General features: G+C 34.7%; 5 protein-coding genes across 5 annotated transcripts; 1 reads left to right on the top strand and 4 right to left on the bottom strand.

Annotated features, from left to right (window-relative positions):
* Positions 1-17,682: 17,682 nt before the first annotated feature.
* LOC142632470 (transcription factor IBH1) lies at positions 17,683-18,135 on the bottom strand. The gene has a single exon (XM_075806864.1). The coding sequence runs from the start codon at positions 18,133-18,135 to the stop codon at positions 17,683-17,685; it is 453 nt and encodes a 150-aa protein (XP_075662979.1).
* Positions 18,136-33,615: 15,480 nt separating this feature from the next.
* Positions 33,616-38,366, bottom strand: LOC142630963 (pectinesterase-like). Its single transcript, XM_075805020.1, has 2 exons — positions 37,320-38,366; positions 33,616-34,680 (listed from the first exon to the last, which is right to left on the bottom strand). Exons 1-2 carry the CDS (start codon positions 38,296-38,298, stop codon positions 33,983-33,985), a joined length of 1,677 nt encoding a protein of 558 aa, XP_075661135.1. The 5' UTR covers positions 38,299-38,366; the 3' UTR covers positions 33,616-33,982.
* An 8,824-nt stretch (positions 38,367-47,190) lies between these two features.
* Positions 47,191-70,084, bottom strand: LOC142632209 (ATP-dependent DNA helicase 2 subunit KU70). The gene is made up of 19 exons (XM_075806632.1): positions 69,873-70,084; positions 69,715-69,792; positions 69,510-69,626; positions 67,228-67,342; positions 66,078-66,183; positions 65,825-65,942; positions 65,641-65,724; positions 65,489-65,547; positions 64,251-64,384; positions 64,100-64,143; positions 62,483-62,559; positions 60,275-60,422; positions 58,586-58,647; positions 58,133-58,193; positions 52,408-52,500; positions 52,214-52,334; positions 48,727-48,829; positions 48,408-48,594; positions 47,191-47,658 (listed from the first exon to the last, which is right to left on the bottom strand). Exons 1-19 carry the CDS (start codon positions 69,936-69,938, stop codon positions 47,545-47,547), a joined length of 1,887 nt encoding a protein of 628 aa, XP_075662747.1. The 5' UTR covers positions 69,939-70,084; the 3' UTR covers positions 47,191-47,544.
* A 7,192-nt stretch (positions 70,085-77,276) lies between these two features.
* LOC142630285 (small nuclear ribonucleoprotein SmD3b-like) lies at positions 77,277-81,785 on the top strand. The gene is made up of 4 exons (XM_075804268.1): positions 77,277-77,697; positions 77,817-77,883; positions 77,972-78,028; positions 81,411-81,785. Exons 1-4 carry the CDS (start codon positions 77,609-77,611, stop codon positions 81,480-81,482), a joined length of 285 nt encoding a protein of 94 aa, XP_075660383.1. The 5' UTR covers positions 77,277-77,608; the 3' UTR covers positions 81,483-81,785.
* Positions 81,786-85,042: 3,257 nt separating this feature from the next.
* LOC142631147 (importin beta-like SAD2) lies at positions 85,043-100,137 on the bottom strand. Its single transcript, XM_075805240.1, has 20 exons — positions 99,904-100,137; positions 99,495-99,630; positions 99,331-99,418; positions 98,864-99,013; positions 98,001-98,163; positions 97,355-97,539; positions 97,083-97,271; positions 95,810-95,955; positions 95,603-95,726; positions 95,266-95,446; positions 94,740-94,899; positions 94,582-94,623; positions 94,374-94,492; positions 94,095-94,293; positions 89,948-90,079; positions 89,288-89,391; positions 88,932-89,111; positions 86,056-86,195; positions 85,752-85,891; positions 85,043-85,141 (listed from the first exon to the last, which is right to left on the bottom strand). Exons 1-20 carry the CDS (start codon positions 99,991-99,993, stop codon positions 85,044-85,046), a joined length of 2,766 nt encoding a protein of 921 aa, XP_075661355.1. The 5' UTR covers positions 99,994-100,137; the 3' UTR covers position 85,043.
* Between the last annotated feature and the right edge of the window lie 44,042 nt (positions 100,138-144,179).

Below are 144,179 nucleotides of genomic sequence, written 5' to 3' on the forward strand. Positions count from 1 at the left end.
CCTCATTCAACTGATAGGTTTTACCAAGTGCACAAAGCTCTCACTTTTGTGGAGTCTAGGAGAGGTAATTAGTAGTTAACTTCACATTATTTTTATGTTTTTATCATATACACCGCATAGCATTTGTCATTTTATGCCGTTACTTACAAGTTAGTTACCTACTATTGAGTATTACCATTTCTTTACCAATTTAATGATTGATAGGATAACACATCTTGCTAGGAGAAGTGACCCATATGAGCTAAGAAGAGATTACTGTTTTGCTAGAAGAGGAAGTCTTTCTAACTTTTAGTTTTCTGATGGCTCTGTGAAAGAATTTGTTAAGGCCAAATTACAACTTATCTATAGTTTGACCAAAATTTAAGTTACTTACCTGTTGTTTAAAAGTTGACACTTTTTCCACTTGAGGTTCATTCTGTTAAGCTTCCATCACCCACCTCTGTACTTTCACCGTTAAAAACACAAAAAACGTAACAAAAACATAAAAATCAAGATCTAAAAGCATATTTTTTTTAAAGCAGTAAAGTTTTGGCTTAAGAACATTCTTCATTTTCATAAGAACATTTTCAAGTCTATCAATCCAAATAAAACCGTCAAGGGAATAGAAAAGATTGAGAAAAAAATTTGTGGTGTGTTTGATTTGGTTTTAATTTTTGGTTGCAGTGGTTGTGGGTTTATGTTCAAAATTTATGAGTTTAATTTTTGGTTTATGTTCAAGATTATCTGGCTGTGGAGGATCTAAGTAAGGCTAGCGATTGCTTGTTGGGTTGTTAGTTGTATACTTGTACATAGGTACACGTATAAGAGTATTTGAACAATGTAGAATAGAGTTTAAGATCCCCCAGCCCCAGGAACAGCACAGGGATATGTTAAGAACGGAATTTTTGAACTTTCCTTTCCTTGATTGTTTAAACGAAGCCTCACTTCTCATTGGATGGAACGGAGCATGCTTTACTCTGTTAAACATTGACCACCGTGAATGGTCATTTTTCTTTGAAACAAAATTTGATAAACTGTAGAAGTAGAAAACAAAGCCAAGCCAATTTACAAATAATAGTTATCAGGCTCCCATTCCACCAACCAATTCCAATTGAAGCTGTAGTTGAAAATAAAACACGTCCATAATTTTTTCGAAAATTCATCTAGTAATTAAACACGTATTCAAAAAAAAAAAAGCGTTTTCTACCCTGCATAAGCCTTCTGCAAAATATACAAGCTAAACCCAAACCAAAAACTAAACCCAGAAATCTTGAACAGAAACAAAAAATTAAACCCATAAATTTTGAATATAAACCCACAGCCATTGCAACCAAATATTAAAACCAAATTAAGATCATTCACATCAAAGATAAAAATTTTAGCATTTAACATCTCAAAAACTTACATTATTTATTTTAATACCATACTTTACAATAAACCATACATTAAAAGTTCTATTTTTTTACCACTTCGGGTCCGTTTGGATACCGCTTATTTTGCTGAAAACTGAAAATATTGTAGCAAAATAATTTTTAAATGTGTGAATAGTGTCGTGTGATTTTTTTTTTTCTGAATAAAGTGGTTGTGGGTCCTGTAAACAATGCATTTTGTCTCCTAAAAGCTGAAACGCGTGCATAAATAAATAACGCAAAACGCCAGAAGCAGGAAAATAATTCATATCCAGATGTATACTTCATTTAAAATAATATATACAACATATTAAAATGATAATAAAAAAACCTTCACAAAATCTAATAGCAATAGATACAAGCACCTCCACCGCAACACTATTAGCCTCAACCTATGACAACAAAAATCCACCACACGCCAAAAAAAAAAAATCATCACAATCGCAAAACCCATATAGGTGAGAAGAAAGAAGAAAGAGAGAGAGGCGAAAACCATGGACTTGCAAGTGACCTTTGAAGGTAAGAAGAGATGGTGGATCAATTAATCCCCAAAGCAAAAAGTCAAAGGCCACTAAGACCAGATCCAAGTTGTTGGACCAAGACACATTTGGGGGCTGTCCAGCATATTCAAAAAAGGGAAGTTAACATTTGAAAGAGATAGCCTGGGAAGATATAATAAGCAAAGTTGCAGATGACGGAAATCAAAAAGAATTGGCTGGTGAGTAGAAATAAAAAAGAGAGAGAGGCCGGTGAAAGAAAAAAGAAAAGAGAGAAGAAATATAGACCAGTGAAAGAAAAAAGAATAAAGAAAAGAGAGAGTGAGAAATGTTATTTGTTATTGAGGGCAGTAATAAAAACTATTTTTTTGGGACAAATTACACTCTTCCTTTGAGATTTGGAGAAATGACACTAACTCCCAAATTTAAAAGGAAAAAACAATCCCCTTTCTTGAGATCTAAAAAAAAATAACACCCCCTCTCCTGTTAATATTAGTAATGAAATATTCTAATTTTTTAAAAGATTCTCTTTACCAAAGTTTAACTATAGTTAGTGAAATGATATAAAATAAAATAAAATAAAAAATGAAAAGAGCATATTATAAAACATGTTGCTTAAGTGAATTTTTTAGTCTCTTCTAGCACCTTTCCAATTGATTTTTTAAAATTTGATAATCCTCTTAGATTTTTTAATCGCACCTCTCACCAACACTTTGGATCAAAATTTATGAAAAAAAAATTTGTTGAAGCTTTCAAGCTTTTATTGTTTTAAAATGAGTTTTAAATTTTCGAAGTCACTTATCAATATAAAAAACTTTTAGACATAGGTAAATTAGATAGAGTTTACATAGGTGTATGTATGTGTGTGTGTGTGTGTGTGTGTGTGTGTGTATATAAGGGGTAATTTCACTAAACCCACTTGTGGTTTTGCCCGAAATCACTTTGCCTATCCGTGGTTTAAAAAATGTCACTTTACCCACCTGAAATATGTTCTGTTTGTTTTTCGTAACCCACCTCTATTAAAATCAGGGGTAAATAGGTATTTTTGTTCAAATTTTATGTGTCTTTCCTCCCAAAACAAAAAATAACACAAAAATACAAGAAAAACAAGATCAAAATGGAGGGTTTTGTGAAAATTAATACGAAAAACATGAAGAACATACCCAAAAAAACCCTTGTTGCACAAACAACAGTAACACACACAGAGAGAGCACAAAGAGATGAGTGATGAGTGATGAAAGCCTAAGCCTAAGAGATGAGTGATGAACATCATCAGCAAACACACACAGAGAGAGCATCATCAGCAAACACACGAGAAAGTGAGGAACATCATCAGCAACAGTAACACACACAGAGAGAGCACAAAGAGATGAGTGATGAAAGCCTAAGCCTTAGCAAAAAGAGAAGAAAGCATAGTGATTGCCACTACCACTACATATCACACGAGTTCTTCAGAGTTGCACCCAATCACCATAACAAAATCGCCGTCGTCCATTCCCAAATCTCCACACAAGTCTACACCAGTGGCATCATTGATAACACCGACACTGATAACCAGCCACTTCATGTGAAATCGGTATTGCCACCTTTTTACAACGGCGACCGCCGCTTCACTTTTTCTAATCTCCTGACCTCCGTTGATTCACTCACCTCTCACCTCCGCTCCATTCTCCTCGGTAACGATTTTAAAATTTTTTATTTTATTTTTTCTGAATTATAAAAACTTTGTATTTATAATTAAAATTCATAGTGTGGATTGCAACAAAAAATTTGAACGCACTTAGAAACAGGCAAGTTTGCTTTCGCAAATGGCAAATTTAAATTTGTTGTGTAATGCTTTATTGTTAAACTTCATACCCATAAACCACTGCTAACCTAACACTGCAAAGGCGAAGAGAGGAGAAATCTGCAAAGTGAACCCACCAAATCAAATATTAATTTTCACAAAACCCTCTATTTTGATCTTGTTTCTCTTGCATTTTTGTGCTAATTTTTGTTTTGGGAGGAGAGAGACAAAATTTGAGCAAAAATACTTATTTACCCCTGATCGTAACAGAGGTGAGTTACGAAAAACAAATGGAACATACCCCAGGTGGGTAAAGTGACATTTTTTAAATCACAGGTAAGCAAAGTGATTTCGGGCCAAAGCACAGGTAGATTTAGTGTGTGTGTGTGTATATATATATATATATATGTTTATCAAAGTGTTATTGTGTTGCTATTTTTATTTCATTGCAATTTATTTTGTTAGACCACATTTTCATCACACAGAATATCTATTTATAGATTTATTAAGCTATTTTAATTATTCAAAGTACAAGAGAAAATCTAGAAGTTCAAATCAATTATTTTTCTTCATGCAAATCAGGTGAGGTGTCAATGGCTATTGACTTCTACTTTCCAGCTCATTTTTACATTTACTTCTTTACTGCCAAGTATTGTATCTTTGGCTGAATTATTGACAAGTAGCATCCACGTATTGAATTGCAAATTACCTTTCAAGCATTATAGATACAAGGGAAATGGTTTGGGCTTTTTCCAAATACTTGAACTACTTCTCAAAAACTATTTTTTTTTTCGTTATATTAATTTCAAATTTGTGGTTTAGGACATTCAACGAATATAAAATCTTCAAAAAAAAAATGTAGAAGAAATAAGATAATAGAGCATGAATAAATATCCAAAGCATTGTGTAACAAACAAATCGAGCATTTTCAAACAAAATCCATCAACGGAAATGTCTTTAAACTTTGAAGTAAACCCATTAACAACAACAAAAATCGAGTTTTTTCAACAAAAAAAAAATTTTAAAGAAGCTTCACAAATTGTTTTGTGAATATTATACTATTGTGCACATAACAATCTATCTACACATAAATTCCAAAAATCCATGGCTCAGCTATGCTAAAATACAAGCAATTTTGAGGGCTTTGTCGACATCTACCTAGTTATTCAGCTTTTGTCGTATTCACTGTGGAATCACTGTTTGGCCATAGGATAGGAGGTTGTAAGGGACCAGCTAAGGTGTATTTGTTACTGTGAATTTTGTAAACAAAAGTCCTTAACATCAATCTTGGTTTTCAAAGAAGCGGGAAAGGATGAGCGGGAAGGGATGATTGCCGAAATTTTGGGTTTTGTAAAACTTTTAAGAATAAGTTGAGGGCAATTTTGGAAATATGTTCTTAACTAAAAGATAAGTTAGTACACAACATTTTTAACATCAATTTAACAGAGTTTAGTTAAATGAATGTCAAAGGGAGAAAATGGTTTTTCCTTTTAAGTTTGGGGGTGAGTGTCATTTTTCCAAACCTCAAGGGAGGGGAGTGTTATTTGCCCCTTTTTTTTAAGCGTTGAGCTATAGTAGAATTTCTCTCTCTCTCTCTCCCTTTGTCTCTCTCTCCCACAACAGAAAAAATAAAATAAAATAAAATTATAACATCTTGCTACAGTGCGCTCTCAAAAATGAAAGTGCACTGTAGCAAGATGTTAAATTTTTTAGCATATGGCATCTTTGATGGAGTGGGTTTTTATGGTTTCAGATGCTAAAATTTGCATTTTAGCATTTATACAACCCTTGATAAGAATGCTCTTAACATACTACAAATTTCTTTCTCAATCTTTTCTATCCCCTTGACAGTCTAATTTGGATCGATAGGGTTGAGAACGTTCTTATGAAAAGGAAGAATGTTTTTGAGCCAAAACTTCACCATTTTTAAAAATATGCCTTTAGCCCTTGATTTTTATGTTTTTGTTATGTTTTTTGTGTTTTTAACAATGAAAGTACAGAGGTGAGTTAAAGAGGCTTAACGGAGTAAACCTTAAGTAGGCAAAGTGCCAACTTTTAAATTACAAGTGTGTTTTTTGTGTTTATTGCTACCATATGGACCTTAAAATATGATGAGTCATGTTCTACCGCGCGTGGGCAAGACTAGCTTGCCCCTTGGATTGCTTTTTCTGCCTGAAGTGCCATAAATTCTCGAGGAAGCAACAAATTGTTTTGCACTCAAGTGCACTTAGAGGGCGTTTCGATAGCACAAACGCACGTCCACGTCCAAGTTTTTTTTTTTTTTTTTTTACGCGTGTTGTTACTGTTCATTGGCCATGAACAGTGATTTTAGGCCAATGAACAGTAACTTTTTGCATGAACAGTATTTTTTACCCATTTAAAAATTATTTTGCTACAGCGTTTTCAGTTTTCAGTTTTCAATTTTCAGCAATAAGTTCTATCTAAACAGACCCTTAGTCGTTGATGATTATGATCCCCTGGTTCTCTTCTTCTTTGTTCATTTGATGACTAATCGATCCTATCGTTTCCTTTAATTGCGTAGTTTGTAATTTTTTGATCCTTTTGTTCTTGAACTTTGGCATTTCAATTTGTCTTCTTTTTTTTTTCCCCTGCCTATCAACACTTTCACTACCTTTGACTTCTTGTGGACTTGGTAATACTCCCTCTCTTCTTCAGATTCCTGGCTAGAATCTTTTACTCCATACGGTACTCCTATTTCAAGCTCTAGTATAACGCTCTTGATTGAGCTTCAACATCTTCTGAGTTACTATCCATCCTCAATGGAGTCTCGCCTTGGCTTAATTTAATCATCATTAGATGTAGTCAAAATGGGTATTTGGCCATTTCACCAAAACTTTCCAGCAAAATACCCATGTTTTGAAACTATCTAGCAAAATGCCCCTGTTTTAAACTCAGTTTTCTAACAATCGAGTTTCAATGATAAAACTCGATTTTTAGAAAATTGAGTTATATGAAATCAAACTTAAAAAAAAAAAAAATACATGTAACTCGAGTTCCATGTAAAATTTCTCACATTACTCGATTTTTATCAAAACGAGTTTTTCATTGAAACTCGATTTTCTAAAAATTGAGTTACTATCCATCCTCAATGGAGTCTCGCCTTGGCTTAATTTAATCATCATTAGACGTAGTGAAAATGAGTATTTGGCCCTTTTGCCAAAACTTTCCAGCAAAATACCTATATTCTGAAACTATCTAGTAAAATATTCATGTTTTAAACTCGATTTTCTAAAAATCGAGTTTCAATGAAAAACTCGATTTTTAGAAAATTGAGTTATATGAAATCAAACTTTAAAAAATATATATATACATGTAACTCGAGTTCTATGTAAAATTTCTCACATTACTCGATTTTCTAAAAATTGAGTTTTAAAACAAAGGCATTTTGCTAGAAAGTTTTATAACAGAGGCATTTTGCCACATCTTTTGGGCGAAAGGGGCAAATGTCCATTTTAGCCCATTAGATGTACCCTCAATCTCTTTGTACAAAGCTGCTTATATGTATAGGTTGGCCTTACAGAGGCTTGCTAAAATGGATGGCTTGATAATTTGGTTTCCTATTGCTCATGAATCGCTCAACCAGAGAAATTAACTTGGGCTCTTATGAGCCTTACAAATTGCTGCTTTTGTTATACTCTAGCCGATCTTTGCGAAGCTTTAAGCCAATATTCACAAGTTATGTTTTTTCAAAGTATTGAATCAACTCGACAACAAAAGTAAAATATTCAAATTCAGCTCGAGCTAGAACCAAGCCTATTAACAGTGTTCAAACTTGAGTTCGTTAAAAAGCCAAAAGTTAAATATTAGCATTGATACACCATGTTGAATATACTAGTATGGATGTGGAAGCGAAAGTATAAAGTATAGAATACAATAACACACAAGGATTATATAGTTCAGCCTAACGGTCTACAATCACGGAGGAAACCTAAAGGGCTATATTAATAATATATTAAAGTGTAGTATAAATTATGTGTTACAATGAACCAAAACATGTGTATATATAGTAGATTAAACCCTAGACTAATAGATTTATAGTACAAGTAGGAGACTTGGCTTGCACACAAAGTAAAATTAGGCTTGGACTTATGCTAATCGGCTAATATATTTCTAACACCCTCTCTCAAACTCAATATGGAAGTTTTATGAAATCTTGAGATTTGATAAGGTCGAGAAGATCCCTCGAATGAAGTTTGGCTCTGTGACAGTGGTTTGAGGAAAGCAATGGTCTTGTAGTGTTAATGCGACTTCTAACGATAGCATGACCATACCAGAGAGTTTTAACGGCAGCAGTGGAAAGTCAAAGAAGATGAACGCAGTAAAGATACACCAAGGAAGACAAAAAAATGCTCTTAAATAAACCATAAGAACAGAAAATCATGCCTACAGAAAAGTGGCTTTGATACCAAGTTAAATATTAGCATTGATACATTATGTTGAATATGTTAGTATGAATGTGGAAGCGAAACATATATAGTATAAATCCTAAAGGGCTACATCAATAATATATAAATCCTGTGTTTCAATAAATCATAACATGTGTATATATAGTAGACTAAATCCTAAACTAATAAATTTCTAGTATAAGTAAAAGACTTGACTTGCACACAAAGTAGAATTAGACTTCGACCTATGCTAATGGACTAACATATCTCTAACATCAAAAAACTTGAACTTGGCTTTGCTCAAGTTAATTCATTAGTTAAGTTGAGTTTGAGCTCAATATTAAGCTCAAATTCGAGCTAGAATATCAAGTTCTGCTTAGCTTTAGTAACCTGCTTCAATAGGAAAAAAGGCCCATCGACTATATATACAGGGGTTACCGCAGTATAGTTAGGACGTCTTGTACAACTAGGATTAGAATTCCTAGTATAATTTGGATTAGGGTAATACAATAGACTTTGAGCCTTGACAATGTTCTTTACATTCTACCTTAGACTCAATGTGGAAGCCTAAATATAACTCGACTTTGAAAAGCAAATATAATCGGGCCGGTGGAGCACATAGTGGATAAAGGAAGTGATAAACTAAAAAGAAGGTTGGAAATCATGTGGGCGCATGGTGATTGAAGCTTGACTTTGCAAAGGACTGCAAATCATATTGTAGAGGTTGCGGACGTGTGGTTCAAGAAACTTAGCTAATTAAAGATGATGCATAACCACACCAAAAAAAAAAAAATGGTCGAGTGTTAGACTAGAGGTGTGGTCTAAAAAACTTGGAAAAAGGTAATAGAGATGTGTGACTAAAACCAAAGCTGATATAGGCTAAATATAAGACAAATGGTCTCAGAAACTTAGCCAAGATTGTAGAGATACATGACTAGAAGGAATTCCGATAAATAATACCCCTCAAGACACATGGCGTGGCATACTTGATTAAGGTGGTAGTGAGTAGTGACAATGACATGTGATGAGAAGGAAAGTCAAATGCCAGATGGAGGACCATGAATATGCAGGTGCATGATACAGAGATCTATACCCATATGGAGGACGACTCTTCTAAACGGACACATGGTGGCCTATATGGGTGTCAAGTTGTGGAGTGATTGAGTATGTCCATAAGTAAAAGCTATCGGCAACTATATTTTGTTTATTAATCTCTCACAGTAAATCCAATGTAGGGTTTATATAGTAGTGATCTCCTGGTTAATTCTAGATAAATTTGGGTTAGTTTGCTTGTTTTACAAATATATGAAACAACAATTGCCTTGGGTCTCTTGGACCAGAACATCTCTAACAATGGGATTCTATTTGAACACTATAAATGGTAAAGAATAGATTAGTAAGGTTTTGGGACAAGATGCAATTTCTTGACTTTAGAGCATTAGCATCCAGAGTTGTAAAATTCCAAAAATCTTATTTTAGCCTCCAAAACATAAAAAAATAAGCAACATCCGAGTGCATATTTGCTATAATTTTTACTCTTGCTAGAGTAAAGTTCTACACATACAACTTACTGAAGCAAGTTATATTCTTTTTTTTATTAACTTTATTCCTCTCACCTCTCTTTCCTCACTTGATAGAACTTCTCTCTCTCTCTCTCTCTCTCTCTCTCTCTCTCCTTATATCAAGCCTCCATGGTGGAGATGTGGCCAATTGGCGTGGATCTCATGGGTTTGATGTGGTAGATGTGCCAAATTGGGGTGGTGGAGCTCATGGGTTTGACATTGTAGATGTGGCAAATCGGGGTGGTGGTGGATCGGTGGATTGTTCTAGTGGTGGGTCATTTTTGGTTGAGTTGAATTGGTGGTTGGTAGTTTTTGGTTTGGTGGCTGGGTTTTATTTTTGGTGATTGTGGCATTTGTGGATTGCTGGTAGTGGGTGATGCAGCAGTCATGGGGTGGTGGGTTTAGCCAAGGTGATGGTGCAAAGGTGGTGATAAAGAGGAAGATGGTGACTAGTTTTTTTTTTTTTTTTTCTTCTGGTGGTGGCTGGGTTTTATTTTGGTGAAAAAGTCATTTTCGTCCTTACATTTTCACACGATTCCCACTTTGGTCTCTATCTTTTATTTTCACCGCTTTTAGTCCCTAAAATCAAAAAAGCGATCTCGTTTTTGTCTCTACCATCAATACCCTAACAGCAAAGTCCTAGGTGGCAGACGGAACAACCTACTAGCTAACGTGGCGTTGATATGGCACCAATGTGACTATTAAAATATTATTTAGCATTTTTATATGCCACATCAACATTTTAATTTTTTTTTAAAGCCATATCAGAAAATTTAAACCAAAAAAGAAAATAAATTTAAAAAAAAAAACAAAACAAAACTTAAATCTAATTAAAAAACAAACCTTTAATTTCTTAATTTTAATTTAAACTAAAAATGCAAATTTGATTTAAACTGAAATTTTAATTTCTCAATTCTCATATTGTCGTGCATTTTATTTTTTCTTAACCAAACACAAAAATAAGCTGGAGCTTCCCAAATCTCAAATCAAATCAAATTCTCTTCTCCTCTCTCTCTCTCTCTCTGAGCTGTGGTCTTTCTTTTCCTCTCTTACTGGTGGTGGTGGTGGAGTCATCCCACAATGATGAGAGGAATGAGTTGCGGCGGATGGATCGAGTTGCAGTCGACGGATGGACCTCAATCTGTGTTGGAGGGAGGTGATTGGGTTGGAGGTTGGGTGAAGAGAGAGATCATAGATCTGGTTTTGCTTACCTAAATGAAAATCTCTAAACCTCTCTTTCTCATACCAAAATCTCCCTCTCTCTTTCATCTTTCTAAAGCTCTAAAGCTCTAAAGTCTCTCTCTCAGATCGTAGATTTGGGAAAATCTCTAAAGCTCTCTCTCTGATCAATGGTTTTGAAGTGGTGGTTGGTTCGGTGGCCAGTGGGGGTGGAGAGAGTGGTGGTCAATGGTTTTCGCCTTTTATTTTTTTATGGCGGTGGTTGGGTTTATTTTTATGGCAGTGGTTGGATTTTTTTATGGTGGTGGCTAGGTTTTTTATTTTTTATGATGGTGGTGATCTTTCAAACACAAAGAAATGGAGAGGAAGAGAGAACTAAGAAGAGACAGAAAGAGGAGAGGAAGAGAAAGAAAGAGGTGGTAAAATTAATAAAAGAATGAATAGATGAGAAAAATAAGAAATGGGACATTGGGTGTATTGTAAAGTGGTATTATATAATAGATAAAATGACATTTTAGATGGTAAGATAGAACATTTTATACAATCCTAGATGCTAATGCTCTTAGATTTGAAAAACCCTTACTTATTTGCACTCAACCTTGTAGAGCGGCTAACAATAGTGGTGAGGGGTAAAAAACACCTTATTTTAAAGCCTTAAATACTAGACAATAGCAACTGAAATATTATGTTCTAGTCAATAATTTGATACAATACACCCCTTGAAATGTACCGATGTAAATACTGGGTTGTTTTGACTGATACCAACTATCATTTCTCTTTTTGGAATGTTTTGAATGAGAGAGAATAATTACTCTTCAATTGAGAAGATACGGGTTTGTTCCTAATATAATGATGAGTTAGACGAAGTTATCTTCTTTTTTTTAATACAAGATAGAAATTCTACTCTAACTTAATTTAAGTGTATATATGTGTGAAACTTCCTCCTAGAAACTTGAACCCCGGCTCTTGTCCCCTCCACACCCCACAAGCACTTAATACTTGTAGAATGACTATCGCGCCAAAGGTGCATGGTAGTAGACGAAGTTATTTTAACTTCATACATATGTATATACAAGGTAATCTCATTAATGATACACTAATATTGACCTATACAAAAATATTTTGTTCTCAAGACAAACTGAAATTGCTTGTAAAATGAGATTTATAACTTTGGTTCTAACATCATTGCATGACATAGATCTAATAAAATAATTGGAGAGAGAGAGCACAACAAATTAACTTGGATAGTAGACTATATTAAATTACTATTTTTAAAGACATGGTATGATTTGAAACCTATAGAATAGCGTCTACTCTGTGATGATTTCTCATTACTAATAAGCCAAGAAACGAATGAGTTTCTTTTTTGTGTATGCGAGATTTGAAATTAGGTCCCTCATTTCACAAGAAGAGAATTTACTAATTAAACTGTCTAGAATCCACTATGATAAATTACTACTCAAGTTTAAACTAGGGGTGAGCATATAAGTTGGGTTAGAGGATTTTTTTTTTTTTTTCAACCCACCTAGACCTTGTCAAGTTGAGAAATTCTCAACCCAACCCACATGGGTTCGATTGGGTTGAATTAGTTTTCTTATAAAAAATTTGGACTTTTATAAACCATTTAAGAATTTTTTTTTTTAATAAATTAGTATAATTCATATAATATGCATAAATTGTATTCCAAATTTTCAAATTCATCAAAAATAATTCTCAAAATACCAAAATAAATCAAACTAATATATATGGTAGGTTAGGTTGGGTCAAATATGTTGAAAAAACTATTAACTTGAACCCAACCTAGCCCAAGACCTAAAATAAAAGTACAACCCAACCCACCCACCAACAACAAAAACCAACCCAAGGTATAGGGTTGAGTTGGTTTCATCAGATTGATAGGTTGAATGCACCCGTAGTTTAAACTAATAAGAAATTATACATTTACTAAATTAATCATTATTCTAACGCATTTAAACTATATCTTTAACATTAAAATAATCAATAGTTTAAGGGCTTCTTTTATTGAAATCAGTTGTTATATTTTCAAGGACAAAATATTCTATTGGTTCCTGAACTTTAGTCCATAAGTTACTTTACTTCCTTGAGTTTAAAGGGATTGCTTTCAATCTCTAACAAACTTAAAGCAATAGCTTTTAGTTCTTAAAATCTTAAAGTAATCAATAATAAACTCAAAGTGATTGGCTTTAGTCCTCATAGAGTAATGAAATGTTAGTTTTTAGTTTGATCATGTCACCTAAATGACTAAAAGCAATTACTGTAAACTTTAGAGACAAAAACCATTCAAATACTATATTTTAGATGAATAAAAATCATTTTTCTTAATTTTTGTGTTCTACTTTATACTCTACCAATCATAACTTGTCACATATTCTTTTCTCTTTTTTTTTCCCTAAAATAACCAAAGTTTAAAATTAAAAAAATTAGACACATAAAAGTTATGATTGGTGAAGCATAAACAAAAAATTGAAAAGTAGGATAAAAAAATTCTATTTATTTTAAATGATTAATATTGTATTTAAGACAATTTTCAATTCTACGAGCACATTCAAAACAATATAACATGACATCGATTCTGAATGTAAAATTTTGTAAGATAATGAAACATATGAATTTGAATAATTCTTAAATCAACACACTGCATTTCTTTGGAATTATCATTTTCATTCAATTGGAAGACTTAGAAATTAGAAAAATACTTGAAAACTTAGTAATGCAAAATACACACATACAAGTGGAATAGTGGCAGAGCCAGAAATTTTTTCTAGGGGGTCAAGCTAATTATAATAAAGTTCTCTTGTCTAACCCTTAACTATACAAAGTTGTATCCTACATTCTTTTATAGTTCCGAATTAGTAATAATTAATATAAATTAACTTTTTTAGCAATCTTTCATGTTATTAAAATTTTCTCATAAATTATTATTAATACTTTTAAAACATAAATATTAAATTTTAATCTAAGTATATATCTTTTTAATTTTTTTATTAAAGAGTGTAGTGTATATAATCAAAAAATTTGTCTCAATATCTTTATTGTTTACACATTAAAATATTGTGAAATATAAATAAAGATTTTCTACTACTAAAACATTTGTCATAACTTGATGAAGTAGTTGACAATAAGTGATAGATCATCATTTACATTTTCTCTAATACTCACAATCGGTAAATTTAGAAATGCAACAAAAATTATGACACAAAAGTTGTATCTCAAGACTTTTAATATTATTGTATATATATGCAAAACCACTATCATCATGTCAGGATAGAAAATAAAATAGAATAATTTAATATAAAATAAAATAAAATAATCTAAGTTACTAGTTCGGGCAAGCTGTAAACAATCAGATGTTTTTAATCAAAGAAAAGAAGATGTTGGAAACTACTAGGGTAAAAGTCAAACATATAACATAAATACATAGAAGAGATATCAAAGGAGCCTAGCGGAGGCTAGATTCACATCCTCATTTGTAGATTGCCAGTCATTGACTAGAGCTCATTAGACTGAAAGGAACATCAACAGAATTGAGCTAAGGACAGGAGGCGTAGGTGTAAGGGTTTTTTTTTTTTTTTCTTCTCTAGTAAATAGCAGCTATGAGAGGTATGTAAGGATTTTCTTATGTGTATTTGGATTTTGAAGGGATTTTTTATATGGAAATTTTAAAGTTATCTCTTTGTTTGTATTTGGAGAGGTTATGGGCTAAAAGCGTGGGTCAAATTGCATTTTTTTGAGGAAAAAAAATTTCTTAAGTTTTTTTCTAAATCAGTTTTAAAAGTTGAAAATTAGGAGTAATAATCTAGTATTTATTTCCCACAAAATCTTAGGGGGGTCCAGGAAGTCAATCTTTTGTAAATTTTTGGATTATTTATCATTTTTTTGCCACTATTAATAGAAATTTTCAAAAGTCAGGGGGCCATGGCCCCCCGGCCCCTCCCTAGCTCCACCCCTGAATTGGAAAAAAATAATATCGTTAAGTGTTTTCACCATGTAATGCATGCATGGTGGAAAAAAATATTATCATGAGAGTGCTTTCTCAAGTTTGAGCTTTATATGGGGACTCTTAACTCACCAAAACTTTTGAATATATATAGACGCAGCTAGGTTAACTTATAATCCCTACATAAACTGAATGAAGGTTAAGTGGTGGGTATAAGACCATTAGACAAATGTGATTTAAAACTCTCAAATTAATTAGTGTGTAATTTAACAATAAAACAAAGGAAGAAAATAGTGAATTTAAGAAATTATAGGTGGTAATACATCTTCAGAACTACAAACAAAAATATTGTTTTGAAGTAATCAAAATAGTAGGATTTTCAATCTTTCATTACCTTTAATGAGAATAGCACACCGCTTAATAAGTTTGTTTCTATTACATATTCTTGTTATAAAATCCGTCGAAATTTGCTTTCTTTGGTTACAGCTCACTTGACAAAATGATATAACCGGCTATTGAAGCAATAAATTCTCTGTAAACCATATGTTGACAATGAAGATGACTACAAAGACATTAATGATACTAATAATAATATTTTTGGAAAATAATAATAAAATATAGTATAATGTTCTATATTTTCCTAATATTCAATCCATCTAATGATACCTGGCAAATGATAAGTTTACTAGCTAATGACTCTCTAGTCAACATTAGAGAAACGGTGGGCCTACCATGTGCAATGTGTTATTCTTATTCTTGTCCAAACTCCAAAGCAAACATTCCTTGACAGTCTCAAAAGTGGGTCGACCAAAGGAGGGAATAGTACTTTCCTTTGTTTCTGCTACTCTTTTCTGTCTGTCTAAAATATTTTAGACGTAAAAAGAGGATAATTCCATGTTACTAGGGACACGGGTATTCCGTCTCCTTAAGAGATCAGACATATATTGACACGCCCAACAATGAAAATTGTCAAGTGGCCCATCTTAAAGAAGAATCTATAAGTTGACAACTAAAACGATATATATATATATATATATATATATATATATATATATATATATATATATATATATATATATATATATATATAGATAAGAGAACTCGGTGGCAGTTGCTCATTCCTTTGTGAGATATGCCAGCCTGCATTCAGGACTTTGATGTAGGTGGTCATTGTATGACAGCCAGAAAGGTTTCATATGTATGCATAGAACAAAACTATGACCTTTGGTACTGTAACTTAACATCAAATTAGGGTAATGGGTGAGATCACAATTCTGATGAGATGCTTGAGTTACTGTATCAAACATAAATACATACAAATATTTTGTCTAAGGGTTCTTAAGATCTCATGACATTCATGAAATTCTAAATTCAAAACTCCTAACTAGCATCTTAGAACAAATCCCAAAAAATCCCTTCCTATATATACTTGGTTATATATACTTGGTGTATGAAACATAATATTACATATACTTAAGAAAATAGTTATGTACTCAAAGAGTTCTGATTACACCCATGTTAAAAAAAAAATAATGCAATTAAAAACATGAGCAAATGTTGAAAGAAAAAAAATTAAGTTATTTTAGGGGCTTCGTGAATGATAACCCTAGGGACAAAACCATATAAATCGACATGAAATTTTGAAATAAAAACATTTTTATATGAATTAGGGGCTATTTCTAAAAAATTCTTCCTTATAATTACTTAGTATATATGAGATCAGATAATTACACAAATTCGAGGAATAACTAAGTACTTAAGGAGATCTAAATACCCACATTTAAGGTGGGAAAATGACATAATTAAAAAAAAAATGAGTGGAAATGTTGAAAAAGAAAAGCTTAATTAAGTTAATATCAAGAGCTTAAATGAATGATAACCCAATGGATAAAAACATGTAAATTGACATGAAACTTTCAAATAACAAGATGTTTATATGTATTAAGAATTTGTTTATATGTAAATTGATTATTTCTTCTATTAGCGAGATATTTGGTTCAAATCTAGCTCCCCACATTTTTTATATAAATATGTTAGATTTTCAATCTATAATGTCCGCTTTATATATAATGATTGTTCATTATCATTAAATTAAAACACCAAATTTTTAGTATAAACTGAATTCAAATCTCATTTCTTACCTAACAACAAAATACTTTACTAAATGAACTAACTGGAATTCACTAGCTACCTCTCCACTTTAATTACATAAGGGAAAAATCCTGGTTATATGTTGGGTCCACTGTCCATTCCTAGACCAAGATTATCAACAGCCACTATTTATGCATGCATCCTGGCTTTGTGTACCAAGGGGCTTTAAATCTTACCTCCCTAACTTCAGCCTTGAGAAGAAGTAACACGCCTCATGTTCCTTCTTGTGTGTCACTACCATAAACATCATCCAAATTGTACCTAACTTGATGAAACCAAACATGTGTTTCTGCAGAGACATGCATGTGTATCTTTTCACACTTCAATTTTCTCACCTGAAATGCTACTTTAAACGGTATGACCAACAATTGACAAATTGTAAAAAGCAGAAACATTCTATTCAGGCCACACAAAAAATACATAAAAACAAACACAGACAGAGAAATTAAAACACAAATACGCACAAAGAGAGAGTAAATAAATAACATAAAAGGACTATCCGTCCCTGCATTACCAGTCTGGATTATCTATATATGTACAATCAAGAAAAAAAACACTGCTCGTGGAAGCTTTTGAGTCTCACTTATGATTGTCTTTAAATATGTATAATTGTGTATATATATAATATATATATGTGCGTGTCAACCCAATTATATAAGCTATTCTCTGTGCTTTAGATACTTACCATTTGCACTCTCTCGATCCTTATGCCTTTACCGTAGTATTTTCTATATGTTGAAAACTTTTTTTCATGCTCATTTAGAAAAGTGATCTGCTATAGTCTGCATGACCTTAACCTGAGTTGAAAGGCATCTTATATAGTGAGCTGTCTCCTCCAACAAGCTGCACATATCCATGGCTTTCCCACCTGGCACAAGTTGTCTAAGCTTGTTGGCTTTGCTTTGATCTCCTGGTGGATCATTCTTGATGACCCTTTTCTTCATGGATCTTCTTCTCATCATACCGTGATGCCTTGCCCTGTTTCGAAGCTTGAAAAGAATGGCTCGACTCCAAGCCCTTCTTGATCCAACTGCATGAGCCATGGAAGAATACGCCGCGATCTTTATTCTCTGACTGCGCTTGCGGATTTCTTCAATGGATGATGAACTGGGTGCATTCTTTCTCATCTTCAAGAGTGTACGGATGAAACTCCGAGCAAACTTGATTTTGTGAGAATTGGTGTTTAGGGTTACACCCTTTTGAGTCATGGTTGGTGCAAGTAAAAGGAATAGGAGGCTAAAACTGAACGAGAGGATGTGTGTGTTGGCTGTGGTGGCCTTGGAAGTGGGATCCGAATCCTAGTACAACTAACTCTGACAATAGTTACCTTTTGGGATGAAAGAGAGAGAGAAAAACATGAGCATTAAAGATGGGAGGTTGGGATTTCCTTCTGACACAAATTGGGTCCTCTTGCTGCTATCTTGCTTGCAAGGACAAAAAGACATAAGAACTCAGGTCTGACACAAGATAGAACAAGGCCCAAAAACTTAGAAAAAGAGAGAGAGAGAGAGAGAGAGAGAGATGGATATTGGATTTGGATTTTGGATACAGATACTGATGAGGAAGGTAGGAATTTGAAGGAGAAGGGGGGTAGGAGTAGGACTAGGTGAGGGATTGAAATTGGAAGGCTAGAGAGAATTTAGACTTTGGAACCATCGTTTTATTTATAAAATAAAATAAAATATATAAGTTTTTCAATTTTTGTTATCTTTATCATAAAGAGGTGCCATTTGTGCATATGCCAAAGAGAGCGTGGGAATCACGCTAGGATTGACAAAAGTTGTGACATATATTAATAAAAAACTGTTGCAGAGATGATGCTTTATGTTGTGAAAGAATTGTAATGTTAGTCCACCAAGAAAAGGTGCAAGGAGAGAGAGAGAGAGAGAGAGAGAGAGAGAGAGAGGAATGGGGTCCCCATGATTTTTAAGCCAGCGGATGAATAGCGTGGACAACACTTGCTCTGAGATCATATGCACAAATTAAACCGAGTTTTTTTTGTGGGTTTGTGTGTGTTATTTCATTTTCAAGGAATAGGGTTGGAGAAGTGGATTAGTGGACCCACCAAGGCCCAACTACCACATGCTCGCACATGGTTCAGTTACCCACTTGTCTGATATGGAACCTTTTTCTCTTTTCTAATCTTCGATTACTTCCTTATCAATTAATGCTTTGTGTTTGTGTTAGGTCTAAAGAATCTTCATTGCATTGCTAACCCCTTTCTTTAGTGCCAATGACAATTATACCCATTTTTTATTAGTATAATGTCACAACATTAATCACATCAGTATTTTAAGGTATTTTTAATCAAATTTATTCCAATAACTTTACTTTTTGTTAGTTAATGCCATGAGGCGTGAAACGGTAATTATACACGCAAGCTTCATTTTTTTTTCCTAAAAAAAAGCTAATCTACTGTTCACCTACAATTACATTAGTCTCAATATTTTATCATTATTCTATTTAAATTTTTTTTTTTCCACACATCCTCTCTCTCTCTCTCTCTCTCTCAACACCACCGCCATATCCAATGAGAGCAGCGTTGCCAAGTCTTTCATCAACAACACTACTGAGAGAAAAAAAAAAACTATATTGCAACACCACATGATCCCAACAAATCACACCACCACCACCAAATCACAATAGAGTGAACCAAGTCCTCCACTAATTGCACCGCCATTAGAACACTAGATCGCACCACCATTGTCGATCTATATGGATTGGTGCATGAGAGAGAGAGAGAGAGAGAGAGAGAGCAAATAACAAATTTGGGTGTATTGATGAACAGTGCCCATATACAATTATTGAGGTACTATTCATTTGTTATTGGTTTGCAATAGAGAGTTGAGCCTGATGCAAGGGCATTTTAAGTGGGTTTAGCTATATTTTTTTACTAAACATTAGTTTGGATAACTTGCTGTGAATGTGCTTAGCATCCACATATATGTTCGATATTATGTTAGTGTCCATATTAGTTGCTTAAATTTTAGCTAGATTCTTCTATTTCTAAACTAAACGATTGTGTTTTAAAAGATAAAAAATAAAACAAAACATTTATGTTTTAGGGTATGTTTGAATGTTTTTATATCTATTGGTTTATTTCTTAAAAATATAATTACATAAAAATATAATGATATCTAAAAATGAAAGTTTATAAAGTAACACATAATTATATATACATATATATATATATATTAAAAAGTTAGAAAATAATTCAAGACATGATGTCTGCTCCATGATATTTTTCTTTATCATTAATTCAAGATATCAATTGACTTTTAGTGTAGACGAGATTTTAACCTTAGATCTCTTGGCGAGATTTGAATCTAAATCTCTTATTCGATGATAAGAGACTTTGTCAATTGAGTTATTTGAAACCTATAGAAATCCTTTCTAACTTTTTTTTTTTTTTTTGAGAAAAAATCCTTTCTAACTTAATTAAACTAAAAATGATTGATTTGGTGGGATGGTACATTTTGGCTCTTAGATCTTAAAAAATAAATAAATTATACCCACTATAGAAACATTTATTCAATTTCAAATTTTTTTTTCAAATTTACCTCCATTGAACTTGTTTTAGCTTTACAGCCCTCATTACTATCACTATTGTCCGTATTATGGTCACCACGACTTATAACACTATTAAACTGTACCACTATTGTTATCAATTTATTACCACCACAATTATCCTATCATCAAAACTTTTATAGTTTAGTTTTATTGTTCTTTTATAAAGAAAATCAAGATTCAAATTCTCTCTGCCCACTTGTTTTAACATCTTATTAAAGATTATCATCATCCTTTTAACTAATATAATTATTTTTGTCTTGTAATATTACTCATTCAAAAGATATATGGAAATTCAAATTGATTGGAATTTCATTTCTCATCCATTCAAAGCCTGTCATTTTCAAAATTTTTTAAAAAAAAATCTTCATCCCCACAACCAAAATGTTATAAGGGTGAGTTTGGTTCGGCTTTTTGAAGTTGGACTTTTTGAAAAAATCAAGTTTACAAAAAGTGCATAATGAAAAAGTACTTTTTCAAAAAACTGAGTGCTTGGTAAAAGCTGTTAAAAAGTGTTGTTTGAAAAAACTGAGTATTTGGTTAGCACTTATAAAAGTTGTAGTTTGAGAGATAAATTACCAAAAAGAACAATGTATATAGAAGGGAGTTTATTTCATACTTAAATCAATATTGTGAAATTATTTTTTCTCACCAATATTAGCTAATAATAATCTACCACTTAAGATTTATTGTAAAAGTATTGTGAAAATATTGTGATAATTGATACTGATTTTAATTTGAACGTATTATTACAATTATTTTTTTCTCTTTCTAAAAATTTTTTTTTTCTCATCAATATTAGCTAATAATAATTTACCATTTGAGATTTATTGCAAAAGTATTGTGAAAATATTGTGAAAATATTGTGATAAAAATTGATACTAATTTTAATTTGAACGTACTATTAAAATTATTTTTTTCTCACCGATATTAGCTAATAATAACTTACCACTTAAAATTTATTGTGAAAATGCTGTGATAAAAATTGATACTGATTTTAATTTGAACGTACTTTTAAAATTATTTTTTTCTCTTTCTAAAAATTTTTTTTTTCTCACCGATATTAGCTAATAATAACTTGCCACTTAAAATTTATTCTGAAAATATTGTGATAGTATTTCCTTTTTTTTTTTCCTTTTTCTTTCCCTCTTTTTTTCTCCTCCACACACGTACCCTTCTTTCTTTCTTTTTTTCCTCTTTTTTTCCCCCCACACACGTACCCTTCTCTTTTCTATTTTTTGTCCTTCTTTCCCCTTTTCCCTGCCACTTCCTCCAAAACCTTCATTCGGCAGAGCTCTTCCTTTCTTCCTTTTTTTTCTTCTTCTTCTTCCTTTCTCTCTTTTCATTCTGCAGAGCTCTTTCTTTTCTTTTTCTTTTTTCTTGTCTTTTCTTCTTCTTCTTCCTTTTTCTCTAGAAGTGTGGGTGATGAGTTACTGTGAGCACAGAGGGCAATGAGACCTGAAGACACCTTGCCTTTTATTGAAGGGCAATTTGGTAATTGCCAACTCACCCCTAACGGATAAAATAAACGCCCACCAACTTTTAACAAAATGGACCGATGGAGCTCCATAATTCAGCGTTTTCTTCATAAATATAAAACGTAACTTTTTTCAAAAAATTACGTTTTATACTAACCAAACACTATTTTTAAATTGGCTTTTTTGAAAATGCAACTTTTAAACTAAAAATGCTAAAATAAACGGGTACTAAATCTAGGTGCACATGGCACTTTTTGAATAACTCCTTTCACTGATTTAAAAATAAATAAAAACAAAAAAAAGTCTGTATTAAATTGTGTTTGTTTACCGTTAAAGTGTAACTTTAACTAAAAACCAATGGTCAAAATTCATTATCCAATTGTCTCACTGACCGAATTCTAAGGGTCCTTTGATTGACAAAACAATTCACATGAAAACTACAGATAATGGATTGTATATAACAATCAAGTACCAGTTGGTAGGGCATTAGCGAATGAAAAACTGAAAGGTGCGCCTAAAAATCACGGGTGTCGTCTGCTTTCGCTGCTTTTTCAGCTTTCAGAAAGGCGGCTAATTCTACGAGACAGACAATTCAATCCCCCCGTGTTCGGTGTTCCACTAGGATCTTGCTTAATGCTTCTGACTATGACATCTCATTCTAATTATTAAATACTATATCCAACAAAAGTAAAAGGTCTTCTTTCTTTATTGTTGGATCTTGTGCCGACTATTTTCTTTCAGGCTTAAACTTATTGCATACCCAACTGAAATTACGATTAATGAGTAAAAATCATGATTTTTTAGTTATGATTTCAGCTGCAGTGGCTCTTAGAATTTTATTCAGTGTATTTTTTAAGAAGTATAAATTACATAATTTTATTTATTTTTAATCTTTAAGTAATTAAGTTTGATTCAATGTTACTAATTTTATTCCATTCCCGCTGTAACGGCCGAAAAATACTGTGCCAGTAAATGAATCGGAACAATATCTCACCCTATTTCACCTCGGAAAAATTTTTGAGTCATTCCGGTCTATTTCGGATGTTTCGAGGTGTTTCGGTAAATACCGACCAAAATTTAAAATTCGGCCAGCATGAAATTTGTGCTTATAAAAGAATTGTTCTCAAAACCAAAACAAATTTGCATTCTGTAAACCAAAAACTCTCAAAAAAAAAAAACAAAGGTACCTATATAGCTAAAAAAAAAATCGTATTGAGAAATTTGAGACTCAAAACTTGAGAAAAGGCACTGCCGCACTGATACCGGTAGAAGACACAGAAATTACGAACAAGGAAGAAGGCAAAATGTAGATATAAAAGCTTAAATGAAGATGTGATAAAATTTAAAAGTATGAAGTATAAAAATCAAAGAGACAGAAGAAGTGTGTGGTTAAGAATAAACAAGAAAAAATAATTAAAAATTAGAAGTAAGTAATATATATCTGGTGGTGAAAAATAATATTGTAATAAAAAATAATAAAATGTGGAAAATTGTGTTGTATTAAGTAGTGTGCTTAGTCGAAGGAATCAAGTCATTGCCTAGCATGTAGTGGTTTTATTATAATTTTTTTTTTTCCAAATTTTAGTTCAATCTTTTTTTTTTGAGTTTTTCCTTTTTGCTTGAGAGGCCCCTATATATTGTTAAGTTGCTCAAATTATGGACTAAAATTTTATTTTATTGGCATTAAAAAAATTCAAGGTAGTCCCAACAAATTTTTTAAAGGTAAATAAATATAAATTTTTAAATTATTATATATAAATTTTTTTTTTTTTCAGGTCAGGATGGTCCCCGGACCACCCTAGCCATAAGGTGGCACCGCCACCGAATTTCAATTGGTATGTGTAAATTAGTTTGAGTATACTGTTTATTTTAAGAATGAGTGTTTAACCTGTATAATACATTGAAGAGTAAAATAATATGAAAATAATTGGGTATATAACATATTTGGTCCTTAACAAGTTATATGTCAATTTCATCCCTCAAATTTTGATAATTGGTATTGTTTCAAAATGGTCATTGTCATCAAGCAATAGGAAAATGCTTAACTCACACGGTTGGAAAATATTCCCTTCTTGTTTACTAAAAGTTTCCCTAGTTAAAGTTATAAAATTAAAAGAAGTGAAGGATAGCAATGTTTGTATGATTGGATGTTGATATAGTTAAAGGGAAAAGGAAGAAAATATGTTTTGAAAATCATCTCTTTTTCTTTTTCTTTTTCTTTTTGGTGAGGAAACATAATGCTAAGTATTTTTGATATGACTGAAGTGAAAATGTTTTTTATGTCAAATTGTTTGATTTTCCCATTTTCTCAATTTTGTACTTAACTCTCATCGTCATAGTCATCAATTTATAAAATATGAAAATGATTAATGTTGTGTGTGTGTGTATATATATATATATGTTGTAATAATGATATAAGGTTAGAGAGTATTCATTTATAAAATGAATAAAGTGAAAATTCGAATTTTGGAATTTTCTTTGTGAAAATTCAAGTCTCAAGAATTTCGATCAGTCGAGACTTCTGTTCAATCAATCAAAATGTTGAAGGAAATCCTAGAGTTTCTGCAAGATTCGATCGGTATTCGATTCTTGGTCGATCGATCAAAAGTAACTCTCGGTCGATCAAAAATAGCAAAACGGAATTTTCTGCGAAATCTTCAAATGATTGTTCTGAAAGTTTGAGAACGTTTCAAGCCTTGTGAACGGTTTTATGAAACATTTAAACTCTCCATATGTACCTTTTGAAGTGTTATAACCCTATAGGTATAAATAGAGGTTAATGTTCACTTGAAAAAAAGAAACACAAGAAATCCTATGGGTATTCTCCAAAATTGCTATTTGTAGAACCCAATAAACTTGATTATATCCTGGGGACAAGTTTGTAAAAACACTTTAGCAACTTACGTATAGGAACAAATATTGTCTAAGGATAACATTCAATTGTACCTCCAAATCAGTCACAATTTACTTGATGTATTCATCTTCTTCTTTCTCTATTACTCCTTGATTTGGTAAAATCCCCAACAATTAATGTACCGCTGAAAAGGGATTATTTGATTCAAGTAGAATGGAAAAAAAAAATGTAGAGAAGAATTTCAAAAACATTGTAGAATACTGAAGAAACAAATGTTAACTAAAGAGGTGATATAAAATATGATTTTAAAAAGGATTGAAAGATAGAGAAGCATATATGTGTGGTCTAGCCTTAATAGTTTGTTGAATATCCATACTAAACTCAAAATTTGGGTATGTCCAATGTGTTGTCATTGTCTAACACATTGGCAATAATACTCTTTTGTTGGGCATTTTTCAAGCTTTTTTGTGTGAGTTTTATGGGCTTACTAGGTGCAATATACCATCTTGCTATAACTGTAAAAGCGGGAACCTTGCCATCTGATACCATTTGTTGGGGAGATAAACACCTTAGAGCATTTTACTGAATAATTAATTAACATATATAGACACACTTTAACTCCAAAGACCTAAACTCAATGGGTATATGTTTGATTATGTTATATTAACTATTCATTGATCTCATCATTATTCAATGTGGTATATGAAAAACCTATGATTTCATTTTAAAAACTCATCATTTTATGCACAAAACTTACTCATTTATATAGAAATTTATTTTATGCAATCTTATTATTTTATGGGCTAAACTATTTTTCAATGATGCAAGGTCATGTTCACGAACTGAAAATTAGAATCAAATTCTAACCTAAATATTTGGCAAAGAAAATCCAATTTAAAACTATCCTATTATAGTTTAGCAAAAAAAGAAGAAGAAGAAGAAACTATCCTATTATCACATGTATAATATATTGAAATCGTTATACGAACCCCAAAATTCCGATTCTAATTCTTTCTTTTTTTTTATGGTTTATGGTCATCATTCTCCAATAAAATTTATGCCAAAACTAAGGCAAACAAAATTCAAAAGAACACTTAAAAGTTAAATTGGGCTGGAGTTATACCTTCATACGCTTATCCTTTCCTTAGTACTGATGTTTGATGGTGATTTGTCTACCATTGGGTCCTTTGTTGATCAACACTTTCTGGAATCACCTTATTCTCCTCCACACAATCATGACTCACAAACCATTCTCACGATATTGTACGAGATCGTGTATGTATGTGGTGTAAATGTAAATGAAGTGTGTTTTTTTTTTTTTTTAATGGCTAAAGTAAATGTAGAGCAAATGTGATCTAAGCTTCAACTTATTTGAATTTTTAGTTTTTTTTTTGTACTATTTATAAGTTTTATTACACTTTTTGGTGCTATTAATAGCTTTCATTGCACTATTCAATTAGCTTTTAATCTTTTTTTTTTCTTATATTTTCAGCAAAAAATTTTCAGTTTCAACTAAATAAGTTGTTCCTAAACAGACCTGTAGAGTAGATGTGATCCAGGCTTCAACTTATTTGAATTTTTAGCTTCTTTTTTTATACTATTTATGAGTCTCATTACACTTTGTGGTACTATATTAATGGCTCTTATTGTACTATTCAGCTAGCTTTTAATTTTTTTTTTCTATACACTTTTAGTATTAAAAAAAATCAATTTCAGCTAAATAAATTGTTCTCAAATGGACCTGTAATGTGTTGGGAAAAGAACATTTTGGAGAGATTCCTATTGTGAAGTTAATATAATATATAAAAACACCCCTTGACCCAAAAGTTAAGTCAATTGATAAGAGTCAATTATGTTATATTAATTGACCATTTATTCTTCTCATTAATGGATATCTAATGTGAAATTTTACTACTTAACCAACCACACTACTCACACATAAATATTACAACAAATCTCCCCCTTCATGTGTTTCTTCTATCACATCACTTCTGTTACAAATCTCCCCCTTTTACTAACCCTAATTGAGCTTCTGTTACATACAAATTATCCATACAAAAATTTATTTCCATGACAAAAACAAAAGTAAACCAAATATTTTAGACCTCTTTCCCCTTTTTTTTTATTACTTCCTCTTTTGTTTGTTGCCATTCCCTAACATCCAAGAAAGATTAACTTACACCTTCTAATGGTTTTTGCTAGACCGACATATTTTTTCAAGGAACCTGTAAATACCTCTACTAAAATAAAATGAAGCACCTTAGAGCATATCTTCATATACCAAAAATTACGAGATCACTTCTTTCATTTTTGGGGAACGGGAGGATCATACCATACATGCCTTTTTTCATACTTTTTACAATGGTCTAAAGAAAGCCACAATTGATCATCCATTTGCGAAAGCAAGAAGTTGAAAAGAAATAATGATTTTTTCTTTTATGAAAAGATTTCTAGCTAGGGTTTCCTCTAACTAGTAGGAAGTGACAAGACGTGTAGGATAAACTCTTCACAACTTATTAATGGACATAACCCTATTGGTATGAATAGTTTATCAGTTTGGTCATGGAAAATAGTAAAAGAAAGTGTGGGAAAGTTTTTCTATTTTTGTGGCTTGAATTTTTTTTTTTTAATTATAGATTCAGGATTTTGATATTCTGGTAATAGATTATCATTTTGTAAAAGGATAATGATTTTTTTCTTCTACTTCTCTGATTATGGCAGCAGTGGTAGTGTTATTGGAGGTGAAGGACGGAGAGTAATAATTGTAAAAGTTTTTTTTTTTTTTGGCCGAATAATAATGGAAAAATGTTGCTTCATTAGTCTTGAGATAATATTTTAGTAACAGAATATGGAAAATGTTAACCATACTACTAACTTTTATTGAAAATATATTAGCTCATCCCATAGGGTTTAGTTTCCACTTTAGCGAACTTTATTATAACAAATTACTTTCAACAATATAATAAATAAATATCTGAATTATTTTTATTTAATTTCTTTTTAACTGCTTTTACCTAATAAAAACCATATGAATTCATAAGATTTATGTAAAATATTTATAATATCATTAGCATATATTATTCATATAATAACTGTTAATATGGATAAGATACTTTTTTTTTTTTTTGAGAAACACATACACACATATAGTGGAAGGGAGATGAAATAAGGGAATACACTCACATGCCAACACCAAAACTGCATGCGGAAGTTAGTGTCGCAAAGCAAGTAATAAACCATTTTTCAATATCACACTTTACCGATGTGGGATGAGTCGACAACCTCGATTATTTGATTATCGTGATAATCGAGGTGGATGATATTATATTATCCATTAATCACTCAATAAGTCTTTTAGTAATAAAAGTTGTAGTAGATGATCAAAAAAATAAAAGTTGTAGTGCTTAATTAAAAGCAAAACTTAATTAATTTATATTTAAATTTAATTTTTTTTAACCATTTAATAAGAGCTAATTTGACAAATTAAAAGTTAGGGACCATCAAACTTCTTGTTATCACACTAATTAAGGTAGTTTTGGTGAACTATAATTTCCATCGCTAAACTTTAATTTTTATCATTTTAATTCTTAAATTTAACAAATTCTTATCAGGTTGATCCTTCCGTCTATTGTCATTTATAAAACCGACAATATTCATATATGTGATACATGGTAATGGATGGAATGATGATTTAATTTGACATGATTGTTAAAGTTTAAATTGGCTAAAATTACAACAACAACAACAAAAAAAAAAAAAACTTTAAGAAATATGATTTTCCACATCCACACAAACATGTACATAAAGCCGGACATCAAGGAATCTTCTCTCCCTTTAAAAAGTAAATAAATATATGATACAGAATTGAAAATGCAGAAATGATTTAAAGTCAAAGATACCAATAACTGCCATTCACAGGATTGGTGTCTGCATTTGGACATTACTTCACCTTTTGCTGTGGGCTTATGCACAGAATAAGGTCTACCATTCACGGGCTCAACCTGATGTCGCGGTATTATGATAACTTATAAGATAAGATATGCCTATCCTCAACACAAAAATAAAAACAAAAAAAAGGAAAGAAAGATATGCTACGCCTGTCCACCGAAAACCGACCCACCCGCCCGAACTGACCCGAAAATCAGTCGACTCGATGCCGGTGATGGTCAGCGGCAGGTCTTTGCCACCAAAAACTGACTTAGGTGGGTTTTCTTTTCCAAAACCCGATGAATCCGATCTAACCAACAAAACCCATGAAAGAAAGCCGAATCTACCTAGATCCACTCAAATTCAGTGAAGATTTGGTAGTTTTGGGTTAGATCTAGCGAAGTTCTAGATTTTTTCACTTAGATCCAGTGATGAGATGGAAGTTTTTGCTCAAATCTGGGCTTTGAGGTGGTGGTTTTTACTTCAATCTTGTGGTTGTAACACAGATCTGAAGAAAAATCAACAAACCCGATGAAGATCTGGTGGCTGAAACTCACTTCGACTTCAACTGATCCGATCGTTGTCCAACAGAGACCGATTCGACTCGACCCAAGGTTGTCCGCGGTCGGCGGGTCGTTCAACCTTCCACCCGATGTGAGTGGGTCGGTTTTAGGTTATGCACAAACCCAGCCCGTGGACACCTCTAAGATATGCCTTATTAGGCCATCATGGGCCTGTAATCTCAAAAACCAAACTCACCTTAAGCATCCCAACAAACAAAAAATTGAAGTCCATTTAATTCAAAGAACGATAATTATTACACACTAAGCACAGAGTGTGTGTGCAGTGTGCGGTGTCCACTTAGTTAAAATGTAAAATCGCATTTTCAAGGCATAGTTACTTCATTTCTAAATTTTAATTGAAAATCATGTTTTAAACACACAATTTTCAATGTTGTGTGTAACAAATATTAACCTAATTTAAAGATAAATTAGAGTTTATACATTAAATTTTATACTAATTATAAATTGCTTGAAGGCGGAGCCAGGATTTTAGTTTAGGGGGGGAAAAATTGAAAGACTAAATTGAAAGTAAAATTAATCTAAATATTACTAATCAATATAAATAACAAAATAGATAAACAATTATATACTAATGTAAGTGTCATACAAGACCAAATATAATAAAACTTTAATTTATATTTGCATACCTAGTTTAATTTACTCAATTGGAAGATTTGCAAAATATACCTCGATACAAGTTCGTTTAGAATTTGATTTGAAAAGCATTATTTTGATTAGGCTTCATCATAATCTCAATTCCTTACAAGTACAAATTTTATATAATTAAAATAAATAAAATCACTTCATAGTTAATAACAATCGAATTAAGAGATTAATTTAAAGACATAGAAGTTAAACATGTGATTTGATTCCTTAAAATAAATCAATGTAAAAGTGTTAAGGATATAGAAATATATGTGCAAAGTAGTACTTTCTTGGCCTTGAATACTCTTAAAAAGTTATGTAAAATTCAACATTTGTTTCTCTATTCTTTTAAGTGGTAAGAACTAAGAAGTTAAAATTTTGGTCCATAGCAAAAATAAAGTGTTTGAAACTGTGAAAAAGTTGAGATAGAAGAGAAAACAATTAGGAGGCTAGAGTTTTAGTTTGATATAAAAGGTCTTAAATATTATTTTTTATTATTATGATGATGCGGATACCCTAATTCAAAGGAAATAATTGTGCGACAAAGCCACCGGGGGGAAAAAAATTGCAATTGCTTAAGAACATGTGGCAGGATAAAAAAGGAATATGGTTTTTAAGTGGGACCCAAAAAACATTGTTTTGTTTAAAAAGACAAATAAACATATGGAATGTTTGTGTTATTTCTAATGGAACCTATATATAAAAAAAGACAAAATAGTGTTATTTGTTCTCTTAATGTGGAACGTTTGAGGTCAAAATGGCAGGTATTGTAAATTGCAATACTTTATAGGATTTTTTTTGGGGAGGTCAAGGGGGGCAACTGCCCCCTCTCGACTCCCCCTGCCTCCGCCCCTGCTTGAAGCGTCCCACAAATTAAAGAGTCTTAGATATTGAGAAAAAGTGAGGGAAATATGTTCAAAAAGAAAGATAAAGAGAGAGTGGTCCTGAATTGGCTATAGGTGCACATGTGACATGAAAATTCCGAATTTGACCTCTTAACTCACGTAAAGGCTTTAATTTTCCTAACGTGAGATTACCCTTTTGGCTTTGTCAAGAAACAAACATCACAACCTTTATCAATAAGAGTTTTGCCTTTCAACTCACGTAAAGGTTGGATTTGGCAGATGATTCATTTAGTAGCTATTTTTAATTTTGAAGATCAAAAAAATCGAACTTACCCCAAATTCAATGACCAAAAATATAATTTATCTTAAAATTATTATAAATGATCTTAGTAAGGCGAAAGAATATAGAGTGTAACTTTATCAAGTTAGTCTATGAAAGAAAATACTAGTTTTAATTAAGTTACTAAAAAACTAATATGGTGTAAACTTTTTTTACAAGATATTAGAATATAATATATTGATACGTACATATATTTGGAATTATGGATCCATTAGAGTAATTGCAGGAGTTTGGTTTTCTATGAAGGGGATGTGTGTTTGTGTAGTTGGTGTCCATACAGATAACACTAGAAGCAGATATGGCAAAACGGACGGGTCATTTTAAGCGGGTTAAAAACGGATTGATCAATTTAGTTTCGGGTCGGGTCGGGTTGACCCATATTTTTCACATGAATTTTTTTTTAAAAGAAAACAACTTGTATTTACCATTTGAAAAAGTCATGTAACAAATTACTTGATATAAAATGCATTACTTTGAATTCACCACTTATATCAAGAATGAACTCAATTAAACTTATAAATACTAATTCAATAATTTTAAAAGAGAAATGATATGTCCACATTATTTTCACAATATTTTCACAACAAATTTTAAGTGGCTGATTGTTATTAGTTGTTATTGTTGGGGCAAAAAATTAATCTTAATGTTAGGTTCATATTTGAACTAATAACAACTAATCACCTATGATTTATATTGAAAATATTGTGAACGTAGCATCTCTCATTTTAAAATTATACAAATCTCAACTTTGCTAACTAAAACAAAATAGCACAAAGATAAGTAAAACAAATATATAAATTTTATTTCTACACAATATCAACATTCCAAAATATAAAACAAAATTACAATTGATTTATTGGATAACTTATTTGACAAAGAATAAAAACATATAAGAAATTTATAATTTTGAAAATTAATTTTATAATCTATTATCAATTGTGGTTGGCGTTCTATTTCAATTTGAGAATATACATTAAAGTTTAAATTGTTTATTTATTTATATATAGTCTCTTTTATGAATATCATATCATTGTTAAGCAATACATACTCTAAGAAATATCATAATTTATTTTGAAAAACCATTTATTTTGGACAAAAATTATTAAAAAAATAGGTCTAAGCATTCATAATTTATGCTAATTTGATGCTTTGACTTCACTATTTTCACACTTATGAATGTTTCTCACACATGTTTACAATTTTAAATCTATATTTTTGACTCTATTATAACCAGATTATCTTGACATGTACTTTGTTATTTAATATCTAAAAATCTTTACCCATTACAAATTGCTCAACTTTTCATCTTTCAATTCATTTTCATGCAGTTATGTAAATATCTCAATTTATTCTTTAAAACTCACAACAAACAATTAAACCAATCTTGTCTTAATTTTATTTTATTTTTACCAAAAAAAAAAGTTTTAAAAAATGGTTCAGGTCACAGATTAGGTCGCAAGTCAGGTTGGGTTAACCCGCAAAAAACATAGATCAAGTCACAGGTTAATCCATTTTTGCTTCTGGTCCAAAAAATCGGGTTTAGGTCAGGTGTTTTTCAGGTTGAGTCAGAAAATTTTTACCCGTTTTGTCATATCTAACTACAAGAATTGGGATGTTGAGAAATAGTAGGAGCCAACAACTAAGTGATGTGAGAAATAATAGGTGTCATTAGTAATTTAGTTTATTTACTATTCTTTTATGAACTTTAGAATTTGGTATTTGCTATTGTGGTTATTATCTTTTATTTATTGTAATGTTAGAGTTTGTTTTCAGTTGTTAGAGTCCTAATAGGCTAGGTAGTTGAGTCATTGTAGCTCACGTTGTGGGCGGTTTCTTTTTTTTTTAGATTTTAAACGTAGTGGAGTCCTTATTTTACAATTGTTAAGTTGTAGCAACTGGTATAAAACCAGCCAAGTATGATTAGATAAAGATATCAGATAAGTTTAATCAAATTGGATCCTAATTAGTTTCCAAATGTCATGATTTCCTCAATCAATCATATAGAGGTCAGGATTTCCTCAATCAAATCTGAACTTTACCCCTTTCTTATCTTTTGTTCTTATTACGTATCAAGTGTTTTATTATAAACAACCAAAATTCTATTTCCCTTACCTCTAAATATTTATATTTTCTCTCTCCAAAAATTGTGTACGCATCATATATATATAGTTGGGAATGATGTGAATGTAGCTTGGATTCATTGAAAGCACGTCAAAATATATCTCTAACGTATTCTGAATACAAGTTAAAGATATATTTGTTGGTTATATATATAAACTACAATGCTATTAATTCATTTTGGTTGACTTATGAATTTAAAAGTTCTTGATATGTGTACGGTGAGTAAACTTTCTATCTCAGAGATTGTTTGAATGCAGTATATATGCTTTGATTATCCATTTCTATATGTACTCGATTTAAATATTCTTTTGTCTCTAAGGAAAAGCCATAAGAAAAAAGGAAATATAGTTACACAACATTGTCATCTTGCTTGATGCTGAAATCTATACACAGTACATAGCACATTGACAGATACAAGCACATGTTTTATGCGCAAGTGTGCTTATTTCTTAATAAAACCATAAAGAAAAAAACAAAACAAAAACAATTGAAAACCAACACATTTAGACAGTGGCTTATTCTTTAATGGCTAGCTTTACAAGGAGAAATGATCATGATTATCTCACACTCTCAATTTCCACACTCCATATACAGCACTCACAAAATATGGACATTAGGTAGAAAAAATGAATACCTGATGTTCACACTTTGTGAGTGGTGTGTACCAAGTTTGAAAATTGGGAATGTGAAATAATAATTTTCATAAGTAGATGGTTCATCCAAGAAGTCCAGAATCAAAAGATACCCCAGTGGAGGGCAACCAAAGATGTCCAGCAATAAAACCAGCAACAGTGAAAGTTTGAGCTTCAGTGGAAGTGAGTGAAGCATGGTAACCAGACCACTTGACCCTACTAGAAGTGGAAGAACCAGGCCCCGAGTTCTTGTATTCACCATAATAAAGTGATTTTAGTGCAAAGCTTCCAGACCAAGGAGACCATCCTGATGGGTGTATTAAGTCATCCAGAAAAGACTGCATGATTACTGTCCTAGAATATTGCTTCCATGGTCTTCCAAGATATGTAGCAAACTTAGATTTCTCACCAGCAAAGTCTGATGCAGCTTGTATCTTACAATTGTGGATAGAAATGCCAGTGTTTTGGTCTGGGCTGGACCGACCTTGTGCTGTAATGAAATTGTTCTGTCCTGACAAAGGTTTCCTCACATACATGTTACAGTTTTGGAAAACAACTGCAGAGTTTCCAAATATGAAATCTACTGTGCCATAGATATCGTTTTCTCTGTAGAATTGGCGTTTAGAGTGAGCGTAGAGACTGTCTTGGTAGCCCAAAATGGAACATCTGAAGATTACTGACTTATCTGATCCAACACGAAGTGCAACAGCTTGTTGCTTGGCTGGACCCGCACTGTTCACAAATGTAATGTCTCGAGCTATAAATCCATCTCCCATGGCAGCTGAAAGAGACATGCATAGCATATTAATTGGCATGTATGTGGTCACTAGATCTGAGTAAAAATTTCCTTACCCTTAGGCATGTGCGCATTAAACAATATTGTCTTCTCATATGTCTATTACTTTTGCTTATGTCAATTTTATGATCCAGGGAACTTTATGAGCTGGATCATGGTTTCTAGAACCCAACGTGTGGCTACAAGAGCTCCATAGCAATCCACCTTTAAGCCACTACTTAATTTAAAGAAATGTAGGAAATTTATTTTTTATATATTGGAATTTAGTCCGGCAACTAAGTGGCCTGAGTAGAATTTTCAATGCAGTTGAACCAATTTTTTTTAGATACAGTCCATCCACATTCAGTAGAAGAAAAATTTACAATTAATTTTCTATTTTATTTCTTTCCAATGTGTGTGGGATTGATTTTATCCTCTTTGACGATTATCTTAAAGGCAACCGTTAATGTACTCTTCGGGAAAATACTAAAGTTACAACCAATTGCAAAATCAAAATTTTTTTCTAAGGAGGGTCAAGCAAAATATAGTAAAAAAAAAAATTCTTGAGTATAAAATGCTTTAGTAGATTTTAGTTAACTCAATTAATAAAATTTCTTGTCATCTAACAAGAAATTTAAAATCAAACATTTGCCTACATTAAAAATCAATTGATGTCTTACCATACTAATAGAGATAACATATAGAAAAAACCCATAGATTTATAAGAAATAAAAAAAAAATTCATAAACTAATTTTAACTCAATTAAATTTGTACCCTGCTTTTTTTATATATAGTACTAAAAATATTTATAATAAAACCAAAAAATTAAAATGAATTTGAATTTATTTCGATACATAAGAATACATATTGCTATTATCAAAATAATATATATATATATATATCTCAGATAAATAATACTAAATATAAATATAAATTAAAATAATAAAACATTTTTTTAGTAAGTAGTAAAACATTAATAGTGGAAGTTGTAAACCACAAGTCCAAAACACATAACAAACGATGTCAAAATTCTCTATTGGCAAAACAAATGGCACTAATCTTAACACTAAATATAATATTATAACATAAATAGCAAGTTGTAGACCACACAACAATATATATACAAAATCTCATGGACTCAAAAGTCAAAAACAAATAAATTAACTGATATACACTAACATACTATCTCAAACATAAACACAGAGAGATACAAGAGTACTCGGATGACTGATCTGGAGAGAACGGCAGCGCCGATCCGTGAGTGGAGGTTGGAAAGCGAAATGGACTCCGGCTATGGGCTAATGAATGGGCATTATAGGCTGGATTTTTATTTTGGGTTCAATTGTCCACGTAACAAGACAGAACTAAGATTCGAAATCAAGGGAGCAAATATAATATTCTTGAGAGGGGTAAATATAATTTTTCATGAACTTATTTTCTAAAATCTTAAATATATACCTATTATTTAATATTTTAAAAAAATTTGGGGAGGCCACAGCCCCCTTAGCCTGTACATGGTTCCATCCCACGTTTCATTTCTTTTTATTTTTTTGGTTTTAGACAATTCTAAAATTTGAGAAGGCCCAAATGGATCTCAAGAGAGGGCATTTGTAAGTTGTAACTGAGTAGCTAAAGCAGTTTTTTTTTTTTTTTTTCTTGTCAAAATCCTAGGAGGGGCCTTGTTGGGACTAACGTGATTAAAGTCATTGCAACAACTAATAAGCCAAATGTTTGAATCAACTTTTTGTAATTAGTGAGATATAATTTAGGGAGTAAGAGTTATATAATAAAACTAAAATCTATAACATCACTGACATATATTTTGACGGAAATAGTTTATGGGAAAAGGAAAAGCCATAAGCAGGAGGATAACATTAATTACTAAGTCCACAAGATAATCTTAAGTTCCTAAACTCAGACGTACATCATGGCCTCTTCACCCAACTTAATTTCAATGCTTGAAGTTTCAAGCTAGGATGTGATCAGTAGTTAATTAGTGGTGTGATCTTAGAGTACAGACGAATTACATTACTTGAATGATGTGATTCTTAATAAGTTGTTGCATTAAGCAAGCCTTGAGCTATCTTCAAAGCTATCTGCTCCTATGAACGTGGATAAAAAAATTAAAAGTTAACAGCGATTAAAAAGAAAGTGAAAATGATAGAGAATAGAAGCCTCCCTTAAAATTTCACAGAATAAAGCTCCTTTAAATTATGGACAAATTCCCAAGGTTTGTATAAATGTAACTTATAAGTTTATATCCTTTGATACCATTATTTTTATAACTAAATATTTCCTTTTTAAAAAGGATTTTGACTAGCTTTTATAAAATCATGAAGGGAGTGTCATTTTTCATTCATAATTTAGATAAAAAAATCATCGTTTAAAAATGAATATTCAACTAGTTAAGTCACAAAAATATACTGTTACATTTATACGAAACGTAAATATGAAATATTATTTTAAGATAAAGTATTTGTCTAGGTGATAAGTGAGTATTAATTAACGAGACACAAAATTGATAGGTGACCAATTTTAAACACATTTCGTGTCAATGCCGCATCATTATTATACAATTAACACAAGCCAAACCGTTGACAGTGAGAGTGATGTAATTAACCTATAAGAGAGAGTGAAATCTTACCAACAGTGGCAGATTTGAAAGTTGTCGAGCCTCCTCCATTGCTCCTATCACCAACAATGACTGTTTTGCCCTTTCCATCCCCAACTAACATGACGTTCTTTTGCTTGGTTGGAATGTTAATGTATTCATGATAAGTACCAGCCTGTACGTGAATGACAGTCCTACCCCCATCTTCCATGGAAGCCTCAAGTGCCTCACCAATAGTTTTGTGTGTCCCACTTCCATCCTTAGCCACCACAGCACTAACTTCTATCTCTCCCATAGAAGCATGTAAAAGCTTTCTTTCTGATACTGACACCCAAGATGGAAAATCATCATACAACAATCTTCGATTCCCACCACGTATACTTGAAGTTTTACTAGACATGTAGAGTGCTAGTGTGTTGCCAATGAGTTGGCTCAAATTTTGGATTGTAGAATCTATTAAACCTTTCTCTACCTCAATTTTATCATTTTCAAGGCTCTCGAGACAAGTTTCTTGATTGGTACAAGCAGCACTAAGCCATGTTTGGATGTCATCAGTGGTGATTTGTATTTGCTGGTTGTTGTTGTTGACAACATTGGTCAGTTGGTCTAAAGTGTCATCGAGCAACTCGAGGCAGTCATTCATTCCACTAGTTATGTCGTTGCTACGAGATTTTTCATAATTAAGGGTAAGGTTATAGGCAAGGGCTCGAGCTAAGTAAGCTCGGTCCATGCTAAACTTGACCGAATGGTCAAAGAGCCCTTCTGGGGTTTCAGGAAGAGCACTTTGTAGTGTTGATGATAGCATGGATTCACAAGCCGCTTTGTGGGGTGTGCGCTTGCAAGCTGAAAAAATGTCTGCGTTTGAGAATTTGGAGGAATGGGATGGTGAAGGTGTTGGAAGAGAACTTGCTAAACCCAAAAAGAATAGAATTTTCATGCTTAAGAGCAAAGATAGTAAGGCTGTGAATATATTATTTCCTATGGGTTGTGCATGGGAGGAGAATATTGGCATTGTGTACGTGATTATGGTCGTGTATGTGTTTGAGAGAGAGAGAGAGAGAGGGAGAGAGAGAGGCAAGGAGTGGTGAGCATGAAGCATAAACTTGCTTCTATATATAATAGTGTTTTTTTTTATCATATGGCATTTTCATATATATGACGCAAATATTGTTATATCTTCTTTTGTTTGGATTTTTTTTTTTGTTTTCATTTTCTTCTTTTGGATAGAAACTTAAAAGCTTACCATCATAAACTTTTAGTGCGATGGTCATTCTACAAGTATAAATACTTTTGGAATGTGGAGAGTAAGAACAGGAGTTCAAGTCTCCGGAAAATTTCACACACATATATACTTAAATTATGCTAAAATAAAAATTCTATCTTATAAAAAAAAAAACTAAAGCTTCAAAATTACAGACAATAATGATTATAGCTTATAAAACCGTGAAATCAAAGCAACCTTACTGTAGAGTTCCAACCTCATATGGCAGAGGATATTTGAGCAGATCATTCTTTCATAATTGGTAGCTTCCATACGTTTAATACATGCAAGAACACCACTTAACCTAGAAGTTGAAGTCAATAAATTTGCATTCAATTATGTAATATAACCAATTAATTACTCTCGTTATTATTATTCAACATGGAATTTCATGACATAATTAATTACACCACTTACGTATGAATATTTCAACATCCTTTGCTTTCATTTAATTAGGAGTAGTATTGAATTAAGATACGAACTCTTCCATAGACTCAAGCTAGCTTAATCACGGGTCACAAAATTATATGCTGAGATTAGTTTTTAAAGTATAATGCTATGTAGTGTCAATTAAGCTGTGAGATATGACATGCACTCACTATGAGTTCTAAGTGCGTGTATAATTGGCATAACAACTCAATTAATCTGAATTGATCTCTACTATCAATTAACCAAAAGCCTGGTTACTTGTCAGTTTTCAGTTGCTAATTTTTTTCTCTAAAAACTCAATTTTTTTTTTCTCCTCTTGCCTTTCATATTGTTTAAAGAAATGAGATAAAGACAGTAGTATGTTCTGATCCTATCCCACCAATCCACTCTCACTTCCCCGTCATTCTCAATCCTCAGCACGCTATCTCTTCTTTATTATCACTACTCCATTATTTTATTCCTTTCGATCCCCTTCTTCTTTCTATGAGTTTCCACTCTTGTCTCTCTCTTTCTACTATAGTATTGCTTACCATGCAAGTAAAGAAAAGAAAAAATTAAACTACCCTTAAATTAATCTCTTCAAGTTATAATAAAATAATTGATATTTGATTGAAATTATCATGTATGTTTATCAGGTGTTACTGTTGCTTACTCACAGCAGAAGTGATATTATAATTAATTAATTAATCAGGTCCGGATAGGGTCTTCCACTTATTGGTCATCCTCAGTTTTTTTTTTTTTTTACAATTGATAAAGATTGATTAGAGAAGCTAACCGAAATTTTGGGCCAAGTGGAAATTATCCACGGGACCTAACTCTGTGGAGTTTCAAGGGTGAGGCTTCAAATAGTCCACACGCAGTGTCATATATGATTTTATATGATTCTTTATAATATCGTTATCTAACTTTGATTGCTTTGTTTTCAACAACAACAAAAAAAAAAACTTTGATTGCTTTTATATATTAATAAGAATGGAGACAGACTGACCGGGGACCATAAAAGGAAAATACGACTGATCGTTAAACGCCTCTAAGCTCAACTTGGTGGTCGATAGATCAGCATCATCTTTCTAACATAAAATTAAATTACATGATATTCACTTGTTGAATGGTTACATGGATGACTTGGTGTAACAACTACGTACAAGAGATATGTTTTCTTTGATTTTTTTTTTATTTTTAATTTGATCATTAGGGAATGAGGTATTTGATGATTAGGGAATGAGGAATTTAAACTCTAGATATCTCTTCTTCTTTTTTTATGGACTACAAATATCTTTGTTGAAAATATTAAAAAGTGTTGGTGAAGATACAAGGCTCTTAGTTTTGATTTATTTTTTTTTTTAAGATTTTGATTGAGTTTATTTGAATCATTGACATGTGGTCGGATTGATAAAAATGCCATTTAATCAATTCCACAAAAAAAAAAAAAAAAATTTAATTTCTTTCAGTCAAATTCAAGGAGCCCGCCATATTAATGAGTTGTTGGAGTCTTCATATCCCAACCAAAAAAAAAAAAAGACAACATTAATTACTCTCCATATAAAAGTCATTAGCAATAAAGAATAGGATACCTTTTTTTTTTTTTTTTTTGAGAAAGAAGAATAGGATACCTAGATTAGTCATTCTTGACACAGAATAAATTAAGTTTGAAATGAATAGGTTCTCAATTTTTTGGCACTTGTTATATTGGAACACATTCTTAGGGGCTTTCCAAGTTTACGGCTAGAAATATATGCTTACCTTACCATTCAGCTATGGAGTATTTTTATTAATGTTCAATTGTATATATATTAACGGCACTTGTTCTATTGGAACTCATCCTTGGGGGCTTTCCAAGATTGTGGCTAGAAATGCTTACCTTACCACTCGGCTATGGAGCATTTTTAATATTAATGTTCAATTGTATATGTTTAATTGAATCTTTTATTTATACATACATACATATATATATATATATATATGTACTTATTTTTTGCCTTCCTACTGGATCATGTCTGATTGCTTCTAATAAGAACATATAGATGAGGCAAGGACCACAAAGAAATAAACAATTCAAGAAATTCCTAAAAGAACAAACTTAAACTAAAACTTGCCAAATGCCCACCACCGCTCCTTCTTGGTGCGGTGGTCACTCTACAAATATAAATACTTGTGAAGTGTGAGAGGGTAAGAGTCGGGGTTCAAGACTCCAAGAGAGAGTTTCACACACATATACATTTAAATTAAGATAGAGTAGAAATTATATCTTGTATATATAAAATAAAAAATAAAATAAAAATCTTGCCAAATGCCCTAGGCCTAAGGACAATCATTCTTCCAAGTTCTAACTATGAAAAAAGAATGACAAAATATATGCAACATTTTTATTTCAAAAAAAATGGTCAAGTTTAATTCCACAAAAAACCTTGTCAAATATGTGTGACGAATTCACGCAAATCCTAATTGTTCTTGTTCTAAAGAAATAGAAATTAAACAAAACTTAATTAACCAATTTTTTAATCCGTTATATTAATTGTCCAGAGAAGGGCCACATCATCCAAAGCCAAAGGCAATATGCCACGCCATGTACTTTTCCCTCAATCTCAAATATCTTTTCAAAGCTCCGTGTTCCAATTGCGACAGCCACGTCCCCATGGGTCTCACTTTGAAAATAAACAAACATACATGTGGGGTGTAGCTGGATAACACTGTTTGAATTTGATTCTTCTCTGGGAGAATTTATATATTCGAATCTCCCTTTACTTAATATAAAAATTAAAATAAAAGAGTGTTTGTTTTGACATGAGTTAGATCAAAATGATGCCGTAATTTAGAAAACTATTTTTCATTCATATTTGGTAAAGAATTTGAATTACATCGTAATATATATCCTAAAAAAGGATAGGATGTAACCAGTATGGAGGATCTTCAATCCAAAAGGGAAAATCTTAAATTTTCACTCCAAAAGCCGCTAGTTAGTGATCTATGTTGTATAAACTGGAACTCCAATCCCCTCTTTTTTATTGATCTATGTTAGAGATATTATACATGGCTCAACAAGCATAGACCTATTGTGAATTCATATACTCATAGAAGAAGCTATCTAACTATTACTTTAGGTCTAACCTAGGGTACTCTATCTAGTATATAAACTCTATATTGAATTTATTAAAATACAACACTTCAATAAAAAAGATGTAGCCGTCAAAAGCTTTTCATTAGTTATGTATATCGTCAGTTTGAGCATTAAATCCTTGTTTCTTCTACCTTTTTCTTTCCTCTCTCAATCAGTCACACAACTTTCACATTTCACATGATTGTGTAAGGGAGAGTTTAATTTTCACCAAGCCAACAAGGTTGATTTGGAGGAATTACAAACTACACCACACCATCTATGATGGACTAACCGGCCATAAGTCAACTGATTTGTGTAGGTCAATTCAGGTTTTTTCCAAAAGACAAAATTCCATTTACAAGGTCCACTACACACAGTTACACAGTATTTTTCAAAATTATAAAATCATGAAAGATTGCAAGGCAAATATACCATAGAAGTGACGGTGATTCTAATTTAATTAGCACTGATTGGTTTCTCATTTGTTGTAATTTAAACGGGTGGACAATAGATTCTGCTTATACCTATAATTTGTGTCCCAATAGAGAATGATTTTACAACCTTGATAAGTTAAATGATGGTTCAATTAACATGGATATTGAATAAACTTGTGAGATTGTGGGAATAGATAAAATCAAGTTGAAATTTGGATGATAGAACAGTTCATCTTTTGATTGAAGTTCAATATGTACCAGACTTAATAAAGAATCTCAACTCAGTAGATTCTTTACAATTTAAAAGTAATATTGTGGGTATTGGAAGTGGTGAGGGTCACACGTCAAAGTAACTTGTATTTCAAAGGGAGTACAATTATGGATGGAGCAACCACATGTTACAAGTAAAATTGGGAAGGTTGTTTTAGAGATTACTAGGCTTTCGCATATGCCGTTGGAGCATGCCCGTGAGAATGTTTTGTCAAGACTCGTGAAGCAAGACTTATTAAGGACACCAAAACCTAGTGACATGCCTGAATCGAACTATATGTGACAAGCACATGACAATGGCCGCATTAGTGCAACACCCATAAAGATTCACACAGCCCTTTGATTGGTTCTTATCTGTTAGCCAACTTTGAAATTCAAATCCTTTCAGCCTTGCCTTAGCAACAAAGGGATGTTTATCCCACATTAGTTGTATGTGTCAGAATTTTAGTCCTTATAACCCCACAAAAGTTAGGTCATTTTGTAGTGGTACTCTAATTATGTAATATATTATAAGCCTATTTAAAAAAATCTATATACTACTTTCGTGTTTATGTGGTGTAATAAATATTATTTTTTCTCAAAAAAAAAAAAAAAAAAAAGTCTCTTTGCACTGTTAGTCAACTTTGGCCATTTAAAGGACATAAGATTCTCCTGTTCTTGTACGGCAATTTCACCAAACTAACAAACTCTGTCTATTTTCTTTTCTTAATATTTGTTTACACTGAATGCAAACTATTTTTATTTTTATATATCTAGTATATTTAGTTCTGATTTCTGAATATTAGTATATTTTGTATTCTTAATTTTTAACAATATTTTGGTTTATAATTTGGCCCATAAAATTAAATTTTTGGTTTCGTTCCATTAGGTGCAAATGTGCAATTAATAGCTGTTTTTTATATATTTGATAATTGACATACACATCATCTCTATTATAGTGAGAGAAAATAATGTATATATCAGTTACATGAGATACCTACTCATTCAAAATTTCAAATCAATTTCAAGTAGTTCTTTCTCTTGTTCGAATTTGAAAATTCTAGGATTTTAGTATTGTAATTGTCTCATCAGGCTTGTGGGACGTCAAAGCTATATCCGCTCAAACAAGTGTCCAGTGTCAACGCCCGAACATGAAGAGCATAGTTAGATCCTGCATTATAAAATCACAGGCCATACATTCCAAGGTTTAAGATCCAAATTCAAACTAATCCAACCCAGGTTCGAGTATTAGCTAATTTACACCCAGTACAAGCAGCAGGACAACGAAGTACATATCAAGACAAGAATGGGAAAGAGATAGGAAACTTCGTAAAGATTATATCATTTGATAGTATTATCCATAAATATTTAGTCCTAACAATAATGTGGTTGATGATTGATCTGCAGAGCTGAATATATTAAAGTCTGGCCTAACAATGTTCAATCTTATCATTAGGTGGAATGTTGCACTCAAAAAAAGTACCTTCCTCATTCAATTTAGGTGTTAAAGTGTCATATTCCGAGACTTAGATCTTTATTAATTTGCTATCAGAAAAAGGATCTTTTTTAATCTGTTTATCTAATAATCGCTAACTGATTGTAAAGTGTGTGCACGTGGTACCTCTTTATTTGCTTGTCCGAGTGCCTCGCACTCTCAAAGTAAAAGATGAACTTTTTTATGTCAAGGCAAGGTCCCTTGTTTCTTTAAATATTCCCATCATTTTCATTCACGTTGTAATGAACTTCAACTACTTTACGTTATACTTTTTAGCATGCATTTAGTTTTAATCAGAAAATACGTATGGAGAAAGCAAGAGTGTGATACAAGTAGATAATAGCAGATCATAGTTAAAAGCCTTGTCGTTCAACTAGTTGGCACCTTTTGGTATTTTTAATAAAAACATCTAAAATTTAAATTTTTTTTTCTCTTTTTTATTGATTGAAAAGTAAATAACAACGTATACATTATCAACCAAATTCCGTGATAATGAAGCAGTAAATTGGCAAATCATACAAAAGAATTTCAAATTTTTCAATTTACTCTTTGTATTAAAAATTAAAAAATAAATAAAAAGAAGAAGAAATGCCAAATAAGCAAGAAAGCAAACAGACCTTGAATAGCCCGTTCAAATGGAAGATTTTTTCTAGAAAATTGTATTTTTTTTTTTTAAACTATATTCAAGGTTAGAATTGAATTTTTCTTGCACAAGTTAATTATACATACTTTTTTTTGTTTTAGATAGAACAATAAGAACTATTTTATACAACACTCCTCTCACATGTATATTTAGTCCACATATGTAAGCCTCGTGTACATATGAGAATGATGTTACAATGTTTTATATTTCAATTACACAAGTATTACTTTTAAAGAGAGGGAAGGAAATGTAGAGGCATTAGCAGTGTTTTCTATGTCAGATAAAGTAATGATTATCACATAGATCACAAGCTAAAACCATGTTTATTTCAATTAAAATTGTGAAAACATCATTTAGCCATTTTACAAATTATAATTGATATCGTATTTTCAAACCAAAATTTCAAAGATTGTGTACAACTGTGTAACTAGATGTGTACAACAGTAATTAACATAAAATCTCACTCTCAAGTGCATGTGAGGTCTACGTGTATATTGATAAAAAAATATAATGGGAATGTTGCATTAAAAAATATATATACTTTCCGGAAAATAGGAAACAAAAACGCAATACCTCCAAGATATGTGCCGGAGTACCTACCAGTTTAATAGAAAAGAAACAATAATATATGATGCCACTAAAAACTAAAAAGGCATCCTGATTTTGGAATGGTCAAAATTCATAAAAGCTCGAAAGGATGCTTGTAGAATAGCCTTTAATAATTGTTAGGGGCTTATGGCAACCAAGTGGTGGACAATTTAGTTAGACATGGGGACAAACCTTTTTTTTTTTCTCCAAGTGATAAGGGTAGGCACTAGGCAGTAGTAGATAAGAGATATAAAGTAGAAGCCTTGACTTGACCCTGTCGATTCAAGACTAAATGAGCATGAGAATTCAGTTTGAAGTTGGCTAGTCTTTTCTGCTTAGTTGTTAGCTATCAAGTAACATGCAAACATTTTAGCATAACGAAGTGCTTAGAAGGTTGTTCGTTGAACCTCCTTGTAATCAGCAATAAATAATAATCACTTAAACAAATCAATAAACACTTTAGTGAGAGACATTTTGAGTAGGATGTCCAAATAATGCTTTACTAGTTTCTCAAAAAAAAAATGTTTTACTAGTAATTAGTAGACTCTAGCCAAATCACCAATAACTTGTGAAAACCTTGGCTTCTTCCATTAAAGAAAGAGGATATTTTGCTTCTAGCATAGTAAAGGAGGGCAATATAGTAAATTAACACACATTTGAAACATATTAACAAAATAGCATCTCGAGTTTTAAAAACTCGAGTTCCATTTTAAAACTTGAGTCTCAAACACTCGCTTTGTACTTGATGACTTGGACAGCAAATGCCAAAAAATGCCACATAGATCTCGCGTCTTTAAGACTCGAGTTCTGGCAAATCAAAATCGAGTGTTAGAAACTCGATTTTCTTAGTGGAAATCGTGGAAATCAAGTTTGTAAGACTCGAGTTCCACAAACAAACAAACAACAAAGAGGAACCCAGCAAAACGTTGAAGAAGAGGGAAACTCAATAGAAGAAAAACTCAGTAAAAAAAGATGAAGCCCAAACCAATCGAAAGTCAAACAAGAACAGAACGAAGATGAAGCCCAATAGAAGAAGAAGATGAAGAAACCTAAAACAATCTGATGACAGGAAGAACCATCTGACAACGAAGAACAAAGACGAAGAATAGAGGAAGAAAAGATTGGACAACACTGGAGCTCTGATTGGACGATTGAACGCTGGGTGGGCAATTGGATGATCTAGTCTTCAGATATGCACAAAGTCTGACTGAGAAGAATGTGAGGAAGACGAAGTATTAAATGCAAGACAAAGAATAATCTGAAAGGGAAAAATGGTAGAACTCGAGTTTCCAAAACTCGTGGAATTTTGTCCACATCAGATTCTACCGCTTGGGTCTCGAGTTTTAAAAACTCGAGTTCTACCATAGAACTCGAGTTTTTAAAACTCGAGATGCTAGTTTCCCAATTTATTTTGCAACAGAACAACTAACGATATTCTTAGAAAATTAACGCTAAATGGAAAAAAAAAAATCATTAAAGAAAATTGTTTTTACCCGATTTTTCTATTCAATACATTTTAGAACTATCGATAACCTTCAAGCTCATTTTGTCTCTAGAAGCTTAGAGAGAACTTTTTTCCTAACTTATTGAGGTGGCAAGATATGATTGCCTCGAAAAATTTTAATTAATGGTAAATAAATGTATATATGACTTCGATAATAATCAGAATATTACTTGTTTAATGACATCTGTAAATATCAAAGGGGAATTGATCAATTGAAAATTCAAAGAAATTGTATATACCAGTAAAGTTCTATGAGAAGCGTATAAAAACTATTTTTTCCAGAGGAATGAACTCAATTATAAAACCAACAAATACAGAAAACTACAGGTACAAACACAAGGCATCTGTTAAGTAACAAACAGAGCAGCTACACGAGCAATACTTACACAAAATGATAGGCTACAAAATAATTCAGTTACAGCTTCCTACTCTTGTCTGAACCCAAAATCTTCACAAGCTAAGTTACACCATCCTTATCAAAGTCCTATAATCAACCCGACTTTGACAAATAGCTTTAGTCTCTTTTGCGAAAGATATACTTCATTACCCTTGAGTTCCTTACTTTCCCATGTGAGTTAATATCCTGCTGATCAAAGCCTCTTTCTTTCCAGCAACAGGAAGGTTGTGTGCTGTCAAGTAGTATTTCAACTCCACCACCGTCAAATCCTTCAACTGCAGAACAAAGAATTTAATATCCAAAAACATCGAGTAAATCCTAAAATCAATCTTCTACTGGCATTTAAATTCATTAGATTTTAAAGGTTTAAATTCATTAGATTTAAAGGTTTAATATTTTGGATTTTTTTTCTCTTTTGTCGTGGATAGTCAAATTCTTAAACCTGCCCCAAAACCTAGATGTCAAGATCCTTCAAATTAGCTTTTCACATTTTCCACAATTAGGTACCACTTAACCAAATTTAGCTGAAACTAAAAGTCAACCCCACCCCCCACCCCCCCCCCCCAAAAAAAAACACCTTTTGGTATTTCTTATAATCCAGACTAACCATTGAATATTAGAATAAATAATAATTCATAGGCATGCTAATATGTTTGAATTTTCTACCAAGCCCATATTTAGGTAGATAATTAAGAATGATGCTTGGGAAATTTTCTGTCAATTAGCCTTAACAGAAAAGAATCTAGAAAGCTTGACTTTTGACAAAATAAACTCACAAAGGTTTCTGTCAGATTAGCATCTGTCACAATAAATGGCGCCTAAACTATTATATTAATCAACAGAATTCTAAAATGAAAGCAGTTGTAATTTTGTGCAAATTCTTGTCAGGCGCAACCTATTCTAATCCCAATTCTACCCACTTCGCATGCAAAAACATGAATAAAACAATGTGGATTTTTCTTCTCTAGATCAGAACAAACCACTAGAAATGAAGTAAAGATAATAAATAGACTTCCAATTTCACCTTCCCATTGTCTGCAAGGTCATCCCAATCATAGTTTGCAGACTCCTTAACCGCATTATCAGCAATAGCTTTTCGTTTTTTTGAGATCTCACTTGCTTTTCCATTTCCCACAAGGTCCTTTTCCTCGTCATAGTTGTCACCATAGACAGAAAGCTTGAATTCTTCTACTGCACTAACTACCCCCGGTCTGCAGTCATGAATGCAAATATGGAAGCAAGAGTCATGGATTTTTCTTTGGTTTCATTTTTTTTTTCTTTTCTTTTGGCAGTGAAGCAAGATTATCATACAGAAAAACATGTTACATTAAAGTCATCCTTACCTAGCCATGCCTTCCTCATCAGGGAGGGTTTCATCTATCGTTTCTGGGATGTCGGGCTCCTCCAAAGCCAAGGCCTGCAATACTGCATAGTGCCTCTGCAAGGCTGCAAAAAAATTACTTTGTAACATGAGGGAATCCCAAAAGAATTCTCAAGCTAGAAACAGGCATCAAATCCAGCTTCATGTTTCACTCTCAGAAATGTAAATCTTCCATGACAATTGATAAGGGCACCAAATCCTAACAAAGGGTCTTGAAGAAAGTAATTATATCCACACAGTAAAAAATGCTTGAATATGTCAAAAACTAGCAGATGAAAAAGTAGTCGGGGGACGCATACATAATTAGAGACACATTAAAGAAATAGCATTTCTTGCATTAAACTATCAGAATTATCGGTAGTGTTATATCTTATTTTTGTTAATTTCACTTAAACAGATGCACTGACACTTCTTATGGATTTGAACACTTGGAAAAATAAATAAATAAATAACTTGAAGTTCAATATGATCACAATCAAAACATTGAAGTCAGACTCAGTGAGACGAACTTTGACTAGACCTTTTCTATTTCAATGAAGTTAACTTGCAAAATTTCCAGCATATTTTTTTTTTTAATTGCTAAACTACCCACCACCCATTCTAAGTAAATGCCATTTGAGCTATAGGTCATTAGCAAAACTAACCACTACCCAGTCTAAAGAAGATTGGTGGCAAGCATGAGTCTGATGGTCTGTACTATCTGGATTTTAATAATTCTTCTCATTCAAAGGCACTCCAGTCATTCGTCTCTCATTTTAGCAGCATTTTTGCCTAGGTCATCCCTCTCTTAAGACCTTGAAGCTGTTAGTTCCAGCATGTCATCAAATTGAATCTTAAAGTGTGACGCATTTCAATTGAGTAAGCACCATATAGTGCCCTATGTGTCTAGACGTGAGACTCATGTTAGCAGCCCTTTTCACCTAGGTCATTCAGACAGTTAGGTTCCAATAGAAGTCCCCTTTGGGATTTAGGTTTTTTTTTATTTCTCGAGTCACTTACCCTTTAACTTATGAAGGAAATGTTAAGAGTTGTATTTTACTTTCAAATCACTTTATGGAAATAATGACTCAATTTGATGCTTCAATTTGTGCTTTCAGTTTTGATAATGCTCGTGAATACTTTCATACTGTTCTGTGTCAATTTCTTGATGATCATGGCATTATTTTTCAGTCCTCTTGTCATTTTACCCCACAGAACAATGGTGTGGCAAAACGTATATTGCAACAATTGTTAGAAGTGGCACAGGCACTCTTACTTTATATGAATGTTCATGAATCATATTGCATTGATGTTGTGCTAACCACTCATTATCTTATCAATCGCATGCCCTCTAGTGTCCTCTGTGGTCATATCCCTTTACTGCTCTGTCCCTTGATAAACCCTTACTCCAATTATCACCTAAGATTTTTGGATGTGTTTACTTTGACCATATCTTTAGGCCTTGGCAGTGCCATACTAAATCCTCTCTCTCTTAAGTGTATTTTTCTTGGGTATTCACATACACAAAAATGGTACAAGTGTTATTCTCCTATATTTCGTTATCATTTTGTCAGTGCTGATGCCACCTTCCTTGAAACTAACTCATATCATTGGCTGCTAATCTTGGTTGGCCTTTGTTTCATTTTGTTAGTGCTAATGTCACCTTCCTTGAAACTAACTCATATCACTGGCTGCTAATCTTGGTTGCCATTTGTTTCAGCTGGATGTCAAAAACGCCTTCTTACATGGTGATTTGCAAGAGGAATTGTACATGGAGAAAACACCAAGGTTTGTTGCTCAGGGGGAGTCTGCTAAGATGTGTAGATTAAGTAAAGCTATCTACAGCCTTAAATGGTCTCCTAGAGCTTGGTTTGGCAGATTTAGTGAAGCGTTAGTCCGGTTTGGGCTTTAGCGCTGCTAGTCTAATCATTCCGTCCTCACTTCCACTTCTAAGAGGAAGATCTTATTAATAGTTTATATTGATGAAACCCCAAAGGGTTGTTAGCTTGGTGGTTCATAAGGCTTCATAATATCCATGAGGTCCTACGTGTGAAACCTCTATCTTGCATCCTGGGGAGACATCCAAGGGATTTCTCCATGTAACAGGTGTTTGTGGGAGGGGGAATTGCACACACCCAAGGAATAGTTCAGGTGTTCAAAGAGATTCAGATACCCTTGTTTCCCAATTTTTTTTTTTTTAAATTAATATTGATGATAAAATTATCATAGGTGATGATAAAAAGGGAATTGCAGAAATAATAGAGTTCCTCCAAATTTCATTATAAACTAATGATCTAGGAAATTTGTAGTATTTATTGGGGATTGAGGTAGCACAATCAAAAAAAGGTATTAATTTGCTCTGAGGAAATGTGTATTGGATTTTTCAGAAGAAACTAGATTGTTAGGCCTTAAACCTGTAGAGACTCCTATTGACCCCAATGTTAAACTGCATGCAGATCACGGGGAGAAGTTACAGAATCCTAAGAAACATCGAAATCTAGTTGGCAAGTTGAATTATCTCACAATTATTCATTCAGATATATCTTTTGCAGTGAGTGTGGTGAGTCAGTGTATGGCTGCTCCTTGTCATCCACATTAGGTGGCTCTTTGGATTGTGAAGTATCTGAAAGCACACACCAGTTGTGGACTTCTTTACTGATTCAGATTGGGCATGATCCCCCTCAGATAGAAGACCAACTACTAGATATTGCACCTTAGTGGGAAACTTAATTACTTGCAAAAGTAAGAAGTAGAGTGTTATGTTCCACAGTAGTGCGGAGGCTCAGTATAGAGCCATGGCTCATGGATCTAATGTGCTTATGTGTATTAAACATCTAATAACAGAATTAAAGCTTAATGTGTAGCTACATTTAACTATGTATTGTAACAATCAAGTAGTGATTCATATTGCTTTAAATCCTGTGTGTCACAAGCTTGTGAGAAAAGAATTATCAAAAGCCCCACATTGAAAAAATAAAAGATGTTATGCTTCCCCTCTATATAAATCACTATCCATCTAGAATACATTAAGGCTAGGTTTTGTATAGGCCTAAAAATCTTTAGTCCAATGTTGCAATTGTTGCTTGGCCCATTCACTCCCTCAGTAAAAGAAGTAATGCATGTAAGCTAGTTTTTATGGCTAAAAAGTTATTGGTAAGTAAGAAACAGATCAAAACCGGTTTTGGCGGATGAACCTCTAGTCCTTTGATTTTGATCAATTTTTATAAGATACTCAGTTTGTGGTGTGGACAGGACCAATATAGATCCTTGTACATGTTTGAACCGATCAGACTCGCAGGTCTAACACAGTTATTAGAACAATGAGAATTTGCTTTCAAGTGATATTCAATTTAAATTAAGACCTGAAAGGTAGTTACACGACAACCAGCTATTAGGAAGCAAAATAATAAACCTTGAATATAATTTTCTTTTTTAAAGTTACAGAACTGCAAAGCAATTATGCAACATACCAGGGTTAGAAAATTGGCACACTGAAAAATCTTTCAAATCAATACGTTTCATTAAAGCAGTAGCCTTCTCAATTTGATCATCAGTTGCTTTTGGTGCAGCACCATTTGAATCTGAATAAAGCTGCAAGATGTCACTGTATTTATTACTGATATGTTACTAGAAGTCAACTAACCAATTCAATTATTTCTCTTACCTCTTCAACATGTCTGATGTCTTCAGAGTATGGAAGATATATCATGTGCATTCCTGGCGGCTCAACCTGACCACCATGGCTGATAATCTCTTTCTGAGAATTTTTCAGGAGATTGGTAAGGCTAACCATAAAAGTAAAACTACCACAATGTCAAATTTTAAAAAATAAACAAAATTCATATTAAAAAGAGTACATATCAAGATATAGTTTGCTGGCTCAATACTCAACCATCCCCCATAAAACATCTCAAACATACAAAGAATCCAAAACGTCTACAATATTAGATGGCGTAACTCATTGCTTAACAACTGATTCGAGGGAGATCACATTGAGTTCAATGGAATGAAAATCTCACAACTGATAACTCCTGACCCTCAAAAGTTCTTTTGTTTCTCCTTGCAAAAGGTCCTCATGAGACATACTTGTACTAAATTCCAAACTCTTATATCTGAAAGAACTTGGTATCTTTCTCCAATATTGAAGCTACCTCTGCACTGATTTAGGCATCATCCCTCTAACATCAAATAGCACAAAGACAACACCTAAACTCCATAGCAATTGGACAATGAAATAACAAACTATCCATCATATCAACGCTTTAGTTACACATACAATAATAATCTACAACCATTCCTTGCTTAATTTGATTATCCATCGTGAGAATTTTCCCAAAGACACAATCCATACAAAGAATGTTAACTTTATTGGTACCTTTTCTTTCCGCGTAGCCTTCTAAGAAATTAATTAGTGATCTCTCTAAAGACCTTTGATGCAGGAAAAAACCAAAATAGATACAACAACAAAATTGAAGAACCAAAAAATAAAACTAACCTAGGAATCAGCACCTAGGCTTACTTGAAATAGGCAACAAGCAAGAAAGCAAAACCTAGGAATTAGAAACCTAGTGTTGGCTGGAATTAGCAACAGACCATTGAGGAAGTTTAAATGGAAATTTATTAATCATGCCAACTGTCTGTCTGTTGGAGGTGACTGGTGAGGCAGCCTCCCACCATAAATTTTATTAATCAGCACTAACATAGAAATATGATTTCAATATGTTGTATCCTCTCCAGATGTGGAGTTCCCTTTATTCAATAGATCCTTTCCTGCCTGGAGAGAAGGTCATCTGTCTGGTCTATATGGGATTTTGTTTAAATGGTTGCATTGAATTAGCCAAAACAGGAGTGTATAGCCTTTATTTGATGGGCCGGGGTACTACGCTTCTTGACACATGTCATGCTGGATTTGAAGGAATAGAAATTCAAATTGAATTCAACTATTCTAGAAAAGAAGGATATCACATATGAAATCACAAATATAAGAAGATAGTAAATATGCCATAAAGTCAACCATGAACAGGTGCAGGAGAAGTGAACACTTGGCAGGAGTTCCAACATAGGCATGTACTAACTTTTTTTAATTGGGCTACAAGACCATGGCCTAAGTTGCTGAGCTGCATGGCTTGACTCTAATAAGCTAGTAATAAGGTTGACTGGAGGCCAAATCCACATGCTCAACAAGGAAATATCTCTTGTTTTTAATTTTAAATCTATTCTTGGTATGAGCTCATGACCTAACTGCAAGTACAAGACATTTGATACTCTTAAATGACGTCGTCAATGAGCGCTCAAATAGGCTTTTAACCCGATTGCTATGAGTGAGAGTGTCGAGCCAAGTAAGCAACTATACGGCCCAGGCAGCAGAGATGGACTAATGGATGAGGTGGCCTCCCAACGATGGCGAGTGATAGTTTCTATTGTATTTTGGAAAAAATGCATAAGGTTAATTCTACTAACTTTAACACCGATTTTATTATACACAAATAATAATATGAAAATTACAAATATACCTATACAAGGGTTAAAAATTACAAATTCAAATTCTATCTAGACTCTATATTCCAATTTCCAACACTCCCCCTTAAGCTGAGGTATAGATATTGCACATGCCCAGCCGGATTGGAATGGTATAAAAGCTATACTTGAGACTACCTTTAGTTTAAATATTTGCTAGTTGCTTTTCTGTTTTCACAAATTAAGCGTTTATTTGGAATCTGCTTATTTTGCTGAAACTGAAAACTTTTTGCTAAAAGTACTGTAGATAAAGGTAAAACTTAACTGAAATAGTATAATGTGACTTATAAATAGTACCAAAAAGTGCAGTAGAACTCATGAATAGTAGCAAAAATAAGCTGAATAGAAAAATAAGTTGGCAAAATTAATCTCTTTTTTTTTATAAATAACGTAAGAATATTATTAAATAAAAAAAGATTGCCAAGCTGAGTACATTAGGGATGTACTATGGGGGCACAAATCAAAAAACAAAAGAACAACGGTCAAGAAAAATAGAAAAGGAAGAACAAGAAAAATGAGAAAAAACCACACTCCATTCAAAGAGAGTGTGTAAGAAAAAAGACTTAATCTCCAGCAAAGAGCGTTCGCAACCCTCAAAACTTCTAGCATTCCTTTCTCGCCAAATACACCAAATCAAGCAGTGAGGCACTAATTTCCAAACATCAATGTGACAATGTCGCGCAAACTTTCCTTGTCAAGCCTCAAACAACTCAAGAACAGTATGAGGCATAACCCATTGAATACCAAACATGCAGAAAACCAAAGACCACAACTCTCAAGCTATGGAGCAATGAAGTAGAAGATGATCCACCGACTCCCCACACCCCTTACACATATAGGTTCAAATTAAGTATAGATAATGGCATCATCCAGCTTCTCCTTGAAGAAACGACTGTAATCTCAACATGTTTAGTCCTATCATGTTGTATAGTAGTGAAAGCAATATTAATAAGCACCTTGTTGTCACAATATAGCATAGGTTCTTGTGTGTTAAACCCCAACTCTTTCAACACCATCTTCACACTCAAAGTTCACAAATATACAAAGAGCAATTGCACAAAATTCAACCTAGTGCTGCACTAGTCCTGCAATATCGGCTTGCATCTTGCTCTTCCAAGTGTCCAAACTTCCTCCAACAAAGGTACAATACCCAAGCAAGATCTTCTATCAGCAATAGAGTCTACCCAAACCGCATCTGTATAGGATTCTGCTAATAAATGAGGATGATTGGAGAAGAGAAATCCTCAACTATGACTTGACTTCAAATATCAAAGGATACGGTAAACAACATCCATATGGAAACTCAAGGTGCATGCAGAAACTGGCAAACCACACTAACAAAATAAGCAAATCTGGACGAGTGTGAGAACAGAAAAATCAATCTCCTGACTAGGTGTTGGTATCTCCCTTTATTGGCCAATAGTCCAATACACCCTTTGGATCTTCATCCAATCAATGATTTTGCTCTATCAGGGTATTTCTAGCCTTGCAACCAAGCATTCTTGTTACTTATTAAAGATCAAGGACATACTTCCACTAGGATATGAATATACCTTGTTTAGATTTTTCCATTTTCCTATAAAATATTTCAAATCTCCGAGGTCCTCGATTTCAAATTCCCTAGCTAAACTTCCTTTTAAATTATTTTACTTCCTCAAGATCATTCCCTGTTACCACCATATCATGAACGTAATCAATAAGAGCAGTAACCTTACCTAGAGGTGAGTGATTGATTAAAAAAAGGTGAGATTACTCTGTGTTTGCATGTATCCATAGGCTCACATGATGCAACTAAACCGTTAAGCCATGCAAGATTATTTCAATCCGTACAATGATTTCTTCAGCTGCATAACTTCTTGTAAGTTGAAATACTCCTGGAACTTGGAGGAACATCCATATAAAGCTCCTTCTGAATCGCCATGGAGGAAGCATACCTTCTTGTAATGTTTCTATGCATTACCGTCATTTCCTCAATCATAGCATCTTTCCACCTAGGTTCAGTCAGAGCATCATGTACACTATAAAGAAATATGAACTGAAGATAGTTGGGACACAAAGGAACAATAATGAGGTGAAAGACTTTGATACGAAGAGCAAGTGGTGGCAAGGTAACTCAATGGTTTAAAGCCATCCATGCAAGGTATCCTTGTGTTACACTGGCTTTCAACTATTTACAAGCCTTATTGGTGGAGAAGTAACAAAATCGAAGTTTTTCCAGGCATGGAAAGCATGTTCAAAACTACTTCGAGGCTGATTCTTTGACTTCAACTGATGGTATAGGTGGCAATCTTGATGAGAAGCAAGCAAGAATTACTAAGTCTTTTGTGCCTTGTGCCTTCATCCAACCAGCCCAATCCCAACAATGAGGTTGCTAAAAATATCCCTGATGGGTAAGCTTCAAGTGTTGTAAGTGTGATGAGCCTGGTCACCTATCTTTGGGTAGTACAAAAAACAATGGGAAACTGCAATAAAGCATCTTGTTGGAGGAGATAGAGGAGACGAAGAAGGAAATTGAATCACCTATTTATAATCAGCGCCAAAAGTGAAGAAATTGGAGGATATTTTGAAGTTGAAGAGGGCTTAGCTAAATAAGTTGTTTCCAAGCGGACACTTGCACTTTTTTTATATAGGTAATGAAGAAGACTTGGCACTTATGATGAAGAAGACTCCCCTTGTACCAAATCTTGAAACCAAGATTGGCTGAGAAACAACATTTTCTATTACTACTTGTAGCATTTAAGGAAGAATATGCTATCTAGTTTTAGAGGGGGAATCCTCTAATGTAAGGAATTTCAACATGTCAATTCCACATGCATGGTGACATGGTCAAGTATTCCACATGTGGGGAATTAGTTGTACTTTCTTTTAAACGTGATTGTTTTAGACATGTTAACAGTTTTAGATTTGTTGTTAATTGTTGTAGTAGTTCATGCCAGCTATAGTTTGTTTGTTAGATAGGGATGAGGTCCACATGAGATCAGCATAACCAAATCCTTGGTGTATATATAGCGAAGGTTCACCACTGTAATCTCACTTTATGATTGTATGAGAATTTCCTTTGTAATCAGAAATGACATCTGAGATCTCTCTCACTCTCTCATTCTGTCACCATTCTCTCTCTCTCTGTCAACTCAATTTTCTCTCTTTCTTTGAAGCATCAAATTTTTCTTTTGCATCAGTGAACTCTCAATCATAAAGTCAAAATCAGCATTTTTAAGACCATTGTTTGAGTTATCCCACTCCATTGGCATAAAAACATGCATTCAGCTGTAAATTTTATAGATTTTCTCTCTCAAAAGTATCTCTTCCATTCAATAAAATCTCATAACTTATCAAAAGCTGGTTGTTTGGTTGCAACTATGCTTAATCACAAGGGCTAATGTTTTTCGCATGGATGATAATGACTGCTGTCAGTTGCCTCATGATGTTTTATTTGGCTTGCAATATCAAAGTTTAGAACCATTAAAACTGAGTATAACGTACCAAGTCAATTATTACTGAGCTATAGAAAAGAATGCTTATATCAAGAAGATAATCCATAACAAAAGAATATTTCAACTCAAATAATTCTGACCTAATTTTTGAAGTGAAAGAGAAAAACCAGGAACTGGAAGGAAGAATGCAATTGAGACAGTTTTGCAGCTGTGACCATTGTTAATAAATGATGCTGATAACTAAATATTCCAGTGCCATATTGATTTTGAGGATTCAAAGACACTGATGTAGTGTAGAAAATTAAATATAATTGAGCAATAACGGGTACCAGTTAACAATGAAAGGAACTGCAAAGTATGGTGTACAGGTCGAATGTTACTGATTTTACAAAAATATAAATCAATATAAAAACTCCTCTGAAAGTATTTACAACTTACTTGAGCAATAAGGGCAACCAGCTGTGGATGAGAAGAACTACCATAAAATGCAACTGCAAATCTGGAACAATAAAAATATCAAAAGTTGTAGTGCACAATAACTTGTGACGGATTCTAACTTCATTGCCATCCAACACCAATCTTTAAGTAGTTAATCAACAAGTTGTAATACAATTCAAGTCAAACCAACAGCTAGGCAATCAAGAATGCATCAAATTTGCACAGTTGCATGCGGCATGCTAATAAAATGTTATTAAAAGGAAAAATTAGGAAAATGCACCATCCAGTTGTAAATATGAACCATGCTGAGAACAAAATTTCATGACTAACATATATAAAAGATGTCAACATTAATATATCAAGAACCACAACAAATCTATGTAATAGATAGTGGTCAAAGTTAAAAAATTTATACCGCCGTAGTATAAAACATTGTATGTTATAAGTACGAACCGCTCAAGCCGTAACATGGATCTGTGCAGGGCAATGAAAATGCAAGTACTACCAAACACTTCCTGTAACAAAAAAAACCAACAACAGAGCCATCCATCATAAACTACAACAAAAAAATTGTCCAAGTACCAGAGTAAGAAAAGCTCACAGCACTGTTGGTTGCAGAAGGTTCACATGGAAAGCACATTATGCAAATTTCAAAATACATATATATCATTCATATAATGGCATACATATACATTGTGTTAGTGTTGCTATTATATCACTAATCACAGCACAAAGTATCACATCTATGCTAAGTAAAATATCGATATAATTATAAATGTTTTCCAACAAGCAAGGACAAGAAGAAGAAGGGAACTGGGAACATCATTATCAAGAAAATAAATGAGTACATATCCAGTAGTTATATGTTAATTTGGTTGCCCAAGTTTAAAGACTTGCAATTAACCCCCAATAACTTATGAATCGCTGTCACTTTGGCCCTTTTGATAGGACGCATGTTGACCATTAACTTCTGCAAATGACCATGTTGTATTGGTAATTTTTCACTTCTTTTAATATATTAGCCTTTTAATATAGTTTGCCAAAATTTCCACCCCTTTTTTCCCTTCAAACCACCTCCTTCCACTCTCTCTCTCTCTCTCTCTCTCTCTTCCTTTGTGCCCATTCCCCTCAACTGCCACTATTAGCCTATTACTGTAATCATCACATCTGAGCTCAGAAGATCCCCGTCAGTTTCAGTCACCACTGTTTTCTCTCTGATTGTTGTCACTACCATCACCAACTATTCACTAGATTTCCTCAATGTCGAAGACAAGATATGTCAATTTTTCCCTTTTTCTTTGATTTTCTCCAATTTTCCTTCCATCTCTAGGTTTGAAACACAGGCCAGCGACAGGGTTGGATTTGTTTTGGCTGCTGGTGGTGGTATATTTTGGGTATATGGAAAATGTAGACAGCATTTCACAATGGTTGGGGTTCCGATTCATGGGTTTCAAGAAAATGAATTTTGTGGGGTTTTGGTTTGTCTTGGGGTGGTGACTTTTAGGGATGGTGGTGATGGCATTTGTCATGTGGAGAGAGAGAGAGAGAGAGAGGCCTTTTGAGATTAAAAAGGGCTATACACAACCCACAATTTTGGAGAGAGATTTCAGATTAAGAGTATGGATGATGGGTTGTCAAAGAGGGAGGCATTAGTGCTGACTAGGTAACAGGCAGGGTAGAGAGAGAGAGAGAGAGAGTAATTTTGGGTTATTCTGTATTTATTTTCTTTTTTAATCTTTTTCTTATTTTTTGAAGAAAAAAATTTGGCATAATTTTGGGGCACCTAACATTCAACAGTTAACAAATCCCAATGGAAAGGCCACACTGATAGAAATTAGAAACTCAAAAGACCAATTACAAGTTTTGAAAAGGAGCCAAACTGACAGCAACGCTAAAGTTATGAGTAAAATGTATCTGAACAAAAAATTTATTTTAATAATAGACTATTTTATAAATGTGTGTTCTGTCTGTTGAACCATGACCTGAGCATCTCACGAGCCACATCATCAAATAAGCAACTAATAGAATTGTGATATGCGTTTGACAACAAATAATCAACCAATAAACTAAAAAGAAACAAGCAGCACAAGCAAGAAAAAAACATATATTTCAGTACCATAACAGAATCAGAACAAAAGCAACCTCATCACTGGGAAAAATAAATGTCGATGGCCTCAAGTTATGATAATCTTTCAAGCAACTTAATGGCTTGAATCCTAAAAGACGAAGCTGTCCAGTAGAAATTCTTTTTATCTCCGATAGCTCCTCCACTGAAATTTTAATATTCTCACTAGAGAGAGTGGAAAAGTTAGACCAAAATTTGAAGAAGAAAACTAACATGACAGCATTTACAAGAGAAAGAGAAAGAACATGTAATGTATCTATTTGCATAAAAAATAAAGTGATGCAATGAGAGCTACCAACAGAACCAGCTGGATTCCAGATGATACTAGAAGCGTTAAAAGCTAAAACACATTGCATAACTAATTAGCCTTTTACTCAGTATCATATTTATATCAGGTTTAAATGAAGTTATCCTAATCTGGGAAGCAAAAAGAAATATATATTATAATTTAGTTTCATCTAATTTTGGAAGTCAATTGTGTTTCTATTGGTCAACTGTATTATATCTCAAGTCTATGTAGTTAGTTAGGTTTATTAGTAATTTTATATAACTCCTATAGTCAAGAGCCTTTTTTATGAAAAAGGTTTAGCTCCAAACAGATTTGGAGCCTTCGGCTCCAACCACCAATCAAAAGATGACATTTTTCTCATCATGTACAATGCACATGACTCACTTAGTTAGTTGGGTTAAGTAAGCCATGTGCATTGCACATGACAACCACTAATGTCATTTCCTATTGGTAGTTGGAGCTCAAGGCTCCAAACATGTTTGAAGCCAAACTTTGTCCCTTTTTTATTCATAAGTTACATGCACACCCAACGAGTCTTGAACCCACAACTTAACCCTCCACCAAGAAATATTAAGGAGAAAATGTGTCAATTGAGCTAGAGCCAAGGGTATTTTTGTAATTCAATAATGGGATTTCCCAAGTCATTTAAAATTAGGTTTCCTCAATTAGAATTAGAATTAGGGTTTTCCTAGTCAAATAGGATTAGGGTTTACTCCTAGTAGTCTACATATGCACAATATTATAATTCTATGGAGAGAGTTTACAGTTCAATTGATGATAAAATTTCACGTGAAAGTCTTCAAATGGTCTGGTGATGACTCCAGCCAACCCTAGATGCAAACTCCTAGATGCAAATGAGTCACTATATTAGCAAATTAGTGAGCGTGTTAATCCCAAATTAGAGTGTTGATTGCATAATATTTTGTAGTAAAGGTGCATATTGCAAACAATCCTATAGTTTAGAGTTTAGACTAAGAATAAGTAGAGCATATTTAAATGCTATGATCGGTTTAGGATAACTTTAGGGGCTATTGATTTCTTTGGAGTATACAAATTTTAAGGCATTTGAGTATGGTTCCCAAGCAAACCCTGATGGAGAAGGGTCTTCTCTCCCTGTCTTGGTCTTCTATTCTCTCCAGCTGAGTCAAATCTCCTCCATTAGTCAATTATTCAAAATCCCCTATGAAACATGTATATTGCCATAGCAAATTCATAGGCAGTTTTTCGCATCAATCCAAGGGCTTTTAAGCAATCTAGTTTGAGTTATAATCAAGACCTGTTATGACCCAAACTCAATGAGGCTTTTATTTTTTTATTTTTTTTTTTTTTTTGGATAAGTAATGAAGTTATATTGATGACAGAAAAAGGATCCCAAGTACACAGGGTATACTATAAGAACAATACAGTCAATTACGCAAATTACAATGCTCAATCAAATCTAACATAGAGAAATTAGAAATTGCAATGCTACTATGTATATTTTAAATTAGAAACCTAACACAATCTGATTTATTACTTTTACTCTGCAAACTGACAATGCTACTATTTATCCAGGAAATCACACCCCTGTGCTGATTATATCTATCTATTATTTCTTACACTAGAATTATTTTTTAGTGTTGCTTTGAATAGAGCCTCACAACAAAAATTTAAGTTTAAACTGCATTCTGATCTAAATCCGAACTATTGTACCATAAATGTACACCGAAAAGCATCAGAATCACAATATTAAGATTATTGAAGCACACATTCTCAAAAAAAAACAAAAGGATTATTAAAGCATACCTTTCATTTCTTCAGAATGGCATTATTAACTAATCATTGCCAAGGAGCAATGCAGCAGAGATGAATTGATAAATAACATCACAAACTACAGATCTATAGCACTGCACTTCTATTATGCTATGATAATGAAAAAAAAGCAAAATCCACTTACTTTTTGTAAGGTTGGTAGCGCTTAAGAGGTTCTTGCAACAATGCACCAGTATCCGAACAGATGAAAGATCTTTCAGTCTATGCAAGATCAACACATAGAACTAATTAAAATCTGGGTTACAGCATTACTACAAACATGAAAAACATTAAATGACAGGCAAAAAGTATGAAACACCATATCAAAATCATTTTAATAAGCAGAACCCACCAACCCTTTAAAAAAAATTAAAAATAAATAAATAAACAGTATCCTTTCTGGGCATTTGAGAATTTCCAACATTCTAGAGATGATTTCATAGAATCAATCACCAACACCCATTTGTGTAGTCTAACCACAAAATCTACGTCTATTGATCTTAATCATCAACGGCTCGTTTGATTGGAGATTTCTAGTATCGTTATTTAAAATGATGCGAAAATTGTGGTTTTAAAAAGTGTTGTAGAAGCACATGTTTATAGTATTCATAAAGCAAAAAAAGTGTTTGGTACCATGTTTCAAATAACATGTTTCAGTGTGTGTTTGGTATGTTTTATTTTTTTAAACTGACAAGAACATGGTTTTGTCTAATCAAGTGGACCCCATGGTTTTCAACATATTTACTAAAGTATCATTGAGCAACGTTGTTTGAAAACTGAAAACTGGTAAGAGGAGTTTTCTAAATTCAATGTTAAACAATCTAAAATGAGTAACGTAACTCAAACACTCCAGTAAAAAACACTATTACTAAACACGTTTTTTTTGGACCCACAAATTTCAGTGTTTAAACATTGAAAACTGTTGTTCAAACACCCTAACTAAACATGCCCAACTTTCTAGAATCACTCAATTCAAGACTCTCTTTTCTACATCTAAAAAAAGATTAAATGAGAAAAAATACTCATTGGTCTTTATCATCAACTTTCTAGAATCACTCAATTCAAGACTCTTTTTTCTACAACTAACAAAAGATTAAATGAGAAAAAATATTCAAGTTCTAATTGGGTATACATGAGAATCTCTTAAGGAAATAAAATCTAAAATTTATGATCTAAATCAACTAAAGGAAAAGAAGCTCCACCAATGACAATTGAACTGAATACATAGATCACATGAGATCCAAATTCCAGTTTACCCTAAAAAATAGACTTCTCAACACCATCAAAAATACTTTTTTTCCCCTCTATCCAGATCAGCCACATAGGGAAAATAAGGACTGCACCCCAAAAGAAGCAATATTATGACCAAACAAACGTTTCCAGATAAGATAGACATCAATCACCTTTTTTGGTATCAACCATTAAACTCCAAAAACAAAAACCAAAAACGAAAACAAAAACAACGAGAAACCATAATTCTTTTTTTTTATCCAAAAAAAAATCTTACAAATGACCATGCAGCAATAAATGATCAACAGACACTCCACTACCAAATTTAATAGAGCAGCATTCCACTTGGTGAGAAAATAACTTGACGAGTGTATTGGATAAGTCATAGAGACCCACAGCCAGTAGATGTACCTTTTTGTGTGCATGTGTGTGATGTGCAAGCAATGGTCATTTATTTGGGCCTCATCAAAACTACTATGTAAGTAGATTTATGTGTGTATGACATCAAAAGAAAATTTAATAGTGGTATCACCTTCAAGGGATGATTGCTAACAGAATCAAGCCAGGTAATTGCTCCTGCAAAACCGAGGGTAGCACAGCTATTAACTGTGTATACAAGGTGATATGCAGAAACTCACTTTTTGTTTAATAACTAAAATTTATCACAAAATACTGACATATACCTGGTATAGTGGGACGTATCAAAGCATATGTATTCAGTTCAATTGATAATCCATTAGCAATTGAAAATGCGATTTTTTTAACTATGCGCTTCGTGAACATTCGCTTTCTCAGCTGATCCTTCATATCTTCCAATCTGAAATTGGAATATAGATATTTTATGGGAATATAATTTTTTTCGATAGTTAGAATAATGGAGAAGGGGGAATCCAAACACTGGTTCTCCTAATAAAGGAGAGGAGGTAGTGCCACTAAGCTACAAGACTCTTGGCATAAAGTGGGAAAATACATAAGACTAGGAAAAGGAACTTGACAATATAAATTCCAGCATCAATATTGAATACTCTAAAATCTTCATCCCAGTATAAAAAATAAAAATAACAAACCTGACCTGGAGTTTAAATCATTGTAGCATGCTGTGTAAATTTCATGTGAAGGGATAAATTTGAATGGAAAAAAAATCAAATTTTGATTACTGTTCAAATATAACCGCAATTAATACTTATCAAAAGTTTATGATTATTTATGCATCACAGGGTGCAGAAAACAGTAGAAGCATTGATATGTTTCAGCCTTTCAGGCATACCTTTGATTTTTTTTTTTTTTTTAATCTCTTACATTGAAATTATGTTGCTGAGTGTTGCGTAAGCACCAAGGAGTTCAGCATGATGGTTCTTCAACAGGTACATTGCACCATTGTCAAAAAAATTATGCTCTTTTGCATTCAAAGTACATTGCACTATTTTCAAAAATATTGATGTTCATTATTATTTCTTTATCAACATACATGATCAATGTTCATCTAAACTTTTCTATTGCTTTCTTTAAGTCAAACCATTTTCTGCTTAAAACCTTTATGTTCCTACAGCTCTTGAAACATCATCAACTTCCCATAACAATAACTATTTTCAAATTTAAAGAAGCCAAGACAGACTTCAGAGATCAAAACTTTAAGAAATTTAAGCAAGGTCAGATTCATAATGCACCAATCAGTTCCCCAATTTCAAATATGATACGTGGTAGTCCTAAAAACTGCACATAAGGAAGAGTGGTGATAGTTACACACTGTGTGCATGGGACAAATGAAATCGTGTTTTGAAAACACAATTTCAGTTAAAATTGTGAAATCATGTTGTCAAACCCGATTTCACAAGCTGTGTACGGCAGTGTAACTAGTGGTATGCAACAATAATTGGCGCATAAGGAATACCATAAAAGAAAACTAGACAGGAAGGCATACTTCTCTCCCACTGAGGGTAAAAACTGAGCAAGGTCATCCCCTTCCAATCCAATCAAATCCTGTAACAAATAGGGTTTGAATTAGTAAGCAATGTAACTAATCTAATCAGACAAGAAAGTCACTCAATAAATCAAAATGAGCTATGCCCATACAGCAAAGAAAAGTGAAACATTGAACTCCTCATCAGGCTGACTCAAGGGAAGAAGTTCAATTGAGATGCCTAGGTCTTGGGCATCCTGTGGGGACAGAGAGAAGAAGAAACAATCAATGACTTTCAAAAGATTAAAACCCCTTTAAAGAAAACCATTAAACTATGAAGCACGTGCAAATAAGTACTTTAGCTCTCTGCAATGTGGTTCTTGTCATATCTATTTTCGTCGCTCCCTTGATATTCCCAAAAGGATCATCTTCGTTTGTAAAAAGAAGCATCCGTTTATAAGCTGTCTTTGCAGATCTGAGATAGGTTATCTGACAAGTATTATCAAAACTCACAGAAGGGGGGTCATAGGACAAAATTAACTTTTTTTACTTGGCAAGCTACAAGAAAGTTCAAACAGAAAAATGAACAGCAGTAACAAAGTAGAATTACCCTTTACGCAGAAGTGCTTGTGCTACCCAAAGAGCATTGTAGAGAGAATTCTCTCGAGTCCCAGAGATAATACCATTCTGACTCCCAATTTCTTTCATAAACCTTTCTGCACGAAAAACATTCCAAGAACCAGGCTTGCCCTCAGCACTCCATCAAAGAGGCACACAGTCAATAGAATTCCACTCATTGAAATGCAATTTGCATTAATAATAAAGATGATAAGTTGTTTCTCCAGGAACTATTACAAATAATTTTGGATTTTTTTTTATCAGTATTTCACATATTTTCCATCAACATCCACGGATGGTTTATATTTATAATATTATACTAAACAGCTATGTCAAAAAAAAAAAAAAAAAGCAACTACCAAGAACAAGCTGGCAACAAAAACTAAAGGTGATTAAAAAGCTTTGACACCCTCAAGGCCTCAAGCTCTTTCTTTGTGGAATTTCTTTGTAATCTCTTGAAAGTTTTATTTAGTTTAATCAGTGTATTACAAAAGCACTTAATGGGTCATGAACTTTCACCTTCATCCTCCACTCTATTCATATAACAGAAGAAATACGACTTGAGCTCAAGTCCATTGACATCGTAATCTCAAAGTCATCCTCAGAAGAATCAAGCATCTTCCCAGCTTCAAATAAACTAGCTCTTTTGTTTTGGACTTTCATCATAATACCTAAGAACCATCCAGAAAAACAAAACATCTCTAACACACTAAAATTTGGAAGTAAAATTTTATTGTTGTGGGTTTAGCTACCTTAACAGAGTTAATTCCACACATACATAATCAGGCAACCACCAAAAAAGAAAGCCTATTCTTCCTCCATTACGCTAAAAAATTAAATAAAACTAGAAACACATGAAACTAATAATTGATGTACCATCCCCAAGATCACTTTTGTAAGAGAAATAAGATTGAAAAGGGAATAAGAAGGCAACTGGAACAGGCTCTCTATTTTTCATTGGTAGGAAACACAAGCACATAGTAAATGGGCTCATTAATATCCAAATAGCATAAAAACAGGCTCATTATATCCAAATTGTATATGAATGTAAAAATAGTATATCCAACAAAGAGAAGCCACGAATAAAATATGACATTCACCATTATCAGCATGAAACACAAATTATTCAGCCTAGAACTTACCCTCTATGCAATCAAATTCTTTTATAAGCCTTGCTGTTGGCCTGTCTAGGTACTCCCTTTCAGCAACATTAAATATAAAAACACCATTTAACTCCTGCAAATTTTTCTTTTCCCTCTGCAAAAAATTCAGAAAATAGGATCCAACAGAGAATAAATCATATTGTTTAAAAAATAAAAGTCATAATTCTAAACAAGCCAGGTGCAGATCCAACGCAAACAAAAACTATGATGCAGGAGTTTATTGCAATACATGGAAGATGTTGACATGGTATGGTGACGTGGCACGAGGGAGTGACACAGCACAAGGCCAGCAAAGCCTAAGGGCTGTATTTCACATATCCCACATGGATATTGTAGCTAAAACCACATCAGCATTGTAATATGTGAAAATTGGAGGCAAAATTAGTTAGAGGCACATGTACATGCGAGATTTTTGGAAGTCATTAGTAGTAGAAGCCATGTGCTATATTAAATATAGCATGTGATTAATATGTTACAATTGTATTCTAGCATGTGATAAATGTGAGTTAGTTATGGATGATGTCATCGCAAATAACTAACTCCTAGGCTATAAATATCCATGTATAAGCACTGTAAAGGAGGTCTTTTAGTTTGCGAACAAAATGAGCCTTTGAGAGCTTTTCCTTGAGAACTTAGTGTTCTTTGCAAAGGTGCCTAACCACCTATCAATTTATTCTAAGCAACTCTCATTTTCAAATTCAATCTTAGCCTAAACAGCAACCCATTCACATTCCCCGCATCAAATCAGGCCTTCTATGAAGCTGTTAAATATACTATACAACACACAAGTCTCCATCTAAAAGTATACTCATTTCTGAAAAAGTCATAGGGTTCAGAGTGTGTAACTATTTATATTAGTATTTAGGATCCAAGTACTAACTTTATAACTTTAAAGCTATAATTTGTCTAGAGCATATAAATATGATTAATATTAAAACTCATTTATCTTATTAGTATAAGGCTTGTCAAGATACTCTCACTCTGCAACATTATATACAAATACACCATTCAAGTCCAGCAAATTCTTCTTTTCCCAATGCATATGATTCATAACAAAAATATAGCCGACCTAACAAGCCTAGTGTAAACCCAAAGTCAAACTAAACAGAAGTGCCCCTGAGAAAGGAGTAACATAACAAACATGATCAACACATGTCTCCATGTGGGAATGATGTTTTTCTCTTGCAAGTGATTATGGAGATTATAACAAAAATACAGAATGGCAGACTCTACGATACAATGTCTGAAGCAAAAGTGAAAAAACCATATTTTTTTATAGTGCCAAATGCCCACTTTTTTTTTTTCTTCTTTTCTCATTTGTCCAATAATAGTGCCACACTCATGCTATTGACATCTTAGAATTTTCAAAGAGGAAAATCATCTCTCTACTCTTAAATGAATGGCCAACTTGCCTCCATTGATGCAAAGAGTAAATAAGTTGAGGGAAATATAGATTACATACCAAAAGATCCAAGAATTACGGTCTAGTTTCAATGTGGGGCCTTCTTGGCACCTTTCATAGGTCCCTTTAGTTATTATTGAGTCTTAGCATTAAGTTTATTTGGGTTAGAAATTTGTTGGCTCAGTTTTAATAAATTTTTACTAAAATAAGGTAGTTTGATAAGAGGCTCACGAGTCTATTCTATTTTCTAAGTCCTTTTTCTATTTGCTTTAAAAGTTATTAAAATGAGTCCTAGAGTTTATTAAGTTTTTAAGGCATGATTTCCTTCTCCTTCCTACGTGTGATTGTTTAGGAAACATAGTCAAGATTGCTTAGGGTCTATCTTTCTTAGTTTATTGTTATATTCTCTATTTTAACACCAAACAGCCATCAAACTCGTTAAAGATCAAATATGAAATATTTTTATTACCTAAACCCCTAAACACCAAACCCTATTTGAAGGTAGAACCCTTCAAGATCTCATCAAGAACCCTAATTTAGCACTGAATAAGGAAGCACAGATACGGATGCAGGTACTGGTACTGGTAAGACACGGTGACAGGAGCAATTTTTGAAAAAATATAACATAAAACGGACAGTACGACACTGATACACAACACGGGTACAGCACTCTAAATAAACGACTGGGCTTCCTTTTATTCCTTGGTATTAGAGCCCACTAAAGCTTCTATCCTACATCATCCATGCTATTGAAAACATAAAGATTGCAATTGAACAGCAATTTATGGCCAAGAAATTCATAATTGAAAAAAAAAATCTAGCATATGTATTTAGTTGAACAGAACCATTTTTATCTTACGGTGTTAAAGAAGCAAATAGCAACTTCATCATACGATCTATTAATGATTTGGGTCTTCAGCGACTGCGAGATACAACTAACAGCAATCTGAAAATGGGTTTCATCGTTTTGATCTCCCTGCCACCCAAAAATTCCAAAACCAATCAAATTATTATATGTTTGCAGAGAATCATCAAACTGATGGAGGGCATGTTAGGAAACTCACGGAAGGGCAAGAAGCGGAGAACATTTTGGGGGAAGCATCGACAAGGTAAACCAGAAGCTCTTTGGTCGACTCCTTTTCCTGATCCAAAGATAGTATTTATGTCAAAACTCAAAACCCAACTCTCACAGTAAAAATGAAAAAAGGGAAAATGTAAATACCCGATAGAATTCATTATCGGCGTCGTCTTCGTCGTCTCTGAACACATCATCTGGGTCCAATTCCATTCTCAGAAAACAAAAAAGATTGGTAAAGAGAGCGAGAAAGAGACAGAGAAGGGAAACAGAGAGAGATGGGTTTTTGGTGTATATGGGGGAATTTGTTTCAGCGTACTCGAGAAGACTCCTCGGTAGTCGGTATCCCCCGCCTTATTTAAAAACAGAGGGTTTTTGAATTTGTGTTTCTAGAAAGCCATTTCCGTATTTTGTTTGCGATTTTTTTTTTTTTTTTTTTTTTAAGGAAGAGCATTCACATTAGTGCAAAAAAATTTGTCAATTTTTTAGATAATAATATTTATTTTTCAAAACATCTCACATTTTATAAATTAATTAAAAAAATTTAAATACTAAAATGCAAAATTGTTTCCCTACATTTTAATTTCAGTTCTCTAAATTTGAGTTTTTTATTTCAATTCTCAAAATTTCAACTATGGTTAATTCAATCCACCGTTAGTTAAGTGCTACCGTCTACTTACCAAAACAACACTATTTTAGATTTTTTTTAATTTCCTAATTTCAAAGAAAACTTTAAAAAAAACGTTATTTAAAAGCTTTTTTTTCATTCCACTGCATTTTCGCTTTGCTGTTCAAAGACTTTTCCGAGCTCTTGCAATTGGTAATCACTTCGGAATTAGTTCCTTAGCTTTGAGCAGCTTCCACAACAAAGCCAAGGGTGTGGTTTTTGCTCCTTCAAAAATCAACAATCAATTAATTGAATTAAGTCAACCAGAAACTCACCAAATGATTTTTTTTTTCTCTTTCTTTCTCAAATGTAATGAACAATAAAAGAGTATTAAACTTTCTCTAATCCAACACAACTCAAATTGAAAAGAAAAAATTATGGTTTTCAAAACTTACCCAAACTCATATTGGTCGGAGCCACCAAGTAGACCTTAGTCCAATGGAGCGGAGAGGAGCCACCACGAAATCTCTCCTTCTCCCTATCGCTCTCTCACCCCTCTCTCGATCTCTCTTTCTCTCTCGGTCTCTCCCTCTCCTAATCTCTAGATCTCCCTCTTTCCACCTCTCGGTTTCTCTATTCCCCCTCTTTCTTTCTCCCTCAGTACTTCAAATATCTCAGGTCACAACTGCATATCGGTGGGATTTTTTTTTCAACATAACACTAAAACTTAAACAATTTCGTTAATTAGCACGTTATCAAAACTATTTAGTAATCTAACAACTCGAGAGTAAGAGACTCAATTTCGGAGTCATAAATCAAATATAATTAACTCAATTTTCCTATCGTGGCAGCAGCTGAGGTGGACATTTTTTCCATGTAGACATAGAACTCGAGTTCTTTGGACTTGATTTTGTTTAAATGGAAAACGAGCCTTATGAACTCAATTTCAGTTCCTGGTGGACAGCCCTCCACATGTTTAATGTGGGTCCCAGCTCCCCTAGTTCTCTCCGTCTCTCTCACTCACTCACTCACTACAACACAACACACTTCCCTCTCAATCTTCAAACTTCAAAGACTCTTTTTTCCCACGTCGTCTCTCTCCATCGCTTTCTCCCACTTCAAACACATTCCCACTTTGTCTCTTTCCATTGCTTTCTCCCTCTTCAAACACTTTGTAAACACTCATACACTCTCAAACCCTCTCAGACACTCTCATACAACACTATTCTTGGCTACTAATCTTCCCTCTCACTCTACACTCTCGTCTCTATATTTTAGGTGGCTCTGCCGGTGGGTATTTAGGTCCTAGTTCTTAGTGGCTCCACATCTATCACAAGCAATGACTCTCTCTCTCTCTCTTTCTCTCTCTCCCCGTAGTATTTGATTGATTTAGGGTTTTGATTGTGATTTGGTTTGTATCTGTCTATTTTTTGTATCTGTGGGATAGGATTTCATGTTTGATTTGATTTGTATCTATCTATTTTTGTATCTGTGGAATAGGGTTTCATTTGTGATTTTATTTAGGGTGTCAAAATTACTAAAGTGGTGATTGGTGAGCAATGGTTTATTTAGCTAACTTATTTTTAGCTTTATTTGCCTTTGATAAGTTGTTAAAACTCTACTTATTTTTATAAGTACAATTATACTTTTATCCATCTTATTAAGATGCCCTTTGAATGGTATTGCTTTTCTATTGGTATTAAGTATATGTGTGTTTGTGTGTGTTTATAAATGATAAGAAATTGTCAGTGTCGCAGTCAGTGAATTAAAGTGGTTAGGGGGGGGGGGGAGGATGGGGTCATAATGGAGTTCAAATCTTCTGTCTCACTTTTCTTACTCCACTCTATACTCCACCAATAAAAACTTGCCACGTGTTCACTTAATTAATTAAATACTACTATTAATTAATAACGGTAGCATTTAATAAGTCAATAATGATAATATTTAATTAATTATATGAACATGTGGCAAATTTTTATTGGTGGAGTATAGAGTGGAGCAGGAAAAGTGGGACAGAAGATTTGGACTCGTCATAATGAGATGATGTTTGTGTTTGTTAATGCTGGCTCTCAATTTTGTAAAATATGATTTTGGAGTTTGCCCTTTTTATGTTGCTATTAGCCTTGATTTATTTGTTCATATATCCTCTCTATGAATTATATTGATTAATATGAATTAATTGACATTTTTTTTATTAGTTAGTACTTAATAAAGAAAAAAAATTTGCATAAAGAAACCATTAATAAATAAATGCGTAAATGCACTTTTAGTCCCTACATTTTGACTTTTTTTCATTTTAGTCCCTACATTTTATTTTTACAACTTTTAGTCCCTAAACCAATTAACACGGGACATTGAAGTCCTTGAAGCACCATTCTGTCACCAAACTAACGGGGAAACTACGGATCAATAAAATAAAAATAAAATTTCTAACCTTCTTATTTTTAAAAAATAAAAATAAAAGAATTAAATTAATTTTGTTTCTCTTTTTTGGGGAAGAACATGAAGAATCTAGAACATATGTTCTTCCCCTTTAATCATGTTCTTCATTTTCTTCCCAGCAAACCTTGCCCAAAAATTTAAAAAATCAATTTTTTTTCTCTTTTCTTGTATTTCCTTAGCAACGAAACCCATAAAATCAGTCAGATTTACAAACACAAAAACATGCCCACAAACATTTACAAACACAACGAAACCCATAAAACAAAACCCACAAAGACATTTACAAACACAACGAAACCCATAAAACGAAACCCACAAAGACATTTACAAACACAACAAAACCCATAAAACGGCTGCGTACAACAACAACAATCGCTGGTTGGTAGGTTTGCTGGGTTGAGAAGAAAGAGATCATAGATCTGAGTTTGCTTACCCAAACGAAAATCTCTAAAGATCTCTTTCTCAAACCAAAACTCCCTCTCTCTTTCATCATTCTAAAGCTCTAAAGTCTCTCTCTCAGATCGTGGATTTACAAATATCTCTAAAGCTCTCTCTCGAATCAATGGTTGCAAAGTGGTGGTTGGTCCGGTGGTTGGCGGGGGTGGATCGTTGGATGGGTTTGACATTGGTGTGGGTTGCAGTGGCTTGATGGACTGATCGGTGACAGTGGTGGTGACTGGTGGTCTGATCTGTTCATGTGGGTTTTAGATTGCAGGAGTAGTTGGTTAGTTGGTCAGATCGGTGATCATTGGTTGGGTTTGTTGTTGGTTTGGGCTTCGGATTGTAAGGTATTTTGTGGGAGTGGTTTCGTTGATGTGGTAGTGGATGATTTGATTCGATGGTGGTGCTTTGCTGGTTTATGGGTTTCTATTCTTTTGCTTGGGTTTGATCTTCATGTTCTTTGATTCGGTGGTGGTGATTTGGGGTTTTTTTTTTTCTAGTGGGTTTTCTTTCGTGTTTGTTTGCCAAAAAAATTTATGGGTTTGAAGGCTAAGGTTTGTTTTACTAGGGATATGGGTTTGGTTAGGATCTAGGTTTAGGGTTTGTTTTTTGCTGGAGATTGATTATAAGGAAGAACACTAGGGAAGAACACAAAGAACATGAACATGTTCTTTTGAAAAAAAATAATAATAAGAAGAAAGTACAAGAAAGGAAAAGAAAATGATAAGAAAATAATGATTAATTTGGTAAGAATATGAATCATATACAGGGAAGAACATAAAGAACATGAATATGTTAATCTGAAAAAAAAAATTTGGAATAAAAAAAATTCATTTTAATTAAAAGAAAGTAAAATTTTTGTTTGAAAGAGAATAATTTTTTTGTTTATTTATTTATTTATTTAAAATTGAGTAATTAATTATTTTTTTAATTTTGGCATTTAAAAAATGTCAAATCATTTTTTTAATAATATTTTAATACCCACGTTAGCTTTTCCTGTTAGTTGACTGACAGAATAGTACTTCAAGGACTTAAATGTCCCTCGTTAATTGGTTTAGGGACTAAAAGTGGTAAAAATAAAATATATAGACTAAAATGAAAAAAGTCAAAATGTAGGGACTTAAAGTGCATTTATGCTATAAATAAATAGGTGATACCATACTTTAATCTTCGTGCAGTATGGCTACTGCTGTTGTTCAAGAGGTTGATGAGTTGGGTCCTGTTCCCATGGATCATTTGGTGTTAAGGTTGTTAGAAGAACATTGATCATACACTATTGGGAAGGTGAGGTAAAATTAAAATCGACCACCTGCTGAATTTCTATATTATCTTATTTTCCTTTTACATTTCTCATTTTTATGTTGATTTTTTTTTCATCTCTAAAATTCTAAATTTGTCAATGGTATTATTAGCTTTGAATGCATAGTCATGAGCATGCCATAGTGCTATTTCTAAAAGGTTGTATGCACTCATAGTTTTTTAACTCAATGTCTTACGTGTATTATAGGCCAGATTGTATTTCAAATGCAAAATCATAAGGCCAGTTTTTATCTCAATTTCTTGCGTGTATTATAGGCCAGCTATTCCTCGCAATGTTGAAGATTGATGACTTATATGCTTTTGGTGGGATGGTTAGGGTCCAATTTGCCAGTGATGAGAAGGGGTTTTTAGAATTAAGAAATTTCAACAAGTTTTAATTTTTCATTTGTATCATAGGTTCAATCATGTTTAAAAACTTTATTTCATAATTGTGTTTTACCCCTTCAATTTGTTTATGTTTGGTGTTTTTAAGATAACCAAATTGAATTGTGAGCACAAGAGATAATGAAATTTTGATGTATGTATTCATTGTAAACATGGTGGGTAACGGGTTGGATTGCTATTCTGGCAATGTTAACACAATAGCATGCACAACACAAGTAGCAGGATAAATGGCTAAAAACAAATATATCAAGTGCATTGCATCCTTTTATTTTCTCCCTTTGTTGCTATTTTTTTTTCTTTGGGATGATATTTTAATTTCAGCGATAATCGCTTTATTTTTGCTTTTTAGGAACAATAGCTAAAATCATATATGCAAAGGTTATAGTGCAGAGCATCTCATCACCGTGATTCTATCATGTGCAGGATTTGAGGGTACAACAATGTCGTGGTCGTAATAACAAGTTTTGAAAATGACACCCGATGGTGGATGATCGTGTCCTTGACATTATTAAGAGAGTTTGATTTGAGGGGCCACATAGAACCCCATCTAGAGAGATCGATCATAATTTGATAATGGCATTTGTTGAGCGATGGCAACCTGAAACCCACACCTTCCACCAGCTACATGGTGAGACGACGACCACGTTACAGGATGCAGAGGTTCTTTTGGGGATTTTGATCGATGGTGAACCAATTGTTGCAAGAACTGACTTGGTGCGGGCTATTGAATGTGAGAATATGCTTGGAATTGTTACTGATGGTGTGGTGCTTCAAGGAAAAAGGATCTAGATTAAATAGCTACTTTAAAAAGTTGATGAAGCGTCACCCAATGGTGCAATGGAGGTTGCTATGCATCAACATGCACGGTGTTATATTCTAGCACTCCTAGAGGACACAATTTTCGCAGACAAATCTGGTGATAGAGTGCCTACGATATGGTTGCAGATGTTGGGGGACCTTTGCAATCCACCTCAATACAGTTGGGGGAACACTTGCCTTGCATGGTTGTACAAAGAGTTATGCAGGGCATGCCAAAGAGATGCCGGTCAAATTGGTGGGACCTTGATACTGGTTCAGTATTGGATATAGGTCAGATTCTATTTTTTGAGCCCGAGGATGGACCTCGCATCAGATGCTGCATATGGCCCACCATTAGCATCTTCTCCATTTTCCATTAAGTTAGTCTCTTCCTCAATTATATTGTATTATCATTGCATAATTGGTAGATATTAACTCCCTATTTCTTTATTGTAGGTGGTTGTGGGTCGTGAGCACAAAGAATAGCCCTGTTGAAATCTATTTGGTCCACTACTATCAGCTTCTAAATTCTATGCATCCCAACCAGGTACCCAAATTGTGTTTCTTGTAATGTTTATGAATAGTGTATACTGTTATAACTATAAAATATTTCATAGTCGAAAATAATGGAACATTGCATAATGTGCTGCCTTTTTTTTTTTTTGGCTACTGCAGGTGGTGTGGCAACCATATGAAGGAGAATTAGGCCACCTGCTTGTGTTTAGTTTCACAGGAAGGGAAATGTGGATCGTGAGAGTACTGCTTGTATGTTTCTGACAAGTAGAGAAGCATACATCGAATCGTGTTGCTCGTCAGTTTGGGATGGTACAAGAAATTGCCTTGGATGTTGATACTAACGACGTCCTTCATGCTATAGACCTGAGGAAGAAGACCAAAGTTGTTTGGAGGGTGAACCATGCTCACCATATACAAGTATGGAATAGTGGAGCACAATTACTATGTCATGGAGCATGACTAGAGGGTGATTTACCGCCTGATCATCCATACTTCCAGTGGTACGATTGGGTCACTTAGAAATTCGTCGACCACACTAGCGCATTGTATTATGGTAATCACTTCGACCTTTCCTTTCAAATTTATTTGCGTATTACCATTTTTGTGTTAGATGTAGTAATTGTATTTATTTACTTGCAGGTTGCAAGTCCTAAGCAGTTGTTGACACGTTGCGTAGTAGGCAATCCTGATTACAGATGAGCTTAAGGCAGTGGATCACCTTCAACTACAACTGCCCATCTTCCTATGCAAAATACCAACTAGGCAAATCCAGAAGCACCAGAAGATATTGGATGACCAAGCACAAGCTCAACTCATGCCAGCCATAGCCATGGTTAGCGTGCTGCACCCGATCAAGTTGTCATTAGGTCAGATCCCCCTCCACCCCCACATGCATCTCCTGCCCTAGAGATCCCTCCACCCACTGCTCATGCATCTTCTCACCCCGAGATCCCTCTACCCACCTCATGTACAATTTTTGACTGCGCTCATCTTTCACTTACTCCTCCATCCTTTGATCTCGACATTGATTTCAATGAGACCCCTCCTATCATGCACACTGAGTCCCCCTTGTACAGCATTGGTCATATAGACCATGTACCACCCAACAGCTGTATAGGCCCTACTTCAGCCATAAACCCACCACTCCATGTCATTCATGCCCACTCCTAGATTGCATACAGATCCCATGAGTACGGACCTCACTCACATATCATCTGCTACACCATCCTCCCCTGCAATTGTAGGATCTTTAGTTGTTGGGAGTGAAGCTAAATAGCCAGATGTGCATGTCGAGAATGAGTAGGTAGTTGGGTTACACTCACTCCCACATATATAATTAGATAAGTATTATTTTAGATAATTGTATCTCTTGTTTATGTTCTTAATCTTGTTTTTCTTGACTTATGCACAAGACGGGAAGGTCCAACAACTTAAGCCTGTCTTTATTCGAGGCAGCAAAGTCAGGTATGTAAATCATATGTTGTTTGATTAGAATATCTAAATTATATGTTGCTAAAAGCCTTTCGAATGTGTTACTTGCAAACTGACTACAATTCTTTGAAAATGTTGTGAAAATTTAACAGGTTTATGGTCATACTAGACATGTTGATGAATGTGTCAATGTTTAAGCGTCAGGATGCCAGGATCACGGTATCTTTTGGTTTTTATGTGATTAGGTTCTCCTATGTTGTACATTGCTTGAAATTTTTCTGATCTATGCTTTCTAAATTTCCTATAGAGTAAGGGTGCAACACTTGGAGTTGGCAGGGGTAGAGCAGTTGCAATGCTGGCTAAGGTAAAATTCATTTATATTTGGTGTGTTCATGCTAGTAGTAGTCTCTCTAGCCAATAACTTCTTTAAAATGATGGTATCAAATGAAACTCTGATTTAGCAGCTATATGTATGAACTTAAATGAAACAGGATGGTTTAGTGATTTATATTTGCATGAACTGTCACGCTTGATAATAATAATAAAAAATCCCCTTTTAAATGCAAAATGCTATGTGAGAGAGATGAAGAAAATAGGGGGAAAAAGGCACCTCTAGGACCCACATTAAACACATGGAGGGCTGTTCACCATGTATAAAAATCGAATTCGTAAGAGTCAATTTTCATTAAACAAAATCGAGTCTAAAGGGCTCGAGTTCAATATGTATGCATGTGGACGAAATTTAGGAAAGAAGGCACCGCTGGGACCCACATTAAACACGTGGAAGGGTGTTCACCTAGCATAGAAATCGAGTTTGTTAGCCTCAGTTTTCATTTAAACAAAATCGAGTTCAATATAACAAAACTCGAGCCTTAAGGAATCGATTTGCATGCCTACGTGGATGAGATTTCCACCTCAGTTGCTACCATGACGTAGGAATTGAGTTCATTATACTCGATTTTGCATAGCAAAATCGAGCTGTTTACCCTCGAGTTGTTAAATTGCTAAATAGTTTGAAAAATGTGCTAACTAACGATATTGTTTGAGTTTTAGTGTTATTTTGAAAAAAGACCCATATCGATGGGGGTAAGGATGGGAATGATTTTTTATGACCAATAGGCTAGGGGAACAACGTTGTTCCATTGAGCCCTTTAGTTTTTTTTTTTTTTTTTCTTTTTTAATAATGTTTATTAGTTTTTTGAAATTAAGAAAAAAAAAAATCTAAAATGGCGTTGTTTTGGTAAGTAGACAGCAAAACTTAATAGAAGACTAATGGAGGACTAAATTGACTATACTTGAAACTTAGAAAACTAAAATGACAAAACTCAAACTTAGAGGATTGAAATGACAAAAGGTGAAACTTAAAGGATCAGTTTTGTATTTTTGCCAAAAAAAAAAATCTCACATCAAATTATCTATTTTATAGTAAATTTCATTAAAATATCAAAAAAATTTTATTTTTTTAATTGTTACTTTTTCTTCACATACAACACCATCATCCACTCTCATCATTTATCCTCGAGATACGAAAAAATAATAAACAACTAAATACAAAATAAATAGTGCCAATGTTTTTTTACACAATTACTGTAGCAAACTTGTAAATTTACATAATTGTATACAGACTCTTTTTAAGAAGTACATAGACTAATGTAGGTCATATTTAGGCAAAACTGAGTAAAATTTACACATTTTTCTATTATATATAGCTTGATGTGAATGCTCTAAAGGTTGTGTTTTATTTATTTGTAAAACATTTTTAGACAGTAAAATATTCTCTATCAAATTTTTTTTTCCCAGTATTTGATTGCACATTGAAAAAATTTCAAAAAAACATTTTCAGGTAGGTGGCTTATATACAGAAAAAAAAAAAAAAAAAAAAACATAACTATCAAAACACAAAAATCACAATTCAATATTTATCATGGTATAATCTCACAAAATAACATATTTAATGAAAAATGCCCGCAAAAAACAAAGCCCTTCTCATGGATTTACATAAAGTTCTCATATTAAAGTCTCTCTCTTCTAGTCTTTCTCATAGAAGACAATACTCTTCCAAGAGAATGAAATACTATTCATACTTCACTAATAATTAAAGAATATTATTATGGGGAAAATAATCCAAGTACATGATAAGTGGATAAGTTGAGCATTCACTTTAAAGATGTGAAAAATGCTAAAAACTCATTTTTATCATCTCAATCCGCAAAATATGCACCACAACAAAGCTGCAATTCTCTCACTGGTGGTGGTGGTGGTCTTGGTGGATTGTTTGGAGGTAGCTTGTGATTATGATGGTGGTTGTTTTGACTGGTGGTGTTGGTTTATTTTAATGGGTTTTGTGTTGGGTTGTTGATGACAGTGGTTGTTGTGGTGGTGGTTTTGTTTTGGGTTTTTTTGCCGTGGGTTGTGGCTGCCACAATGGTGGTGGTGGTGGCAGCTGGTAGTGGTTGTTTTGGGTTTTTTGCGGTGGGTTGTGGCTACCACGGTGGTGCTGGTGGTGGTTCTAGTTTGTGGGTTTTTGGTGGTTTCGGTTTGTGTTTTTTTTTTTTTTTCCTTTAGTGATGGTGGCTGGTTGTAGGCGTTGGTGGCAGTGGATGTGGATTCTGATCGGATTTATGGTAGTAATGTAGTGGTAGTTGAGTGAGTTATGTAGCTAGTGGATTGTGGTGGATGGTGGGGTTTTTTTTTTTTAGGTGGTGGTGGCTGGCAGTGGCTAGTGGTGGGTGTGGCCGTGGTTTGCTGGGTTGAGGGATGAGAAGAAAGATGAGATGTGAGTGGATTGCTTCAAGAGGAGAGAGAGACATAAAAAATAATATTTAAATGAAATGGTAAAAAAAATAAAAATTTTGATATTGAGTGCATTGTAAAATAAAATGTTAAATGTTATGAAGTGATTTTTTGAGTTACTAAATGCTAAAATTTTTAAAACCTGTGACGAGGATACTCTAAAGATTTACTAACTTCTTCTACACACGGCTAAATATATCATCTCTCCTCTTAATCACACTCAACTGTTCCCCTAAAATCTGAAGTCATCATGGCATGCTACATTTCACCATTTTACCCGTGTTATTATTTACTGTTGGGCTAGACCATTTTATTGGTACATTATGGTTGGAGTCAATAAGCTATACAAGACAAGTCACCATTCTCCTATCTCCGAATTTTTACACTGTTGAATGTGTGTTAATTTATTATTACTATATTGCTAGGTGCAAGTCACTTTAGTGTTATCTTAGTATTTGATGTGTCTTGCTTTTCTTTTCTTTTTATGAACAATGTGTCTTGCTTTTCTAATACTTCATTATTGAATATTGAATATTGATATTCACTATTGGATACACATTATTTTGCTTTATGTCATTGTTGGACATATATTATTTTGGTCTGTCTCATTACTAGACATTCATTATTCTCTTTTAGCTTCCCACGGACACTTTTTATTCTATTCACATCTTCCTACTAGACTTATAAAATTCTTCTCTTTACTTCACCACGTAACATATGCAACTTTATTTATTCTTCTCTAATATTGGAAATATATCATCTAATTATCTTATCACTTGATGTAGATCATTGTGTTTCAAGTTTCAAGTATCACTTAATCAATGCTATTATGCCAAATACATTATACTTTATTCATTGCTAAATAAATGACGAAGCTCCAACATTATTTTGTTTCTTAGACTTTTGAGGTTTATTTATTTTAAATGCCTAAGATAGTTATTGGTTTTCTTCAGGCCATTGTTAAGTTTAGGGATCGACTCCCAAAAACAAACATGGGTCTAGTAAGGCCACCCTCCAGTGGATGATACTAGGCTATGCACAAAAAACAATCTCAACAATTTGTTACACATGCTAAACTTTAAGATTTAAAATGTAAATCTCTTTCCTTTTTTTTCTACTAAATATTGCAAAATTTGAATTTATCGCTTCAATTTTATAATTATTGTTATTTATCATAAACTTAAGATGCCAATTGGTTTTGGATTTGTTTACCATTTTGAAATTATTGTTATATTTGATATAAGAGGGAGTTTTTTCAAGCTACACATTGACTTAACAAAAGTTGCACCATTTTGAAAGGGTAAATTCTCATAAAATATATGAATGAGCAAAACACTATTTACTGCATCATTGGGTTTAGTGTTTTTTTTTTTTTTTTTGTAGAAGAGTTAAGAGATATTATTGCTAAGAGTCTTATAACTTAATTGGGATCTCCTAACGTTTTCAATGGAGATGTTTATAATTCCAAACTTCAAATCTCTCTCTCCTAACTATTGAATTATAAAAAATAAAAAGTTCAAAGAGTGATTTTGACTTAAATTCCCCAACTTTGAATAATAAAAAATAAAAAGGTGAAAGAGTAATTTTGACTTAAATTCCCCATAGTACCAACCCAATGCTTAAGGTTAAGGCCCCACTTCCTTGATAAAGTTCTAAAAATTTATGATCATTTTTTTTAATGAAAAATAGTTGCGTAGAATTTTTCCCACCTATAACAAAACCTCCAAAATACTAGACCAATAAAAACACTAAACTATTTGAAAAAAAAAAAGTTATAAATGTACCATATTATCATTAATGATTAATTAACCACTAACAATCAAATGATGAAAACATGAACAAATAACAAATTTGTTACTTATATTATTAGTTAAATAAATTATACTAACTTCCCTAGTTTTTTCTTTTCTTTTTTTCAGGACAAATTACAACTTACTCATTTATGGATTGACTGAAATTTAAGTTACTTACTGTGGTTTAAAAATTTGACACTACCCACTTGAGGTTTACATATTTTTAACTCAATTTTTAACAAATATGAGTTATAAAAATCTAACTGAACTAACTTCAGGTGAGTAAAGTATCAAATTTTAAATCACAAGTAGATAACTTAAATTTCAACCAAACCACAGATGAAAAAATTGTAATTTGTCCTTTTTTTTATTTAGCTCTGAGATGAAATTCTACTCTAGCCTAATCTAAGTATATGTGTATAAAATTCCCTCTTGGAGATTTAAACCTTCGCCATTGCCCCAACACCCCCACAAACATTTATCTTGATCCCTTCAAGAGCATTTTTGCAATTGCCTTTGTTAAGCCCCATTTGGATCTGCAACATTTTTTTTTCTTTCTCCAGCTTGGCATCTCTTGTATTGCTCATGAACATGAACAGTACAAATAGACCAACGAACCGTGCTAAACAGTAGTAAACAAAAACTGATTTTTTTTTTTCAATTTTTAACAAAATAAACAGTATCCAAATGCACACTTAATTAACATTGTTCAAGATGAATCAGGTACTGCATCTGATTTTTGCGCTACCAATGAACCCCTGGAGTATAACACACCTACATAATTAAGTTACATGCGGCATGCTAAGAGTGGACTTCTGTACAAGGACTTTTGTACAGCTTTAGTTACATGAGCTACCAATGAACCCACTTTCGTACAACTTTTAGTCACTTAAATCATTTTCAGTTTTAGATGACTATGAACCATGAAAGAAATGCATTCCTCCGGAAAATCCAATTCTTTAAAAAATAAAAAATCGAAAACAAATAAATAGACGTTACAAGATGATGACAGATTTCCTCTCATGAATCCACATTGTATAAAGAATAAAGTGAACTGTTTTACAATCAGCAGCAAGCTACCCTCAGAAGCCCTGTGCAATCAACTCAAAACTCCAAAACCCAAATAAACCAATATTTGAACCAATATCGTAGGACTCTATATACCTAACAAGAGGGGGAAAATTTTTGGTGGTCGTACTCATACCACCCCACTTAACGCCCATCCGGAAGAAATGGAAAGAAATATTACAGACGTGTATGCACGAAACCCCTACTGCTCTCAAGCCAAGAGAGCAGATCCTAGGGTTTCTAAACAAATAAATCCTGGAAGAGGAATTTTCAACTCAAAGAAATGGTGACCAACAAGAGACAAAGGAGGAAAGGACAAGAAGGCTGGTCAAGACAGGCATATTTCTGCCATAGAATTGCCTGACTCACCAGACAGACTACAACTCGAACCCGGGATTGAACAATGGACTAGTTCCGGATTGCACGAATCCCGCACTGTCTATATCAATGGGAACTTGGACACGCAAAGCTCCAAGAACTTTAAACTTCAATGGGGCTCACCGACCTCTATGATCATTGAACCAACCAAATGCTCCCAGAGAGTGGCAAACAACCCTTTGTCTCTAAACCATTACCGCTTGAATGTAATAAGCAAAGCAAAATTTTAGCCCCAGCAAGACATCAAAATCTTAAGAAGCAACAGTAGCTGCTGCCTTCTCCATTCTTTCCTTTTCAATCTCCACTCTCCTCTGTTCAGCATGCTGAGCAACACCATTGGCAAGGGCCTGATAGTGAAAGTCAAGTGCTTGCGTAAGGTTCTGGAACCTCAATGGATCCGATGCTTGCAAGGCTGGATTTGAAATGAGACAAACAGAAGGGGGGGGCCACAGATCAGACAATAGCATCAACACTAAGAGTTCAGTTTAAATGGGAGTAAAGGGTTACAGTTTCCACTTGCCTTTGATTGAATCCACAAAGAAAATGAAAGGGTCCACTTCATCAATGGGTGATTGCAATTCTTCATCATCACTGTAGTCATCATCTGAGTCATCATCATCCTCATCATTCGGCCGGAAAGCCTTTGCCTATGAATTCACCAAATTTCAAGTTAGAAAAGGTAATGAATAAAAAATGTATGTAACTTAATACAACCAGCTTATAGCATAACAAAAAAATACGAATTAATGTTTTAATCCATAAACACAATTCACATATCCATACAGGATTGAATTTGTGACTTCATCCCTCCACCTCTTGTTCATAGGGATTGCCATTTGATCCAAATATCATTGGCCCAAATAGCATAGATGAAAATATGATGCCAATGACTTTAGCTCAAATGACACTCCCTCTTAAGAGTAAGGCAGAGGGTAAGATTGTAGGTTCAAGGTACATGTGTACCAAGAAAAAGATAATAATTATTTTGGCTAATTAGAGAATTGTGGCCACGCAATATGTCAAAGGTTTGGATATTCACCTTGGAAAATATTTTGTGTCAATAATAACTTAATCAACACAAAAAGATTGGGGTTTTGTTTTAAGGTTTGGCTTTCAGATGTGAGTAGAGTATTATACACCAAAGAAATCTGTTATCTGAATTACCTATAGCCATTGTTCTTAAGGAAAATGACATCAAAAGTCCGGAACAAAAGTGTATGTTGTTACAATTTCATTAAATACACATTATAAGATTAATGTTAAAAGAAAATAAAAATCCACCTGTTCAGCCAACTTTTGAAGTCTAATGCTGTCAGCTTCATCCCCATCCTCAGTATCAACTCCCATTTACTTGTCAGATCCATCGCCATCATCATCTTCATCATCAGTTTGAAAACCATCCATACCATCATCATCATCTTCAGCTTCTTCTTCCTTTGCAGCTTCTGCCCAGTAAGTATACAAGTTTAGAAATTATTTTACAAATGATAAAAGATATATCAAAACTATAACTACATATGTACATTTATATCAATATACATTCTAAGAGCAAATTGGAGGGTTAAATTGTGGGTTAAAGACCCAACAGGTGTGTGTGTGTGTGTGTAACTACCAATACAACAACATCAAAGTCCCAGTCCAAAAGTTAGGGTCAGTTATGGATCCTCAACAGAAAAATCGGGTTGGCCACATGTAAACATCTCTGCCGTTTTATCCCATACAAATTCGCACCTTGTCACCTCCTTAATTAACGTCTTTTTTAACTACTACCAACATTATTTTAGAGTTTTCTCAACCTCTTTGAATCAAATAATTACTATTCACTAAATGCATTAGTCACTCTCCTTTGCATGTGCTTGCAGACTCTGCCACTTGATGCTAACTCATGCTTGGCAAGCCTTGTGGTGGTAGGATTGTCTGGCCTGGAAGGCTCTGTGCTTGTGCATTGAATGTCATGCATCCCCTTCCTTGTGTAACCACCAATTATATACATACATATATATATATATATATAGATATAGAGAGAGAGAGAGAGAGAGAGAGAGAGAGAGAGACCTGCAACTTGATCTTTGTACGCAACTAAGAGATCAAGTGCTGCCTTGAAAACACGCCCCAAAGCTTCAGCTGGCAATTGATCAGCGGGAAGCAACAGGAGTGATGTCAATCCCAAACAGCAAACCTTCTTATCATGTTCCCTGTAACATAAAATCATTCACATGAAATAGCCAAATCTTCCCAAAGGGTAAATGAGCTGGTATCAAGTTTAAACAAACTTGCAGGCTGTTGTGGAATGAAGTTCTTTCCCCCCAGGAGGGAACTTGTGGCACAGTAATTTGGCAAAACAAGACTGTCATTGTACCTTTTAAAATTAGCACGTAAACCACTCTTCTTAACTTGTTGCAGCATCTGGAACCATAGATTAAAGATTTCAGTTGCAACACCTAGCTTTTGTAATATACTGAGAGTCAAAGAGGCATTGTAGTAAAGAGCATCCGCAATCTGCAAAGATATATATAAATACATATTAGAAGAATTTCACAATATAAAACGCTTCTATATATCACAAGAAATTTTGAAGCATAAGCCTAGCAAACATTAAATAAATCTGCAACTTTTGATACCCTAAACAAAAACTTCATTTTGAAGTGGCATAATGGCATCTTATTAACCACAGCATGCATAAACTATTATGTTATAGATTTAGGGCATGTTTGGTTGGGGTGAAAAAATGCCATTTTCCACCGTTTGGTTCTGGAGAGAAAATAAGAGACAGAAAATGGGGAGGAAAATAATCTGTTTGGGCCCACATTTTATTTATCCTCCCAATTTGAGTGGAAAATGGGAAGGACAAGACGTTGAATGATATAATTTACACAAATACCCTCACTTTATTACACTCACCTACCCCTCTCACTTTACAACAAAGACATAATAGTCAATTTATATAAACTACATTTTTCATCCTTCATTTTTTCTCTCCAACCAAACAAAAAGGCTTTCCACCCTTCCACTTTTCCACCCCTCCAACCAAACACACACGAGAGAAAACCAAATCTTTTCTATTCTCCCAATTTTCCATCATCTCACTTTTCCACTCCTCCAATCAAACGGACCTTAACATTCAAGTTTTTAGTTTAGGGAGAAGTTTAGACAGAAAATCTATCCTTGACAGGGCTCTCAACACGCTCTTCTACTAGTCAATGACAAACCAACAAAATGACAAGTCCTAAAAACCTATTCCAAACAATCTAAAGTACCCAAGCTGCAAGTTTACTAGTCACTAAAAATGTAGATGAGTTCAGCTTGGGTAGGTTATCTAGCTCATAATTCCAGCACAAACATTATTGTCATAATCAATTAATCTCAAAGGACCATACAGCAATTGTTCAACCCTAAAGGGAGATGAGGTAACTAGTCAAGAGTGCTAGGGCATAAATATGGCTTATATATTTTATTTTCCTCAGGTTGTTAAGTTATATAGAAGTTTGACTAATGAGAGGATAAACCTAAGTGTACAGGTTAAATACAAAAAAACTTCCAAAAGAATTACATTATTACAATCAAATATCAAGAAAATCTACAAAACAATGCAAAAAGACAATGCCAGTTGCACCAAACAGCCATACAAATTGTGTATAAATTATACACAATTTCAACTCAAAGAGTGATGACTCAATGCTGTTGAAGGTATATTTTTTCTAGCTCTAAATTGCACCATTTCTGTCTTCCAAACATTCCTTGTCAACAAAAAAACGCATCAATCACCTTGATAGACATCATCCATTCTAACCCCGAATATTGAAAAGAGAGACTGAAGGTCATTAGCGACCACAAAATGAAGTAGCAAATGATCAATAGACTCCCTACTACAGCAAGGCATTCAACTATACAGCACCAATCCAACTGAATGTAATTCTTTTCAATTAAGTTATCCACAATTAGAATTTTTGCCAGGCTGTTGTTCAGACGAAAAAAACATCCTTTCTAGGAACCTTACAACTCCAAATACTCCAAGGGAATTACATACAATTAGAACCATTTAATACATTACAAGAAGAACAGAAATCAAATTGACTGCCATACCTTAGCTTCCAAGGTAACCTATCAGCCCCTCATTTTCGGCATATAATAATAATAATAATAAATAAATAAATAAATAAAAGAATCCACAGACTCAAGTTCCAATTGTAAAAGGCATGACTAGATACAAGATTCAAGAATTGATCCCCCCACCATCTTTGTATGCAAGATGTACACAAGCATCTTAGTCGGCAATATTCTCAAATAAATTAGGAAAAAATTCTTTGTGAACAACGCTTCTTGCCATTAATAAAACTCCATTGCTTATAAAAAAATTAAATAAATAAATCTTTATGAACAATGTCCCCACACCATTCATCAATCATCATGCCAAAATACTCCCTTCTATCATCACCTAGTGCAAACTTAAAATAGCACAAAAACCTCCCCAACCCACCATTTGATACTAAAACAAAGGCTACACCCATGAAGCCTTTTATAACATTTAAGATCCATCCACCCTTATTCACTATATTTACCCCAATGACATGTGTCCAATAGTGATTTTCTTCTTCACCAGATCTCCACAACCATTGACTTAACTGGCTAAAACCCCATGACAGGATAACAACAAATCAAATTCCAATGAACCAAATGAAATTTAAATTCGTCACCTAGCCAACTCTTTAAGAAATCCCACAACTTTTCCAACGAGGAAATACGTTGGTAAACCAAAAAGTGTACTCATAATAAAAGTAACATCCCCCCCCCCAAAAAAAAAATCTTCCAACCCCATTCTTTCTACACAAAAATTAAATATTGCAATTGCCTTAAAAGCAGAACCCAACAGTAAAAATTATGTTCCTTCTTATTTATTATACACAGGGAGAGGCTACACACCAAATGGTCCATTTGGAAGGCCCAAAAAAAAATACGAGTTCAAACGTGAGTCTTAATGTCAGATGTCATAAAAAACAATGAAAGAAAATCACACAATAACATAAAAGCATACTTGTCAATGACATTCTATCTAGGAATGCCATGTTAAGGGGAAAAAGCAGCAAGGTGGATTTTTTTTTTCCTTTTTCTTTGGTCAGAGGGTGGGTGAGGGCAGTTGTTTAAAAATTGCAAATCAAAAACAAAAAGCATATGAAATTAAGGCACTTAAAGGACAATATGAATACTTATGAAGAGAAGTTTATGTTTGCCCCCTACCACTTGAATAAGAAGACATTTCAGGTATGACTTCTCTGCCCGACGCAACCGTTCAACTGTGGCTCTGAGATATGGCTCAACCCATTGATCCACTTGCCCTTTGCAGTTCTGGAAGAGTACTTGAATGAGCTTTGGAGCTGGCTCGATATCATTGTCCTCCATATTTTTATCTGCCATGATCTGTATAATTGAAACAACACACAGACTTTATCAGCCAGGAGGAAGGAAAGGAGTAAAAAGGTAATTTAAAAGAATCAGTTCCACAAAAAATCACTTAGCCTTTTTCATTTACTTTCAAATGCTAGAACTGAACAGTAGTAGTCAAAACAAATTTTATTAATTATAAAGGAACTCACAGATGAAATCATACTCCAAAGGCTTTGCTGGTAGTCTGGCTCTTTACAAGCAAGGAAATGTGCAGTTCCTCTGGATACGTAATTATCCAAAGGAACCAGAATATCTGAATGAAAATAGAACTAATGAGAATCAAAATATGGGGAAAGTACATGAAAAGCACTACATTCTTCACGTGAAGCTTGTTAACAAAATATACTCAATATCAAATAATGGAGGATATCTTGCAACTTAAGTGATTACTATGTTTAAAACCGACGTCCATGCCCAAGTTTAAACAATATGGTGCAACTTAATACTCCCTCTGTCCTAGAATATTGCCCCCCCCCCCCCACTTGCAAATCTTACAAAATGGATGCCCCATTTTAAAAGTGAATCAAGGATGAATTTAGAAATGCTCTAAAAAAATAAGTCCATAAATTTCAAGGGTTATTTAGGTGGTGTTGATTCAAGACCTTTAAAAACTAAAAATAATATTCCCCAAGAGTGATTAACAATGTCATGCAGTCTTATGTCATGAATTTTTATTAATAGGTTTCATCCCAGTCTTATGTCATGCAGTTGATATAACGTTGATTTCAGATATTTAAGGATTTCGATGGTGCAAAAATAAATTCCCTACAATTTCTGACCAAGTATACAATCAGTAGAGAGAAGCATACTTGGAAAGTAGTCGATAGCAAAGTCTGCCAATGCTTCCATCATCAATGGCCACAGACTCCACATGTCCATAGAAATTGTTGGAGAAAAGAAAGTCATATATGACACAATTTCCAAAACTTCTTCAAAAACCTCTGCAAAGATACATCAGAAAAGGGTATTTGAGTGTTGAATTTCAACAATGAACTTTAAGGGTATTTGAGTGTTAAATTCAACAATGAACTTTAAAAATATATATATATATATATACACACACACATTTTTTTTAAAGGCAACTATCTTGTGAGTATAGAGAGAGATCACAGATTTCACCCTAAAATCTTTGATACCAGTAACTAATAAAAAAGATAAAAGCATTAAACAGGTAAATTTTGCATCCTCTTTTGGTTTCAATGAGCACAAAAGCTTCAAAATAGAACTGCATATACTGCTAAGAGCCTCAGAAGAACCATAGATGTACTGCTCATGTGACTCCAAAATAGGCCACTCGAAGTGACAAAAATGGAAGAACATAGTGCACTGTATGGTAGATGTTTTATAACAATAATAGATAAACCATAAAAGGGCAGGCAGACCAAAGTATGTAGACTCAAACTGAGGAAACAAAACCTAACAACTCAAAGAGGAAGGAGACCTCCAAAACGTATACCTTGAATCTTCAAGGACTTTCACTGCCAGAACTATGCAAACACTCTGCTAAGTAATTTAACCACTATGTTGAAGAAAAATACACATTACCAATGCAAAGCTGCCAAATTTGGAGAGGATGGAGAAGAAGCTGTCAGGTTGGAAGTGTCTTTATTTGTCTAAGGGTGGTAGACTTACTCTTTTGAAGAGTACTCTCTCTAGTCTTCCCACATACCATCTATCCTTATTTACCATCCCAGTAGCCGTGGCTGACAGATTGGAGCGTATTCAAAGAAGATTTTTGTGGGGATCTTCGGAGAAGCACTCCAAACATTCTTTGGTGGCTTGGGAGAAGGTGTGTTCTCCTCTAGAGATGGGCGGTTTGGGGGTTAGGAAGTTAGTTCACTTCAACCAAGCTCTTTTAGGGAAATGGTTATGGAGGTTTGGCGTTGAAGGAACTAGACTTTGGCGGAGGGTTATAGCCACCAAATATGGTGAGGGTCAAGGGGGATGGACAACTAAAGAGTGTAGAAGGGCCCATGGGTGTGGCCTATGGCGTGGTATTAAGATCAGGTGGGAGAGGTTCTCCAAACACTTGGCTTTTGTGGTGGGTGATGGTTCCCGCATTCGTTTTTAGCATGATAGGTGGGTTGGGGATGCCTCCCTTAAAATGCTATATCCTCAGCTGTATGCATGTTCCAGTGACAAGGAAGCCTATATTTCAGATTTGTTGGATAATCAGGTGGATGGGAGTAGTAGATATTGGAATGTGAGATTTTATAGGAATTTCCAAGAGAGGGAATTTGAGGCTGCCTTCTCTTTCCTAAATCTCATTCAGTCCCGTATCCCAAGAGGTTTTGGGTGTGATAGACCTCTTTGGTGTCTTAATGGAAATGGGAAGTTTGATATTCGGTCTTTCTATTACAAGATCAGGGGTACTTCTCATTCCTGCTTCCCTTGGAAGGGGATTTGGAAAGTCAACGTTCCTAAGAGGGTGGCTTTCTTCTTGTGGACCGCTGCCCATGGTCAGATTCCTACCTTGGATAATTTGATGCTCTAGGGCCTCCCTTTGGTGAATAGGTGTTGTATGTGCCACGGATCGGCGGAATCTGTGGACCATCTTCTCATCCATTGTCCTGTAGCTTATTCTTTGTGGGTGCATATGTTGCAAGCTTTTGGGATCCAATGGGTCATGCCAGGTTCAGTGGAGTGTTTTGTGGCCTGTTGGAATAATTGTTTGGGGAAATTTTCTTCAGACATTTGGAATATGGTTCCTGGCTATTTGATGTGGGTTGTTTGGTTGGAAAGAAACCGGCGATCTTTTGAGGATCTAGAGAGAACGCTTGAACAATTACAAGCTCTCAGCCGAAATACTCTTTTTGATTGGGCTAGGTGCTGGGGTTCTTCAAATTGTTCTTCTGTTTTGGAGTTTCTTTCCTCCCTTAGAAGTGCCCCTTAAGCTGCCCTCCCTTTCTTCTTTTTTGTTGTTTTTGTCTATGTTTTTTGTGTTCACCATCTTGAACACCTATATTTGTAGTTTTTGTTCTTTCTTGATGAATATAAGTCTTATTACTTATTGAAAAAAAACTATATCCACTGTTGTCAATCTACTCGAATGTCAACTTTATGTCCACACTGACTCATTGACTTATCGGTCAAACACTCTTTCTACACTGTTCACTGGTCATTTCACCCAACTTCTATCTTAAATGTAGGGTGTAAACAGGCACTCAGCAATATCCGGTGGGCAGTGTCAGGTTTGGGGTCAAGCCGACAACCGACCAGATTATGGTGGGTCTGGGATCAAGCAACCTGTTGGCAACCACAGGAATACAGGTCATCGACTGCCACGACAGCTAGATCAGTCGAAACCTCCTTAAACTTGGAGGCATCAACAAGGCAAAGCTGAGATTTCCAATCAAGATCTCGCAAAATTGTTTGGAACCTCGCCACATCTGGGAGATATTTCAACAAATCGACTACACATGAAGAAAAATGGCAGAGATCAGCGACTAGAGAAGGAAAGAGAATAGTGACTTTCGGTTAGATTGATTGGAGTCGGATTTCAGGCAAGAACTGCCACTCAACCCAAGATGGTCGGGTTTTCTAGGCAAAGAACCGCCGTCGACCACCATATTGGTAGAATCGGACAGCTCCATTGGGTCCAAGTCAGGGCTGGACAGCCCTACATGTTTTAATAGGTTGAGTCATGAGTGGTCTAATGATAAATCAATTTATAGTTTGGACTTTATTAAGTTTTGGTTATTTTGTAACGTAGGGCAGATCCATAGTGTTCTGCAAATCATATGAGTTGAGTGGCTTCTAAAATTTTCTAGGAGTACCAACTATCTCAGGGTTATTTTCATCTAGTCCAAGTTAATCTTTTGGTGCTTCTGGGATTAATCTTCATTAGTTTTCCAGATTTTGATAAGGGGTATTCAAGTATTTTGGTTATTGAAGGCATGCATCCCAAGTGCTTCTTTTTGTGTTTATCACTATCAAATGTGTTGTTCCAAGGAAAACACATTGTCTTTTCCTTCCAGTGTTCAAGACAAAGGATTATAAAAAATAAAAAATAAAAAATAAAAAGGATTTTAGGATTTTTATGGGTACAAAATAGAGAAACATTTTATTTAACTTCGGGAAAGGCCAAAGGATGAGCAGCTTAAGGCTTATAACCATAGAAACTAGTTTAATTTAGTAACAAAATTCTCGACCTTAAATTGTTTCACTTTAATTACTTTTTTTCATTGGTTGCAAGCTTTTGAAACCTTTTCTTTTACTTCTCTCCTTGGTATGATTGACCATTGTACTTTGACAACTTAATTGTGTGCCCATTGTATACTTTCTATGTACTTAGGATTTTCATTTCTTAAATGAAGTTATGTTACTAATAAAACCAAATTAGTAATAAAAATACAAGCATGTCCAGGACAAGGCATGTTTAATAAATGAGCCAAATGTAAGCAAGACAAAGTTCCACTTGCCTAGGCTAGCAAAATAAGGCTCATGCAATCTTATGAGCAGGTGAAGGAGCTTGTGAAAAATATCTGTAAACAGGTTTGTATAGGCTTGCACACAAAAAAAAAGCTTCATTACGGGAAGAGATGCTAGCTACCCAAGGAAAAATGTCTTCAAAATTATTGTGTCCACACTCGGAAGATATCAATTCAATTTTACATGTGAAGGCATAAGGACAGGATACTGAAACCATTTATGTACCCATATGAAATAGCAGTAATACCAATCCTTTAAACAATTGTCAACCAAAAACACTCAAAAAGGGTAAAGAACCCAATGTTAACATGAAGCCAACTTAAGTTCCGAAAAGCCTACTGACTAGCATAAACAGAAAACATAATACACAATCAAACTAGATACCCTTGAGAGTTATTGATAACAATATATACAAGGCCCACCAATCCTCTTTAGCAGCAAAATTTTTTCAGGAAATAAAAAAATTCAGAAAAGAATAGAAACCATGTAAACAAATAAGCCAGATTGAACCGTTAGAATAAATACCTTGGCCATCACTTGATAACATTCTACGCATTATGGGGAGCAAAGTTGGCTCAACTTGGACAAAAAGGTGAGGAAGCCTGCTCACTGATTCAAGAATTGTGCTAATGGCACGCAAACAACCAACTGCAGCCAAAGCACCAGGATCATCAGCTTCGTCTTCAGCTTCTGCCGTGTTCATACACCTCCAAAATGCAGCCGCCTGAATATTTATTATAAAAAAATTGTCAAGCAGTTCTGAATATATATGTAAAATCAAATAAAAATGGAGGCAAACAGTACCAAATTCTGGCATAACCCAAGAGCATAAGGTGCCATCTCCTCCCCAAACTTGTCCACTATAGTCTCCAAAGTAAAGACCAGGTCCTCATTCTCAACCTCATTCATAAGTTTAAAGAACTCTGGATGGAAGAAAATACATATATTTATAGAATTCATTAAATAAGTTGCTTAGTTAGCAGAATTTTGCAAAGTTTCACAAAGCACGTACCATCAAGGAGTTGAGGAAGAATTGGACGGATTTCATTCAAATCTGCATTGTGAACAAAATGCAATCACTGTCAAGATAACCAACATCTACACTAATGGAAAAATAAACATTAAGAAACACAGAAAAACACTCACACACAGAGTGTAGCATATATATACCTCTGCAAGCTTCAACAAAAGAACGCAATGCAAAAACAGAATCAACACGAACGGGAAGTTCTGAATCTCGCATCCCAGACACAACACTGTGCAAAGCTTTTAGGAAATTGTTCTGGTCCGCGAAGTTTATATGGGCATACTGTCCTGCAACCCATGCAGCCTAATATCCAGAATATTCAGGAGAATAAGCTAGTGTCAAAAGGCAGAAAAATAACAATTTACTGAAAATAAACGCCATGCTAAACTGACTAGTATAACAAAATAATCAAAGAAATGTAATTTGTCAACCTCCTGGCAAAAGGCAGCAAAATAACTATATACTAAAAATAAAAATTATCATTTAAATTTTTTAAGTGCAATAAAGTTGAGACGCAACACTTGCTACAGTCCTAAAATCAGAGTTTGAAAAGAAAAAAGGCAAACAGTAGAGTTTTAAACCATCAAAACACACTACAACATCAAATCCAATGAGTCACCAAATTTGATAATAATAAATAAGCAGAAAAGAAATTTTAGACCAACAAACCTTGGCCCTAAGATGCCCAACAGGACTATTGAACTCAGGGAAAACATGTTGCACTAACATAGGCTCAAGTTGGGACTTATAAGGTTCAGTTTGCTTCAATTTATCACAAAGAGCTCCAATAGCAAGAAGAGCACCATCTTTCTGTCTGTAGGGTTTGTACTCTACTGGTGCTTCATCATAACTGGAAGAGAAAATAATACAAGAAACAAAAACAAGACCATTAGAGCACCCATTATGTGATACACACATTGCAGGCCATAAGATAAATGTATAGATACAAACGTACATACATACACACACACACACACACACACACGCATATATATGCAATATATACCTCTTAAAAATTCCCACGATAAATTGAATAAACTTGTGAAGATTTTCTTTTCCACGCTTTCTAACCAACTCACTAACAAAATCCATGGCAGCAGTCCTCGGACTGTATAAATCTTCAATGATATCTGCAGCAAACCCAGAGAAGTCCTAAATTGCCTAAACCAGTCCAGGGTCTTTAAAAAAATAAATTCAGATCAAGACGCCATACCATAGCCCTTCCTCACATACTCATGTGGGTCTTCATCCCAAAGCTTTTGATCATTGTCATTGAAGCACATAAGGGGGAACACTATCTCAAAAAGAAGACTATCAAGTCGGGATTGGAGCAGAGTATACATGGTATTCTTTGAGATACTGCATATATAATAAATAAATAAAAGAGGGTTATAAATGTTATTGGCATAATAAAGACTTAAATTTGAGTTTTAAAGAAAATGCATATGTTATATATGTAGCTTGAGTTTTGATTTTTGAAAATATGCTAGCAGCTCTATTCCCTTAGGGTTCAAATTACTAAAGAACTTTCAACGAAGCACAAATACAACTCTTGATAATACCATGTTGTAATTCAGTCAAATCTTTACAAATTCACCAATAAACTTATGTAATTATTTTTTGTTTTTTTGGAAAATATTGACAGCAACATTTAAGGGTTTTTGCAGTCACAACCTAGTCTTAGCAATATTAAGTATGCCTTATTTTGCCACATATTCTCCAAGATCTTACTTCATCCAGATCTTAATCCAAATATACACTGGTAACAACTCTAAGGACACATTGGCAAATAAGATATTTCTTCTCTACCCTTAAAACTAGACTAAAATGAAAAATAAAAGTCACACACACACATATATATATATAGAGAGAGAGAGAGAGAGAGGAACATGCCAGGCCCAAATAGTGAAAATGGTCTAAACCTCATTGAATTTAAATTCCATATGATACTTCCAATTCTTTATTCTATCCATCTCAAAATAGCAAACCCTTTGTAGTTGGCATGAAGAATTATTTAAGCTTAGGTGTAACAATGCTCTTAGCTTTGAAGTGTGGTGTAAGATGAACTGGTCCTCTATGAGCCTTACAAATCTACAATCGTATCATTCTTAAAAAATTAGAAAACAATAAATGATATTAACTTTTTCTAATAAACACAACTAAACAGCTGATGCTACTGGTGAGTAGATTGATTAAACCACAAAACACATAAAAGAAAAGGATAAAAAGGACTTTGATCTTCTTTTTTTGGATAGATAAGTAGAGGGGGGGAAGAAGTAGTTAGATCTATGACAATTTTATCTCATTTTTTTGGATAATGCAGGGAACCCTTTTTAAGGAAGAGCCCTTTCAACTTGCCTCTAGATGGTAAAACCTATGGGCAACTGACTCCGCCTACCAAAACCAGCTGCAGGGTAATCCAGGAGCATTCACCCCTGACGAGCTATGACAATTTTATCTTGAAAAAAGGAAAAATGTAAAATCACCTGTTGCTTAGGTATTGAAGAATAAGGTTGATAACTCTGTCGGGTAAATAGCCACCAACACGAATCACATTCAGCAAATTTATGTGACACTCCAAGATCTTTCCAGCATAGTTCTTCTGAAACATTTGAGCAAAAGCTTTGTTTTCTGGGTTTTGAAGTTTCAAATCTCCAAACCTGAGTAAAACAAGACTTTAAATGGCAATGAAAAGTCAAAATGCCTCTTGCAGCAAGCCTCATACTTATTTTAACATGTTTCAAATATAGGAAAATACCGAGTGTACAGCCTATTTAAAATGTGAATTGTCCATTTCTTGACCTTCCACCATCCCCATGATTTCCTAAGCTCTGGATCAGCAGGCTGCCCTTCCAAGGGAACGGGACTCTCCAACATATTTAAGAAAAGAATCATCCACGCATTGAACACATTTGGATCAAATAGCTGCTTTGGAATCTCCAACTGAAAAGAACAAACAACAAACCCAAATGATATATTAAAATCATCTTCTGAATTAAGAAATCAGTCCTGCTCAATTTGGACGTGAAAGAGGAAGAAAAAGATGGAAAGAAGGTAAAAATTTCCTCTTTTCTCCAAGACTTTTCCAAAACAAAAACAAACAAAAAGGTGGACCAAAGCTATCTTCAGCTTTTTCTATTTCTTTTATCAGTTAATTTGCTCTTAATTTGACAGTATTTTGAAAGGTAGAGGACTATGTGGAATTTTCAGTGATGTCAACTTTAAACTTTCCCAGATATGCATATATTTACTTGGATAATAGTTCAGGATATATATTTGCAATTTATCCAAAATGAATTTAAGCTTAATATGAAATGGGAACATTAATAACCAATCAAAACACCACCAAGAATGAAAACCCATGTATAAAGGTAGACTGCAAAACTCTCAATCTAAGAACGTACATATATGGATGACCAAAATATTTTACAGATAAGCTTGATCAGATCTGCTACATCCAATGGTGGGTTGACAATCTGGACAAGCCTGTTGAATATATTGAGCAGATGAGGGAATGTCTCCTCAACGATGTGATAAACCGGTGTTCTCTCCTCATCAGATTTGAACCTAAGAATATAAAAGAGTGGAATGCATTTCAGAAAACAAAGCACATATCTTGCAAACAAGGGAAAAGATTCTACGTGAAAAAATATTTATTATGCGATAAGAGTACCCCATCAATCAGAAATGTATCAGTAAATAGCATTGCTGAAGACATCAATACACAAAGACACATAAGATAGGATGGTAAAGTTATGGTTCTTTCCCAGATTTATAATGTTCGAGTGTACTGAACTATTGATCCCATGCCTCACACCACCCAAGTAGTGTTAATGCATTCACTAATATGTCCAAGGCACAAGGAGACATAAATACATGGGAACATATAGAGAATGCTTAATGATGCTTGAATAGCATTAAGTACAAGGATGTTGAATCAGGTAACTTATAGTTTAAGTAATAAAGAAAGGGTAAGAGAGAAAAAGAAATGATGACAACAGTGCAAAATCACTTTAGTATACTCCTGGTTGGTTAAATCAGAAGGCAGGTCCTTTAGGACTGAAACCGTGAAGGTGAGAGAGTAACCACAGCCATGCTCTCATATGCTTTCAAACAAAGTAGGTTTTATTTTTCACTAACCATCACATAATTTTAAGAGAACATTATTTGGTTTGCATAATCTCGACTATCAATTGAACTTATGTAATTTAAATTCCGAACAAGGAAAAAAACTTAACCAAAAGCAGGATAAGAGATAAAAACTTACTCGTATTTTCTAGCAAGAATCCGCAACACGTACAAAGCTCCATGGACTTGTTGATCTTGTAAGTTATGCTTCACCCAGTCCAGAAGGCGTGGCCACTGTTCGGGGTAATCAGAATTAATAAGCGTCTTGAGGCATTCACCGAGCTGTGCCCTATACAACATGACATTTCAAGTTATTTCACATTAGAAATAAGAAGGACGCTTGCGTATTACCAGGAATATCATAAACTCCAAAGCATGTCTTACAAACACAGGAACACACACTAATAACAACAAAGACAAACACCAAAGGTTTGGTATCGTTAAGAACAAATGGCAAAAGGGTTTTTCCCCAAATCATCACAAGAGGGTATTTGCAATGCTAGCACGCACAGACATACATAACTAGAAGTATCCATCCATTGGAAATATATGCCACTACAACTAATAAAACAGTAACAGTTCAAAATAAAAAATAAAAAAATTTACCTCAACAGAGGAGGAAGTTGGGTTACAAACACTAAAATATGATCCCTCACCATGTCTTTATCAGCTGGCAAAATCTTGTGCTGCTCATCTACATCAAGCCCAAACTGAACGATTAGAGATCAAAAATTTAGCAACAGATTTAATTCATTAAAAATCCAGCATACCCGGATCATGAGGCGCCCAGTTCTTCGCAATGAAGTTCTTGAAATGAATGCTAGCGGCTTGGCGCACCGCCATGTCACAATTATTGTCCACAATGATTTGCAACAGCCTCACCAAATGCTGAGGCGTATATTGAAACTGCCATTTCCAAACACCATCAATCATTCTTCAATCATTCTTTTTTTCAATTCCAATTACCAATAACAATTACAACACAAACCAAAAATCAACCAAACAGAAAATGATTTTTAATCTCGACCTTTATCTCCAAGAAACTAAATTTTCCAAGCAAGTACCAAAGCGTAGGTATTGAATTACACATAATCGAACAAGAACAAAGCATAATTCTGAGTTTAGCGAAATCGAAACAAAAAAAGGAAAATTTCCGAAAACACGAATTGATTGAAAAACCTGATTGAGGCTTTGCTCGGCGGCTTTACGTTCATCGGGATTGGGGCTCAGAGCAGCTTGGAGAATCACGGCGAGGCTAGGAAGATCCATTTCCGAATCAAATCAAAGAAAATCGACAATCGAGATTGATCTGAATCTAAACCCCTTTGTGCTATGAATCTCTTTCTCTCTCTAGGGTTTAGAATCAGAGAGAGAGAGAGAGAGAGAATGTGTGTTTTTGTTTGTGTTTTGAGTTTTGCGGAGAGATACAGCAAATTGAAACAATGCGGGCTGTATTTAAAGCTACTAGGGTTTACGGTTGCTTTTAAAGTTTTATGATTTAACCAAAATAACATACACTCTATTTTGGACTAGTTGACTCGGACACATACAATTTGGGGGTGTTTGGTAACGGGATGAAGTCAACCGAGTTTGGAATTTGCTAGCGTTTAATTTAGGTTGTGTTTGGTATTAGCTTAAAACGTCAATTTTTTTTATTGTTTAGCTTATTTTTGCCACTATTCATGAGTTCTATTATACTTTTTAGCACTATTTATAGATGACTATACTATTTCAGCCACTTTTTAGTTTAATCTATAATACTTTCAAAAAATATTTTCAGTTTAGGGTTTAAATTGTTCCCAAACGAACTCTTAACTTGCGTTTATACTCGTTAATTTTATTTTTCAAATTTTTTAAATTAAAAAAGAGTAATGTTATCGTCACAAACTATTTTACGATATTTTTACAAATGGTTGATATGACTAACTTCTTATTGGTTTTCATCTAAGTTCACCATTAACATCACTTTTTTATTTACCAATAATCATTCACCATATTAGCAGTTTAAAAAAATTTATAAAAATATTTATATCTCTAACATTACTAATTAAAAAAATCCAATCATATTGTTTATCTCAAAACAAAAAAATCCAATCAATTATTGATTTTTTTTTTTAATGGAAGTTGATGAAGAACCTTAATGGAATGAAACTTAAAGAGTAATGTCACAGTTACAAACTATTTTACAATATTTTTACAAATTATTGATATGACCAACTTTTTAATGGTTTTCATCTAAGCCTACCATTAACATCATTTTTTCATTTATCAATAATCACTTACCATATTAACAGTTTGTAAAAAAAATTGTATATTTAGCATTACTCAAACTTAAAACTCACATAATTGAAATAAAGAGAAGCAAAATTATAGGGATAAAATGAATTTTTTAAAAACTTGCAGTTTAAGCTTTTAAATACAATAAATGTTACGTCTACAATAGTTTCATAACAAATTATAGGTAGCAAGTTGTTATAGACTGTTATTGGTAAGAAAAATAGTAATTTCAGTGGTAAATTCAAATTAAAAATCTGTAACAATCTGCTACTTAGGATTTGTTATAAAAATATTGTAAATATAGTTTTTTTTTTTTTTTTTTTTTTTTTTAAGTACAGTGAGACTAAGAGCGTAACTTTTGGCACTGGGTGTTCAGTTGGTGCGTGTATGAAATTATGAATGACGTTGAAAAGGGCGTATTTGCCGCACGTTCGCTCTCCAGGCTGTCTTGTAGCAGACTAGGAATGTCCCATTATGGCATTATGCATTATGCAATGTCCAATCCTCCATGTACTATGTGCTGTTTGACACCTAACTACGATTGCTAAATTTGTGTTTTTCCTTAACCAGGTAGTCTAAAAAAATCTCATGATCTATTTTTTTAACACTTAAAAATATAAAAATCCTATAAAATATAAAATATAAAAATCGATTCTTAGAAATATATATTTATTTATTTATAAAAATCATAAGTATTGCTAAGTCCCGCATGTTGTTATTAGTTAGTAAAAAAATTATGTCCAGTGGGTCTAAATTATAAGCAACAATAACTTGTCATCTTAGATCTATTGTAAAAATATTGCGAATGCATTACTTAAAAGAGTATTGTTACCGTCATAAACTATTTTACAATATTTTTACAAATTATTGATGTGACAAATTTTTATTAGTTCTAATATGTGCCCAATACTATTATCACAGTTTTGCTTACCAATAATTATTTAGAAAATGTTAAAGTCACATCAGTTGTTTGTAAAAATGTTATAAAAAAGTTTGTATATGAGCATTACTTTACTTAAAAATCACATTTGGCTAATACAAGATATTATTAAGACTTTTAAAAAATATCCAAACTTGTTCTAAGCACAAACGATACTTATGGTTTGTTCAGAATTAGATTATAAGCTAGTTTTTAGCTCTTTTTTTGTTATACTTTCAGCAAAACATCAATCAACTTCTTTTATTTTGTTCCAAATTTTTTTTTTAAACTTATTTTATTTAGCTTTTAGCTTTTACCGATGATACTTTCAATAAATAAATAAAAAACTAGATAAGTTATTCTCAAATAGAATTTTGGTATGCGTTTGACATTAAATTAGAAGCTGCCTTTTTGCTTATTTTATTTTTATGTACTATTTTTGAATTCTACATTGCTTTTGTCTCATGTTATGCAAATAGGCTAGCTACTAGAAATAAGCAATTCTCAAACAAACACTTAACACCATTTAAAAATTTCATACTCCTCTAAGTCTCATGCTTCCTTAAACTGTTTGTCTTAACATCACATGTCTCATAATGACTTACATCATACCAATTATATAATTTATATGTGCGAGGGAGTGTTCAAAGATGAATAATGAAGTATGAGGGATTGGGGTATTTTAAACGATTATGCTTAGTGGGCAAATTGAATATTTTTGAAAAGCTTTGGGAGTCCATGACATTAACCCAAACCTCAATAGTAGATTTTTGTATTTTAATCAAAAATATGTTATAATAAATAGGTCATTCTATCATACATATATTTCTTAGGCCAAAATATACCTTTGGTCTCTAAAGATCTCACATTGAACACTTTTAAAGTTAAAAAAACGAGCAGTATTGGTCCCTTCATCTAGTTTTGTTAAATTTTTTTTGTGTATATGGCCAATGAAGTAATAAGGTGACATTTTTTTAATAACATGACAATTAAGTTTTTAGAGCAATGCTATATACATGAAAATTTTTACAACATTGTTTACACCTGTTAATTAGACAAGTTTGTATTGAAGTTAAATTTTTACTTACCTCTATTAATCTACCACATTAGCAAGAGTCTATCTCTTTGTATCTATGAAATTTTTCGAGTTTTTTTTAAAGAAAATTACATGGTGCCAAATCACTCACACATACCCATTACCTGACCTGAATCCATATCAATCGAGCCCCAGCTCCACATTGTATCTTCTTCTACCAATGCCTTACTTTGTTATCAAGCTTTGAAGACGGCTACTAGGTCCATAGTTCCATATTTGAAGTGGTTTATCTGTGGTAGTGATGAATCTCTTCATTCTATTCTTGTAATTGTACTTAATTGAAAAAATTTAGACCTCATCTCATTGTAGGAATTGGTTTCAATGTAAGGTTGTATTTGCGAGTGAGGTTTATGGTAGATGCGGTTAAGCGCTCGATCTTTGTGTGACCTTCGTTGGATTCCCTGTACACAAGTTGGGCCCTTCCGACAAAATTGATTGGCGCATTTAGACAAACATGTCATGTGCATTACGGAAACCTAACATCGATCAAGGTTCCCTTGAGGTGTCATTTGATTCGTCAACATTACGGTAACGTGAAAAGTCCGGTGTTAGGTTCGATTATTTCATTATTTGTAACATCACATTACTGTAATATAAGATTACCAAAAGTTGACATGGTCATAAATTATGGTAATCTCATTACCTTATTAAACTATTTGGAATATGCTCATTTTTCTAAAATTGAAATTTTTTTACTGAAAGTACTGTAGATAAATGTAAAAGTTAGTTGAAATAATACAGTAGGACCTATGAACAGTACGAAAAAGTACAGTGGGACTCATGAATAGTAGCAAAAATAAGCTGAACAGTAAAATAAACTAGTTTTTTAATTTTTGCCAAACACACTAAATGATGATAATCTTTATATTGCTTATTTATAGGAATGTAATAATTTATGGACAAAGTTTAGTTACAAAATTGGTTGTAGCCTTAGGTTACAAACTTACCTAATATATTTTTATTGAAGATGAATTTTGATAAATCCACCACTCGATTACATCTTCTTCTTATATCCTTTATGCTTGCAAAATTTCAAGAAAATTAAATTTCAATAGCTATGTCATCAATAAAATTTTTTAAATTGCAAGTTTTTGTAATTTAAAATTATGCACAAAATTTAAGCTTATAAATCATATAGTAAATAATATCTGATTGACACAAAATTTAGCATATGTATTAAAAGCATAAAGAACATGCAATTCAACAGTTAGATTTTCAAAATATGTTGTAATATTTATTTTATTGAGTAAGTTTGTAGCCTTAAGCTACAACCAATTTTGTAACCAAACTTCATCCATAATTTATACTGTATAGGCAAGCACCTGTGTGTGGGTTTTCAATTTGCTCGTTGTGCATGTCGTTATACTCTAGGAAATATGCCTAAGCTATGTGGACTAGAGGCGGAGGGTTTAGTGAGAGTCACTACTTGGTTTAGCTTTAAGAATCAAACTTAGGCCATTTGCAAAGGACCTTGTATATTTCGAATCTAGGTTCGGAATTAAAGTACAAGGATGGGATGGTGCTAAGCACCTTGAAAGATGCTAAAAGCAACCCTAATAAAACTTTAGAATCATAAACCATGCTTTTTTACGGCTAAATTACTTTTAAGTTAAACTAATAAGTTAAACTAACGAAGTAGTCGAAGCATAAGTGATTGGCCAATTTCCATAAAGCTAGAACTAATCTACACAAAAATATATTTTTAAAAAAGACGGCAATATAGAAAATGGTAAAAGCATGCAAACCACAACTAGACACCAATAAGTGTTTAGGAAGAGGAAAGCCCGAAGTCCGGGCAGAAAAACCTCACCCCCAATCACATTGTCGAAAATCACCATTAAACAATATAGTTGCAGTATAAAACACTATGAACCCTCCAAGCCTATAAGTCTAAGTGTACTTGAGCCCTCTAAGCTCCAGCTAAAAACCCACCAAATAGATTGGATTTTGAATGTAGCTTCTTAAGTTTCCAAGAACCTTCACTTACTACTCACAAGGGTCTGTGCACAGGTGAGATGAAAGAAATACAAATCTCAATTAAGGATTGAAAGAGATGAAAAGAGATATGAAGTGTTTTGCTCAACAACTAAAAGCTCTCTCTTTTCTTAAAAAGGGTCTCCTCTTTGATATCCAACTTATGTCCTAAGGTTTGCAATGACCCTTATCTAAAGACATAATATATATATATATATAAACATTTTTTTACTCTAAAATTTATATACTTGGCCCCCCTCCCAAAAAAATTGACAAGCTGACCCATGAAATCTCAAAAATGGATAATAAGAAAAATCTTTTTTTTTTTAAAGCACATATCCGGATAATAAGAAAAATCTCTAGAAAAATCATAAATCTAGTCTAAGCAAAAACAATAACAACAAATCAATTACAAATCCTAACAAAACAAATCACAAAAACCCAATAACCTTTACCCAATTTTTTCTCTCATTTGAGAGCTTTATGCCTCTCTCAAATGACTCCACCCCATAGCCACAAAGACAACTCCTATGATGTTGATCGCTCCATCCACACACCAATTCATCACCAACAACTTAGATCAGTTGGTATCTTTAACTTAACCCATAAAAAAAATTTATCTATTTTTTGAATAATCAATTTTTTTAATGTTTTATTAACTTTGTGACACACTTGGCATGCATGCATAAATGGTAATACGCGTGTGAAACAACAACAATCTATTGTTTTGTGCCTTACCTAAACTACCACCAAAGCATGTGTGTGATTAGTCTATTGGTAATAAACTGTGTGCCTTAATTAAATTAATGTAATGATAGGAAAGCTATATTATTTACTTACTTAAAGACTCAAAGTTACAGTCCATTATCATGTAATTGTTTAATAGGCCTCTTCTTCTTCTTTTTTAACTATTTTATCAAACTTGCAATTTTTCAATGGAAAAAATTTCAACCTTACTAAGACACCAATAATTGTCTCACCCTTTTTTTAGCTAAATTTTAATGCATGATATTTATTAATCCTTATTTTAGCTGCTTTATTAATATGATGCTTGACATGGATTTGAACTTTAACTATAGATTTTGTTTTTTTTTTTTATAGAATCTTTTAACTATTTAAATAGCATTATGAAGTTAATAGTTATAGAATGGTGTGAAAAGAATAAATATATTTTTTTTTCATTTATAATGTCGAGAGAATATAGAATCGGTCCAACCTTGGTCAAACCTTGAAAATATTAGGATATGTCAATTGACTTACAAAACTCTTGATTATAAATTGTTATTGTTGATTTTTTTTTCAAACTAAAAAATACAAATAATTAAAAAATTAATTGTCCACCTCTAGTATTGATATTCTAATTTTTTAAAATCTTTGAACAAAGAACTTTGGTCCCCCTAAGTTTGAATCCTAGTTTTGTCCTTGCTCTTAATCACAAACATCCATCATCAAAAGTGCACAATTTCACCTTTGTGTTTTAACATTCATCACAAAACAAATAAACATGCAAGTATATATAATAGCATGTGCAGATTAAGAAAGCTAGTAGGCATGGATTCTAATGGAAAAATGCTTTAAATAAAGGGTGTGCCTCATGGAAAGGAAAAACTCATAGGTTCAGATCATATGTCATGGCTTGCCTCTTGGTAGCCTATTGTGTACTCTATCCATAGAATGCATACACAATTAGCAAAAACAACCATGAAAACAACAAATGGGTGAGGCATTAGTGGGATAGATGTAGGCTTGAGCGGTATCCATAGATCCATTGGATTGGATTATGGACATGAATAAACAAAGGGATGTGTTAATGGACACTGTAGGTACTCAAAAAATAAAGGCCCAAGCCCACTAAGAATAGTGGTACCTTACCCTTTATACCAAGCCCAAACAATAGAATTTATAAGAGACTGAGAAAAATACTTCAAGTGTAACTCTAAACTAAGTCCTGATATATAGCTGAAGAGATTAGAATGATAGAGAAGAGAAATTTAAGTAGTGATTGGTAGTAATGCTCTCCTCGGGTTGGTCTGAGGATTAGTTTCTTATTTATGAGTATTACAAGTTCTAGACCAAATTATACACTGTTTACTTCCTTGTTTTTCTATTTCTTAGAAAAAATAAAATCCCCCCTTGTTTTTGGGATGCTCTCTTCCTTTTATATCCTGCCTCCTTACATTCTAGCCCTCCACCTGTATACTTCAAAGCATTTCACAGGATACTTGTCCCATCAAAACTCTGCTAAAGGTGGTAGAAGGGGCAGCTAGCTGTGAAGTTACTGTTTAGGTGTTATTTCCACATTAATGCAGCTGATATGGTTGGTGTAAGACATTCAATGCGGAGGTGAGAAGTATCTCTTTCAAGGGGCTTCCTCTCACATCCATTACCCCCATCGTGGTTCTCTCCCCCCTTCCATGGTCCTTCATAGGATACTAAATGTCCATGCTTTTACTTCCATCCTCAAGTTAATGAAATCCTCAGAGCTTACTAAACTCTTCGGACTGACATGCAAACCATTCTTTGATCGATTCATCTTCGGTCCTCGGACCCTCCACAAACACTATAAGGTGCTTGTTAAGAAATTGTTTTATGTTATATTTTTTTTGCTTTATGTCAAATTTTTGACCGGCTTTATAGGGTGTGAAGCTTGATGGGACTGACAAGACTACTCTTTGGACGAAATGAAGCAACATCATTGTCCACATACAAAGCGGCATGGATGAGGACAGGCAAAACATTAATAAGAGAATCTAATGCCTCAGACAGTTATTAACTAGTTGTCAAACCGTTGGAGTCTCATCAAGACCTGCATTAGTAAGCCCTAAATCATTACAAGGAGAGCATTAAAACCACAATCAAGGCCCCAACGGCTAGAAACCCCAAAGACTATATATACACGCCCATAAGGAACACAACAGGTACACAATTTCAACAAAAAGAAATGCACTTACACTTCTCATTTATCTCTTGATACTTAGGCATCAGATACATTATGGCAGCCGCCACACCACTGTCCATCTCGGGAAAAGCTTTAGTTCCATTTTGTAGGATCAGTGACACGGTCCTGACATCATATGGACAAACATACTCTACTGACGAATAGAATTCACCAGTTTGGCGCCGTCTGTGGGGACAACATTTTCGTATTAAGGTTCGAGAATATAGTTCCAACCATTCTCTACAATTCAGATGGAGTCTAATTAAGACCCTGCGACACTGGCCCTGTAAATCCAAGCACTTACAGCTAGCGTGGAAGAACTCACCAGACAAAACCAATAAATGAGGCAACAACTCTAATAAGAAGCCAACCGATCTAGACAATTAGGAAGACGAGGGGAATAGCCAGAGACGAAGCTATCAAAGGCCTGCCATTATAGACGAATCGAGCTTGGAACTTCTTCGAGGAATGAGGAAGGAATTGGATGAATAAAGGAGTGCTATCAAAGAAAAAACAGATCGAAGAGTGGATAGGATGGTCAGAACCACAAACTCCCTTTACAACAGCAATTCTTGAGTGCCCGGTACCATCGAAGTTTCGCCTGCCTCAACTCGAGCAGTTCGATGGGCTTAAGGATCCCTTGGACCATCTCAACACTTTCAAGATGACGCTAGGTCTCCAACAACCCCCCGATGAAATAATGTGCCGCTCTTTCCCTACTACTCTCAAAGGGGCTGCGAGGGAGTGGTTCACAAAGCTACTTGCCTCGTCCTTTGATAACTTTGAACAGTTAAGCAGTTCCTTCCTACACCACTTCATAGGGGGGCAACGCCAGAGGAGGCCAGCAGACCATTTACTCACCATCAAGCAGGGAGAGAAAGAAACCCTGAGGTCATACGTGGAGCGCTTTACCCGCGAGACTTTGGAAGTAGACGAAACTGATGACAAGGTGCAGTTGACAACCTTTAAAGCTGGATTGAAGTCCAGAGAGTTCGTGGTCTCACTCGCAAAGAATCTCCCTAAGACGATGGCAAAAATGCTCCTGAAGGTGCAGAAGTACATGAACGCTAAAGATGCTTTAGCCGTGATAAAAGACGTGGAGAAAACCGATGACAAGGGAACAAAGGAAGATGATCGTAGAGGATAAAAGAGGGAGCAACTAGATCGTTAGTCTAGAGACGGGAGTAAAAGGAAGGACGAAAAAACTTCCCAAACGGTAAAATTTACTCCTTTAGTTATGCCTGTTGACAAAATTTTGGCGCAGATTAAGGATGAGCACTACCTCAAATGGCCAAGGCCACTACATTTGTCACCCGACGTACGCGACAAAAAGAAGTACTGCCGGTTCCACAAGGATCATGATTACTACAACGAGGATTGTAGAGACCTAAAGGAGTAGATAGAGGAACTTATACAAAAAGGGAAACTGCAGAAGTTTGTGAAAAAAGGGGAATCTAGTAGACTCAGGGACGATAGTAAAAGCCAGTGCGAATCCATGCCTAGGGACGAGGATCACACATCCCAATGTCCGCCAAATGTGATAGGGGAGATAAAGACAATCATAGGAGGGCCGTCCACAGGTAGTTCATTCAGATCTCTCAAGAAAGCATGTTAGAGGCAGGTGAATAGCGTCCACCGAATACCCCCATTTAAGTAGAGACGGATGGATCGAGACATTTCTTTCACGGAAGAAGATGCTAGGGGAGTGAAGCAGTCTCATGACGACCCCTTGGTCATAATGCTCACGATAGAAGAATTCAACACCAGAAGAATCCTCGTAGACAATGGCAGCTCTGCAGATATCATCTACCTCTTCGCTTTTCAATAGCTAAAGCTAAATTCAGAAAGGCTGCGCCCATTTAACTCCCCCCTCGTCAGCTGCAGTAGAGACAGGGTATATCCTAAAGGTATAGTGACACTAACGGTCACAGTGGGGACTCACCCGAGGCAACTGACTCGCCAATTGGACTTCCTGGTGGTGGACTGTCCCTCGTCTTACAATGTGATCATAAGAAGGCCCATACTCAACCGTTGGAGAGCGGCCACATCCACCTATTGCTTGAAGGTAAAGTTTCCAACAGAAAACGGTGTCGGAGAGGTGAAAGGAGATCAAGCACTAGCCAGGGAATGCTACCAGGCCGTGCTAGTTGCAAAAGAGAACCATACATACATGGATGATTGAGGAGGAGCAAGAAGATAAAGTGGAAGCCCTAGAGACAGTGGAGCTGGTCAAAGGAGATGCAACCAAGACGGCCAGAATAGGGACGACGTTGAGCCCTGAGATGAGGACGAGCTCCTCTAGCTCCTTAGAGAGAACTTGGATATCTTTACGTGGAGTCACCTCTAGCCTGGATCTGGTTGAGGAGCGGAGAATTTCGACCTGAAGAAAGAGCTTGCAAAAATGAAAGACGAGGCTCGTACCTTCAAGGACTCTATGGAGGCCGCAAAGAAGGTTGCTTACAAGGAAGGGGTGGAGGCAAGAAAACCAATTATCCGAGGAGTTTGCCGAGCTATGTCGGGAATATTGTCAACAAGTGTGGGGGGAAGCTTTGAATGTGGCAGGGATTCCCTCAACCTCCGAGCTGAGGAAGCCCGAAAACATCTGGCTCCCCCAAGACATTCAGGTGATATAAGAACTTCCTCCTGTCGCACCTGCCCCTGAGACAGCATCTTCCACGCTCCCTCCCATGATTCCAAAGCCCATTCCAACTCCTACAAACCTAAGAGTTCCAACAAAGAGAAGGAACGGGGTGATGGGGCCAAGAAGACTACGAGCCAAAGCGCCGAGCCCAATGTCCCTCCACCGGTGGCAACAGATAAGGGAAAACAAGCCTAATCCTCATTCGAAATAGAGCTGAAACGCACAGAGGCTGCTAGCACTTCCGAGCAGAACCCCCTTCTAAGGCTTAGGGTCTAGGCTAGTTAGGACTTCTCTTTTTATTATGTAACAAATTTTTAAATTTTTTGGTTTGAATGTACATTAACAGAAATTAATGAGAAACTATTTGGTTTGATTTTCATTTGACTTCCAATTTTTAGTATAAAAATACCTATCAGCACAAAAATGAATGAATGGAACAACTAACTCCACTTCCAATATTTCAATTTGTCATAACCTTAAATAGAAGTATACATACTTAGCTTATACTTTGCAAATCATGCCTCAAGAGCATAACATATGTGACACAGCAACACACAATCAGAAACTTAACTTAGAATTCAAGTTGGGGCATAAAGCAATCCAAGTGTTTCATTAACACCTCAACACTAATGTGATATGGTTTTTGTTAATGTCCTAAAAATAGAGGGTTCAAGGGCCCGACATAACTAAGGTCCTATTTAACACATGATAAGACACCAATTTTCACAATGCATGTGGTCCGAGGACCATGCATGTCCAAGTTTCTGTTTGATACTTAGAAATTGTAACTTGAAATGTTAATTTTTCCAAAGTAGAAGGTCTGTGGACCCGACATAACTAAGGTTCTGTTTAACAAATGATAAGGCATCAATTTCCACAAGGCATGTGGTCCGAGGACCATACATGTCCAAGTTTCAGTATGATACTTAGAAATTGTAACTTTGAAATGTTAATTTCCCCAAAGTAGAAGGTCCGTGGACCCGACAAAACTAAGGTTCGGTTTAACAAATGATAAGACATCAATTTCCATAAGGCATGTGGTCCGAGGACCATGCATGTCTAAGTTTCTCTTTGATATTTAGAAATTGTAATTTTGAAATGTTAATTTTCCCAAAGTAGAAGGTTTGTGGACTCGACATAACTAAAGTTTTGTTTAACAAATGATAAGGCATCAATTTCCACAAAGCATGTCGTCCGAGGACCATACATGTCCAAGTTTTTGTTTGATATTTAGAAATTGTAACTTTGAAATGTTAATTTCCCCAAAGTAGAAGGTCCGTGGATCTGACATAACTAAGGTTCTGTTTAACAAATGATAAGACATCAATTTCCACAAGGCATGTGGTCCGAGGACCATGCATGTCTAAGTTTCTGTTTGATACTTAGAAATTGTAACTTAAAATGTTAATTTCTCCAAAGTAGAAGGTCTGTGGACCCAACATAACTAAGGTTCTATTTAACAAATGATAAGGCATCAATTTCCACAAGGCATGTGGTCCGAGGACCATGCATGTCCAAGTTTCAGTTTGATACTTAGAAATAATGAGAGATAAACCTAAGCACATATCGAAAATTTGAACAACGAACGATAAAAGTACTTTTTATTAATAATAATACCTTTGTAGGTTATTTACATTCCAGGGGCGTTGTACAATTTTTTCATGTAGATCAGCTAACCGATATGATCATATGGCTGCTATAGAGATGATCTAATAGGGTCCTTCCCAATTTGGCGCTAGCTTTCCCCATGCTGGGTTTTTGGCAGTACCCACAACTTTCCTCAGCACCAAATCTCCAGGTGCTAGTGGCCTTAACTTTACATGAGCATAATATTCTCGTTTAAGCTTCTGCTGATAATAAGCCATTTGGACCATGGCGGCCTCTCGCCGCTCCTCAACCAGATCCAGGCTTTTTTCAAGGAGGCCATCGTTATTTTTCGGGCTGAAAGAACTTGTCCTTAGCGTGGGAAAACCAGATTCTAAAGGTATCACCGCATCGGCCCCATAAGTCATGGAGAAAGGTGTTTCTCAAGTGGACCTTCGTAGTGTAGTCCGGTATGTCCACAAAACGTGTGGCAATTCCTCTACCCATCTACCCGTCGCATCATCCAGCCTCTTCTTAAGTGCACTGACTATGACTTTGTTAACGGCCTCAGCCTGCCCATTTCCCTGAGGATAAGCTGGGGTGGAGTATCTGTTTGTGATGCCCATGTCACTACAATATTTCCTGAAAGCTCTACTGTGAAATTGGACGCCATTATCTGAAATAAGTGTGTGAGGTACCCCAAATCTAGTGATAATACTCTTCCAGATAAACTTCTTTGAGTCGATATCCCTAATATTTGCTAAGGGTTTAGCTTCGACCCATTTGGTGAAGTAATTGATTCCTACGAGTAGCCATCTTTTGTTTCCCACAGCCCTCGAAAAAGGCCCAACTATATCCAGTCCCCATTGAGCGAATGGCCAAGGACTGGACAAAGGATTAAGGACTCCCCCAGGCTGATGAATGTTGGGAGCGAACCTTTGGCATTGGTCACACTTTCTCGCGTAGTCTTGAGCTTCCCTCTGCATATGGGCTAAGGACCTTCCCCCAGTATGGCTTCTGCAAATTCCCTCATGCAATTCTTCCAAAAGTGCCTCCGTTGCCTCAGGATGTACACATAGCAAATATGGTCTGAAAAATGAGCGTTTATACAATTTCTGATCCTCGGACAACCAGAAACGAGGCGCCTTTCAACGAATCTTATCTACTTCAGACTTGTCCTCGGGAAGAATATCGCTTTTTAAAAAAGAGATCACAGGGTCAATCCAGCTAGGTCCAGGCCTTATCAGATGAATACGGACGGCGCTTGCAGTGGTCAGAGTTGGTTTTAGCAAGTCTTCAACGAGGATAATCCTAGGCAAACCTTGAGCCGAGGATGTCGCTAAAGTGGCCAACGAGTCCGCATGTGTGTTTCCACTTCTAGAAACGTGGGAAAGGATAAAAGAATCAAACTCGGATTGTAGACACATGACCTGGGTCAGGTACTCTTACATTCTTGGGTCCCTAACCTCCATGGTCTTTCCAAGTTGTGATTCAAACATTCTGGTCATCATCCTTTGGTAAGTAGCTCCGGCATTTTTCAACCCGAACGGCATTACTTTATAATGATAGTTCCATGTTGGAGTAATGAAAGCAGTCTTCTCCTAATCACCCAACGCCAATGGTATTTGGTGATAACCCTAGAAAGCATCTAAAAAGCTCATCCGAGGATGCCCGATCGTAGCATCCACAAGCTGATCGATGCGTGGCATTGGGAACGAGTCTTTTAGGCAGGCTTTGTCTAGGTCTGTGAAGTCCACACATACTCTCCACTTTCCGTTGTTCTTTTTCACTACAACTGTGTGCGCCAACCAATCCAGGTAGAAAGCTTCTTTAATAGCACTAGGGGTGTCCAACAGCAACCGACACCCGATTCACCCGGCCAGCCCGTCCGACCCGGCCCGAAAATCGTCCGACTCGACGCCGGTGACGGTCGGCGGCGGGTCTTCTCCACGAAAAACCGATCTAGGCGGGTCGGATGACGGGTTTTCTTCTCCAAAACCCGATGAACCCGATCTGACCGACGAGATGTAAGTTTTCTCTTAAATCTGGGCTTGAGGTGGTGTTTTTTACTTCGATCTCATGGTTGTCACACAAATCCGGCTAAGACAGTGATGATTCGACGAAGATCCGGCGATGAGATGGCAATTATCGTTCAAATCTGGGCTTGTGTTGGTTTTTCTTGCTTCAATCCCGTTGTTGTCGCACAAATTGGGCGAAGATTTAGCGAGATCCAGTGAAGAGTCAGTGAAGATTGGGCAAGATTCGGCGAAGATTTAGCGATTTCTGACGAAGATTCAGCGATTTCCGACGAAGATTCGGCGAAGATTGGAGGTTGAAACTCACTCCGACTTCGACCGATCCGACCGTTGTCCACCAAAGTCCGATCCGACTCAACCCGAAGTTGCCGGCGGTCGGCTGCGGGTCGTTTAACCTCCCACTCGATGGGAGCGGGTCGATTCCGGGTTGGGCACAAACCCGACCCGGACCGACCCGTGGACACCCCTAAATAGCACCAGCCCTTTTGAGCTTAAGCACCTCTTCTTTGACAGCCTCGGAATACTCTTTGGAGGAACGCCGAGGTGGTTGCCTCCTAGGAACAACGACAGGGTCGACGTTCAAATGATGGCAAATGAAGCTTGGGTCAAACCCCGAAGCCTCATAAGGATCCCAGGCAAAGACATCGATGTTATTTTTCAAAAACTTCACCAATTCCATCTTCTCTTGGTGTGGTAACCGTATCCCGACTTGAAAGAAACTTTCGGGGTCATTGGCTATGAGAAACCTTTCTAAATCTTCACACATGGCCTCCTCTGCTGTCATCGCATCGGGCGCATCCAGAGTTGTTAATTGCTATAAGTCCTTCCCAGCCGAGGTCGAGGACTCTGATTTGGCTTGATGCAGTACTGTAGTCGATATCCATTGCCTGGCCACTGATTGGCTGTCAAGAATTTCTTCGATGAATCCCCCCGAAGGGAATTTTACTTTAACATGCAAAGTCGAGGAGATAGCACCCAAAGCGTGCAGCCAAGGCCTGACAAGGATGGTTGTGTATGGGGAATATGCATCAACCACAATAAAATCCACCTCGACTGTTTCCGAGCCAGACTGTACAGGTAATCGAATCTGTCCCTTTGGTATAACAGCCTTCCCTTCAAAACTTATTAATGGCGAGCCATAAGGAGTGAGATCCTCCAGTTTTAACTTAAGCCCCTTGAATAAGTCAGGGTACATAATATCCGCACCGCTGCCTTGATCGATCATCACCCTTTTGACGTCGTAATTCCCTATCCTCAACGTGACCACCAGGGCGTCATCATGGGGTTGAATAGTCCCAACCTTATCCTTATCAAAGAATCCCAAGACAGGCGCACTCCCTCTGATCCTTTTTGGCTTCGAGCCTGACTCCTCTGCTTGGGAGTGTGACACTGCCATCACCCTGGTAAAACAGGAGCCAATCTTGCCAGGTGCAGCGAAGATGACGTTAATCGTCCCCAAGGGCGGCCGAGATGAGTTGTTCTTCTAATTATTTGAACCTGACTGACTGCCTTGCCCGTTTGGTTGGTACAGGTGCTGCTTCAATTTCCCCTCGCTAACAAGCTGCTCTAGATGGTTCCAGAGGGTCCTACAATTCTCAGTGGTATGACCCACATCCTGATGATATTGACAAAAGATGTTCTGATTCCGCTTCATGGGGTCCCCGACCATCTTACTGGGCCACTTGAAGTAGGGCTCCTTACGGACTTTCTCCAGCAGTAGGTGCACTGGTTCTCGGAATACAGTGTTAATTGCTTGAGGAGTGGCTAAGCTAGACTGCCCAGAGTAATCTCTCCTCGGCTTACTGGTACCTGTCCAACCTGAAATCCCTTCTCTCCTGTGGGATAACCTTCGCCTTACCCTTACCCTGCTGCTGATCTTCCTCAACCCTTTTGTACTCGTCAATGCGGTCCATGAGGCGACGAACACTCCGTATGGGCTTTTTGGTCAGGGATTTCCTTAAATCATGATCAGTGGGAAGGCCCACTTTAAAAGTATTGATCGCCACTTCATCAAAATCTCCATCTATCTCATTAAACATCTCCCAATACCTGTCGGAATATGCTTTCAATGTCTCACCCTCCCTCATGGCCATAGATAATAGTGAGTCCAACGGTCGAGGAACTCTACTGCATGTAATGAACCGAGACGCGAATGCCCTAGTAAGTTCCATGAACGAATCGACAGACCCCGACTTTAGTCCATTAAACCATCTCATAGCAACAGGTCCTAGACTAGAAGGAAAGACTTTACAGATCAAGGTTTCGTTTTGAGAATGCACCGCCATCCTCTGATTAAAGTGGCTCACATGTTCCACATGGTTTGTCCGGCCATTATAAATGATGAAGGTGGGTTGGGTGAACCGTCTAGGGAGCCTTCCCTTCTCAATTCTGCATGAGAAGGGCGATTTAGAGAGTTGGTGTAACACTCGGCTCATAGCATCGTTCCCCAAGCCCCTAGAGGGAAGCTTCCTATGCTTACGACCTAGTAGGTCATCCCCTTCGCAAAAGAAGGTTTTGCTAGGGGGAGTCTTAGACCTTAAATTGTAACTGCTTCCCCGGGATTCCCCTAAAGAAGGATTGGATGGGGGTGAAGCCCGCCTTCGTCTGACACGGCGTAACTTTTTCTTGAGGTGGTCAATCTCCCTCTCCATGGCCCTGGCATCATCCTCATGGGTGGCACTACCTCCGCCACGCGTATGACTCGCGCCAGGATATACGGTATGAACACTTCCCTCTCGATCCCTCCGGCGCTCAAGACGCTCAAAAAGATCTTCGGGCTGGGATCCCTAAGACTTTGCATGATGCGGACCTAAGCCTGCCATGATGTTCCAATTCCTTCAACGTTAGATTTCCCACAGACGGCCCCAATTGTAAGTGCACAATTGTACCTGGACCCAAAAACAAGTGATGGGCTCAGGCCCAATGAGCCTTGTACAATGAAATTTGTATAGTATAGGTTTAAAACCTAGAATTGGGATGTTGGAAGTTGATTAGCTGGCTAGAGTGCCACAATCTATGCAAATGATAAGTAAATATAATAAAGAAACCTCCTCGGACGTAAGCCGAGGACGAGTTGTATATTCCTTCTCTTTCTATGTCCAAGATTACAATTCTTAGTTATTTTTCTAGTTAAGAAGCCGGTCCCCCTTCTTTCCTCTCTCGTCTCCTTATATACTTCTTCTTCTTCACTGGTTCATCCATGTGTCATACAAATCTTCCCCTTAGATACTTGTCCCATCCACTACCTTCTTGAAGTCTTCAAATAATAGCAGGAAGGCTGAATTCTACTGTTCAGAGGTCATTTCCCCATTAATGCGGCCAGGGAGGTAGATGCAAGGCCTTTAATGTGGTGGTAGCAGCTTTTTCCACAGATATTTCTCACACATTGTTGCTTCTAAAGGGTGCTTGGATCACACTTTTACCCACTAGTTCTTCTAGAATGCTGATTTCAATTCGTTTAGCAAGTCCTAGGGTCATTGCTGGGCATGTCCGAGGAGACACTCCTCCTCGGACAACTCCTCGAACGTCTACAGTGCGGACTGACTTGTGGGCCTAGAGGCTATGATCAAAACAAACTGGTACCAGCCAATTAGGCCCAAAGCCCAAACGTTTATTCAAGAGCTTTTACCCCCCACAAATATATTGCCAAGCATGGATAGTCTTGGTATTTTGATATGAATATTTCCAAGCATGGATCATCTTGGTCTATTGATATGAATATTGCCCAGCATGGATTGTTTTGATTTTTTGATATTAATATTGCCAATCTTGAATCGTCTTGATATTTTGACATTAGGCGTGTCCCAAAATTCTTTGGTAGTGAGCTAATGGTAAATATTTTTGTCATGATTCATTGGGCATGGGTTTGAAATTTGAATAAAATGAAGTGTATGTGCTCAGGGGCGGAGCTAGGATTTTTTGTTTGGGGGGCCAAATTTTGCGACTAATATATTAGTCTTGAGTTAAAATAAACTATTACACACATGCGTAAACACACATACGCAAATATAAACATAAATATTTTTTTGATACTAGGGTAGGTCATAATTTATAAATATATTGTATATAAAATTAACAACTTTCACACACACACACACACACACACATATATATGCACAAGATAATTTTTTAGGGGAACTTATCTTTTTTTAAAACTCCAATACTATACAAAAATTGTCTAATTTGATATTAACCATGTACAAAAAAATGAATTAAAGAAAACAAAAACTACCTTGTCTTAATAACTATTAGACCAATTGACAAATTCTATTGCCTTTTAAGAGCATCATTGGATTAACTCAAACATTTGGAGGGATAACTTCTATTTTTGTAGCTAAATATTTAAAGTTTTTAATACTTACACATAATATAAAATAATTTTTAAAATGGATGGAGGCGGGACATGGCCCCCCAAGCCTTGCTATAGCTCCGCCCCAGTATGTGCTGAGCTCATAGGGCCAATTTCAGGCTTTTCCAAATAGCGATATAAAATTGGGCAGAATATGAGGCTTTGGGCTTTTATGTGATGCTTTATATATTTGTGCCAGAATTTAGGTAATGAGATGAGAAATAATTGTAAAGGCCCAAAATAATTTGTGGAGGATTTTTGGTTTTTTTTCTTGGTGAGTTAGTAAATAAGATCAAATAGGATTAGGGCATGTGGCATGTGTGAAAAATTATAACTCAACACTAGCTAACTTCAAAAGCTCATCACTTTCATCACATAACTCCAAATAATGCAAGGCCGAATTCATTGGAATGTACACTATGAGATCTTTCTAACAACAATAAGAACACAAAAACAAAATTTTTTAAAGCCTCCAACAAAGTGCATAAAGCTTTTTTTTTTTTTTTGAGAAACACACACATATATAAGGGAAGGGGATGAGATAAGAGAATACACTCACACGCCAACACCAAAACTGCATGCAGCAGTTAGTGTCGCAGAGCAAGTGATAAACTTTTTCTCAATATCACACCTTACCGATGTGGAACGACTCAACAATACTGAGTATTTATTTTTTTTGAGAAACACGCACACATAAACTGCAAAGTTGATACAACAAAACTGGAAAAATTGGATCATATCTGGGCTGGAAAGTGTCGAAATGTGCTAGAAAAGAGCAAACTTGCCAGGCCCGGCCGGACTAAGCTTGGGCCTGGCACTCTACTCCCGTACTTAATCTAAGTCTGGTAGTTATAGCAAACTCCTTAAATCCAGCACCCCTCCCTCTCGTCCTTAAGCACCAAAAGTCCACTAGAAGCATTCCAAACAATCTAGAATGCTCCATAAATCCCGCCCCTCTTCCTAATTAAGGTCTTCACGGGTAATCTCTCACACTTTCTTCACCAATTATATTTTTTTTATTGCTTCTAATACTTGAATGACATGTTCTTTACATGAATATCGCTATGATTTTGTGATTATGCTACTTTGATTCCTACCATGAATGGTTTAGTCTACTCTTTAAATTTTAACTATGTGACTAACTTTCTCCAATCTATGGGTGCATATATCGTAAATTAGGGATGTATGTGATTATTATCTTGCTTGGATATTATTGTTTGTCTAAGACTTTGATGGTTTGTTTAATTATATTATTATGATGCCTAATTTAAAGTAAGATAAGATATGTATTGGCGCTTAATGTTAACCTTGTTAAACCTTGACTTAAGTTATCATATGAGTCAAATCAGAGAATGTAAGACTAAATTAATAATTTAATTTAGTTCAGTGTCCCATTTGGTAACGGAAAATTATTGTATACCTCGGATGTATAGTCCCTCCCTCTCACAGAGGGATGGGCCCCAAGGAGGGAGCATACTTTCGGAGTATGTAATAACAACCATTTGATAACTTATATGTAAGGTAAAGGTTTAACTAGGAGTTAAATATATGTCCCTAACTCTTCTTTTAAAAAATATACACGCCCTTAATTATTTTGAAATCTTATGACCCTACCTAAAAGGCACTTAACATAAAATTGCTCATACTTCTGAAAGGTCACTATTATTAGACAACACACACATATATATTATTTTTTATATTAAATAGTGTTTTTTTCAAATGTGTCAAATCATTCCATTGTATATAAAAGATAAGAGTTGTAATGTTTAAAAATCATTCTAAATTTAGCTTAAAAATAAGAAATTTTACAGAGTGGGAATAGAACAATGGATTGAAAAATTAATAGAAAAAACTTAATGGGAATGATGATATTGGTTATCGTTATAGTCATTGAAGTTCAATCTATTGACCTTAACACATATCATATTTGCTTTACAGAATATGTTAGCCATTGCCAACATCATATAATGAAATTTGAGACGGAGTTACATGGAGAGTGTGTTTTACAAAGTTTTTATCAATGCATGAGTGAACAAGCACACCTTTATGACCCAGAATACAAGGTTGCTTAATTATGTATGCATAATTGCTACAAAGAAGAAATAAAGCCCTCTGTTTATGGAATTTGCTTACTAGTATGTTATAGATGGCACAAGAACTTTTTGATTTGGTAAATCTCTCTCTCTCTTTCTCCTTTAATGCACATTACCATGAGCAATAAGTCTGTGCCTTTTTGTAAGTCCAAGTCACTTAGCCATTAACTTCATGGATTATGACATGATAAAGGATTTTTCACTTGGTTTTATGTACTAGGAACTAAATTTAACACTATACGCAAAATTATACTTGTAATCATCAAAATAGTGCTCTATGACTATGACTATGGTTTGTTGCTAGGCAAGAAAAAGAAAAAAAAAAAACCAGAATTATTGAAGAGTAAAAAGTCTAAAAAAGGAGGAGTCCATAAATCAAGAGACCAATATAAAAGTGCATCTATGGGACCACCAAATATGGTATACACAAATTCGTAGCTTGAGAATTTAGAGCTTGTTTTGGATGGGATGAGTTTTGAGTGATATCACTCAGTTTTTTGTTTCCATCATCCAAATCGTGTGGGTTCCATAGATGAGCATTTGTTTGGATGAGTTTTGGATCACCATTTTCATGACTCAGTCACTCAAAAAATTGGATGAGAGTAACAAGAAATGAAAACAAGTTTCAACTGTTTTCAAAACTCAAAATCTGAAACTCAGTGGCATGTCCGTAAATAAGATGAGATTATGGGCCCCAAAAGTCAGTGCATTGTCACAAAATACCAGTCACTCTCTTTTCTTTCTTCTCCACCTTTCTTTCTTTCTTTCTCTCTTCTTCTTTATCTGTTCTTCTTTTTGTTCTTCTCCCATCGGTCACTCCCATGCCGACCCAAACCAAGAGATCATCAGTGTCAATCTTCGATCACAGGCCGAAAAGCTCCACGCCGATCTTCGATCACACGTCGAGAAGATCTTCGATCTTCGATCACACGCCGAAAAGATCTTCGATCTTCGATCACACACCGAGAAGATCTTCGATCTTCGATCTGGAAGCTCTGTTGTCGGCGCCGGGAACAGCTCCGTTGGAAGCTCGTTTTTTATCTGGAAGCTCTTTTTTAATTTTTTAAATATTTGGTGGTGTATCATAAATAAGTATGAATGGAGTTTTGAATTTGGGGGATGAGCTGCTTTAGGTTGTGTTAAATTGTTGAGAGTTTTTGTTATTTGTACTTCTTTGGTTAAACTGTGAATGAAGTTTTTGTGTTAAACTGTGATTGTGGTGGGAGATGAGGATGAGGCAGGTAGGCTAACAGTAGTATCTGACCATTGCTCAGGTGTGGGTCCCACAAAAAGTAAAAAAATTTGAGTGATGAAAAATTGAAAATATGTGCCAAACGGGTGGGATTAGAAAATTTGGGTATTTTAAGTGATGAGTGATGAATGATGAGTGATGAGTGATGAAAAAAAATAAACCAAAAAAGCCCTTAGTTTCTAGAATAATCAGTCATGTATGCAAGGACCCTGTAGACACCCGTTCATTCATCATTTGACCCTATGTAGTATAAGTTGCTCTCCATATATGCATCAATATCTTAACATCGTTTTACACTCTTCTTTCTTGTTTAATATTTTTGGTCATTTCCTTTTTTCTTTTTCTTTTTTATATGCTACAAGACCAAATTTTTGTTGTAATTTTTTTTCTATTTTTTAGTCAATAGTTATGATTGACTATTTTTCCTCAAAATTATGAGTAAGGAACATAAGAAATGTATTATAATACTATAAAACTGTGAGAGACCATGCCCTCGGCCCCTTTTTTTGGATGTTGGGCCAAACCCACGTGAATGGGTGGAGTCGTGTAATTGTCTCTCAAAATGGAGGTTCAACTAATTATATTTTCCCTTTTAGATTATGGGTTTTACAATGAAGTTGCCACTTATTTAATTATTGAAAAAAGAAAAGAAAACCAAAATTAAAAAAAATCCTCATTTTATTGATTTGAGAATGAATGTAAATTGATTATAGGAAATTACATGGTTTTGGTCGTAGATACAATCTAAAAGATAAAGTACATGACTTTGTTTCCTAGTTACAATCTAGAGATTGAAAATTTCATGGATAAGAATTGATCTATCAACCCTTAATCTAAGCTCGGAGACTATGTACCCGTTTGGATCACACGTCCACATTTAGCATTTTGCCTTTTTATTTTTTTACTAGCGCCTTTTACACTTTTCATGGGATATGAACAGTGCATTACAACAAATGAATAGTGTTTTCATTTGTGAACAGTAACCCATAAATTATTTTTTTATTATTTTTAGTTTTCAGGAAAATAAATGGTATCCAAACGCATCCTATGTTTCAAGGTGGAAAGGTGTTAGACACCCATCTTGCCCGGTGAAACCGGTCTTTTAGACTATTGTAGCCAATATTCATATCATATCATTCAATATGTTATCAATCAATTTGTATGTTGAATTTAATGTTCGTGCATGTGATAAACTTTAATTCAATTCATTAAGCATTGCACTTGTATTGAAAAATAAATTCTATTGAATGTGTGTGGATGGTGATATTCTAGATTCAAGGATTTTAGAGAATTATGAAACAAACATATTTTTCATATTTTTGATGTGGATTTAAGATCAAAGTTATTGTTATGTATGAACATGCGATGAACAACCAAGAACATGTGAAGACCGCATGTGAACATTTAAGAACATTCAAACATATTCAAGGAATTTAAATAAACACTAGCATGCTCTAATCTTAATCTCATCATAATAATATAAAAAACAATTTAGGGAAAGGAATTGTACCTACATGCAAGATCCACACGGTGGAGGAGGAGACTTTTGATGGATGTCTTACGGGGGGAGTAGAAAAGAAGAACTAGGAGAGGGAGGGTAAGTCTCACTCAATACCTTGAGTCTCAAGAAGATCAAGATATGACAAGACTACTCTATTTCACTAAAACTCAAGAGAGGAGAAGAGAGAGGGTTTTTTCGATGTGTCTTGAAATGGAGGAGAGGGTGGGGTTTATATAGTTATGGTAGAGAAAATATGAATGGAAGGTTATTTAACGATGGTTGACAAAGGATTAAAAAGAATCATGAACCTAGACCCTATTATAGACTTTGGGAAAAGCTGGTGCATTAAATGTAGGGATTGGTGGGAGTGATGAGCAAGCAAAATTCGGTTTTCCCGTAGCTGCTGTAACAGCCTGCAGAGCTAAATTCAAAAAATTATATCTTACTAAATTCTAATTGAAATTGTCTTGTTCTTATGCTCAAACTGAAGTCCCGGATGTCTAGGTTCTAGAAAAATTACCTCATTCACAGATTTAAAATATTCAGAGAGATATCAATGAAATGGTGAGTAGAGGTCACTTGTTAGAAAATAATTTCAGCAAAATTAACATTAATAGGCCCCAAATTATTTTCCAATTAACATTAATAGACTCCAATCACTCCCATTTTAGTTCTAAATTTACCCTAATTAAATAAATAATTGGGAAAATTACTCATTGAATAATTAATGTTTGACTATCTAATTAATCAAGTTTGTGCAACCTTACTATAAGATGCAGTCCTAACCAATCAAATTACAACACATCATTAATTTCAAATGGATTATAATTATAACCAATTGTAATCAATTGTTCATAATCACATATAGTCGGACTAAATGTGTGATAATACATCTCGACCATTAAAACTTGATTTGATGATAACTTTCAATCTGATAGTCCGATTAGAGTTTATGACTAGTCGATTTGATCGTTACAACATCAAGATCATTTTGGTGAAAAGAGATTAAGGATCTAACGGCCAGAATTAAGATGCATATTTCTAAGGTGAAATTACCCTTTTACCCTCCATATGAGGTTAAATGCGGGTTGCAAAATGGGGTGTCTACAAAAACTATTTATGAGGTGTCTTCAATGTTGGCATACTATGTCATATGGCTAATATGTGCAAATCTATTATTGAATTAAAAAATATTAACAACTTCTTATAGTTGTAAAGTTTTTAGGTTTCATGTTGCTTAAAAAAATCCTCATCAAGGTAAATTGTAAGTTGCAACTTTTATTATTTTTTGGTTGCTAGTATGAACTATGAAAATAGGAACTAGGTAAGTAGTGTAGACATCCCATTTTATACCGAAAAATATTTGAAATCCTTGATCTCCCAACATGATGATTCAAGAAGAAACATATAATCTCCCTTATAATTCAAAAGTGGACATAACTCAAAAATTGCTCAAAACTATCCCAAGTTTGATGCTAAAAAATGGCATTTCATCATTCTCTGGTTTATATCTCACAGAATACAAGGAATTTGGACTAAAATTAATTTATTTGAAAGTAGATATCTAGGTCTTTAAAATGAGTACCAATTTGTTCCATTTTGAACAAGAAACAAGTGGTATATGATTTTTATAAGTTAATCATACTATACAGCGCAAGAAGTTACGAGATTTATTTTTTTAAATTGGCTCAAGCCCATTTTTTAGAAATTTACCTAGCTTGAAACTTCTAAAATCCTCTGGATAATGATCTCAATCATCCATAATGGGACGGCGTCTTGCTCAACATCATTTTCCTTATCTTCTCTAAAAAAATGTGAAAAAGAAATAATAAAAAAGAAAAAAGATATGAATCCAGAAAAATGGGGTGGCAGTTGTGAGCCCAATGATGTCATGATCTATTTTAGGCTTAGGCTTGAGGATTGTTCAAAAGGTCCTCAATTTTTAAAAGTTAGGCCCTAGTCACAAATAAATCAAAATCATATTCATACGTGATGAGCTTAAGGAGAAGTAATTGGCCCATGGGGATGCTCACGGAGAATTATGGGTCAAAAGATTTTTTTTTAAGACAAGAGTGATTAATTACATGTATTTTCATCCCAGGAAACATAGCATTGCTAACATCTCACGAACACATCCTCAATCTTTTTTTGGGTTTGATTTGATCACCTACATCAAGCTAGTTGAGGAAAGTCTCTATTGTCTAGACTACTGCTACTCCATGTCCTTCATATCAAATTGGTTAGACAACCAAATCTTGATAGATGATATCCCTACATCATTCACAATGAGTAGAATGTCATCAACATGCAACTCTATGAATGTCACCATGGAGATTGTGGGATTTTTGCCCTGAATTCCCCTAATTGTATACTTTATCTCTTCAATAAAGGTTTTTTTTTATGAGATTGTGTGTATAAATCTTGGACATCATGTATTATAGTCCAATAGATGTATTGCATGTAATTTAGGTATGAGAATGAGATTTGCATATATAAGATCTAAATCACAATTCGTTGTGAGCTTAGTTCCTTTCCGGCCAATTCTACTCTACTTCCCCTCCCTCTCCCTCCATCCAAACAAGCCATTACAGTTTAAGAGATTCACACCATTTGATTGCTAGAATAAAATATACAAAAGGATAAAGAAAATACAAACAAGTAGCTCTGATGGTTCTAGTGCTTATGGTGGAAAAAAGATTATTAAAACTAGTTTTAATGTCTGGTTTCTCCAGTTTTGAAGTTGTGAAGTTTATACAGGTATACCATTGTGGGGGCCTTTTGTATAGTTGGGCCTTAACCCCTTCTGCACCTGTTAATTTAGAGTAAGAGAGTTGGGACTGGCCTTGCTAAGGCTGTGCTTTAGGCCAACTTGTGCACAAGTCAAGCTCACCCAATGTAAACGCAACCTGATGTGAGTGCTATGGGCTAGACATAAGGTGTGGTCACAATAGGAGTAACTATTGGAGATATTAAGACAGGAATATACTACAGCAGGATAACTAATAATAATGAAACGTGATGAGTAAAGTTAACACTGTAAACAAAATTAATAGAGTTACAGCAAAGTAATGCAACAAGCAGAAATAACACTACAGTAGGAAAAAGTAAACGACTTGGTAGCTTCTAATCAAACAGTAAGAAATTGCCCCAGTAAGTATAATGAAAATAACTCGTTTTTTGGATTGTGTGTTAAGCTATTTAGCAGAAACAAACCCAAGAAGGGAACCTATCTCCAACGCGGGTAACCTCAACAAAGGTTTTTGTCATAGAAGTTACTCGTTATGGAGAAATGGCCTAAATGGTTTAAGCTTAGATTTACAACCTTCAAAGAGTGGGAATGTTGAGAGGGAGAGAAAAGGTGGTCTATTGGTGTATGCTTCTATTTTTGTTGCATTACTTTCTCTCTAGTTTTCTTCTTACCACTTAGTCTTTTTTTATCTTTTCTTTTCCTTTGGTGTTTTCTCCCCCCTATATTCTTTTCTACCTCTCCTCCCTCCTTTTTTTCTCCCCTCCTACTGTTCATGGCTACCCCTTTTTATGCGATCTACCACTATGAGATTTACCCCATTTGTCCATCAACCATTTTGGCTTCTTGTGGGCATCTCTCTGGACTGCCCACTAATCTGCTAGTCATCCAGCCATTATCTACCTAGAGTGTGTTGTTGCACCACTCTCCATTTCTAGACAAAACTACTTGTCTTGTTTCTTACCTCCTTCCATTTCTGTTTTACCTCAGTGGATTTGGAGGCTTTCTCTACACCTACTCCTATGGCATGCATCAAGTGATCCTAACCCATACTTACCTCTTTTGGGTGAGATGTCATCCTAGTAAGACATTCCCCTAAAGAAACTTAGACGGGAACCCTAGAATAGACTTCCCTTTCTCCCACCGCCAAATCACACCATTTGAATACCTTGACCTATGACCCACCTCCTATGTATTAGCTGGGTACAAGTAGGTGGTGCCCTGGTCCCTTGTGCAAGTTCCACTCCGTCTGTGTTTGTCTCCTTCTACTCTTCATGCCATTTCTATTGCTCTTGTGTTGCCTAGTTCTGTTGTGTGTTCTGGTGTGTGCTTATCCTTTATGGTGTGAAGGATGCGTGGGCTTTTGGGCTTGTGTTTTCTTCCTTTTATCCCTTCTTGGGCTAGGCATTGTCTAGGCGAGGGCCTTTACCTCTATAGCCTGTTGGGCCTGCATTTTTTGTCTTTCTTCTTCATGGTCGTGGGTCTTTTAGCCATTAGTCCTACCACACTACTTCATTGCATTTGCTACCTCTCCGTTTGGGCCTCCCTGACTGCCTTGCCTTGCTTTTACTTCTTATTACCTCCATAGGCTTGCTAGCTAATGTTCTTGTCATGTCAACCCATTGGCCTATTACCTCTCTTCTTTGGGCTTCCTTGACCTAATTACTTCTTCTTTACCTCTTATTGCTCCTATGGGTTCAATGTCTTGTTCCTTGGGCTTCCTCAACCCATTTTCTACATCTTTACCTCCTATCACTCTTATGGGTTCGTTGGCCATCATTCATGCCGTGTCAACCCATTGAGTTTACCACTTTATTCCTTGAGCTTCCTTGATCCATTTACTTCTTATTTACCTCTCATTGTTCTCATAGGCTTACCACTTTATTCCTTGTGCTTCCTCGGCCCACTTACTTCTTTTTTCTCTTTTTTTACCTCTTGTTACTTCCATGGGCTTTCTGGTCATCATTCCTGCCATGTTAGCCCACTGGGCCCGCTACCCCATTTTTTCTCATTTCCCTCATTGTTAGGCTTCATCTACCACTGGGCCTTCTGTGAAAAGTGGGCATCAACAACCATTAAATGACATTGTTGTCGAATTTTCATAGTTTGCACAAAATTCCATTTGTTCTTCTCAATTGGTTGTTTGCTATGTCCATGCCTAGTAAATGAGTGGCACCATATCTTTTTTGTTGTTGTTAATAATCTACAATTCATTGAAAAATAAAAATAATGAGGGATAATCAACCTTACAGATGGCTGAAAAGACCAGCCTCTAGGGATGTCAATTTTGCCCTACCCCACTTGACCTGCCTCTCCCCGCTTCACCCCATGCAGGTTTTTCCGGCCCTGCAAATGTTGTGGGGGTGGGGATGGGGCAAGATTTTAGTCCTACACCATGGGGCGGGGCGGCGCTTGGATGGATTTAGATTTTTTGACCCAACCCGCCTCTCATTAATAAGGGTTAAATTGTAAATTTTTCATACCCGAAAACCCTACTATTTAAATAAACATATCATCAACTTATTTTATTCTACCCAACAAATATTTCTGCCTCTTTTTTTTTTTTCTCTCTCTAGCAAGGTTGTAAATAAAGTACCAATTTTAGCTTTTTCTTTTATCTTTATTATAAACAAATTTATATACTATTGAATTATTGATTTTTTATTATGAGAATTTTGTTTTTGTTGTGATATTGTCTTGTTAAACACTTTAATAATATTATTCAATTTTTGCTAAAAATTAGTTTGATTTGATATGATAAATTTATTTTAATTTCAAGTGTAATTTTATTAACGAAACAAGTCCTATTGAAAAAAATTGCAATAGTTGTGGGCAAATTAATAAGAAGTAAAGTTTTACAGGGTGGGAGGGGGCTTCGCGGGGCCCTAAAGGGCGGGGATAAGGCAAGAAAGCTTTCCCTATCATGTGGGGCGAGGCGAGGCTTCGCGGGGCCCAAAGGGCGGGGATGGGGCAAGAAAATTTTTCTCGTCATGCGGGGTGAGGAGAGGATAGGATAAGACAAAATCATGCAAGGCGGGGGCAAAAACCCTATCCTTCAAACTCGCCCCCACCCCATTGCCATCCCTAGGACCAAGGAAGATTATCCTCATAAAAAAAAAACAAGACAAACCTGAATCTAAAGCAAATTTGGCAACAACATGGGTTGCAAAGTTGCAAGTTCTCCTAATCCATACAAACGAAACAACATGAAAAACTATGTAAGAAACAGAGACTTTGTAGTGGAATATAAACAATTAGTTTTTTGGCATACCTCTCTTGGCCTAAACTGATGATCGCACATGAGCTTCAAGATTGTTTTACGTTGCCCAGAGTTAGCCTCAACGCAGACCAACTATTCAAACACAATCTGAATTCTAGTTTGTATAACCTACGAACCAAAAAGTTTCTTCGACAGTGTTGCATACTACTAGAGTGATGCAATAATAGTCCACAACCTAAGAGCCTTATAACACTCTATAAACACTATGAGAGAAATGTTGAATTCGTTCTCCATACAATGGGTACCACTCTTGGTGTTTATATACACACTACTCCATTAATATTGACTGTGATAGTGAGCATAGTGGGGTAGAGTAATGGTTCAAACCATTATTCCATAACTCCTGAATGTTACTCCTGGTGAGGTATGTAAAGGGACATGCCCACTTTGGATGTCCTTCTATATTCCTCTCAGTTTCTAACATCTCCCACTCAACCAATGAGGGTATGGCCTTATTATCCATCTCTCAATGTGTTTCTTAGTACATTCATACTGGCAAATAGACTGTACGACCGCGAAGCACACCTAAAAAACATATTTGGGAGCACTATACTAAATCTTATACCAAGACCAGCATAGTAACATCCCTAAAGTGTCTCATTATGCCCTAGACATATATTAACGCATCGAATCAAGCATCTCTAACCCCTCTTGAGTTTAATGCTCAGACTTATGCTTGATCCATCATAACTATCAAGATGTACTCACGATTATTTTGCTACCATGAGCACTATAACCTGTTGACAGTGAGTACAAATATAAGGATGCATGTGTTACAAAATAGTCTTCTCTTTGCACACATGTCCTTTAACTTTGGTCCAATCGCTTTCCTAGCAATGTCCCTTTAGATTGAATCCAACATGGCCATAGGTAACATGCCAAAGTAGTAGACATCAAAACCTCAGCTTCATGACATGGTCAAAAGTAACAACGGCATAAGTAGGATCTCAATGAAAGATCCATGGGACTCACAGAGTGAAGAAGCAGGGATTTATTCTCTCACCCCCACTTTTAGTTGACCAAGCACATGTAGGATGAAATACATACTATGATGGAGTTCTCTTAAGTAAGAGCGTATGTCTTAATTCAATACACGATACAAATCTTAGTCTAGTCACTACTTAAGCACCTAACCCGATTCCTTTATTCGCTTGCCACCTCAGGCATCAAATTAAGGTCTTACACCTAGCTAACCACATGCTACATAGGTCATGGGCTATCCATGTACGATCTAATTAAGATAAATATATCATAGACCTCATCTTAGTTCCAACTTAGTTCCAACTAAGGCAACATCTATATATGCTACATAAGCATTAAATGACACAATGTCTCATCTCTGCTCGTTACTCAAGCGCCAGAGGCGATCACTCATGTGAATAAGTCGACCTAAGCCTACCAACATGCCTTTCATACCATCATGTGCATTAAAACAAATATCCCAAAATAGTACAATAAATGGTAACTAGAAACAACATGACATCATATTCTACGTAGCCCTAAACTCTTATCATAAGCCTGAAAGGCATTCCTTCCTATAGGCTTTGTTAGAGGATCAACAATCATGCGGCCTGCAGAAGTGTGTTTTAGAACCACTTCATTGTAAGCAACCATGTCTCAAATGTAATGATATTATATATCAATGTGTTTGGTTTTGCCATGATACTTAGAGTCTTTAGCATAGGCAAGTGCTGCCATGCTATCACAATATATCGTAATGGGATTTGAGACATCCTTTACAACCTCAAGATTCTGAAAGAACCTCCTCAACCAAACTGCTTCTTGAACAACTGTTGAACATGCTACATACTCTGCTTCCATAGTTGATAATGCTATACATGGGTGTTTCTTGCTACTCTAAGTAATGATGCTATTATTTAGCAAGAAAGTATATCCAGATGTAGATTTGCATTCATCTAGGTCACTACCCCAATTAGCATCACTATAGCCAATGATACGCAAATTTGAACCCTGATAATAAGGGACGTAATCCGTTGTCCCTTTAAGATACCTTATTATCTTCTTGACAGCTTTCCAATGAACAAGTCCTAGATTAGACTGAAATCAGCTGACTAATCCAATAACATAAAATATATCAGGCCAAGTACACATCATTGCATACATCAAGCTTCCAAATGCATTAGCATAGGGAACATGAGCCATTTTTTCTTTTTCATCTTAAGTCTTAGGACACATATCCAGGGTTAAGCTCTCATTTTTGGCAACTGGTGTATCTATGGGTTTGCAATTAAGCATTTGGAAATGCTTAAGAACTTTCTTAATGTAGGTTTGTTATGATAAACCTAAAAGTTTCTTTGAGTGGCCTCTGATGATTTTAACCCCCATAATATAATCTACCTCACCCATGTCCTTCATTTCAAAGTTAGAGGACAACCACCCTTTTATGGCAATAATCATCTCCATGTCATTACTGGCCAATAATATGTCATTGACATACAATGACAAAATAATAAAACTTCCCTTGGATCGTTTTACGTAGACATAGTGATCTTCTTTGATCATTGTAAACCCATTCGATAGAATGGCTCGATGAAATCTCAAATACCACTATTAGATGACTACTTTAAACCATATATAGATCACTTGAGTTTGCACACTTTGTGCTTTTGACCTTTGGTCACAAAGCCAATAGGTTGATCCATATAAATTTCCTCACTTAGTTCTCCATTGAGAAACATTTTCTTAACGTTCATTTGGTATAATTCCAAATTCAAGTTTGTAAAAATGGCCAGAATGAGTCGAACAAAGGCAAACCTCACAACTAGAGAAAATCTTTCATCGTAGTCAACACTCTCCTTTTGAGTGTATCATTTTGCCACTAATTGAGCTTTATACCTTTCTATTGGGCCATTTGCCTTGTGTTTGATTTTAAGAACCCATTTGTTCCCAATTGCTTTTCAACCTGGCGGTAGGTCTACCAGATCCCAAACGTGATTAGTCCTTATAGAATTCATTTCATCATTTATTGCTTTCATCTACTCATCACTAACAGAAGATGAGAGAGCCTCTTGCACAGTTCTTAGCTCATTATCATCCTGTGAAGCAATCATGACAACTTCCCCCTCAATCTTAAAATGACAACGAGGAACATTACCATGATTGCTTGTACGTGGCTGAGGTTGTTTTGGATCATCTTCTTGTGGTGTGCCCTCACTAGGTTGTGAGTCACTCCCACTATTTCTAGGAGTTTCAGGAATTTCTTCCTCCTCTACTAGTTTACTTGGGATGCCTCTTTCTTGATCCATCATTTCATATAGAGTCAAGTTCTTTTCATCCTCACCTTTGTTCGAAAATTCACTTTCAATGAAATCAACATCACGTGACTCCAATTCAGCCACACTTCCATCAAATTGTTCACCTATCAACACATAGCCTTTAGAATGCTCAAAATATCTTATAAAGATACACTTATTTCCTTTAGGCCCTAACTTCCTATATTTATGAGAAGTATTGTGAACATAACCTATTGAACCCCATGGCCGCAAGTTATTCAAGTTTCTTGTCGGTCCATAGTCCATAAGGTGTGGAAGATGCTGATTTAGAGGGCACTCGGTTAAGTAAATAGGCTGCAATCAAAAGTGCATCCCCCCAATACGAAATTAGTAGATTTTCTTGCGCCATCATTGACCTAACCATCTCTAGTAGTGTTCCATTTCTCCTTTTTGCCACACCATTTTGTTGCAGTGTATAAGGCATTGTTAAGTACCTTGTAATTCCTCTTTCATCACATGGCTCCTTAAATTGCTCAAATAGATACTTATGCTCGCGATAAGTTCTAAGAGCCTTAATGCTCTTGTCTAATTGATTTTCAACCAATCTCATGTGTTGTCTAAAGCAATCTAAAGCCTCAGACTTATGAGAAATCAAATAGACATGACCCTAACGTGTATAGTCACCTATAAATGTGATGAAGTGGAACCTCCATGACTTGCCCTCACATTCATTGGGCCACATATATCAGAGTGGATTAGTTGCGATGGAAAAGATGCCCATGTGGCTTTTCCAAACAATTTTCTTTTTTACTTTCCCACTAGATAATGTTCACATGTGGACAAAGTAACCTTAGCGAGATTGTCCATAAGGCCTTCTCTAGCTAACCTAGTCATCCTCTCTTGCCCTATATGGCCAAGCCTAGCATGCCACAACTGAATTATCAAAAGCATTATTAGATGAAGTCAAAAAAATTGAACCATCATTATTATAATATTCAACATCCAAAATTAAAGAACTATTTGAAATAAAACCACGGCCATAATAATCTGTTCCTAAATGCAATAAAACATAATTTTTCTCAAAAATAAACCGAAAACAAAGTTTTAACAAAGTAACTATGAAAGTAAGTTCATCTGGATCTTTGGAGCATATAATACATTGTGGAATAGCAGAGTGCGACCACCTCGCAACTCTAGCTTGTAGGTACCAATTTCAAGTATCTCCAGGCTAGCTCCGTTTCCCACCTTGATGTCTTTACTCTCAACACGAATCTGGCGGTACTCCACAAATTCTACTCCATCTCTCTCTACATTTCCTGTTGTTGCTGAGTCTATAGTCCACATTGGAGCAGAATTAGCAACAAGGACATGACTAGTTACAAAAACATGGTGAGATGTAGGAATAGGTGTTACATTTTTTGGCTCAGTGCAATCATGAGCAAAATGTCCTTTCTTTCAGCAATTATAACAAGTTAACTTAGACTTTTCCTTCTTTGCGTGCTTTCCTCTAGTATTGCGATTAACAAACTTAGCCTTCTTAGGTAGTGGCCCAATAGGTCTCTCTTGTCTAGAAGCGTAATCAGGTTGCTTGCATTTATACCTAGATGCCTTTCGCGAGCTAGCTCAACCATGTGCACAATACTAATCGGCTTGGCTGCTTTAAGGTGCTCAGCTTCAAGTTCCAAGTGACGAGAAACATCATCAAATGTTTTGATGTTCTCATTATGTGTTAAGTTTTGACACATCATCTCCCATGAACTTGGAAGTGAATGAATCACTGTTTGGACTTGTTGTTCATTAATAAGATTGTTTCCAGCTGATTTAAGCTCTTGAATCATAGAGGACATCACCCTAAGATGCTGCTTCATCGTATGTCCATAGTGCATCTTATATGAATCAAATTTCATTGTTAAGCCACGCAGTCTAGTGGCTGATGTCCCTTCATATCTTAGCTTAAGAGCTTTCCACATGTCTTGCGTAGTTGTATACTGCTCAAATTCACCAATCAGATCATTGTACATGTTACTCAATATTGTAAAGTGCACACACAAATCTTTCTTACACCATCTTTCATAGGCAGCAAAATCACATTGGTGTTGCTCAGTGCTACCCTCATCAGGTTTACTCAATGAATGAGTTAAAGTCTCCAAGACTTCTTGCTCATTTAGCACATATTGGATTTTGCAGTGCCAAATATTGTAATTTTCATCCAGTTTCTCTCCTTTGTTAAGGTCAGCAACTATACCTTTGGAAGCCATTTCACTACAAAATTTCACAAATAGGATATTACACACGCATTTAAAAAATGTTGACATTCGATCTAAAATAAATTTAGATAATCAACACACGTCGCAAGATCAAAAATTCACTTAGCTTCTTAATCATCTCTTGCGCCACTAGTGTTTATTACTAGGCTTGATTTTAATTTATTCATGCAAAATTATGTACGGTAGATAACACAACTCAACCATACTCCCACTATTCCATATTTCAATTCTAAACATATTTAAAAAAATTATGCATTGAAAAATAATTCACCAATTTCATCAATTAACTATTAAGCAAAACATGCTATTACAATTTAAACTCATGAGAACAAATCATATAGGCATTTCATTATTTCACTAAGAAATAATTATTGCTTTGTCATGTTAAATATAATATTTAACATTGTGTAAATATTTTTAATACCATAATATTTCAGTAAGAAATAATAACGGAATTAAATAATTTAAAGAATCAATCGATTCCATATCATTAAATATTTCTTAAAAATATATACACCACCAATATAGGGCTGCATCATCATTAGTAAATTGCAACAACCCTTTAAATCTAAGAATAATGAATATTCATGATATTTAAACTAGAAACTCTATTCACATGTCATGCTACCATTTAAGAGCAACTCCACACAAAAAAAAATTTAAGCCACATGAAAAAATTATGAGCCCACCATCTTATTTTCAAATGCTTTATAATAAACACATATTCATGTAGGCTGAATGGCAGCCAAACAACGTAAGTGTTTCTAGCTTTGTGTTTACTGTCCTCAAAAGTTTATTTATTTATTTATTATGTTAGACGCGTGTGTTTCACTTTTCATTTGTGTTTAACTATAATACTATCAGTCCGTGTAAACTATACTCGGCGAGTGAAACTCTATGTAGTGCTTTATGTAGAGCACAAACCTCTATAAAGCTAACACGTGTTGTACGCTGCGCTAGATAGAGTGGGTTGTTCTGGAATTGGTTGTCTTCAACCTCCAACCTACAAAATTCTCGAGCAAAAAATGAGTTTAAAAAAAGAACTTCAAGTGCTTATATCTTTTTCATTTGAAATTCGTTTTTTGACATACCATATACCGATTTAAAGCTTATAACATGTAGATTCATAATATGAAATCATAATTTGCAAATAGATATCATATAAGAGCAGTTTTGTCCTTAAAGTTTTGGTGTTCTAAGTTTTGTTAAACTATATCTCACTACACACTTACAGATTTGCTACGAAACTTAAGGCCAATATTAATACATGTAATATAAACAATATATATTAATTTTAAGGCACGAAGTGCTCATAATCAAAATTTTCCATTGAAGACCATGTGAGGTGCATAAAATTTCATAGCATATTACAAAAGCATAAAACATATTTATAACGAATCGCATACGCATATGACATCGTAAAAAACCTACAAACACGCTAATACCAATGTAAGAAATAGAGACTTTGTAGCGGAATATAAACAATCAGTTTTTTGGCATACCTCTCTTGACCTAAACCAATGATCACACAGGAGCTTTGAGATTGTTCTATGTTGTCCAAAGCCAACCTCAATGCAAACCAACTATTCAAACACGTTCTGAATTCCAGTTTGTATAACCTACGAACCAAAAACGTTTCTCCAACGGTGTTGCACGCTACTAGAGTGATGCAAACCTAATTCATAACCTAAGAACCTCACAACACTCTGTAAACACTATAAGAGAAACATAATTCGTTCTCTATACAATGGGTACTACTCTTGGTGTTTATATACACACTACTCCATTAATATTGAGTGTGATAGAGGACATAGTGGGGTAGAGGGACATTACTCCATCAAGCCATTACTCCATAATTCCTAGATGTTACTCTTGGTGAGGTACGCAAAGGGAAATGCCCACTTTAAATGTCCTTCTATATTCCTCTCAGTTTCTAACATTTGGAAAGAGAAAGAAAATTGGAGATAACAGCACTTGTGGGCCAGTTAGGGGCAATCCTTCTGTCCATTAAGGGGTCAGTGCAACACTTCGCATCACCCTTGAAGATAACATAACACCAGAGCTCTCTTTTTGCAATCTTCACAGCCCAAAGTAGAGCCTCAGCCTTAGCTTGGAGGGGGGGTGAGTCTCTTGGTTATTCCAGCCCAAATTTTGATGACCACACCATTGTGGTCTCCCAAAATGACAGCTAGAGAGGCTTTTGAGGATGATAGGGCCGCATCTACGTTCACTTTAATCCAGTTTGGAGGAGTCCATAGAAGGTTGGTTGGACAAGAGACAGGAGGTGAGGGTTCAGCAAGAACATGGGAGGCTTCATTGAGCTTGTGGTGAATGCTTAGGATGGAAAGGTGGAGATTAGAAGTGCTTTTGTTAAAGAGGGACTCATTTCTAGTGCGCGAAATTTCTTCCTAGGTGAAAGCCATGTTTAGAAAGATGAGTTGATAATAGCTTAATTTTGCATATTTATATCATTATTAGAAAGTATTATCATACTTATTTTGAGTTAATTCATGCATTTTGTATTTGGTTTTGGAATAATGTTAAATAATTAATTTTGTGCTTAATTGAATTTTAATGCGTGAATCTATCTTTTGTAGGAGAATGGAACTAGATGAGCGGATTTGTGCAAAGAAGGAGGCCAATGGACTTTATTTTTACAGGAGCCATAATTAAGTCAAAGTAGGTCAACCCAATAAAATTTAAGTTCAATTGGAGCAAGTAATCAAAAGAAATTAGAAATTGGAGCAAGTCCAATCGAGATGATTCAAGTTGGGCTTGAAAGGTATCTTAAAGGGACAAAATTTTTAGTTTATCAAAAGTCCGAATTCTGACGTTAAATGGGTCAAAAAAGTTGGTTAAGTGAAATACTGAAAACTTAATATTTTCTTCAATTTGTAATAGGATTCTTTGACCTATTTAAAGGCTCTTTAGGGCAAAATTCAGAGAAGAGCTGCAGTAGAATGTAATTTAGTTTTTTTTTTTAAAGTTTATTTACAGTTTTTAAAGTTTTATTTGTGTTATGAATTCCTAGAAGCCTTGCTAAGGCAAGAGGTGAAACCCAACCATTTTTTGGTATGTTCTTAACAATTATTTTATGGTTTTAATGCTTATGTTATTATTTTTTGATTGATTTACTCAACTATAAAAGTATTTAATTCTGTATAATTCTTTGGTTTATCGTAGACTCTGGGCACGTTAAATGCTTAGGGGCTGTTTGGATTTAGTGTTTTCCATCACCCATCACTCTGTTTTCATCACCCATAACTCAAAACTGATAAGTCCACGGCTGTTTGGTTTTTTGGGATTTATTTTCAGTTTTTGTTTTCATCACTCAATTCTCTGACGTTTGAATAATGAGTTATGAAAACCTAAAACAACTTTTAGGTGTTTTTGAATTATGAAAATAGAGTTATGATGGCATTTTGGTAAATACACACATATTTGAGGGGCCCACAGTCAAAGAGTAGTCAAATCCGGTCTGGTCTTCTTCTTCTTCTTCTTTTTTCCTTTCACGCTGGGTCTAGTCTTTTTTTTTTTTTTTCCTTTCACGTTAGGTCTAGTCTTCTTCTTCTTCTTTTCTTCTTTTATTTCCTTTCCACATTGGGTTTCTGGGTCTTTTTTTTTTTTTTTTTTTTCACGCTGGGTCTGAGCTTGGTTTCTCTATTGTTCTCTTTTTCTTCTTCTTTTTTCTTCTTTACTTTCCTTTTCACATTGGGTTTCTGGGTTTGGTTTCTTTTTTTTCCCATTCCTTTTCATTGGGTTCGGTGAGTTTGGGTATTGGGGGTTGAAGGAAAAAGAAAAAAAGAAAAATAAATAAATAAGAAGTAAAAGTTGCACCAGTCAATCCGTGGGTCCCAGAAAAAGTAAATTTTTTGAGTTATCAAAATTGGAAACAAGTGCCAAACATGCCACCTTAGGAAGTTGTGGTATTTTCAGTGATAAGTGATGAAAATTGAGTGAAGAGTGATGAGTAATGGTTTTTTAAAAACCAAACAGTCCCTTAGTATTCCCTGCAAACAATTCACTAGTTTTGTTTTGTCTAAAATCAATCAATTTCATGAAACAACCTTAGACAATTAATTCTTGAGTTCTTATTGTTAAATCATCCGACTAAGATCATCCTTCTTATGAATTTTAATTGAGTTTTAAAATAAATTTTGTTAAGACTACCAATAGATGTGTTGTGTGTGAATCCCTAAACCTTAGCACCTTAGTACATTGTTATTTTCTCTCAATTTAAATTACCTTTACTAATTTGGCAAAAACCCTCCCTCCATAAAAAATCGACCTCAATCCACTTTAAAACCCTAATCTGGACTCCTTTCCCAAAATTTCAAAATATTCATTTACTCACTTTCACATTCTCTCATTTCACACATTTCATGTGATCTTATTTTCATTTCATCGTCTTCTTTTCACAACAAACCTCATTTCCTCTTTGTATACACTTGCCGCCATAAGCACCTTCGCCATTCCTTACAGAACCCGTTCTCTTTGCCGCTCCTTAATCTCTTATGGCGATGATGAGTTTGACACAAAGGATTCTAAGGTGGACACATTATTGTTAAATGTGAATAAGAAGAAGTAGAAGAAGAAAATGCAAAGATTAGGGAGCAGTGAGCTTTCAAATTGGGAGTCAATTCCACTGTCTTGCAAACCTTGATCGGTTGTAGTTGAGGGGTTGCAGAACTCATAATAGTAGTAATGCTAATGTAGATGGTAATAGTAGTAATTTGAAGAAAAGGAAGTGGAATTTGGAGAATTGCAAGAAGATTTTGTTGGATTTGCCTACCATTAAGCGATGGATCAGGTCAATGAGTGTTTTGATTTTACTTGTATTGTTTTTAAGATTCTTGAAGTGATTTTAAATTTAGATTTGAAGGTTTAGTGCACGTTTGGACTCGACTGAAAATATACAAAGACGCTCGTCTGTGTTTTTGTGTGGGTCTCATGCACTATTTACGAGACCCGCAAGTACTTTTTTCAGCAAAAATAACTTTAAAACTGAGTCTCATGGCACTATTCACACATTTAAAAATTATTTTGCTACAATATTTTTAGTTTTCAGTAATAAGCGGTATCCAAATAGACCTTTAGAGTAAATTGAACCATTTGACTTCTAACAACGTTGAGCCAATAACATTTATTGGATTACAATGCAAGGCATATTCTTTACAAGCTTCTCAAAGGGTTTTTTTTTTTTTTTTGAAGACTTGGTATTATTGAATCAAACATTTACTTTGAATCAATGTCTTAAATTTTTTAATGATTAAGTTAAATATTTATTGGCTTAAAATTATATATTTCATCATAATTGTAGAGAGCTTTTATTTTTTATAAGATTTTTTTTTTGAGAGAGAGAGAGTTTCAACCTATGACATCCGCTCCTAATGATAACTCTTTATCATCAGACTAAGACACCAATCAGTTTTTAGTGTAGGTGGAGATTGAACCTCAAATCTCTTATTCAACCATCAGAGACTTTACCAGTTGAGCTAGTTAGAACCCACTATTTTTTATAAGTTTTGTCTTCATAAACACAAGTTTTCAAGTAGTACATCTTGCAAATAAGTTTGAATATATACTTTGTGCTTTCATAAATGTTTCTTATGATGATTTAAACTCCATATACTCCAATAACAATTAATTATTACCAGTATTTTATTCAAAGTCTTTAAAAATTGGTTATTAAATGTAACATATTGTGATTATTGCTTCATCTATTCTCGTATATTAACTTGAAACTTATGATACTTGTATAAATACACATGGCTCTAGCTAGTAAACAAACACATGAACATAAAAATTATTTTGAAATCTTATGAACCTAGCTAAAAGGCATTACTTAAATTGTATTTTTTTTTAAAACATAAAACTGCTCTTGCTTTTAAAGGTCACCATTATTAGACAACTCTTATTTTTAGTACAAATTTATTAATAGTTTTTTTTTTGAATGTGTTGATTCATTCAATTGTATATAAAAGATAAGAGTTAAGTATTAATTATGATTCTAAATCTAGTTTAACAATAAAAAATTTTACAAAGAGAATAATAGATCAATGGATAGGAAATTTAATAGGAGTAGAAAACTTTTGATGGGAATGATGGTATTGGTTATCATTATGTCCATTGAAGTTCAAGCTATAGACCTTATCTCTACCACCCACTACAACAAAAGTGGCCTATGGTGACAAAAACATTTTGTCACAATATGTCCTTATTTCATCACAAATACATATGGTGACAAAATGGTGACGAAACAACATTCGTCACCTAAGCTTCGTCACCTTATGTTTTAGTGACAAAAATGTTTCGTCACCAAAAAATAAAAGATAGGTGACGAAATTTTTTCGTCACCAATAAAAAATGATAGGTGATGAAAGTTTTTCGTCACCTAATGTTTTCGTCACTAAACCTTACTTTCAGTGACAAAATATTTCGTCACCAAATGTATTTTTTTTCTAGTATCAATAGATTAGGTGAAAGAAGTTTTTCGTTACTAATTGTTTTTTTTTTTAATTTCAATAGATTAGGTGATGCATTATTTCGTCACCAATTTCTGCTTATAGTCAGATATAGTGACGAAAATTATTGTCACCAATTTTATATTTTTATTAATATTCATTACATTTACTTGCTATTATATTAAACTATTCATTTCCAACCACATCTATAAGCAAATCATCCATTCATTTTTAACCACATCCATACAATCTAAAAATGCAATAAAGATGTTCACAAAATAATTACAACCATTTATATACAAATGATGTCTTCCAAACTTTATAGAAAATTATTTGAGTTCAAGTGGTCCCACAAAGACTGTCTTTTTGCCACCAATCCCATATCTGCACAAGTATAAAAGAAAATACATCAATAACAAATTAGACTACACACCTATATCCCTATTAGATGTACAACAACAAAAAAGAGGCATAATTATTAGTAAGACAATGCAAAAAATGTCCATAGAAAACCCAATAACAAACTAGACAAAATAATCATAATACAACATCATATGAAGCCAAACTATCAAAGAAAGAAGACCCACAACATTCTCATCAAATAAAAACCAGACCCACATTACAAACTATGGAGAAATCATAAAGAATGCAGAAAAATCTCAACTTAAAACAAAACAAATAGAGTAAAATCCAAAACAAAAACCCCGCCACCATCATAAACACAAAAACCCAACCACCACAATGAACAAAAAATCAAGCCACCATCGTTTACACAAAAGCCAGCCACCACCATTAAACAAAAAACTCAACCACCACCATAAATAAAAAACCCACCACTACCATTAAACAAAAATTACAGCCATCATCATTAACACAAAAACCCAGCCACTACCATAAACAATAAACTCAGCCATCACAATAAACAAAAAACTTACCACCAACATTAAACTAAAAACTTAGCCACCACCATAAACAAAAAACACACCACCACTATTAAACAAAAAAGCAGCCACCACTATTAACACAAAAACCTAACCACTACCATAAACTAAAAACTCATCCATCACAATAAACAAAAAACTCACTGCCAACATTAAACAAAAAACCCAACCAACATCATAAACATAAAAACCACCTATCCACACAATGAACAAAAAATCTAGCCACCACCATTAAACAAAAAATCCAACCACCACCATAAACAAAAAACCCACCACCACCATTAAATAAAAAACACAATTGTAGCACAATTGTGCTACAGTACCCTAATACATATAAGAGGTTACTATAGCACAATTGTAAAAAATTTTAAATTTGAGAGATCTGGTAATGCTTGTTTTTGTGTTTTTATACTAAAATATAACATGTACCATATACAAGCCCCAATACTAATGCTCTTAGGCAAGAAAATAAAACACTAACCAAGGTGTGTTCTAGTTAGTAGATGAGCTCTCCCCACGGCCACAAATGTCACTCTTACCCTTGCTCCTCAAATATTGTATGATGTAATCCATCTTCTCCTCCATCCTAATTTTTGTTGTAGTGACCTTTCATCTCTCTTCAATTTCAATCTGATTTCATCTCTCAAAACTTGATTTTTTTTCTCGCGAATTTCATAATTGCTTTACAAAAAAAATTACATGTTGTCCCGACGTGAAATTTGATTTGAAGAGATTGGCAGTGTTTTATACTTGGTTTTCATATTTGCATTGACAAACAAGTAAATCTTGGTGACCCAGATTACCAAGTTGCTCTACGATGTCTACATGCTTGCAACAAAAGAGAAAAAACATTTGCCTTTGATTATGGAAATGTTTACTAGCATGTTACCAATGGAATCTATAAGAAGAACCTTTTTTTTTTTTTAATAGGAAAACCAGTGAACTTATTCATTTCAACACTAAAAAATCTGGTTTACATCCGAAATAACTTTAGAGTTTATAATGGGTGGAGTTTTAACCATCCATGTTACAAAAGTTATCTATGTATTGGCGCATACTTTGCAAGTCCATCAGCTGCCTTATCTCCTACTCTTCGCATGTACCTAGCTAACTTTAATGTGGCAGGTTTGTTGCATGAGGTGTATGGTACCAGGAATGATATTTGCAATAGCTGTGGAAGCCTCAGCCTCAGCCTCAGTGACTCCCTGAATAGCATAACAAACCTATAAAATGTCACTTTCAAAGACTACATTTTGAATGCCGATGCTCCGTTGCAAAAATAGCAGCAACTTCTATTGCTTTCACTGCTTCCATCTCCAATGCACCTAAGGAATCTGAAATCTCCTACTCATGGGAGCAACCACGATGTTGGTCATCTCCGTCTATCACACCAATCCCAGCTCATTTGTGTTTTAAGAAGACAACCTCATTTGTACAATCCAGATAATGGAGGGATCCATCTGTTTAGAGCTAGTGGAGCATTTATAGCCTAAGCCCAATCTTCCTATTCTAGGGTTTAGCCTACTATACATACTTATGTTATCGTTCATTATAACATAGTTATTAAACCTGGACCAGATGTTGACCCAACCTATGAGTTGGGTTACTGGTGAAGGAATTAAATAACATATTTGTATCGCATACAAAACATATGCAGCGAAAAATATAACAGATTTACTTCATTCGTAAATGTTAACATGCACTATTTAAGTTTTAGAATATAGAATCAGAGAGTGTACCTTGGAGTAGTGAATTTCAAAACCGAAGATCAGAAGCACTTGGGAAGACTTTCAATCTTCACTCCAATTCCACTAACACTCAAGATGTGTGGTCTCTCAATCGGTTTTCAAAGGGAGAATGTCAAA

Source organism: Castanea sativa, chromosome 4 (genome assembly GCF_040712315.1).
Source record: "Castanea sativa cultivar Marrone di Chiusa Pesio chromosome 4, ASM4071231v1".
Taxonomy (NCBI): Eukaryota; Viridiplantae; Streptophyta; class Magnoliopsida; order Fagales; family Fagaceae; genus Castanea; species Castanea sativa.

Excerpts from the sequence above, each read along its gene's own strand:
- LOC142630963 (XM_075805020.1), bottom strand. The coding sequence starts at position 38,298 with ATGCCAATATTCTCCTCCCATGCACAACCCATAGGAAATAATATATTC. Across the intron at positions 34,681-37,319 it reads TTTCAAATCTGCCACTGTTG|CTGCCATGGGAGATGGATTT; the intron begins GTAAGATTTCAC and ends TGTCTCTTTCAG.
- LOC142632470 (XM_075806864.1), bottom strand. The coding sequence starts at position 18,135 with ATGACTCAAAAGGGTGTAACCCTAAACACCAATTCTCACAAAATCAAG.
- LOC142632209 (XM_075806632.1), bottom strand. The coding sequence starts at position 69,938 with ATGGAATTGGACCCAGATGATGTGTTCAGAGACGACGAAGACGACGCC. Across the intron at positions 66,184-67,227 it reads AGAATTTGATTGCATAGAGG|AAAGGTTTATGAAAGAAATT; the intron begins GTAAGTTCTAGG and ends TTTTTCGTGCAG. Across the intron at positions 52,501-58,132 it reads TGGTTGCCCTTATTGCTCAA|AAAGAGATTATCAGCCATGG; the intron begins GTAAGTTGTAAA and ends AAAAATTCTCAG.
- LOC142631147 (XM_075805240.1), bottom strand. The coding sequence starts at position 99,993 with ATGGATCTTCCTAGCCTCGCCGTGATTCTCCAAGCTGCTCTGAGCCCC. Across the intron at positions 97,540-98,000 it reads TATTTTGGTCATCCATATAT|TTGGAGATTCCAAAGCAGCT; the intron begins GTACGTTCTTAG and ends TGTTCTTTTCAG. Across the intron at positions 95,956-97,082 it reads CTTCAATACCTAAGCAACAG|TATCTCAAAGAATACCATGT; the intron begins GTGATTTTACAT and ends TTATATATGCAG.
- LOC142630285 (XM_075804268.1), top strand. The coding sequence starts at position 77,609 with ATGTTCTTAATCTTGTTTTTCTTGACTTATGCACAAGACGGGAAGGTC. Across the intron at positions 77,884-77,971 it reads GTCAGGATGCCAGGATCACG|AGTAAGGGTGCAACACTTGG; the intron begins GTATCTTTTGGT and ends AATTTCCTATAG. Across the intron at positions 78,029-81,410 it reads CAGTTGCAATGCTGGCTAAG|GCCATTGTTAAGTTTAGGGA; the intron begins GTAAAATTCATT and ends GGTTTTCTTCAG.